Below are 144,179 nucleotides of genomic sequence, written 5' to 3'. Positions count from 1 at the left end.
AAAACCCTAATCCCAAAGTCCAATAGAAAACCCTAGCCCTAGTAGCCAATCAGAACCCAATCCAAGCAGTCTATGCAGCAACCCCTCTGACACAAGAACCACATACAACAGCACTCAGTACTTGTAGATCACACAGCACCAAACTTTTAGTTGACATCTGCAAAATTATTACACCGCATCCATGTCATCTGAGCACACTCATAAGCACAAAATACATCAGACCGGTAGTTGAGTAGTAGTAAAGTAATAACACCACTATGACTGGATTGGTGTCACTACAACGCATGCTTTTACATTGCATGCCTTTACAACGCGGTTTTTACCACGCAGTCCATTACAACACATAATGCTTTTAGGCGCTGGATAGTGAATTATTTAATTTACTATTCCAACTCCAGTCCCCGTGGATAGCAGGGAAGGTGTTGGATAGTAAATTAAATATATTCCCTATCCTAGAGCGCCCCCCAGCGCAATGCGTTGTAATGGTATGCGTTGTAATGGTTGCGATGTAATGGTAGTGCTTTGTAAAAAATGCGTTGTAAGTGATGTTCCCCCTATGACTTGGGGCCTGCCCTGCTATTTACCCAAAAGCGTGAAATACTGTTAGCAGATTTGGGTCAGACTTACACATTGCTTTCTAAATTGAGCCTGTCCTCCCTGCGCTAAGCTACCAGTGGGAGAGATCATGATCATTTGTGTTGTGTTGTGACTTAACTTGACTAGGATTGGCAATTGACAGAGAATCTGTGATTAGTACTATTAAGTTCTGTGACGAGTGAGGCATCGGGTGAACTACAATTTGGGCGATTTAATATAAAAGAGATTAAGCCACAACAGGAATACTTACATTTTAGGACACATCAGTCAGTGTCTGTTCACCTTCAGAGTAACATCGAGGAAATCTGCAAAATAATACCTGATTGGTTGGCTGCTATTCAATTGCAAAACGGAGCCCATTGGTCAGCTGTGGTCCAATCAGCAATTTAGCACAAAATAAAGCTGTAGAGATTTGGAAGGAGGAAAATAAAAATGTACATTATAAGTGTATCAGAAAATGAATGCTAAATAGTCAATCCTGCAGAGTTTGACAGCATCGAAATTCTCTGTTAGAAGGAGTAAATCACCAGTGCAAAGATTGGTATGATCTTTCAACTTCCCGTGAAGCTGTGCAGCTTGAACCCTCTGAAGAGATATCGGGTGAGAGATCGCTCACCGGCGGTCAAGAATTTTAGCATGTGCAAGATAGTGTGTGCCATGTAAAGGTTATTTTTGGGTGGTTGCAGGGTTGTCAGTTATGTTGATTTGTTGGTACTTCAGTTTCTCTTTTGCGAATGGTGATGAGTGTGTGGGGTAGTAAGTGCCCCAGTGCTGAGTACTTTAGGATGGTCAAGGAAAGAGATTTTTACTTCATTGGAGTCCCCTGGTGAGAGACTGCTCTTTGGTACAAGAGACTTTCTTTTACATTATATTGCTGGTCAATTTAATGTTTGTCTCGTGTGTATGTGGGTGTGGGTTCTTGGTCATGGTTTGTGTCTAAGGTATGTATCAGTGTATATTGCACTGTGCAGTCATCTTAGGGGAGTTTTTGGTGGTGTTGTATCCTGTTCTGAGGTTATTTGTTAGTTCCTGGGGTGGTTTGTGGCCAATGCACTTTATTTTAGGGTGGTGAGTGCCCTACGGTAGTGAGTTGGTGGGCTGGAGAGTTTCCCAGTGCTGTGTATTTTGGAGTGGTTAGTTAGGGTGGTTAGTGCACTACGTAGGTGAGTTGGTCAGTGCCCTGGTGCTGTTATTTTAGGGTGGTAAGTGCCCTATGGAGGTGAGTTTGTGGGGTGGTAAGTACCCTAGTGTTTGTTTTTAGGGTGGATAGTGCCCTACGATGGTGAGTTTGTGGGGTGGTCAGTGCCCCAGTGCTGTCTGTAGGGTGGTGAGTGCCCTATGAAGGTGAATTTGTGGGGTGGTGAGTACCCTAGTGTTTGTTTTAGGGTGTATAGTGCCCTGCGGTGGAGACTCGGTTTATTTTAGGGTGGTGAGTGCCCTATGGAGGTCAGTTTGTGGGGTGGTGAGTACCCCAGTGCTTGTTTTTAGGGTGGATAGTGCCCTACGGTGGTGAGTTTGAGGGGTGGTCAATGCCCCAGTGCTGTTTGTAGGGTTGTGAGTGCCCTATAGAGGTGAATTTGTGGGGTGGTGAGTACCCTAGTGTTTGTTTTAGGGTGTATAGTGCCCTGCGGTGGAGAGTCTGTTTATTTTAGGGTGGTGAGTGCCCCAGTGCTTGTTTTTAGGGTGGATAGTGCCCTACGGTGGTGTGTTTGTGGGGTGGTCAGTGCCCCAGTGCACTTTATTTTAGGGTGGTGAGTGCCCTACAGTAGTGAGTTGGTGGGGTGGAGAGTTTCCCAGTGCTGTGTATTTTGGTGTGGTAAGTGCCTCATTTATTTGTGCAGTAGTTGGTGTTGACTGCAGTAGTGTGGTTTATTTCTGCACAAATTTTGGGTGGTTAGTGCCCTGCGGTGGTGAGTTTGTGGGGTGGTTAGTACCCCAGTACTTGTTTTAAGGTTGGATAGTGCCCTACGGTCGTGAGTGTCCCGTGCAGTTTGTTTTAGGGTGGTGAGTGCCCTATGGGGTTGAGTGTTTGGGGTGGTGAGTGCCCCGTGGAGTTTGTCTTTGGGTGGTAAGTTTCTTATGGTGGTGTGTGTTCTATGCAGTTTGCTTAGGGTGGTTAGTGCTCTGTAGTTGTGGTTTATGGGGTGGTGAGTGCCCCGTGCAGTTTGTTCAGGATGGTGCGTGCACTATGGTGGTGAGATTTTGGGCTGGTGAGTGCTACGTGCAGTTTGTTTGAGGGTGGTCAGTGCCCTATGTGGTGAGTTTGTTGGGGTGGTGAGTGCCTCATGCATTTCGGTTTGCATGGTTAGTGTTTTTATTCTGGTTTCGATTTTTTTCCCTGAGGGAGGGGGATGGGCTATGTAAATGTTAAAGTATGAAAATGCATTGCTTAAATTGGGAGTTAACGTCTTTCTCTTTTGAGTGCAATGTACATGTTTTCTTTTCACAATGCATTGTATATTTTCATTGTATAATTTCATTGTGTTCACATTTCCTTTTTTCACTTCTGAATTGTTGTTTTCCCAAGGAAGGGGGATATGTTATATTTAGCTTGGGTGACTTCCCTGCTGCTCAGCTGGTGTGGGTCTTGGAATGCCTGATGTCATCATAGAATCTTGGGTGCCTAGCTGGTGTGTGGCGTGGCAGTTGATGGCAGGCAGGCTGAGTGGCAGGGAGGCCACTCCTGGTGGGGTTGTTCTCATCTTAACTGTTTTACTTGAAACTGGAACTGGAACTAAGCTTTATTAAATCCAGCTTGTTATATTCCTGACTCAAGAACTTCTTTATGTACAACATGATCCCTGCTTGGACAGGTTGCATGCCTCTGTCAACTAGAGACACAAGTTGTAACACATACTGCCTAACTTGGTTAGTGTCCCTATTAAGTTTTTTAGGAGCTGTGCCCTGGTTACTGGCACTGGTTTTGCCAACTCTGAGTCCAGTGGTCGCAAAGGCAGTGCCAGGGGTCACAAGGAGCAAGCCAAGGGTCGAAGCTGCACCCCCTTGCGACCCCTAAATGACGTCCATACTCAAACTCCCACATTTACACACCAACAGGTATTACACATAAGACTGTCCAATCAGGTTAAAGTGAAACAACACATTTGCATGTTCGTTAGGTTCTTGAAATTTCTCACAATACAAGATTCTCTCTGTGTTTTTCAAACCTACAGTATCTGTGACACAATAAAATACAAAGACTAGCCTGCACTATTCATTAGAACATTTTACGAATGCCAGAAAATAGAAAACATTTCCTCGCATGGGAAAGAAGGAAAAAGAACATTATGTTTGATAATTAGAATTCCAGTTTGCCTAGAAATAAAATGTTTATGTGTCACAAAGCAAGATGGCAAACAGTCAACATTTTAAAATGCAGGCCTACATAGTTAAATTTAATCTAAAAGTGGATAAGCATAGTTTCTCTCCACAAACAGAATTAACGTACCTATGCCTTGCAATAGGAGACATAGCAGGGGCTCATTGGTCTGTGTCCTATACATTGGGAAAGTATAGATATGAAGCATGCAGGCCTGGGCGTCAATGTCATGTTTTGAAAGTGTCATGAATCTGTCTTGACAATAACTATTTAATATATCTCATTGCTCAATTGATCAAGACACCATATATAGTTGTTCTTTCTTCAAACGTGTAATCTAGAACTTTAGCTTAATCAAGGTAAAGCAGCACTCCAATTTATAGAATTGATTAGGTTGTTACCTGCTTTGGAATTTTGTGTTGCTGAAGACAAGGAGCCATCTGATGAGTTTAAACTATCTGACATCTTCTAGCTCTGCACAACTAAAGCTTGCTAATGCCAGAGTGGGAAGTTGTTCATGTGGTACCCTCTGCATCAACGTCTCCTATTACTCGTTGACTTTATGCTTGTTTTTCACCATGTAGAGCTCTTCACTTCTTTTCGACAAGGCTCATACTATATAAATACCATGTGTGTATATATACATACAAGACAAAAAGGAATAGCAGTATAAGTTTGCATCTCTGAGACGAATAAGGAGAAGCACATTAATGCTCAAAAGAGGCTTGAGAAATGAGGAAACCATCTGAAAGATCAATGCCATCTGCAGTGGATTTGTGGTTTTCTTTGAGTTGTGTATAACTTTTATGAGGACAATTTCATATCATGTTTTATAGAGGGCTGAGTTTAGTTTTTTTAATTTGATGAGTCAAACGTCTTTTTACATTTTCAAATGTTTAAAAATAATAGGCCAGATGTACGAACCAATTTCACGGCTGCTAGCACTCTAATTCAGACCTTGAAACAGCTAAACACCAATTTGCTATTTGAAGGGGTATTTTGTAGGCATCTCTTTCAACTACTGAATCGATATGACATATATCAATGTTAGCAATAGAAATTTAGCCACAAAACATTGAAAATGACCAACTCACAAGTTGCAGTGATAATCCCTTTGCAAAATGGAAAGGGTCCCCATGGAACTCCATCCCCTTAGTGATTATTAAAAAAAACGTCTGTTAGGGAGTAAGTAGTGGTCCAGGGGATCATTGCCAACCCTTAAACAATTTCTTATAAAAAAGAAAAAAATAATCTTTAAATGCCGCCCTGCTTAGTTTAAGGGAAATGGTGTTCATTAAAACAAAAAAAATGTTTACTTTTTTTAAAAGTGATCACAGACCTGTTGAGCTTCTGCCCTTGTAGGCCACCAGCCCTTTGATGGCCACCCATTGGAGTGAGGGGCAATTTAGGACATATCTCGTTCCTATTCATGATGTAAGTCAGTTTACCCTTCTTCAAATCCAGATTTTATAAAGTGACCTATCAGTATATAGGTCAGTTCCCACACAATCAACATTAGAGGAAGCCCCCTCAGTACTGATAACATTAAACTAGTCCCACACAGACAGCATCACAAATAAATCACTTTTTTTGGTATTTTATTATCAGAAAATATATATATCATTATTTCATATATTCGATAGTCAATAGTTTTTCAATAAATATTTCATACATAAAACTCATACAATTACAAAGAATCCAGATCCAATTTGTGAGAGACAAATATCAGACGAAGCAGTGAAAAATTGAGGTACATGTCTCAACAACAGGGAGTACACAAAAATACAAAACAAAATAAACTATATACATACAAAAACCACAAAAAGTCAGAAAAAAGACAATTCACAAAAATATAACAATCATCATAAACATACAAAACCACAACAAATTGCGCCGAGGCGAGTTTCGGAATTTTCATGTACCATCCTTCCTCAGGGCGCTGATGTTGAATTGACAAATATAGTTAGGCCTGATATATTTAACTTTTACAAGGCAATAGATACTTGAAGTAAGTGCTTCATCACTCCAGTCTGTGGGAACAATATAACATCACGAAATAATTAAAGAACCTAATCAAGAATTTATTAAAAATACCATAAGAGCAAAAATATCACGGAGAACTGGAAACCACTGTATAGTGTTTCTAGCCAGAAAGGTGTGTACCACACACAAGAAAAATGAATGAGCCACAGGCCCAATAGATAATAGATGAGCACAATAGAGAAAACCACCTAGTGTGCACAGACGTTGTTAGAGTGAGAGCAACCTTATAACCCAACTGGTTATCATACATATGTACTATACATGCTGGCTGGACATGAATAGCATTCCAATAGAGAAAATCCAGAACAAAAGACCTAATCTTGGTTTAGGAACATAGAATGACGCTAACCGCATGCGGTATGCTGAGTTCTATATTAAGAACAAAAATAAGCATACACAACATATGCAGGGTTACTCAAAGAGACTCAACACATATAAACGATAAGTCTGGCCAAGTCTGCTAAGTACCTCATAAAGGGGCCAAACAACCTCTGCTGGTATAGGGACCAAACATTCTCTGCAGGAATCGCTTCTTTAAGATATTCCAAAGAGCAAATAGGACTGCCCGCTAAAGCTAAATCAGAGCATAGAGTCAAAAATTCCTATCAGGACTCTATGAGTGAAAAAAATATACTCACTGCAATAGATAGAGCCTCCGGTAAATACCGATGATAGATGACACTGTCTACAGCATGGACTAAAATGTAGAACATACAATAATAATAAACAAACTGCCCATTCAAGATATTCAAAATCCCATTCCCAGAGCATACAACATGATCACGTAACTTACTTCCGGGTGTTTAAAATTGCAGACCATCCGATATAATATGGTGATCCCTCTTGCCCAGCAGCAAACAGGAGCGGATTGCTCAATAATCTACAGGATAGAGTAGCCAAAACCAAAAGTATATTATAAATTAAAAGTAAACAATAACTGTTGTCTATAGGAAGTGCTCGGTACCACAACCCATTAATAACCCCCGGAGGGAGATACCCGATAAAGGTAACAGGGCAACAGGTGATAACCAAAAGGCTCCCCAGTGTCTGACCTGGTCTTCAGACAAGGATAATAAGGAGAGAATGAAAACTCCACACTAGTCACAGGATAACATAAAATGCTGACTCCCTCGCCCAAGACGGTACCCCCAGCTGAAACAGAGGATATAGCTCAAGAAAAGATGATCCTACTACGGACGAGGATATATAGACTTTGATAATTAAAGGGGAGACATGCAGAGTCTAACCAGAACTTTGACACTAAATATACATTCCTACCATGATCTAGTCCCTAGAATGCTGCACTTACATGTGGGGGAAAGATTTCCCTTGACGGGCTGGGTCACGCCATATCCTTCGCGAGCTATCAGGGCCAGAGGTCACGAGCAGGGGATCTAGCAGGGAAAATGCCTCATTATATAGGCTTAATGAAATCTACCCCGCCGCTGGAGGCTATCTGATGAATAACACATATGGGGGAAAGACAGCGACTAGACTGTCAAATTACTAAACAAGATGTCAGAAGTCCACCGTCATATTGGAAAGGCCGGGAGACCGTAATTTACAGTGTGCCTAGTGAAATCAACCGACCAAAGCATCCAACCTAGTTGAAAAATAAAATAGCGTAAGTATCAGAAAAAATACGTAGCTCCAAAAAGCATTTAACGATATACACAAATCTCGCCTCAGCATAGTAGGACTAGATTCGGCTTCTAATAAGTGACCTCGATAGAACGATCGCTAGGTTAGAAAAAGTGTATGAAACCTACTAGGCAACATATGAACCACTCACGGTAGATGCAAAACTTCTGCAATGAGAGCTTCTACAGAGAAAATAAACAAATGTAAAAAAAGAATTAAGAACGCCCAAAGGACAAGCCCTAAAACCGAGTTACAAAGGATCGGCATAGTCAAGATCCAGATATTAAGAATAAAGAATAAAGAATACCCAAGGGTCCAGCTAGAATAAAGGGGACCTGTCAGAGCTCCAAGCATACCTTGTTAGTAATCACCTTGACTGGACTTGCGCGGGAGCAGAGATGGTTAGGCTCAGGAACTAGATGCCAGTACCCGAATCCCAAGAGACGATGGTGGCAGGTCAATAAGAACCTCCCCCCATCATCCTCCGGGAAGGGGGTGTGGATAAAATAACAAACAGAGAAGAGACTGGTCCGGAAAGTTTCCTCAGACTACTTCCTTCTTGGGGCGTCTGCGTATTGGAAACCTGTAAGAGGAGCACACCATTAGTTTCTTCCTTCCTACGCTACTCTAACTCTAATGATCTCGGGTTCAATCTAAAACTCACTTAATATTTTTTCCGGACCTTGCTTCTCTTCTATGGAATGAGTTGTTTGTTCGTCTAGTAGTTGCTGCTGCAGGGAAGACAAGGGTGAATGGGTTAATTCCCTACTACTGCTATTCTATGGTCACCCCTGATACTACCTTTTTCTAAATATACTCACTTGACTAATTACTTGAGAACGCTGCCTCGGGGGTTCTGTAAAGTTGTTCTAAGTTGGGAAAAAACTTGGACAGGACTTTACTTATAGATAGTCTTTACACCAGCAATGACTCAAGGAGGAATGTTCTGACAATCCTTGTTTCCGACTTTTACACAAAGTTCTGGAAATGGTTTCTCTTCTCCTTTGCCATTCAAGTTCTAGGAAACAGACTTTTCGTTCCTTTTGTCGTTCTGCTCTCAGATCGTATTTCTCGGTTCTCTTTGCTCAGGATTCAAGGAAAGACCTTTCTCATTTCTCCATTTACTTAATGTTCTAGAAAGAGAATTTGCTTCTTTTCGGTAACACAGGATTTAGAAGTTCTGAGTATGCACTTGACAAGGTTAATTATAACACTTTGAATATCTTCAGTTTGGCCAAACACTAGTTATTCGACACTTATCTCTCTGTTGTTGCCTGACGCTGTTGTCCGCTGAAAATCTCCTACTCCACGGGAATACACCTTAACTCAGGATCACACTTCGACGATTCTTCAGAGGTTCACTCGATACTGGAAACTTGGGCTTGGGAAGGGGGATTGTTATTACGCGTTTGAATTAACACGCCGTAATAACGTTTCCTCGACACTCGCGATAACCGCAAATGGAGTACTTTAAAACTGGACACTTTAATCTAAGGATTCAAAGAATTCGTCAGAGTACGCACACAGGTTCTTCTTCGCTAACGGTTCAGGTGAAGTGCGTAGTTTCTAGAACTTGCGTCCCGCTCATACTCTCCGTGCCAAAACGAGGCTTAAACGACTAGAGCGTCAACCTCACCGCACCACGGCACAGTGGCAGCCATTTTGTCTCTCCAGAGTCGGACTCTCTCCGACCATGATAGTTCTGTGGATCTTCGGGCTTCACTTTGGGTCGCGGTTAAACCACACACCATTGTATTCCCATGACAGGTTCTGACAGTACCCCCCAACAAGGCAGGCTCCCTCCCTCTGGGCTTGGAGGGGTAGCGCTGGTGAAAGGAATGAACCAATCTGGGAGCGTGAACATCTTCTTCCAGTTCCCACGATCGCTCCTCAGGTCCATAACCCTTCCAGTCGATGAGGTAGTACAGTTTCCCTTTGGAAAGCTTGGAGTCCAGAATGTCCTTTACCTCAAACTCCGTTCCCGTCTCCAGGTGAATTGGCTGAGGGGGTACTTGCATCCTCAGGTCTGCAGAAGTTCTCTTTAGCAATGAGACATGGAAGACAGGATGAATCTTTAGCCTAGGAGGAAGCGTCAATCGATAGGTAACGGGGTTGATTTGTTTCTCCACTGGATATGGACCAATAAAGCGAGGTTGAAATTTTCTATTACCTTTTAGTCTCAGATGCTTTGTGTTCAACCACACCGTATCTCCCACGGACAGTGGAGGACCAGCGCGCCGTTTCCTATCCGCATAAATCTTGTACTTCTCCTTAGCTTTTTGCAGATTGTCTGTTGCCTGTTGCTGGATGTGACCCATCTGCGACACCAGGTCCTCGACAGCTGGGACTGCCGTTTCCATTTGTCGGATTGATGCGTTTGGATGTCGCCCATAATTCAAGAAGAAGGGGGAGAAACCAGTGGAGCTGTTTCTTGCATTGTTATGGGCGAATTCCGCCGACCACAGGTAATCGGCCCACTGAATTTCTTCCTTCAGAAGGAAAAGTCGAAGATACTGCTCCAGTTCTTGGTTCACCCTCTCTGTTTGCCCATCTGTCTCTGGGTGATAACTCGTGGAAAACCTAACTTCTGTACCTAGACCCTTCATGAATGCCTTCCAAAAGTGGGATATAAACTGAGTACCCCTATCTGAAATGACCACCTTAGGTATGCCATGGATCCTGACTATTTGGGAGTTAAAATGGTCTGCTACTTGTTTAGCTGATGGGGTCCCTTTTAATGCTATGAAATGGGCCATTTTTGAGAAAGCGTCTACAACAACTAGAATAGTGTCATAACCTCTACTCAAGGGTAAATCGGTAATGAGATCAAGAGTTACAGTGTGCCAGGGATAAGGAGGGGTGGGCAGGGGTTGCAGGAGCCCTTTAGGTGCTTGTCTTTCAGATTTTCCCTGCGCGCAGATCTCACATGCCTTGACATATCTCTCAATCTCTGTTGACATCCCAGGCCACCAATAGTGTCTCTTTATCAGTTCTTCGGTCTTGTTCTCTCCTTTGTGCCCCGCCAGCTTATCATCATGACACTCACGCATCACCTGTTGCCTCAATTCTGTTGTAGGCACATACAAGGCCTCCCCTTGATATGGCAACTGACGAATGATCTTCCTGTCAGGGTTTTCCTTAACCCAATTTTGCTTGTCCTCCGGACTCATGCTTTCTGCTATGGCCTCTTGGACATTGACCGAAACTGTGGCTCCAATAAACTTGTTCACAGGAATGATTGGTTGAATCTCTATGGCCGTTCTCTGAGGGTCGATATCCAGTCTGGAAAGCGCGTCGGCTTTCCCGTTTTGTGCTCCTGGGCGGAAGGTAATTACGAAGTCGTAATCCGCAAAGTACAGGGACCATCTGAGTTGCCTTGGCGTGAGCGTTCTGGCGGACTTCAAGAACTTCAGGTTCCGGTGATCTGTGAATACCGTGACTTGATGCTGTGTCCCCATCAAATAATGCCGCCACTCTTTGAAGGCATCCTTGATAGCCAGTAATTCTTTTTCGGTGATGGTGTAGTTAATTTCTGCCGGAGTCAGCTTTCTGGATCGGTAAGCCACTGGGTGCAGTTGACCTGTGCTCTTGTGGCGCTGCGATAGGACTCCTCCCAACGCCTGGTCCGACGCATCGGTCTCGACATAAAATGGTTCCGATGGATCGGCATGAAGCAGGACTGGTGCAGAAGTAAAGGCTTCTTTTAAGTTCTGAAAGGCTTCCTCGGCCTCCCTCGACCACTCGAACTTTATTCCTTTCTTTAACAGCCTGGTAAGGGGTAGGATCTTTCCGGAAAATTCTCTGATGAATCGTCTGTAGAAATTGGCAAACCCAATGAAACTTTGGACCTCTTTCACACTCGTTGGAGATTTCCAGGTGGTTACTGCCTCTATCTTCCGCGGATCCATTAAGATGCCAGACGGGGAAAGGACAAATCCCAAAAATTCGACCTGGGAAACATCGAAGGCACACTTCTCCAGTTTTACAAACAGTTTGTTCTCTTGTAGTTTTCTCAAAACTCCTTTTACCTGTTCGTGGTGTCTCGCCACATCGGAGGAATAAATCAAGATGTCATCAATATATACGATGGCACACTGGTCGATGAACTCCTTCAAGACATCATTAATAAAATACTGGAAGGCAGCTGGGGCATTACATAGCCCGTAGGGCATCACTTGGTACTCGAATAGGCCGAATCTAGTCCGAAAGGCCGTCTTCCACTCGTCACCTTCTCGCATCCTGACCAGGTGGTAGGCCCCTCGCAGGTCTAATTTGGTGTAGACTTGAGCTCCTTTGACTTGGTCTAACAACTCCGATATCAAGGGCAGAGGGTATCTGTTTTTCTTCGTTATCCTATTGATTGCTCGGTAGTCGATGCAGGTTCTCAAGTCCCCTTCCTTCTTTGGCACGAAAAATAGGGGCGACGAGACAGGCGACTGTGAGGGCCTGATGAAACCATTCGCCAGATACTTGTCCAGGTATTCTTTCAGATGTTGGTGTTCCTTCTCGGTTAATGCGTACACGCGACTGCATGGCAAGTTGGCTCCGGGTTCTAAATCAATCTTGCAGTCGTAGGCTCTGTGTGGAGGTAACATCTCAGCTTCCACTTCGTTGAACACCCCTTCGAATTCCTTGTACACCTCCGGGACCAGGCGGGTGTTTATAGCGCACACGGAGTGCTCTACAAGGCTCAAAGCATGAGCTGGGTTTATTTCTTCTCCACTATCCCTTGGGACAAAACAGTTCTCACAACAGTAGTTCGAGTCCATGTGAACGGTTCTGGAACTCCAGTCAATTGTGGGGTTATGCTCCGTGAGCCATGGTAGCCCAAGAATTAACTGAAACTGTGGAGCATCGATCAGGTTGAACTGGATCAATTCACGATGACCCTCTGCGGTGGTCAGCTCCATTACCTCTGTATGGCTTACGATGGGCCCCGACGATAGGTTAGTTCCATCCACGGCGCGGACTGGTTCACTTTTCTCCTTTTGAATGGCTCTGATTCCCACCTTGTCCGCAAAACGCAAGTCACAGAAATTTCCCGTCGCTCCAGAGTCTATCATGACGGAGACTTCGGTCAGGACTGTCGATCGGAACATCACCCTCATAGACAGAATCAGATGTGGAGCCGCCGCTTGTAGGGTATTGGCCACATGGTGTTCTTTTGGAGTTTCTTCAATGATCGCACCCACCCGTTCAACTCCAGCCACAGGTGGTGCCTCTAGTTTTCCTTCGGCTTGAAGGTTCCTTTGGGTTTCTTCGGACAGTTTCGGACAAAATGCCCACTCGAACCACAATAAATGCACAGGTTGTTCGTTCTCCTTCTTTCTTTTTCTTCTTTCGTTAGGGGGCCTCGGATGGTTCCGATCTGCATGGGTTCTACTCCGGAGCTTCCTTCTGAGGTTCGTGTTCCTTCTGAACGCGCCCTGTCAAATCTGGGAACGACAGTCCGGAATTCTTTTTTCTTTTCCCCTCGCCGCTCTCCTTGACGAAAATCTATTTCTAGAACTAAATCGATGAGGGCCGATATCTCCGTTGGGCGATTTGGAATTTGGGCCAACACGTCCTTCAGCTCGTCTCTCAAACCACGATAAAACACTGCTGCTCGTTTGCTTTCTGGCCAATCCGTCTCCACCACCAACTTGTTAAACTGCGCCAGATATGCTATTAGGTCTCGATTGCCCTGTCGCAAATCTAATAATTCGTTGTCCACAACTTGGGAGATCCTCCTGCGGTCAAATATTCGAAGAAACTCTTGTTTGAAATTTTCGAAGTTTCTCAACAGCGGGTCTTCTCTGGTGACTAGAGGCATGGACCAGGCCGCTGCGTCTCCGCTCAAATACGAGAGAATGAAGGCTACTTTGGACTGCGCGTCAGGGAAAATAGATGGGCGGCACAGAAAATGCAAGGAGCACTGCGAGAGAAATATCTGTGCCTTCTGTGGGTCTCCATTAAACCTTTCTGGGGCGGCTAGGGGAATAACTGGGGATAGGGAGTGTATGACTTGTGTAGTTGACCTATTTGTTGCTTCTAACACTGGATTCATGGCCTCCCGCTCTAAACTACTAGTTCTGTGCAACCTCAGGGCTAGCTCGGCCGTTTCTTTCCGGGCGTTCACTACCTCTTGTTTTAAATTCTGATTTTCTTCCCTTACTGCTCCCAATTCCTTGTGGATTGCGTCTAGGATTGTCCCTAACGATTGTACATCTATTCCTTCGGTCATCTCTGCTCAGGTGCAAAAATTACTTGGGCACTTCACTCTGTCAGAGCTCCAAGCATACCTTGTTAGTAATCACCTTGACTGGACTTGCGCGGGAGCAGAGATGGTTAGGCTCAGGAACTAGATGCCAGTACCCGAATCCCAAGAGACGATGGTGGCAGGTCAATAAGAACCTCCCCCCATCATCCTCCGGGAAGGGGGTGTGGATAAAATAACAAACAGAGAAGAGACTGGTCCGGAAAGTTTCCTCAGACTACTTCCTTCTTGGGGCGTCTGCGTATTGGAAACCTGTAAGAGGAGCACACCATTAGTTTCTTCCTTCCTACGCTACTCTAACTCTAATGATCTCGGGTTCAATCTAAAACTCACTTAATATTTTTTCCGGACCTTGCTTCTCTTCTATGGAATGAGTTGTTTGTTCGTCTAGTAGTTGCTGCTGCAGGGAAGACAAGGGTGAATGGGTTAATTCCCTACTACTGCTATTCTATGGTCACCCCTGATACTACCTTTTTCTAAATATACTCACTTGACTAATTACTTGAGAACGCTGCCTCGGGGGTTCTGTAAAGTTGTTCTAAGTTGGGAAAAAACTTGGACAGGACTTTACTTATAGATAGTCTTTACACCAGCAATGACTCAAGGAGGAATGTTCTGACAATCCTTGTTTCCGACTTTTACACAAAGTTCTGGAAATGGTTTCTCTTCTCCTTTGCCATTCAAGTTCTAGGAAACAGACTTTTCGTTCCTTTTGTCGTTCTGCTCTCAGATCGTATTTCTCGGTTCTCTTTGCTCAGGATTCAAGGAAAGACCTTTCTCATTTCTCCATTTACTTAATGTTCTAGAAAGAGAATTTGCTTCTTTTCGGTAACACAGGATTTAGAAGTTCTGAGTATGCACTTGACAAGGTTAATTATAACACTTTGAATATCTTCAGTTTGGCCAAACACTAGTTATTCGACACTTATCTCTCTGTTGTTGCCTGACGCTGTTGTCCGCTGAAAATCTCCTACTCCACGGGAATACACCTTAACTCAGGATCACACTTCGACGATTCTTCAGAGGTTCACTCGATACTGGAAACTTGGGCTTGGGAAGGGGGATTGTTATTACGCGTTTGAATTAACACGCCGTAATAACGTTTCCTCGACACTCGCGATAACCGCAAATGGAGTACTTTAAAACTGGACACTTTAATCTAAGGATTCAAAGAATTCGTCAGAGTACGCACACAGGTTCTTCTTCGCTAACGGTTCAGGTGAAGTGCGTAGTTTCTAGAACTTGCGTCCCGCTCATACTCTCCGTGCCAAAACGAGGCTTAAACGACTAGAGCGTCAACCTCACCGCACCACGGCACAGTGGCAGCCATTTTGTCTCTCCAGAGTCGGACTCTCTCCGACCATGATAGTTCTGTGGATCTTCGGGCTTCACTTTGGGTCGCGGTTAAACCACACACCATTGTATTCCCATGACAGGTTCTGACAGGACCTCGTGTGTAGTTGGAAGTCTAGATGAAAATAAACGGCTACAAGTGTTAGTACTAGTGAAGTCTCAATTGTACCCAATATGTAAAACGAGGATCTAAAACAAATCCGTAATACAAAATGAATACAAAGAACAATGAGAAATCAATAACTAAAACACGTAATAAAGCATAAAAGGAAAAACAATTGGGCAAGAATCCCCAAGGACACACATACATTTGTGGTCCATGAATCAGAAAGGGGTAAAGAATCAGAGAAAAGCAGCCAGGATCATGCGGCTAATATACAACATAATTATCAGAATATTATTACCCCAGGGGGATGTTCATTAAGACCTGTCTTCGTTGTCTGAAGGGTGTAAATCCAGAAGACTTCCCTTTTCAATCTAAGTGCATCAGTATTTCCATCCTTGGGTGTGTGAACCCGTTCCAGGATCAACCACTTGAGATCGTTGATACAATGTTGGTTGTTTAACCAATGCTTAACCAGGGGGGCTCCTGTGCGTTTGTTGTTATTTGCCGATTTATGTTCCCTAAATCTGACTCGCATTTCTCTGCCGGTTTCCCCAACATACCCTTTGCCACAAGGGCAAAGAAACAGGTAAATCAAATTGGAAGTTCTACAGTTTGTCATTTTTCGGAAAACAAAATTTCTGTTCCCCCATTGCAGGCTCGATGTAGTTATCACATAACCACAGGCATGGCAGCCGCCACATCTGTAGGATCCTAAAATGGGATTCATTCCAGTAATAGAGCTTTGAACCATTTCATTCTTGTCAGGTAGACTACAATTCAACAGAACATTTCTCAAATTCCTATTCCTGCTGAAGGCAAAAATAGGTTTAGGTATCCTCTCCATCTGATTGCCTGAGTTTAGAGTGTGCGAAGTGGAGTTAATGGCTTGTCGCAATTTGCTGTTGAAATTAGAGTGCCTTGCGACACATACCAAGCTAATTTGGGTATCTTTGGGTTTAGGTTGTAACAAGGTGTCACGGTTGTAATACTTGGCCCGCTTGTAGGATTCCTTAATCAGTCTAACAGGATATCCTCTGTTTTGAAGTTTGATTTTAAGTTTTTCCGCAGGAATTCAAAAGTTTTAATACAAGTGCAGTTCCTGCGGAGGCGCAGGAACTGACTGAACGGGATACTATCCTTTTGGCTGCGCGGGCGGTAGCTCTGATATTGCAAGAGGGTGTTGCGAGCTGTGGGTTTAGTATATAATGAGACCTCGATATGTCTATCAATTGCCTCAATCCAAATGTCTAGAAATTCAATTTTATCCTTACTGACCTTTGGACTAAATTTGAGATGTATATCACATAAGTTGATCCATAGGAAAAATTCTGTGAGTTGCTCCTCCGGACAGCTCCAAATAAAGCGATGTTAGTTTGTAATGTTTTCAAAAAAAGGGGCAATCTTGTTAAAAATGAACTTATTCTCAAATGCACCCATATAAATATTTGCAACATTCGGGGCGCAGACTGCTCCCATACTGATTCCAAGAATCTGTTTATAGATCACTTTGTCAAACTCAAAGTAATTCTGTAAAACAATTGCCAGGCACTCAAGTATGAAAAGTTTGTCAACATGGCACAAATTATTTTCCAAAGTACTCTTGACAGCTTCGAGGGCCCCAATTTGGGGAATATTAGAGTACAGTGCCTCAATATCCCTTGAGACCAATACATCAGTAATATGGTTAAATTCAATCCCTTCAATCTTGCTAATCAAATGACCTGTTACCAAAATCATTTACTGTTCCAAAAACTGCAGTCAAAATTTTGACTCCGCATCGGCGAAATTTAAATATCACCAGAGTAGCCTGCCTAATTTTGTCAATTTAGGGATAGGATTTAGCCTTACAGCTAGAGCAGTGGACTTCGAAGCTGGGGAACCGGGTTCGAGTCTTGGCAACGACACTCAACACCCTTTGATTCTGGGCAAATCACTTAATCTCACGGTGCCTAACAAAAATTAATGTGTTCTTCTGTAACGAAACTGGTGCTCATGTAAGCACTCTGACACCCGGTTCCTCGGATCTAGTTCTTGCTATATAAAACTAAAAAAAAATACATCACATTCCGCTTGTTAGTTCAAATTCCCGAAGTTATGCCAATTAGTGTAATTAAATGCCATTTGTGGTAAAAGATTTACCAGGAATGTGCTGAAACAATGGAATGCAAGCAGGTGTTGTTCACAGTGGTTTTATTTATTTTTTGCACTATTTTTTAGTGCAAATTCATCATTGTGTCAAAAATTGATGCAGGGCCGCATTTTGTGCTAAATTACAGCGCTGAATGACTGATCCGCATTTTGCTTAATGACCTCGAAATTACACGTATTTCTGCGAAAGCACAGTATGTGAATTTTGCACAACCCTAATTTCAGATCGATTTTTGCAACCAGTATTTGTATACATCAGGCTCTACGTCCCTACTCGCGACCCTCAGCTTCAGCTCACTCCCTTTTCCAACATCAGATTGCACACTTCCAATGACCCTCAGCTCTTCCTGAAGCTCACAGCTGGCACAATGCTTAACTTCAGCTCAAACAGCGCTCCTTCTTTCTCTGTGGTATTTGCATACCTTAAGCTACATACATGGCTGTCTAAAATTATCTTTATTATTATAGAAATAGTTAAAGATGTAAACTATCAGTTTCCAAATATTCATCTAAACTATAGAAGAAAGATGTTTCACTGATAGTTACTGAAGTAACACATCTTTTGTGTAACCTCAGAGCCAGGCTTGAGAGCAGAGTGATTGAAGTGCTTAGATGGCTGGTGTCAGTATGGTGCTTTTCTGCTCCGTTTAGGTAATTCCTGGAATTGATTAGCAGAGGGTCTGAATCTTCTGGCCAAAAGGCTGAGAAACGATTGGTTATTGAATCTAAGAATGTTTCTGTTTTGAACCCTGACAGACCTTAAGGTCACATTTTGAAGTATGCAAAAGTGAGAAATGGCTGGATTTATGATAGACCCATCACCAATACAGAAAACCCCAAAGCCAATCAATGCACCAGTAGGTTGCATCTCGGCCTGCCAGGCAGTTCTAACTGAATCCCATCCTATTTAGAGTATGTGGTTTCTCTACATGTTTCAGGAGGTATGGATGCATAAGGAGTCTGATAGGAACCCAACATCCTGCTGACTGTTGGTGTCAGGAGATAAGAATCATTGGTAGATGGGTGACTGATTAGGGACGGTTCTTACTTGAGATTTATACATGTATCGGATACCTGGTTGCTGACGGTCCTGTTCTTGGGTGGGCTGTTGACGCCATTCTTATGGAACGACCTAGTTAGTTGACTGTGGCAAGTTGGGTATATATCTGGAAAGTAGGTGTCTGGCGGTGGCAAAGATGACTGTATAGCCACTGTTCCTCCTGAGTGCATAGGCTGCTCCGCCGGCCTGCACTTTATCAAGAGTAGTGATTCATCACTTTTGGCTTTTAATCCTTCAACCATTTTAGGGTTAACTGTCTACTTTTTTTATGCGAACGCATTGGTGGGTAGAACGTGCTACACATGTGTGGCAATGACTGTCTACACTACCTTCTTCAAAAAGGACCTAGTCTTCCCCATCGGTCCTTCTAAAGCTGAGCAGGAATACAAGTAACCCCACTACCCCAACCCATGCTCTCTTCCATGTCCTCGTACACAGGAACAGTTAGAGACACCACTCTGGGTGAGTCGTTTGCAGTGTATGTAACTGGGTGGTTGTGGAGACTCTGGCTTGTTGCTAAATCTTTGGCGCGGTGGAGCAAGCAATCACTGCACATGGTCCTAACATTCTCCTTTTAACCTACCAGACCAGTTAGTTGCCTGCTGCATCCCTTGCGCTGAGTAAACCGAGTAAGATGACTTGATGTCATAAGAGAACTGTTTATTGTATTTGGTGATGTTCATCAGACTTGAAATCCTAATATAAATAATTTTCTATTTTGAAATACGTTGAAAAGAAAATATTAAGAAGAAAAAATAAAAACCAAATATATTTTTCTACGTTAGTTGTATTGTGTGTATACATTAGTCTGGTGGTCCAAAGTTAATTTGCTTTTATAATATTATCCAGCACTGAACCAGGTGCAAAATACTTTCCAAAAGGTCTGCGCAGATGTTTTCTTTTTCTTTTCTTTGGTGTCTTCCTCGTGTTTATTTTATTCTCGCCCCAGTGAGCTGCCAGCATGGAACAATTTGCAGAATTTGTTTGTGCTTCAGAAATCCTGCTAACTAGTCACAGTTAAGGCACATTCAAAATTAACGGGTGATCTGGCATAAGCACAACACGCATTTTTATAGTGTGTAAAAAGCTGCTTTAATGAGAACGTGGACTAAACATCCCTCACAACTAGATGAACCCCACCTCACTAATGCAATCACCATCAGCATATCACCCCACCCTTAAGCTTCCCCTTTCCCCCATGTCTTGCCACTGTCCAGTCACTACACAGTCCTCTTGTCTTGTCCATCTGTCCCTACGCATTTCACATGACCTTTGCCTTCCTCAACTTTCAGAGCTTAGCAGCTCAATTGTTGCCCACCTCGTCGTAGATGTGGCTCACCCATCCAGGAGCCTAGCAAATCCTGCGGCTCCCTATCTGTCCCTAACAACATCACGTCCCTATCCATGTATCACAAAGGTACTGGAACTGTCGCCATTAGCGGCAAGAAAGAAGTCACCCATCCCCACCAAAGCCAGCCTTAAACAAATTTAAAAACTCATCCCTGTTTAACCACACTTAATCCTCTACACCAGGGGTACTCATAGTACGGCCCGCGGGCCGGTGGCGGCCCGGCAAGCCTTCCTTGGCGGCCCGCCGGACCTTGCAGACATGTACCAGTTTAAAAAAAAAAAATTAAGAGTTTTAGTAAATGCTGCCGGTTGATGCAGCCTGACTCGGAGAGGCTCTGCTCTAGGGGGCCGGGAAATTCCAGCCATAGAGTGGAGCTGCAGGGGCCTCAGAAGAGGTGAAACAGAACAAAGCCTCATTAACGATTTAATGGTCTTTTAAAGACCTGTGAAGTGCTCCGGCTGTGTGCGCGCCAGGCAAGCTGACTCATCCCGGGCTGCCACAGAGGAGGGGGGGGGGGGGTTGTGGGGGATTGTTGGACAATTACAGTGATCAGGACAAACCCCGTGACTGATTGAACCGAGCCGAGCATGAACTTGGAGATCACTCTTCGCAGCCTAGAGTAGCATTTGTTTTATCGACACTGAAGGGATGAAAGTCTGAATCAGCCCAGCCTTATTTGGAATCTCTGCCCTCCGGATTACACCTGATCTCTGCTGCAGTGGTGCAGCCAGCTCTCGTGCACCCTCTACATTAGGGAGTCACTAATAATGAGCTGCAGATTTTGGGAAGGCTGGGGAAGGTGGTTCAATGTGTGCAGCAAATAGCTCTTGCTTTTCGTGATATTTCTAATAGAATTAATACACCTTGCCTAGACAGAGATAGGGAGACAGAGATGGAGAGAGAGGGCGAGGGAGGGAGAGACAGAGGGAGGGAGAGTCAGGGGAGGTTGAGGGAGTGAGAGAGTCAGGGGAGGGCGAGGGAGGGAGTGAGAGAGGGAGGGGGAGAGTCAGGGGAGGGTGAGACAGAGGGAGGGAGAGACAGAGGGAGAGAGAGACAGGGGCGGTTGAGGAAGGGAGAGTGAGGGCGGGAGAGGGAGAGTCAGGGAAGGGAGACAGAGAGAGAGCCAGGGGGGGTGAGGGAGGTAGAGAGAGGGAGAGTCAGGGGAGGGAGAGAGAGGGAGAGGCAGGGGAGAGGGAGGGAGGGAGGGAGGGAGAGCCAGGGCAGGGTGAGGGAGAGGGAGAGTGAGAGTCAGGGGAGGGCGAGGGAGGGAGAGACAGAGGGAGGGAGTGTGAGGGGAGGGAGGGAGGGAGAGTGAGGGGAGGGCAGTAGAGAGGGAGAGTCAGGGGAGGGAGAGAGAGGGAGAGTCAGGGGAGAGGGAGGGAGGGAGGGAGAGCCAGGGCAGGGTGAGGGAGAGGGAGAGTGAGAGTCAGGGGAGGGCGAGGGAGGGAGAGACAGAGGGAGAGTGAGGGGAGGGCGAGGAAGGGAGAGACAGAGGGAGGGAGTGTGAGGGGAGGGAAGGAGTGTGAGGGGAGGGAGGAAGAGAGTCAGGGGAGGGAGAGGGAGGGAGAGAGAGAGAGTCAGGTGAGGGCGAGGGAGAGAGAGGGAGAGTCAGGGGAAGGCGAGGGAGGGAAAGAGAGTCGGGGAGGGAGAGAGAGGGAGAGTCAGGGGAGGGGAGGGAGGCAGAGGCATAAGGAGGGAGGGAGAAAGAGGGTGAGAGGGAGAGAGAGAGGAAGACAGGGAGAGAGAGGGAGGGAGACAGTTAGAGAAAGGGAGGGAGACAGTTAGAGAAAGGGAGAGAAAGGGAGACGGAGAGAGGGAGGGAGACAAAGAAAGGGAGGGAGACAAAGAGAGGGAGGGCTACAGAGAGAGGGAGGGAGACAGAGAGAGGGAGGGAGGGAGATAGAGGGAGGGAGGGAGGGAGGGAGGAAGTGGGAGGGAGTGAGGGAGACAGAGAGAGAGGGAGAGAAAAAGAGAGGGAGGGAGAAAAAGAGAGGGATGGAGACAGAGAGGGGAGGTAGAGAAAGAGAGAGGGAGGAAGACAGAGAGAGGGAGGGAGGGAGACAGAGATAGGGAGGGAGGGAGACAGAGAGAGGGAGGGAGACAGAGAGGGAGGGAGGGAGACAGAGAGGGGGAGGAAGACAGAGAGGGGGAAGGAGACAGAGAGAAGGAGGGAGACAGAGAGAGGGAGGGAGACAGAGAGGGAGGGAGGGAGACAGAGAGGGAGGGAGGGAGACAGAGAGGGAGGGAGACAGAGAGGGAGGGAGGGAGACAGAGAGAGTGAGGGAGACAGAGAGAGTGAGGGAGACAGAGAGAGTGAGGGAGACGAGAGAGGGAGGGACGGAGAGAGAGAGAGAGAGGGAGGTAGAGAAATAGAGAGAGGGAGGGAGACAGAGAGAGAGATCTGTGTGTATGCTCGGTCTGGTGGCTCAGTGGACAAAGACATCCGCTGCCAGGGCCTGTGTTCAACTTCATGGTCACAGGTTTTTTTTTGTCTCTAGCCCCGCCCCCTCTCTCACTGACCACGCCCCCACCGGTGCGGCCCTCGGCCACAAACTACACTGTAAATTTGGCCCCTTAGAGAAAGTTTGTGAGTACCCATGCTCTACACCGAACATGGGATTGGTGGGGAGGCAGCAAATCTCATTAGATGCGCAGCAGAAGGAAAGAAATAGGAAGCCCTACCACCGTGCACCTACCCATCACTTTTCTCGCTCACTCCATCCTCTCACTAGCCCCTATTTGCTGACACCAACTACCGATGTGCCAGAGGAAGAGAATACGCGGGGGGAGAAAAGATGAGCCCATCTCCATCAAGCACCTACACTGGTTGGCATGGTGCAAGCATGAAAGATTCTCCAATACTGAGTAAATGACACTTTAATGAGGACTGTCAAACTGCTAAACATTACCTGGCATAAGCTATCACAACTAAATGACCCTCCATCACTAATAAATCACCATCACTACTAATGCCAACCACTGTTATGCCTCACTGTTTCTCACTCATCTTGTAATTGTCCAACTTCTACACTGTCCAACCCTCATCTCCGCCAGTCCCTAACCTTTCCATCTGACCTTACACTTCCTTAAAGTTTAAAGCCTCACTGCTCAATCCTGCCAACACCAGAGCTTGTTTGTCACTTACAGGAGCCTAGCCAACCCTGAGAAAAAATGTGAAAAAAGTAAACAAAGAGTAACTGTGGGTCTAAGCCAACTAACTGTCAATCAGTGTCTGACATACAACTCAATACTAATTATAACTATAAATCAAAAAGTGTGAGTCACGGTGTGACGAAACACGTGTCGGCAGGCTATTATTTTCTGTACTGACCATCATTTGACTTATAAAAACATTTTCACCTACATGAACCTTTGTGTTTGATCCTTTTGAACCTTTCACATGTTCTCCATTATCATGTAAGATTTGTGTCCTGACTGCAGGACTACCGATTCCAGTAGCATGTGCACAGGATCTATTCTCCTTCTATTTAGGTATAGGCCTCCCTATACCGCTGCAGGGGTGGTTCTCTGGGTTTGTGTTCCCCTGTCCTGTATTGCACCGCGCGCCCACCGCACGAACAGTCCTATCAAGAGATCACACCGCGTAGAGTGCCACTGCTTCCTGTTCTCTCAACTCAAACCCAGTTTCTTTCAAAAACCCTGGTATGGAGACTATGACTTCTGAGGGTCTATAGTTAGATAGGACCAGACATACCCAGATGTGCTTTAGAACGGTTGCTTTCAAGGTATAGGGTATGTCAGTTCTTATTGTATGGGTGCTGGTTGTCTTTGTTATTCTCGCCGCTTTAGCAGTATGGACGAAGCCGGAAGCACCCCCTGTATGAAACCCTGCCATCCGGCATCGTGACATGTACAATCACTCAGCCGGCAGCCAGTACCTGCCCCCGGTAGTTCGACTTGCTCGGTGGAGTCTGAAATGGCTTGCGTCTTTGGGAACGTGGTAACCGAGCAACACTGTTAAACAAACTCAGTAATTGTGCGCGGAGCCAGCCCAGAGCATATATGCCCCTACCCGCATGCGATCTCTCGCGACTAGGAAATTAAAAAACTGCGCCTCGGTGCATTGTAAGCTTGATTACAAACTCAGGACGCCAAAATCACCTGACCGTCAGTACTCCGGGCGTCCCTCTGGGCCGTCTCGGGGAGGTACCTTACGGGTCGGCAGCGCTATGTTTGTATTCAGGTCTCACGACGCCGCGCTTGCACGTTGGGCGTGTACTCGCAAGGGATGCTGGGCATCATAGTTCTTGTAGCAATCGATGTCCATTAGTGGATGAAAAACACTAAATGGAACAGTTACTGGGAATTAGCTAAGCCCAAAACCTCATGGATGGTTCGGCGCTTGGAGCACACGCTGGGAATCATAGTTTTTGTGGCAAACAATGTCCTTAGTGGATGAAAACCACTAAATAGAGCGGTTACTGGGAATTAGCTGAGGCCCAAATCTCGTGGATGGTTCTGCGCTTAGAGCACAAGCACACTAAAAAGTACGCATGCATATGCACAAAAGCGAGCTTGTGCTGCGAGCAAGGGTAGTCTGCTTGCGGGAAAGATCGTCCATTTCACAATCATGTCCGACTATAAGGGGCAGCACGCTATGAATGTAACCCCCAGACCAACCAATGAGTCTTTACTAGTAGTATAGTGTCCATTGGAAAAAACACCTCCTCATAAAGACATCCATGGAATGTCCTCATTCAGGCCTACCTTGTCTGTATTAAGTTTGTAGACCCATCTTTTTTGTTTTCTGAAAAGATGTTTGCTAATATCTACAACATGTTCGGGAATCAGGGGTTGTTCAATAACCGTCCAGGTAAAGTCAGTTAGTCTGTGGCCAACTTCCAGAAAATGGTTCGTTAAACGAGTGGCCTGTTTTTTGCACCGAATGGTGCTCTTATGTTCAGAGATACGGATTCTGACTTTCCTGGTGGTCATGCCAACGTACTAGAGATGACACGGGCAAGTTATTAGATAGATCAGGTTCTGGCTGTTGCAGTTGGTAAAACGCCTCTGCTGCCATGGACGATTGCTGCCGATATCAATGCTTGTTGATCTGGAGGTCTGAGGAGAAGCTGCACAGCTGCTACAGGGATGATGCCCTTCCACAGCTGGCATGTCCCAGAGTGTTCCGACAGAGTGTGCAATTTTGGTCTTGGGTCTGGTATGCACGAGTTTGTCTCTCAGATTGGGTCCTCTTTCGAAGGCAAAGAGTGGAAGCGGTAATTTGTCAGTGCCCGTATTAAGAATGGTCCAGTGTTTTCTTATAATTTTCTGTATGTTATTGGATTGAGTACTGAAGGTGTTGACACATGTAATCCTTTGGTTCTTTACTTTAGGAATTGTGGGTTCCAGCAGGGACTCTCTATTATTGTTGGCTGCTCTCTTCATTGATTGGCGCGCTCGTTTTTTGGGGTACTTTCTTGTGCACAATTGTTTCTCCAATATTTTGGCATGTTCACGAAAAGTATCTTTCATGGAACAATTGCGTTGGATACATAGAAACTGTCCATAAGGCAGATTAATTTTAAGGGCCTTAGGGTGACAGCTGTCGTAACACAACAAGGAATTTCGTGCCATAGGTTTTCTGTATAGCTCCGATTTAAGGTCTGTTGGTGTTGCCGTTATGAGAAGGTCTAAGAATGCCAGCTGATGTTTTTTATGTTCTATTATAAAGCGTAAAAATGTATTCTTGGTATTCAGCCACTGATGGAATTGTAGTAGATCTTCAATGGTACCTCGCCACACTACCAAGATGTCATCGATATATCGTTTCCATACACACAAGGAAGCATAGTATGGATTAGTAGATGTTAGAACATGGTCTTGCTCAAACTTATGTACATAGAGGTTCACTGAGCTTGGGGCAAAAACACTGTCCATGCTGGTCTCAGATTTTTGTAGGAAGATAGTGTCCCCAAATATATCATCAATGAGTGTGGACAACCAAAGCGTGGAGCAAACGGCAATGAGGTAAGACATGGCAAAATTTAGCTCCTCGGCCACCTCCTGCCTAACCTCGTTTCTAGACACCTCATCCGCCATCCATAAGTCCCCCAAAGAGCATACCTGTGTTGGGGCCCCTTGGCAGTGTAAGTTGCAACCATAGTGATGTTTCCCTAGATGGTGTCCTCGAAAAAGCGGCTCCTCCATGGTGCAGCCGCATGCAAAATGGAGGCAAAGCCTGATTGCAGCTCCAAGTAAAGATCTGAACTGCAGAAGCAATAAGGTATTTCCCAAATCGTGCAAAAGGTGGCTGACCTGGTGCCCATAGTGGCTGAGCTCTACAACCACCAGAATGACATGGATGAGAGAGTCCGCACTGAACTGTGGGGGACCAAGAGGGATGGGCCAGGCAGAATATTATAAGGGTGATGGGCCTCCCAAAAGATATTGAGAGCTCCTCCATGATTACGTATTTGAAGGACTGACTACATGAGTTGGTTGCCCCTGAGGGTCTCTCCCAGTTTTACACCTTGGAGCAGGCACATGGAGTCCTCTCATCACCCTAATCCAGGGGATTTTCTTTGTCAGCTGGTGGCCCGCCTGCTGCACTACAGAGACTGTGATCTCATGCAGAGGAAAGTTCGGGCAAAAGACTGCTTCTTAGCCGAGAATGCTAAGTTGTCTATCTTCCTGGACTTCATGACAAGTGTCTTACGGCAGAGGACCTCTTACATAGCTGTGAATAAATTATTGCGGGACTCAGGCCTCCAGCATGCCCTGCTTTTTCCTACCAAGTTGATGTAATCAGATGGGCCGTAAGGCTTATTTCTCTCTGGGGCCCTCTGATGTTTCGGAATGGTTGGGCACTAAATTCGGGGGGAGAGGTCTCCTAGGAGAGCTAGCAGTTAGGGTGCTTCTTGATCTGTTGATGAGTGGAACCTCACCGTGGGGGTGTTGTTGTGGCATGTTCTCTTGGTTTGGAAAGTGTGCCTTCAATCTCAGCCGCCCATCTGTTTTCTGTATCCCGTTTGTCTAACCAGGCTTATAGTTTGCTAGCCTTGTCGCCGATATCATATATGCAACGCTGGGTGGCCCGGTATTGGGCTCTTGCTGCATCTTCAGCAATATTTCTATATTCTTGTTGTTTCATGAGCAATTTATGTTTGCTGTCTGGAGTGTCTGACGCCACTAGACTACGGTCGAGAAGGGCAATCTCACTCTCTATTGTCTATAAGTGCTTTCTTTTCTCTTTCCTGTGCCCTATTAATGCTGCCACTCCACTACCTCTCACCACCGTCTTGTATGCCTCCCACAATACAGTGTCTGAATCTACCAATCCCTCATTTTCAATAAAGTACTGGGTGGTCATCTCAGTAAGTGTTTCTCTAATTGCCAGCATTTTGAGGTTGAGAACCATTTTGTGGTGTGTGGGGGAAGGGGCACTGCCATAGATCGCTCCCAACGGGGAATGATCAGAGACCTGGGGAGCTGAGTGGCTTTGCAGAAAATATAATCAATTTGGGACATACTACTGTGGACTCCAGAAAGGAAAGTGTACTGTCTGGCCGAGGGGTGACATACTCTCCAGATATGTCTCAGACACATTGCCCAGAGGAAATCCGTTTGCATGTTCCCGGGAGCTTCGCCCCATCTGGGTGGTTGCTATCTAGGTCACCATTAAGGGTTGCATTACAATCCCCACCCAGGAGCACGTCACCCTTGGGAAGATTTATTATGTGGGAGCCTAGAGTGGACAGTGTCATAGAGTGAAATCTAGGAGGCACATATAGTGAGATTATATTAAGGGATTTATCTTCCAAAAGGCCCGACACCGTGACAAATCTTCCAAGTGGGTCATGAACAACCGTTTGGACCTGGAAAGGGAAGGAAGTGCGCAAGAGAATGCCCACCCCTCTAGACCCCCTTGCATAGCCTGAGTGGGCCACGAGTTTATACCCCCATCTATTGAGTGCACAATAAGAGGGCCCTTGGATGTGAGTTTTCTGCAGAAACACCAGCTCTGGGTCCTGTCGCTTCAGATAATGCAAAACTATTCCATGTTTAATTTGGTCCTCCAGGCCATTTACATTCCTTGTGAATAGTTTAAAGCAGCTCAAGAGCGGAGCCGTTTCACATTTATCTTCCATTTAGTTCTTGTGAATATGGCCATCTACAACACAAGCCAACAAGGGTGGAATAACAGGGACATATCCTCCTATACCCACCTGGCCACCACACTTTAGACACTTCGATCATTATACATATTTATCTATCTCCTAACTGACTGTCAATCCTCAATGCCCAGGGAAGAATGCTATGTTCAAAGCGGAACCATAACATAAAACTCACAGTACGACTTTCTCATAGAAGACGCCCCAGCCACCCCTCCTCCCTGCAATGTGGACTTCAACTGCCCACCCCCCCCCCCAATTTTGCAGGGTGCCTATGTACCCTTAACTAATTACCTTTGTGAGACAAAACACTACACAGCCGAACAACCCCGACCGGAAGATCAAGTTCCCCCTTATTCTTGACAATACAAGCTCATAATACAACATTTTGCAAGCTTTTAGTCCATAACTGTTATCGAACTTAGAAAACATCATTAGAGTGTCCCACCTCCCTTTGTGGCACATGAAGCTGGACAATGTGTCTTACTGACGTCTGGTCAAAACCCACCAAATATACATACTTGACGGTACACCCATGTGTCCACTATCCAGCATGGCGTAGTCACCCAGTTCTCGTCGGGACAGACCTACATTCTTCGCACCTCTGATCGTCACTGTTATCTCAAAGTTCGGGGAGGGCTGCCCAGTCAACATTATAGCATGACCTTTGTAACAGATCAAATACCCTCCTCTCGATCGGAGCCTTCTTGGCGATTTTCGTGACCTTGGATGCACCTTGAAGAGTTATTTTCTCAGCGCCAGGGGTTCTCAATCCGACCAACCATTCCCAGACTTCCTCCGGGGTCTGCAAAAAACAGGATTTCCCCTCCGCCAGCAAGTGCAGCTTGGCTGGAAAAAGCATTGCGTATTTCAAGGTTTTGTCACGGAGTGCCTGTTTCACTTCCAGAAAGGACCTACGCATCTTTTGCACATTCAGTGTGAAGTCCAGAAATAATGTGATTGTCGAATTTTCAAACTCTCTTAATCACATATAAATCACATTCATATCTATATTACACTACATAATACATTATATACAAAACATGTACAACATCTACAATACATAGATGAACCAAATAACATTTACAAAAAAAATATACTCTAAATAGAAATAGACCTATCACAGTGTACACTCCTAACTAAAAGTAGTACACTTAGAGGAAATCCTAATTGCGCCAGAGGTGAAACACCCCAAAGTAATTACTTAGTAGGCGCTTTAATCTTTTTGGACCAACTCAGCACTTTAAGGGACTCCTCCTCAAGGTGGACTCACTGGACAGTTTTCACGCATGCATGCGAGAAATGGTGAAATGGCTGAAGGAGAACTCGCACCAGTTTAACAGCGAAAAAATGGAGATTTTACAATGCAGGGTGGGGTGCGGGGTTCCTCAAGCCTTACCAGCTGACTTCTGGCCTACAATCTCAGATGGCATACCGACACCAGTGAACACCATACACAACCTCGTGGTCAGCTTTAATGAGAAACTAAACTTGGAATCTCATGTCAATAAACTGGCGGGAGGCTGTTACACCCTTATCCAAGGCCTCTGGAAAGTGCTGCCATTGCTGCCAGCATAGGCAAACACTGCCGTAATCAGAAGTATTATACTGAGCCGCATGGATTACTGTAATGCCCTGCTTCTGGAATCCCCGGGATACCTGATTGCCAGGCTCCAGAGTAGCAGCTAAATTAGCTCTGGGCCGAGCACGCCGGTCCTCGACAACACAAGCACTGGTGGAGCTACACTGGCTGCTGGTAGCCCAGAGGATCCTGTTCAAATCCCTATGTATAGTTATCAGGGCACTTCATGGGCAAGGCCCTAAGCTGATTCAGGATAGGTTCCAATGGTATGAACCTACATGTACTCGCCGCACCTCTTCTGCCAGTCTGGCCAAAATCCCCAGGACAAAGAAGGTTACCCTTGGAGGGAGAGCTTTTAGTGTGGCAGCAGCCCACCACTGGAATCATCTTCCCCTGGAAATCAGGAGTATTCAGAATCTGACTTTCTTCTGAAAAAGAGTAAAGACCTGGCTCTTCCCAAAGGTTTGAAAATCCTACCTCTTAGCAATAGTGCTCTTCTTCTGTAGATCGCCCTTCATATTCTTAACAGTTTTTCTTGGTTCCTTGCTATCTTCTCAGCGCCGTGATGCCCGCAGGGTTGCAGTGCACTCTACAAATGCCAAAAATAAATCAATAAATACATTCTTCAGTCGCCTTGACCCTGTCCCCCAAATTACGTAGGTCTGCATGCATGAGGTTTACCTTGGCCGTTACGTGTCAATTTTTTGTTTAAGCGCTGGATAGCTTACATTGCTTCCACCAGGGTTGGGGCCCCTTCCGCCGATTGCAGCTTTGTGCCGTGTGGTGCAGCACTTTCTTCCACACCATCCGTCTTGGACTGTGCAAATCTGTCCAGCTTCGTCTGATGGGTCTGCTTGGGCCCCCTAGCTGTGGACATCTTGGCGGCGTCGTCCCTTTAAAATAGCCCTAACGGTGCTCAAGGTTTTGGTGCCACAAGTGTGCAAATCAGGCACAGTTGCTGTGTTGAAGTAAGTGGTAACTCCCAACCTACCACCTAACTGCGTTGGTGGTCGGTGACGTCGTTGAACACTTTCGAAACAGTGGCCCACTCTGACTGCCAGGGCCTGCTACACTGCTGTAGATCTTTCGAGCACCAGGCATCACCGAATGCACCCATGGCACCACGCCACAGGCAGAAGTAGCAATCACTCTCAGGATCTCCAGCCTCCAAGGCCACACAGTCAAGAATAGAAGCCGGCTAATCTTTCAATTGTGGTTATGTGGGTGTTTGCGCTGGTTTAATATTCTGCTCGCTCCTTGGGTGCCCCTGAATCACACCAGCTGTGCAAGTGCACATTGAAGACGGAGGGGGAGGAGGAAGGGTGACAATGTTCACTACTCAGGGCCCTAGGGCAGTCCATACAATGTGGGTGCTGGATATTGGGCGCGACAAGTGAGTAGGAGGGGGGATGGGAAGCACCACTTTCCTCCCACACCGCAAAATTAACTCCACGCCATCAGGGCGGTGGGCACCTCGCGTCTCGGGATGCCCGGCAGGAAACCACCAGGCCACACAGGCTTATCGGCCGAACTCGCAGTCAATCCGGGAGCTGCTACTGGACCTCCACGCCAGTCATTGAAGAGAGTAGGTAATTGCATCTGTGATCCGGGAGGGCGGAGCAGCCAGGAGAGGTTGTGGACTCGTTCTCGTGGGTCTCTCTGCGGAGAGCGAAGGCGGTGGGAGGCTTCGCTCTTTGCTATCGTCGCTGGGACTCCCCTCAGCTCTCGGTGTGTCCTGCTGCCTGCGGTGATGGCTTCCACTAGAGATGACAGAGCTCTGCCGAACTTGGACCAGGTCACCTGTAGAGATGATGAGCACGGGACAGATTTATTTTCTGGGCTTAGACGAATATTTGGACGGGTATAGGGGGATTTAGATCATCGTCGGTCGGAGCTCTACTTCTTTGCGGCCATCTTGGGTGTCGGCTCAAGTTATAATTGTTACTGATTGGTTCCTATAGGTGCCCGTTGCCAGAGATTTAGAGTTGTGCACATGTTGGAGACCCCTGGCAATTCTTGGTGCTGAGAATGACTGTATATTTGCCAGTTGGTGCAGGTATCCATACTGACATGGAAAGTGAAAGGTTTCAATTTCCCCAGCAAGCATTACAATGTTCAAGACTATATTACAGGTTGGAAGATGCAGAATAATTTCTTACAGGAAACCCAACAAATTCTTGGAGTGTCAGGCCTTGCAAAAAAGGTGGAAGGGGACAGTATATTGTGCCATATACTCAGCATTTATGAGAAGAGTCTTAGTCTGGATACGCCTTTGAGTCTCATACCAGATGGAGGGTGTTGATAGGGAAGGTGATACACACTCCTATATGGTGCTTCTTAATATCTATGCTTCCAATACAGATCAGAGGGACTTGTTTGAGAGTTTGATGCTGCATTTGGCGAGCATTCTGCACGACCCCAAAATGATGGGGGGGGATCTCTATTACAAAATGGACATGGTCCTAGATTGATCGCAACCCCCACTCACTGCAGCATCCCATAAAGTGCCTAGGGACATTTGTGCATAGATGATGCATTGAGGCCTCCTGGATGAATTGTGAGACATTCACCTGAACAGGCATGAGTATTTGTTTTTTTCTGAATGTATGGTTGGATAGATTTTAGTGTGGCCAGCCGTAAAGGAAAGAGTGGTGAATGTAGTGTTTGGAGCTAAAATGCACTTGGATCAAATTCCATTGTTGCTGACCCTCACCTGGTAAACCCCTAGTGCAGTGATATTGAGCTGAAAACGTAACATTCAGTCATTATAGACCACCTATTCATGGAGCGGCTGAGGGTGGCCATCAACAACTACTTAGCCAAAAATGTAGGGACAGCTACTTCCCCCGTGTTGGAGTGTGAAACATTTGAAGTACCGGTAAGGGGACATTGTATTAAACAGAAAGCACTCCCCGAACAAGGTATCATTTTTTTTTTATTTCCCTATCGTGACCACAAAATGGGAGCATTAGGCTTTCCTTCTTCATGGTAGTATTCCCAGTCAGAATGTAAGGCTCACTCACCCCTCTGCAAACACCTCCCTTTGAACACTTAGCATGTTTCATGCACGGCTTGGATCGTTTGAAAAGGAACTGGTGTAAGATCCCTCCATGGTACTGAGACTGGGAAGGAAGGAGTGGGAAACGCTGCTTGCCCTGACAGAGTGCTGAGTAGTTATGATTACCACTGTTTAATTATCAAATGATCACTCACATGATTGCCTAACTTGAACAAGAGGGCTTCCACAGTATTTGACTCAAGATTGCAGATGTGGACATTGTCCATACCCTGGGGGAAATCAGTAAAGCATTTAGGAATTATTACCTGCAAAAATATGCTCCGTGGGGGGCACAGAGTGCACAGGGGATGAATGATTGCATGTTAAATTTACACCTAGGAGAGGGTATAAATGAGCAGGAAATCAAAAAGCTATAAAGGATATGGCGGGAGGAAAAGATCAGGGCACAGATGGGCTCCCTATTGAATTTTATACTACTTTCATTGAGCTGTTGTTTTCCTGCCTGCCGGCACAGTATAATAGATGCATGGAGTTGGGTGAGTTGCCACCATCTTTGAGTGATGTTACAAAAACACAAGGGAACCCTAAAGGTAGTAAAGGACCTTGGGTAACAGTTATGTATGTGTACAGTGGTCCTTAAACATTTGATCAAAACTTTACAATACATATAGATTAGAATCAATACTATATTTTGGATGTCCAGCCGAACAAACAATTTAATCCTGGAATCAGATCAATGGCTTGAATGAAACGCAACATTTAAGTGGGACACAGTCCTGCATCCTACAGGGAACAAACATTAACAATTATATACAACACAAACGGACATTTCAGGCAAAACAATTTTTAGCTTGCGAAATGTAGATCAAGTCAAGCTTAAAGTGAACAGACATTGCACTTGTAGACACAATAGATTCACGTGCAAGATTTTACATGGGGTCGACGACGTTTTGATCCTATTGAACAATATTAGGATCATCATCAGGACAATAAATAGTGCATGCCTGATATTGGAAATTGCCTGTGAAAAAGTAGGAAAAGAGATATAGGGAAAAAAATGGGGGTGGGGGAAGGGAGAGGTTAGGGAAGACAACATTAGATTGGCATTGTGGCGACAAAAACATCCATGCCATGCCACGCTTAGTGTCATGCGTGAGGACTCAACAATGTCTAGGGAAGAGTGTTAGACTGAGTGCTCATTTGGGCAAGTCTGTGATAAGCGGATTGCAAGGCCAGTAGTTAACCAGCTGATGCGAGTGGTGAAGAGATGATGTTGGTTTAAAAACTGTTTACAACTGTAGAATGAGGAGTAAAGGTAACTTGCCGCTGCGAGTGGTGAAGGGATAGTGATCTAATGTTCGCTCTATAACGCCGAGAAATTGTTACAAATGTGCAAGAGCTGGTGTCAAGGAGAGTTTGGCAGTGCTGTAGTAGACAACCATGCGTAAAGGATTCTGGATGGAGCACAAACCTCGGGCAGTGGGCGGACCGCAAAACAATGGAAACGTGTCACTGAACCGGTCTTCACGGAGACCTGAAGACCGGTACGCAATTACTTGGAGGTATCAGGCGAAAGTGGCGGGAATTACAAACAGCACTCGTCACTCAGTGCTGCACCACATTCAAAGTGAAGACTAGTGCAAGCCCCAAGAAGGGGGTAAAAATTCTAGGTTAGGCATTTGCCTTGTGGAAGTTAAGTGAATAAAATGAACGCAGAAGAATTGTGAGTGTGCGCTCACAGTAAGCCAATTTAACGCTTCAGGATAAGGAGTTACTGTTCTCAATGGAGCGGTGTAACGATGCCATTCCGAACTGAATGCATCATGTTACGAGACGGTATAAGGGTCACACGCAGTGTTCTGATACACTGCAAAAACAAGCGAGGCATATAAGGAAGGGTCAATTACTGGTTAAAACCTCACGTAATTCTCGGGGCCAACAACCACACGAACGCTTACCAGATGAGCCGCAGTATGCCTCAAGCGATCAACCCGACTGACGGGGTGTGTGTGTGCCATGCCTATACACGATCGTGATTGTGCACTATACCGCGAATTAGGCGTCAAGGGGCGCCATTTTGGGTGAGAAAAAGTGAGATAGAAAAAAAGCTAAGGATAAAAGCAGCGATAGTCACTGGCAATTTCTTGAAATAAATCAGGGTTTAAAATTAGTGTCCGCCCTGGGAAATTATGAAATAATTACATTTGGCAATGATTATGTACAGTCAATTATAAACATGGGCGGAAAATCCGTTCCGCTCGCGGATTTTGCGGATTTTCGGTAAATTCGCAATCCGCAAACTCTCGCGAATTTACCGAAAATCCGCAAATTCGCACGCACCGGATTTTTTTTCTTGGTGATACAATATTGCGGCAAGCGGCGGTCACTTACCGTCATTCAGCGTTTGCCGAGTTGTTTTTCTCGATATTTTGCGAGTGCTGCGCCATTATGGATCTTGCTGTGGGATCCCGCGGGAGTTTGGCGACGCATCGCGAGAGTTCACAATTGGGAACATGTAGGTGCGGCGGGCAGCAACAATCTTGCACTCGCGAAATTACAAAATTTGCAATTCTGCACAAGAAATCCACTAGCAAGCAGCATAGACCTTCTGAAAATGATGATTTTTATCAGAATAACTCCTCAGGTTGACATTTGCCTGCACTTTTTTGGATTTGAGGCCTTTTGACTTTCTTTGGATCACTTTTGGATTAGAAATCAACTTTCACAAGTAAGTTTGTTTGGGGCATTACAGTTGCTGTTCTGCAGAAAAACGAGTTTTGCAAAACTGAAAGCACTCAGCAGGTGTAAAAGTTCACTCATCATTAGTAACCATTCCCTGTAGTACTTCCTGAGGGGCCCCTCCAGAGTTCAGTTGCCTATGTTTGTTTGGGGCATTACAGTTGCTGTTCTGCAGAAAAACGAGTTTTGCAAAACTGAAAGCACTCAGCAGGTGCAAAAGTTCAAACTCATCATTAGTAACCATTCCCTGTAGTGCTTCCTGACTGGGGCCCCTCCAGAGTTCAGTTGCTAGTTGCAACAATTCTATGACCCTGCTCTGACCCTCACAGCAGGCTCATAGAATAGCTACAAGTAGGCCACAAAGGTCCTGGAAAAAAAATTGCACTGCAACAGAAAGCAAATTACAGATAAGGAAGCAGGTGCCAGACTGGAATTTTAAAACAGTGACACATTAATAAATCAACCCCAAATTAATTCATGTCAGTTGAAGCAGGGCAGGTGTGCTTGCTTTTCCCCCCCATAATCTACAGTGATGAACCAGAGGGTGGCATTGATGTACCAGAGGGTGGCATGGGTGAAACAGGGTGGCAGTGGTGAAACAGAGGGTGCTGTGAACCTGTGATGATGAACCAGACGTAGAAACAACATAGTCGCGACCGTTGCGAGCCGACAAGTACGTTTGCAATTGCGAACTGGTACAAAACCCTCGCGAACTGGCAGAAACCCTTGCGAGAATTCGCAGATTTTGCGGATTGCGAGTTCGCAAATACGCAAATTCGCGAACGCCAGATTCGCAAAATTCGCTCATGCTTAGTCAATTACATGGTATATTACAACTGATAACTATACCAAAAGAATAGCAATGTGGAGTGGTTTTGCTTGGGAGAACAAGTAGGGAATTGCAGAGGAAAGAGGTGATAAAGGCACACACAAGGAGTATGAACATTATGAGACCATTCTGAAAACCCGTGTGGGTTATATGAAACATTAGAGATTGTTAGTGGTGTATCCTGTGAAAGGAAATGTCTAATCAGATCAAGTTGTTCCAGTCTTCATTCCTGTTTAGGCCATTTCTGATGCTGTTAGTCAGGATTATCATTCTGAGTTCTTCTTTGTTCAAAATATTCAGAGATGTCGCCTCCTCTGGTTGGTTGTCTGATGACTTTTATCACTGTCCATTTGATGTCACCCTCATTATGTGCCATCTCAGTGAAGTGTTCGACAAGCGGTGCATTTGGTGTTCTACAACGCACTCTGCTCCTGTGTTGTCCAATCCTTAGTGAATGATCCTGACACACTGTGGCAACTGGGGGAGATGGGGTCTTCATGACTGGGTGTCATTCAGAATTAGAACAATTAGGGAGTACTAAGTGAATGGGTCAGTTGTGGACTTTGAGGCCCTAGTGGAGCAGCACAAGCTGCCGTCGTGCCACTTCCTGCTCTATGGTGCGGTGATGGCTACAGTCCGTGAGTGGTAGCGGGCTGGTGCGAGTGAACCAACAATGCATGTATGTGTCCAGGGCATTTGCAAGTCTGGCGGGCAGAGGTATGCAACGTCTCTATTGTATTAAGCATTATTTGCAAAAGCAAAAGAGAACTGCGTGAGCTTTGGGCAGTGGATATGGGCACCCGTCAGTGGCACAGACTGGACCAGTATTATTGAGCATATTCCTAAGGTATCGTCAAATGTACGCTTTAAGTTGATACAGTATTACTACTTACATAGGGTGTCTATAACCCCCAAGAAGGTGAACCTTATATTCCCTGGATTGCAGGCGGGGTGCCCCAGATGTGGAGAACAAGATGCTGAGTCTTACCTTATAGTATGAAGTTGCAATTCATTGGACCTCTACTGAATAAAGTGATTCAAGTTATCAAACTAGCGACTGATAGACCCCTTGTGAAATCACCAGAGGCTTGCTTGCGGTTTGGTTTCCAAGACCCGAGGCCAATGCAAGCACATTCAAGTTTGCAGTCTTAGCTTTAGTCCTAACGAAGCTTCAATTGGTGATGAGCTGGAAAGTCCCTGGGGGACCTATCTCGCACAGCTGGAAGCCTGGACTTCTTAGATGGGGCCAGCTGTGAAAGCGCTTCATTGAAGCGGGAGTTGGATGGAGAGATGAGGAAGAGTGAATGGATCGCTGCTTGGGCAGCTATACTGGATGATTTTCCATTGTTGGCTAGTGGAGGGCGCATACAGTATGCGGCATACAACAGCTGGAGGAGAGCGCAAATACTGACTGACAGCGTAGAGCACTGGTGTGGGATAAATCGGAGAGCTGGGCTAACGTATGGGGCGCCCAACGGGTCAAGTCCTTAAAGAGCTTGTAGGGGGAATATGGGCAGAAGCTGTACCACCCGGCCTCGGGTGAGTCTCTCTCGAGTTTTCTACCTATTCCGTTTTTTTTATTTTATCTTGATATTTAGCTGCTTATTGTCTCACTGGCATTCTTTATTAGACTTTATAATTACCAGTATTTGTCGTTTGTTATACATTCTTGGGATCCTAGCCTTTTCTAGGCTCACCCTCAGATATTTACAAGGGAATGTCTTTCCGCTTGCCGAACTGCCCATTAAAAATTATTGCATGCAGATCCACGATGACATCTTGCTGTCTGGTGGACCCTGCATCCAACCTGCACATTTGCTGGCGTGTGTGAGTATCGAACATCTGCTGACTATTGTCTTACCTTTTTTGTGTGTTCAAGGAAGCTTGCTCTTCTTATGCCGTTGTGCTTCCTGTTGTCAGTGTCTTGCAGAAGCCTGAAAATATCTTTCCCCTACATAAAAACAAACAATTGGCACTGCCCATGCTTGGCCTCTGTATCTTTGTACACTTCTCTTTTTTTGTCCCTCCCTCGGCCTCTCAATGATCCCCACACATGCAATATTTCTCCTTCTTGTGGTAGTCTGAGTCCATTTGATCATCAGATCATCAGCTTCTGCCCGCTGCAGTATTGCACGTCGTTGTATTTCTCAGAGAGCATGGCTAGCTCTGCTGGTGCGTTTATTGGAGCAGATCGCAAGTACATCGTATTACTTACTGAGCTCTCACACCCTGACCCGAGTTCGTGGAATATGCTCTTTCCATTTATATGTTTTGACTGCTGCAGTCTGCAGGAACACATTTTGGAAGCAGTGAATGAACAGCAAGTTCCCACTTTCCCAAATGACCTCCAGCTGCTTTTTGAATCGTTGTCTGAACTCCTGTCCAAGTGGTATAAACCCGAGCTCTTGGAAACTGGCCTTCTGAACGTAGTCACCCATGAAATAAAGACTCTTTTTCATTTGGTTTTCGTTCCTCTTATTTTTACTCTATTTTTGTCTTTCTCATTTTCACATGCTTCCTCTTCCCCCATCTCTTTGTGTCCTCAGCTGTCTCCTTTTCTGGTTTTTCATTTGCTTTCTTCCTTCTTTTTTCTTTAATATTTGTTTATTTGTCCATCGGTTTTCCTTTCTTTTTTACAGTTTTCTACGTTTTTTTCTTCTTCTTCTACCGTACACTAATCTGTCTATACTTTTTTTTATTCATTTCTTTTTTTGGTGTTCTTAAATGGAAACCTTTCCTGAGCTCTAAATCAACTATAAAATATACGGTAGTTCTTTTCTGCCTTCCTTTTTCCATTTCTCTCTTTCTCTTTCTTTGCATTTTGTTTATCTTCTGGTGTTATCTTTTATTAATTGTAGTGTTATATTGTATTAATTGTGTTCTCAATTCTTCCTATTTCATGAGCTCTGAACGTACAACATAAACGCACTCAAGCTTCTTGAGGCAACTCAGTTCTCAGTTCACAGTGTACACACTCACTCTGCAAAATCTCACTCACGCATCCACTCATTCACTCAATCCCTTGCTTTACTCCTTCCTCCGATAGTTGTTTTCATTCAAGTTTCATTCTTCCTTTTACTTCCTTTCTTGCATTTTTCCTTTCTCACCCTTTCTTTCTTTTTTCTTTCTTTCCTTCCTTTCTACCTGATAGTGTCCTGGCCATGTGGGTTGAAATATTGGCGGCCCTCAGCAGCACCAAGGCAAAAGTCGGAAAGGTGCACACATGTGCAAAACCTTTTCAATGAAATAGGTTTGTAGCGCTACATGTAGCCTGTTCATATGCAATGGAAACTAAAGAATCAACACAAATTTCAGCATTTTTAAAGTTAACCTTTAACTTTATTTTGCATCTTTCTTCACAATTAGAAATCTGTATAACTGTCACATTTCATCCTGAAACCATCAATACACAATAAACACATTAGACTTGTGACATCAAACACAACTAATGCGGCATGTATTCTTGATCTTAACCAGCTGAGTCCTACTGTCCTGAACGTACGTTTTCCCACAAAGCAATCATCAGACCTATCACAATAGAGTTAAGTTGCAAATATACAGAAAATAACAGCCTCACAGTCCTTTCCTACTTAAGGAATCTGTGTAAAAATATACTCGTCCAAAAGCTCTAAAACAGTGTAATCATAATCCACTCTTGAAGGCATGTTTGCTTTAAAATGTTATTTTCACAATAAGTAGGCCAGGCCTATTGCTTTTGTCATAACTGTTCATAATAAGCAAATCGCATTCATAGCATCTTACAAAACCTTTCTCACTGACTCAACCAATCAGGCCTATGACCATTTCTTTTTTTATGAGGGGAGCATTTTTATAAAACATGTGCCTTAGTTGCGAAACTGAAAATAAATATTCTGGAGCGGTGCTGCAACATAATGTTATTTCCCAGGAAGGGCCTCACCAGCACAATCACCACTACCCCAACTAGTTGGAAGTTGGAAACCATGGGGCACAGTATTTAATCCTCACTTCCTCATTTGGCCACATTGTATCGCCTTGGGTAGTTGCTTCCTGCATTATTCACCTGAACTGTGAGAAATATGCAGCCCATGATATAAGCGCTGGGGCACTATAGCCATGATACTTCTTTACCAAACTGTCAGCCCTTATGCAAATAACACACTCCCCGAGGGTGAATTTATTGTTGGTGGCCCCTGGTGCAACAATGATTGTTGTCCCCCTTAATAACCTCCTTCTCCACGCATATACTCACTAAATCCTGCAACTGTGCCCTTCATCTCTCCTTCGCCTCTCTCTCACATTTATTTAATTTTTTAGAGAGCTAGGTCTATAGAAAGGAAGGCTCATATTTACTAAGTTTTCCTGCCATGCAGCGCAGTAACCAAAGTTGCTACATTAAATTGTGTGAAACGAAGAGAGTATAAAGCACCATATGTACTAAGATATTTCGTTGTTGCTCTCTTCCCCCAGAGTGGGCGTACTTTAGGCTGTTTTATGCCAAAACACACACCCTTATACCAAAGTGAATAAGTGTGTGCGTGATGTCAAGTATTGGTTTTGTACTGGAAGGGTATCATTCCAGTACACACTACTATACTTTGAGAAAGTTTAACACTTTTCCCACTTTCAATAGGTGTGTTGAACAGTGCAGCACACATGCAAATCTGGAAATGTTTGGAGAAAATAACACGTTTTCCGAAGGTTATACCTGCCTCTAGGAAGTGTAATTTCTTATGCAAAAATTCCTTTCTACCAATGTTAGTAGGTGGGGATTAGCGTAAAAAATCCATTGATGGTTTCAAGTGAATGCCTGTGTGCCACCATTGTATGCCCCCTTGATGCAATGTAGTGCACAGAGCTACTTTCCAATGCAGTCAGGGTTTACACAAGAAAGTAAACTCGGAACATTTTGTGCCAGGTTTGCATCACTTTTGAGATGTAAAAATCGTACAAATCTGCCCCAGAAGCAGTGGTTAGGGTTGCCAATACTAATAAAAATTACTATCCAAAGGAACCCTTTTTAGCAAAGTTAGAATAATGAAAGTTTGGAGGGAAAAACAATAAGGTTCTAAACCATGCCCTGCAGTTTGCAGGTCGTTTTTTGATGCTGGTTCATTGCTCAATCTGCTATATTAGATTTGTAACTAATGAATTGGAAGCAAAAAAGGATCACTATGACTTAAGCCGCAACTCACTGAGCTATTTACATAAAATAAAAATTTGTGATCCGTATTTTACAGGTAGTGCTTTGCAGCAGGAGCAATAAACTTCTTGCTATTTTATGATGAGCCAGAACTATGACTAGACAAATCACAGATCTCTCCATCCCTTGCATTAACCACCAGAGTTAACTTGTTGTTATTGTCATTCCCTGAGAAATGCTGGGCACACAACGATCTCTGCAGGGTTTTGCAAAACTCTGCCCCAGCATAAGTATAGGACCTGCGGGCATATTATCAACAACTAGCGATATTTATCGCTAAATAGGATTAGCGATATTATATTTATTGCAGCGCATCGCCGGATTTTATCGCAGAGATAACGTGCTATTAGCAACGTTTATCGCAAAGCGATAAAATATCCGGCAATAGCGGCGAAATGCGTGAATATCAAATCCAGCAATATTCAGGCATTATCGCTAATGGGGTCTTAACCTGAATATCCACCTCCCATTGGATATACAGGTTAAGAAGTGGTCAGAGCAGGCGTTAGGCTTTGGTGATATTCGTGCTTAGCGCAAATTTTTTTCATTGCTACACCTGCGTTGATAACAGGTGATAGCGATGTTAGCGACTGCTTTCAGTCGCTAACAGGTTGGGTACGCCCACTTTGCATGTCATTAGCGATAAATATCACTGACATGCAAAGCGGGCCCCAAACCGGTCGCTATCGTCTAAAAGCTGTCCCTAACTGCTGTTAGCACAGCTTGCTAATAGGGCGATAAACTTATCGCCGCTTTTCGTCCGAAAACCCTGCAAAAGCGGCGATAATCTCATATCGGCCGCCTTGATAATATGCCCCTGCATCCCCTCAGTTTATCCACCCACCCACTTCTGCCGCCCAGGGCAAAAAATGCCAAAGGGGACAGCACGCACATGCGTGCCAATGGCTAAGGTTACAAAGAATTGCTATCTGGTACATTTTTCACGAGCATCCCACAGTATTTTAGCCAGTATTTTTCCCCCTTATCTGTACATACTTAAAGCAGAAATTATAACATGAAAGCACTTTAAAATGTGTTCTAGAGCTGACATAAAGAGTCCTGACTGATAACAGCAGGAAAAAAGACAGAAGTGCCACAGATGAATGTATTTAAAGCTCCATTTTAGTGTCATGTCTGGGTCTTTTCAGAAATTTAAAACGTGAACGAATGGCCGGTGTTTATATTCGGGAGAGGTGGCAACCCTAGCGAGGTATCATATACCTGAAAACAATACCTTGGCTTCCCTGCTCTGGCAAACTTCAATCCTCTGCTGCTTCCTTGTACACATGAATAAACACAACCTTGAAGAAGTGATGGAAATGAGATGAATGCATTTCCATCAGTCTCTTTAAATTCACGATAGTGCCGACACCAAAGTCTCCCCCCCCCCCCCCCTGTCAATTGGGAAAGCCAATTGGCCGAAGGAGCAGAATCAAAGGGAGGGATGGGAGCATCTCTGACACAGGAAATGATCGCAAGAGCGACAATACGGTCTCTGAGGCTGTGGCGCACTTTTGTATTAAGTTGCACAACTTCAGAGAAAAGCAACTTGCTCAGAACATGTGCAGCACAGGCTGCAGATTTTCCCCGTGAGGGCCGCCGGTGTGCAGAAATCTTACATAGGTAGTGAGCTTGTCAGCCAGAAAGGCAGGGATGTTGGTCTTGATGGCTTTGTAGATGATGCAGCTGGTTTTGAAGATGGTGTGAGACTGCAAAGAAAGGCAGTAGAGCGTGTAGGGTGTCTTTTATAAGTGCCAGCCCGTGGTGTAACATTAGCCCCTGTGGACGGGGGGGGTTAACGAGCTGCAGGGGGCCCCACAGGCACTGTGCATGGCCAGGAACCTCCGGGCTGAAAGCTCATGACTGGGCCCTTGGGGGGGTGGGGCGGTTGGGGGGGTGACCTCTCCACTTAATTTGCAGCCCCCCCCCAAGTTTAGTTAGTCCACTGGTGTAACACCAGGGAGGCCATGGAGAAGTACTTTGCCACCATCCAGATGCAAGAATGAAAAGGGGGGCCCTCGGTCCCCCCGCCCGCATGGCGGTGCGGCGACCCCCTCTCCCTTTGCCTTCCAGTGGTGGGGCGTGACCTCCCGGCGTCCAGAGAGGACACGGGGGTGTGCGTCGTACCACTGGTTGGCTGGCACCCGACCCCTGACCCGGAAGGTGTTGTGCAGGCTTCCGGGTCGGGGGCGGGCTGCTGAGGGGTGGGGGGAGGGGGCGGGCCGCCCCCTTCCCGCGACCCCGGGAATAAAGGAGGAGGGAGCGCCCAGGTGGCCCCTTGTTGCCTGGACGATCCCCCACACTGGTCGTGCCCCGCGCTCGGGGCTTCCTAATTTTCCCCACCCACCATACCTGGAACTTTGCGGTGTTTGTGCATGTTGTATACCTGTTTTATTGTGTGTATTGTCGTGCAATAATTGATTAGCTCCTGTTTAGAAAGTGGTGTTGAAATGTAATGTCGGTTGCAATTTTGTTTAGGCCTTTTTTCCCCTAGTAGCCTGACAATGGTATGTCATAACATGTTGATTTAGATAGTGTAGTTGTCCTTTAGTTCTTTTTTCCACAGGTCGTCGTATTTATTAGGGTTTGGATATGCGGTAAAGTCATGATCGGTGAACAGCTATTTTAAGGTCTGAGGGGGCGGCATCATCCTTTGGAGGTGTCCGCCCAGGGGGAGGGGTCACTGGCCCCTCCTAGAACTTCAGGGGCAGGTATAACTGGTGCTTCAAAGGGGAGCGGGTAGGGGAGTCACGCTTTCCTTAGGCTGGTAGCCACCCCGCGCGTACTCATGACGTCAGCGAATGGCGCAGAGTACGGGCCCTCCTTTAGTGGGTAAATGGAGTTCACGGCGTGGACCGAGTAATTAACGGGCTCGGCTGCGCAAGCGCACCTGCAGTAAGGTCGCAGCTAGTAGGACCTGACACCGGTTAGCGACCTCGCCATATGGCCAGAAATGTTAGTATGCAAAATTTCAGAGGAGGATGTTAGATTCGGTTAGGAAACAAGCTGTATTAGAATCTTGTTAAGGTTAGCCTATGTATGTATGTGTGTTGTTATATAGCGCTCAAATTACCCTAGGGCATCTCGGCGCTTGCCTTGGGAACCGTCCTGGCTTTTCCCTGTGAGATAACCCGTACTGGGCATCCCCAAGGTGAAAGCCAGGCATCCCGCCGAGGGGGCCGTTGTGGCGATTAAGCAAGCTTAATGCCCAGAGTTGCAGAGTGTGAACCTGTGATTAGAGTGGGCACCGAAGCGAAATTTATCGAGTCCGTGGACAGTTGGGCTCAAGACCCTGCTGCGTCGGGAATTGAACCCTGGTCCCGGGTCTGACCTCTGCTTCAGGGTATGCCTCCTCTAACCAGTGAGCCACACTTCTCCACTATCATACTTGTTGATATGATTGTTTCTAATATCCCTGAATGTTTTGCATAAATTTGAATTTTTTGTTTAACAATTTTATTATTTTGTATCTTAATAAATACAGCCGGGGGTCTTGTGATCCCCGCCTTCCAAAGACAATTATGTTTCGTGTCAATGTGTTCTGGGTTGATGTGGGTCCACAGGGAGGGGGCGGTAGCTAGTCACTGACCATGTGTGAGGGGTTGAACAGCTCTGAAGTCTTCAACATTCATCCATGGCTCCCCCGACCCTCTTTATTGAGCCCTCCAACCCTGTGCATCCCTATAGTCACGTCCTCTCGGTGTTTGCCTCCTCTCACACATATTGCAGCCTGACAGTCTCTTTTCCTCATCTCTTTCTTCACAGTCTATTGCTACATTCCTGTAAGAATAAATGTTTTGTTTTCAACCCTGTGCGAACCACAAGCTTTTTTCTACTAATTAGAACAACATTTGCAACAGCGGCATGCATCCATGTGCTTCAGTGGTTAGCGGCGCAGAAAGGATTCCCATCTTAAACGACGACTCTGCGACGTGCTATGAAATCATCTAATCACCCAAGTAGATAATTAAAGGGAGATTTGAAAATGAAAGAAGGCAGGCTTCAAAAAGCTGATAATCATGCGGTCGAAAATAAAGCTGATCCACATGTGGTGCTGAAACAGTATGGCCCCTGAGGGCTGTATGCCGCCACGTCACAACCTCCACGTTGAGACATTTCTGAATCACTGTATTTTTTTTTCATTTAATCAAATTCGTTTTAAGTTGAGGCGCTCCTAAAGACTTGTCCCCAAAAATATAACTTGTTTAGATAGGCCTACCATGTGAGCGCTTGCCCACGGTAAGGAGCCTTCCTTTGAGCGGTGGGGTATCTTTGCTTAAGATGTGACCATACTCTACATCCGTGATATTCTCCACCTCAAATAAAGGAGGGGGTTTGTTCTTAGTGCAGCTCCTAGAAGATCTAATCTCAGGTCGGTCCCAAGTCTCAATTAGTTTTGGTCCCAAAGCAAGACTCATTTTTTTCCAGTTTGCTAAATTGTTTATAGGCAATTGGTGTGAAATTCAAAATGAACGTCTATGGCCGAGGGAAGACACATTTTACATGGTTGATTGGCAAGGAGTCCCTTGAACTAGGTTGTTTTTGCATGTATTGAGGAGCGTCAAAAGAGCTGGGACACTAAACTGGAACCTTCATGTTCAGCAGATGGAAAACACCACCCTAGAATGCCGTCCGTAGCTTGAAAGAGTTCAGTGCTATCAGCGGTGGCCTGATACTGATTGGGGAATGCACCCCCTCATGATGCACTGGGTAATTTTAATGAAAGCGTCAGCGGTAGGTGCAGCAGGTGTAAATGGAATTCTTTTACCTATGGGGCTCCCTATTCAGCTCATAGATTCTGGTTTTGCTCTATCTGAGCACGGTGAAGAGATGAGATCAGAAGAATACCCTCAGAGATCCAGATTGCGAACTCACAGAGCCAAAAGTCCCCGCTGTCCTACTCCTTCCTATGATCAAAAGAGTGCCCTTAAGATGGGGCCAGCTGGACTTCCATTGTTAGGCAGCCCTGACTCCTGTTCAGGAGTTAGTGCACCTGGCTCCTGGTGTGGAGTTATAGATGAAGAGATTGCGAGGTAGTGTGAGGAGTGTGAGGAAGCTGTAACTCAAAAACAATAGAAGGAACTATGCACCAAGAATCCCTTCTCATGTTGGTAACCAATCAATCTCCTGACAGGCTGCCCGTGGCGGAGGAGTCTACCAGTGGTTGGAAGCGATTTTTCCTTCTCGAGGTACTTGATCCTGGGACCCGGCCAGTGGGGTGCTGGAGAAGAAAGAACCAGGGACCACACTTTTACTTTGCGGCTCCATTCCAGCTGGCCTAAGGACATTTGAAAAAGCGCAGCCAACAGTGTGTCGTTCATCAAACAGTCAGTGTATGTGAGGATGAACTGAAGATTTGCAACAAATTGAAACTCCTTTTGTACATTTTCTATACTTTGAAGTAGTGACAGGCAGCTCAACAGCCAGTGTGAGTAATTCATTTAATAACTTTAATCAGTTTTAGGGATGTGACAAGCTAGGGCCAGGGGATCCCATAAAGGAAGGGGCCGTGATATGGGCATCCTCCAAGAATCAAAGGAACTTCCTTTGGCACAGGTCCCTTGAAATGATTTAGGAGGGATTGCTGATGAATCAAATATAAAATATATCAACCAACAGCATCTCTATCATAAATGTGTCCAAGCATGTGCTAAACCAAAATGAAATAAATGTAGTATGTAAAGGCCTAGGTTTCTGTCTACCTTTTGATAGTGACCATACTTTGATATGTATTCAATTCAATTCAAAAATCTTTATTCGATTGTAGATTTTACAATCATAAAAGTACAATTTTTAAGTACGCATTTAAAAACATTACAAACAATTCATTTCATATGGCAAATAATGACACAGTATACAGTACAAAGAAAACGGTGGTACATCAGACACTATGGGCATGAGCAGTATTTGGTTAAAAGTATAAATAACTGTATTCATAAAAAAGCACCTAAAACGTTTGCAGCGTAATTAACCATCCATACTTTTCCTAAAACAGATGGCTTTTTTAAAAAAGTTACAGACAAATAATGTACAATCGCTATTCAGTAGTTGTAAATAGTAAAGTGCAGGTTTAATTTGTGCAAAACTCATTTTTTAAGGCACGGTTTAAGATATAATTTCCATGGGATAGAATAATAGGGGCAGATAAAAAGAAAGTGTGCCAGATCTTGAGGAGACTTTCCGTCGCAGCCACAAGCTGGCAACACTTCACCCCGTTGAGCCCCACTTGGTACTGCCAATAGAAGATGATATAGATCAAAGCGGAACCTTATTAGCAGAAACCGTTCATAGCTAGTCATGGGCCATGTCAGGTAAGGTTCCATTTGTGGACATGTTTTTAATAGTAAGTGCTTCCTTACACTGACCTTCTGTATCTCAACCTCTTCTCTGTCAGTACATCTTAACAATAATATGGCGTTCTTGACAGAAATGACATCAGATTTTATAATTGAGTTTGGAGCATGAAACAGGTCCGGCCGACCAATTGCCGTTAAACAATCCTTTATGTACTTCACCCATGGTACTTTGAACCTCCCGTCTAGCTGTAAGGCTTCTTTCAATAGGGCATGTGTTAGTGGAATGTCAGTGTTAAGCCAACAATTCAACCAGCACAAGACAGGACTTACTGCTATTCTATCGCCTAAGTAGGGGATCCCCAACTCCTCATGTACAGAGTAGTTCCCAATACCCCTTGGCAGCCTCAGGGTCTTTTTTAGGAAGTTATTTTCTGTAACCTCTAGGTCTTTAATCTTGCGATAGCCCCAGAGTTCGCTCCCATAGCAGGCGACAGCAACACTTTTTGCCTGGTACAGTTTAAGCAATGCGGCCGTAGGGCAATTGCCGATTTTTTTTGCAAAGCCAAGAATGGCCGCATTAACCCTTGCTGTTTCGCCCTTCTTTTTAGAGACTGCTGGGCCCCATGATAGTTTATGATCTAGCAGGACCCCAAGGTATGAGAAGGAGTTAGTTGATGGGATTTTCTCCCCATTTATGCTAAAGGAGTCAGTTTTTCGGGTACCCTTTCCTGTTTTCATGACGTAGGACTTGGAATTATTTATACTTAGGCCACGTGACTCCATAAATTTATAAAAGGAATTTAATAATTTCTGGAGACCGATTGCTGTTCTGGATATGAGAACAGCATCGTCAGCATAGAGTAATACAGGTACCCCTTTGCGCTCAACTAAGGGGTAATCTGCTTCTGTGTTTAAGAGAAATTCCTCCAATTCATTAATGTACAGGTTAAAGAGGAATGGGGCCAAAATACAGCCCTGTCGAACACCCCGGTTTATTTTAAATTCGTCCGTTACTTTAAGGTCTTGAGTGTAACGGACGTTTGCTCTTGTATCTGAGTGCAGATCGGCAAGGAAGTTGACAAGATTCCTCTCTACACCCATTCTCAGTAAGGTAGCCCATAGTAAGCTTCTGTCCACACAGTCAAAAGCGGACGACAAGTCCATAAATGCCATGTAGACAGTGCCTTGTCTCGCCAGGGTATATTTGCTTAGAATCAGGTATAGGTTCAGGCACTGCGTAATGGTCGAATGGCCTGGTCTGAACCCATATTGTATAGGTGAGAGGATGTTATTATCTTTAGCCCATGTAGATAACCTATTAAGAATTACACCCCCTACCACTTTAGCTACTGAATTTATTAAGGAAATTGGCCTGTAACATAACGGGCTTCTGCGATCGCCCTTTTTAAAAACGGGGACTATAGTCGAAAGACCCCATGTTTTTGGGCACCCCGTTATCACCGCTGCATTTATTACAGCCGTGAGAACTGGGGCCCAAAAGGGGGTGCTAGACTTGAACAGGTCCGGCGGTAATCCATCCGGGCCCGGGGCCTTGTTGCTGGTTAGACCCTGTATTCCCCTAACAATCTCATTTACTGTGAAACATAATGGAATCACAGTTGGTGTTAAAAAATCATGATCTTCCCAATGCTCATTGCTCTTAAAAATTGTGCTGAAGTGAGTCACCCACTCCCCCCCTGGGATGTTTGTACCAAGAGCTGTGTCATTTGGATTATCAAACAAAGGTTTGTTGATTATTTGCCAAAACTTGCTACTGTTCCCCAACACTGATGGGTCTAAAAGGGATTCAATAACGTTGACCTTAATTTCCTTTTTTCTGACAGCTATTGCTTTCCTATAAGCCAGACGAAGATTTTTTATCAAGTCAGAATCTCTAGGTTTAATTTTTAAAGCATATTTCAGATCCCTACTTGCCTTTGAACAGTTATGATCAAACCATTTGGAGTTTTTCCCACTTTGCCCCTTTGTTGGCGCTGTGAGCATGGAGCCAATTTTGGTGACCAGCCCCTCAAACCTAGTCAGAATATTCGAGGGGGTTGAGTCAGAAGATAAACATGCAAACAGCTCCTCTTCACATGCACTGGTTATTTTGGAGTATAAAGTGTCTTGGTTTATCATTGTCCATTTGATGCGACGTCTGCCATTTACGCAGCTCAGCGTGCCATGATCAATGTGCGACTGTCGCTTTATAAGTAAAGGTCCGCCCAAGTTAATGACGAGGGGATTATGATCACTATATACACTGGTATGGATAGTAAAGTGCGAGACCCATTGTACAAGATCTGAGGATACTAATATATGATCAATAAAGGATCCCTACCCATGTCCTTTAAAGGTTGGGGTGTCAAAAATGTTTGTGTCAGGGACCAACGACATAGCTACAGTCAAATTATTTTCATTCACTAAGTCATTTAAGTTCTTGCCACCCCTAGTGTGAGAGAAGTGAAAACCTTCAACATTATTACACCCTAAGGAACCCATTGGGATGCTGGCTGGATTACCACATGGTTGGACATTAAAATCACCTACTATCAACAGGTGCCGTGATACAGTATAAACATTTTTGCTCAATAATTCTGCTAAGGAAGCAATATTACATACATCATTACTGCTATTAGCATTATAAAAGTTAACCAGGGTCAACACATTCCTGCCATTTTTTAGGTCAATCATCTGAATGTTCAAATTATCGTTGTGACAGTTACTTATTTTGCAGAGCAAACCCAGGTTAATAAAGGTGGCCAGGCCACCCTTGGCTCTGCCCCTAATCGAGGCGACCGCTGGGATAATGAAGCTTAGAAAACCATCAATATGAACGTTTTTATCCTCCAACCAAGTCTCTTGAAGACACACAATACTAAATTTTTTGATGAAAGATAACCATACTGGGTCTCGTAACTTATTGGCCAAGCCAGCTATGTTCCATGAAAATAGGCTTACACAATCATCGGATACAGGGCAGGTAACAGTCTCTCTCATACTTAGAGCGGATGTTGGAGTGGGTATCACTGCGTTTGTGTCCATCAAACCCGCGGTGCTCACTGCAACCGGCTCTGAATGCTCAAAAATAAGACCAGGAGCCCCGTACTGAACAAAAGAGTTCTCGGTTTTAGGTGGAGAATCCACAGTTAACTGTAGTGTACTGGGGTGGTTTTCGTGGTATCCTACCGTACTTACGCCCTTATCGACACCACTTTCAGTGTCGCTATTTACTGGCCTTATAACGGGTAAAAGCATTGGAGTCACCTCATTTTCCCCAGAAAACACTGTAGGTAATACTGCAGGGAATCTACTATTTTTTCCAGCATATGTTAAAGCAGTATGTGTCTCTTTTTCGTGGTAACAGCTACCCATCTTGTCATATGACCTTATGGTGCATGGGACGCTTTCACCCCCCCCTGTGGCCACTACACTCCTTAAACATCAGTCGCATTCCTCCAGACCACTGAAGGCCTCGAACCTGTTAGAGAGCTCTAAGGGGGTAAATGGTATCAAATTTGACATATTACCATTAAATCCTATTTTGTGGTTAAATGGTATAGTATTCCACCCTTGTATAACTGGTGGTGGAGCTAAGTGGTGCATGTATACAGGATTCAAGGCAGACTCAATGTTGAGGAATTGGGAGGTAGAGAAGGTATTATTATTTTGGTATTGTGGGGGGAAGACAGAGGATCTGGGGTAAAAGTACGTCAGGGGACGTGGTACTATGCAGTTCTTTTCGTTGCCGTATGGCCAGTTCAGGATATGGTGTACTGCTTTTCTGTCTCTAAAATTTATAACCACCACGTCACCACCTATGTCCTTCGCTCTGCCCCCCAACCAAGATAGGCGACGAACATGGACTATTTCGCCATTTACCGTGTTAGGTTTTGGTCTATATAGAGAGAGCCAATGCATTATTTTGTTTTTTAGTTGAGAGTATCCCTCTCTTTTTCCATTTGGCAGTTCGGGGACCCCGGTAAGTACAACCACGTACGGTAGTGCTTCCGGTGGGAGTTCCATAGGCGGTGGCCTAGACTGACCCCCTCTTCCCCGGGGATTCTCCTTCCCTTCGGGTCTAGGGAGTCTATCCGGGAGAATGCTAGGTTCCCTAGTTAAAATACTGGCTGAAGTAACTGTATTACTAATTGATGTTGTGGAAATTGGTCTACCCTGGGCAACTGTTGAGACTGTTGATGAAGAATTATTACAAGTATTGCCGCCATGTATTTTCGAGGTCACATACAAGGGGTTAGGGGCAGCTAAGGTTATTACTGCTGCCTGGCTATTGCCTGTAGAGGATGTAGGTGGTGTGGGACCCACAACATTTTTTAAAAGGGATTGTGTTGTTGTGATAACTTTTTTTTGTTGATCTTTAGGTTGACCTTGTGAGCGTACAAAATTCCCCAAAGCAGTCAAATCCCCCTCTATTTTACCTAGCCTTGACTCCATCCCCTTAAATCTTTCTGCCAGTGCGAGCATGTAACTACGTACAATCAACTCAATATTGTCCAAAAGTGACTTGGGGGTGGCCAATTGTGAGTCCTCTTCCATCTGAATATGAGTAGTGTCTAGCTCTATAGTTACTTGAGCTGGAAGTGTTAGAGGAGTATGACTAGCTGCTGTGACTTGGTTAGTATCAGGAACTCCCAATGGTGTTATAGCAACAGTGTTCACCTTTTTGCCAAACTCAGTATGACTTATTTTGGGCTTATTCACGGTTGTTGTTTTCCGTCTTCTTTTAGCTAGAGGGGGCCCATGCATTTTTTGTGCCACTAGCCTCGAGTTTTTGCCTCTTACAACCTTACCAGGTCTTATTGTAGGGGATATCAAGATCTTGGAGGTATTATTAAGGGCATTGGTCACAGTTGGTGAGATTTGTTGGGTTTGAGTAGGTGACACTGCTGGGGCTAAACATTCTTGAAGGAGCAGGGGTACACTGGCAGTCAGTGAGTTGTTATCTGCTGGAGTGCTAGTCAGATCGTCGTCCAGGGAAACAGACATTATGGGTTCGGAAAATGTTCTGTTTTTAATGCGTTCTATTGAACGACGACGATCAACCCTCCTCTCAGCTAGCAGAAGCTCCTTGTTACCTTCTAAAGCTGGTTTGAGAAAGTAATCATCCAATGTTCGATTAGACATGCCCCCATTTTTGTCAGCTCCCACGAGGGCAGGGCTAGTAGCAGCTGTAGCCATAAGGCGGAGGAAAGTAGTGGCGAACTGTATGCAAATATGAAGCTTTAACTTACGTGTAGCTCGAACCAAGACCTCTGGCCCAGCCCAGCCTCTTCTGGCCGATGAGGGCCGTAGAGGGCCCGCCCTTTGCCCGGGCTTCGCCCCGGGCGTCCCGCGACGCGGGTATCTGCCCGCCTTTAATCCCGCTCGCGCTCTCCGTGCGCGTCACTCTACGCGCCGCCGCAAGGCCTGCCGGGTGTTGTGGTTCCCGGAGCGGCGGCGCGGAGTTCAATGGCCGGATGACTCCTGGCGGTGGCGGCTTCTCCCTCTGTGGTGCGGCGTGTGGATAATCAGGTAAGCAGCGGTCTCCCCAGCTGTGGAAGTTTCTTTCAAAGAGCGTTTTTCAGAGATCTCACATGGAAATTAGCTTCATATTTCAGGCGGCATCGTATGTATTGGTGCCATAAGAATAATGGTACGAAGAATACTCGCAATTCCAGACAGTCGATAGCGGAGGATAGGCTGAATTTTCGCATATAGATCTAAGTACCAAGTGTTCTGTAGTCAGTAAGTGGAGGTAAAACTCTCCTCTCGGGACCGGGTCCTCGCGGGGTTGCCTTCACCATTCAGACGTTCCATCCTCCAGTCATCCTTTGGCTCTACAATTTTTTGCTCCCCTGATACCCTATGCCCTTCTTTGAGGAACCGTGCCATAAATAGCCGGACTCCATACGACCTTTTGATTGTCTGCCCCATTCTGTCCACCACCGTCCTGATGAAGACCCTTTAGCAAGGTCTCAACTAGTACCTGCAACGATCTTTGGGTCGAAACGTCAACACACTTCCCCTCTCCTCAGCTTCCGTTATTATTTGCCAATTTTGCATTTTCGCTGAAGCATGAGATTGTAATTGACTTGTTTGTGAACTATTGGCTACATGCCAGTTTTATGTTCTAAAGATTCAAACTGACTAGTAATTTGTCACTTGGTTAGTTCTTCCCACACTTTCCATCACTACCCTGACCTTTCCCTGCCTTTAGGGGCACTAGTTGTGTATATATATTTATGTATTTTATGAATTATCTCCAATCTATTGGATTTGCTGGTTGTGATTAAAAACAACGTTGCAAACTTTCTCCCAATTCAGCATATAATCATTTTGTTATTGTTCTATATTGTTTGTTGTTCTGGGACCCCTTTGTTTGCAGCAATTCTTATTAGAGCATATATCACGAATACTCTTACCTTCATAAAAGATACCGGCCTCCCTGCATCCAACCTTTGTCCTTTTCCGATAATCGACTAAGAGCGCTGCATTCGTCTTGTGTTTATGCAGTGGAGCATAGGTCAGGGGTCATCTTTTACACTAGGAGCCCCCCACGCGACCAACCCTCCCCACGTACGCCCCCTTCCCGCAATGGCAATGCAATAGCTTAAACTCTCGCAAATGCGAGACCTATTGCATTGCAAATTATTGGGGCCCAGGTCACATTCATGGAGGCTGCTCCCATTTCTTTAGACAAGCCACGTCTTTGACAAAAAAAGCATCTGTTTGTCAAGTTGACAAACAGATGTTTTTTTTGTAAAAGTGCCCATGCCGCGCTTTCACTTTAATAAAGGCTGTGCACCTTTCTCTAGACATGGCTTGTCTATAGAAAGGGACATGGCTTCCATGAATGTGAAAGCGCCGCATGGGCGCTAGTAAACAAAAAATAAAGAAATAAGTAAGAGCGGCATCTATATTTAAGTCAGACCAAACTGCTTAAATTACTAAAGATATGCAGCCGCTATAGTTAAAGCGGACCGCCATTAGTAAATAAAATAAAAGTGGGTGGCATACTGAGACGTAGTGGGTGGTATAGGGGCAAATCATTAAACAAAATAGTGCCCACAGCCAAGATAAAGTAGACCATGTAACAAGACAAGTAAAAGATACAGTTGTTATGGGAGGTATTAAATGCAGACAAGGCGGTACAAAGGAGTGACTAACAAACCTAATAACGACTCTGAAGCCAGCGTTAATGAAGGACAATGACACAAGCCAATTATAAATGTGGACAGAGGGAGGGCTGGGCTTCAAAGCCACACTCCAATACTGCATGCCTTGCAGCAGCACGTGTGCTGCCGAGGCTCGACCAAAAAACATGGGGGCAGATTTACAAGCCCCTTGCGCCTCATTTACGGCGCCATTACATCACTTTCGTGAGGCAGCGGCGGCGCAAATCCTGCTCCTTGGTGCGGGGGTACTTACATCGTGACACATCTGGGAGATGCGTTATGTTGAAATGCCCTACGCCACATGTAGGCGTTCCTGTGCAGGGGGCGGGGGGGCGTACCGGCGCAGGAACGCCTCCTAAAAGTGGCTGAGTGAAGTCTACAAGATTTCATTCAGTCACTTTTAGGCCCATGCAGCGTCAAAACCCTGCGCCTACCAGAAGCAGGCGTAAGGATTGAAGCAGCATTAACTAGAAAGGGCCCCCAGAGCATTGCTGAAGCTGCGTCGCGCTTGCCGTTTTTGCCCCATGGTGCGCCGCATTGTAAATGCAGCGCATCCATTTCTGGCGGAACTGTGGCGCACAATAACTGGTGCATCCCTGCTGATTTGCAGGGATGCGCCAGTTATTGTAAATATGCCCCATGGTGTCAGATGTCCTACGTTAAGCGGCTTTGGCCTCCTAAAGCCTAGGAGGGAGCTGTTTTGTGACAGCTTGTCTGTCATGATGGCAAGCAAAGCTGCCTGAGGCTCTGACCTCTGAAACATTGCTCAGCCCTCAACTCTAAATAAAACAGAGGAACCAAGTGGTGGGCTGACAAGACATGAAATAATTTTCAGCAGATACACTGTTACAAAGAATCTCAGAAAGAGGCTGCAGTCTCGCTCTCCATGGATATGTCACTCTTACTGTGAGGAGTGCGTCTTTAGAGCACATTATCTTCTTAACTGAACTGCAGCTGTTCTCACCACTGCTCAAGGAAGTTTGTGGAACCACTCTGAATTTTCTTCGAGTTTCAGCCTCTACAGAATCTGCAGTGATAAGAAACTTAGAAGCATACTTACTATTACTTCACATAACACAGCGCAGCAAGGGAAATTGCTGCACTGAGTTGCATAAAAGGGATCGAGTTATACTAGGAAGGGGCACATCACTGCAAAAAAACAATCCCAAGAGGCATATTCCTCTTTCTATGTGTGCTGCTTGAGTCAGCACACATAGATAGAGGAACTGACAAGGAGATATTTCTCCTTGCTGTGCCTCTGACGGGTGAGCAAACACAGGCTTGCAATCCTTTGTAACTCTGGGTTTGTGTCAAAAAGCATCGATGGGTGGTTGCATGGAAACACCCATGCTCCACCTATGGAATGATTACCGGATGCAAACTAATGCAACGCAGGGCTACACATTGCAGCTTTGCATTTTCTAAACCACTCAAAGTGGCTTTGGTGGCTTAGTAAATGCCAAAAACGATTCTACAATGACGAAACTCCAAAGAAACATCATACTAGATCTGGGCCTTGTTGCGATTACCGATATTTGCAGAAATCTGTGATACCGGTGTCTGTTTCTGCTAACCGTGGCGTCTTTGACGCTGGGGGTTTCTGACAGCAGAGACGGAGCATGTGCTGCGGTTAGGGGGGTGCTGCTCATAATCCACGGGCAGGCACAGGAATGTCATGTTTCTTCCAGCTGCACTCGTTTACCCTCCCCTAGCTGATGTAAAATGGTGTCAGGCCGCAGGCGAGCAGCGCCGAGGCATCGCCACATGTACAGAAGTGACGTCATGGGCTGCTCGTGGGGACGCTCAGCGCTAGAATGCATCTTGCTGGCAGAAGAGGGGAGTCTGAGAATATAGAGGTTTATTACGCCTTATCCGAACTCATAAAACGCACATATCTGGCGACTGACACCAAGAAGGAAGACTCTTGAAGTTTGCAACGGCCTGCCAATTTTATCGCTAGCCCAACTTAAATGACGGAACTTTGGCAGCAGTGCTAGAGAGGCAGAAATCATCAAGCAGACTCACTATTAAGTTAAAACATGTATCCGGGAGGGAAGAACGATGTAAAGAGGTTTCTAAGTTATAAAAACTTGAAAAAGTTGAAAGGCATAAAAATGAAGAAAACGCTAAGCATTAGAATCAAAATCAGTAATGACAACCGGTAACATAGAATTCTATGCAAGTCAGATAGTTAGCAAAGATAGAAAGGTAAACCAACACTGCATTCCCTTATTTGTCTGGTAACGCAAAACATAACAAATCTCGATTGTACTTTGGTGGCTTAAAGTGGGATGTTTGAAATGGTCAAACAGTTATCTTTAGGTACCATGAGCGGTAAGCCCTCATTTCTCCCATAATCCGAACTGCCTTTCAATTAGATTGGTGGTGCTTGAACAATCCTCTCCTGTGCCCTCTTTCTATATCCCTCTAGCCTCTTCATCATCCATTTTCTTCAAGTGGGCAGAGAACCGAAGTCCAAATTCTTGCTGTTCAGGCGGTAGTGCAAAATGCAGGCGGTACTGTCCATTGTTCCAAGTCTCTTCTGTATCTAAGCAGGACCCCTCCAAGAATATTTTTACGCAGTTGTTCATTATTTACAAATACAACAGGGAGTGTGAGTGGAGTGGACACTTGATTGGGGTTATGTGGGTCTTATGTGATCTAATGCTCCATCCTACCATCATGTGCTACAAAAACACGGGTTAACCCAAGAAGTCACTGGGACCTGGGCGGAATATTGATACAGACAAAGCGGTCCCAGATAGACACAAAATTAACTCAATCGAGACAACAAATACGTGCATACAAAAATGACTTATAACAGCATTGTTTTTAATCACAACGTGTATCGTAAAAGATTCATTCATAAAAATAAATATGCAGTAAATCACATATAATGCCCCTAAAAGAAAGGAGTAGGGAAGGGCAGTGCTGGGATAGTGAAAGTATAGGAACTAGAATATGGGTCACTAAGACCAAGATACACCAGAAATAATGATAAGTTAACACAATGAACCAATTAATTCGCCAATTAATTTAGACAAACATGCCTCAAATAAAATCACAAATGATGAGTCAGGGAGGAGGCTGAACATAAGAGGAAGTGTCGACGTTTCGACCCAAAATAGGTGCAGGCGTGGTATAAACCTTGCTAGAGGGTCTTCATCAGGACAGGGGTTGCGGGTGGTGGGGCAATGGATCTTAAATTGATACTACAATGTAGTGGGTATGACTCAATAGTGGTAGACTCCTGAAGATGCGGTAGTGAAGTTATGTTCTTACATCAATGCCTCATTGGGTAATGAAGAGGGTCAAGTAGCTTGGAATCTTTCAATAAAAACTGCTGTTGGTAATAGGGGATTTACACGTAGATGTATGAGATGGTGACTACTAGTCGCTGTCGGACTGTGAATGGTAGGACACAGGAATGTAGACTCTGCCAATAGCAGAAATGCTGTAGAAAACAGGGGGTTCAACTGTAATTTTAATCAAGACCTTGTGTAGCTCACGGCTGAATCGAATGTAGTAGTGTGCCTCGTCAGCTTGATAGAACAGAATCTGCAAAAAGCAGAGATTCCGCAGGAAAATTGGGCGGAGAGTTGGGGTTCAACTGTGGTTTTGAACAAAGACGTGCATGGGTCACCGCTAAATAAAGTGTTACTTGTCAGCTCCACAGCGCTGAATCTAGCAAACGCTGGAGTGTCAAGGAATGTGGAGGATTTTACCGAAAGCCGCTGGTTACTTCTCATCGATGAGCAGTGCCATTTAGGATTTCCGGACTAAATCCTCAACTTTCCCTGCCACACAACCCTGTCCTTTCACCTTTACGGATTTAGAATTGCAGAAGTAACCAGCGGCTTTCGGTAAAATCCTCCACGTTCCTTGACACTCCAGCGTTTGCTAGATTCAGCGCTGTGGAGCTGACGAGTAACACTTTATTTAGCGGTGACCCATGCACGTCTTTGTTCAAAACCACAGTTGAACCCCAACTCTCCGCCCAATTTTCCTGCTAAATCTCTGCTTTTTGCAGATTCTGTTCTATCAAGCTGACGAGGAACGCTACTACATTCGATTCAGCCGTGAGCTACACAAGGTCTTGATTAAAACTACAGTTGAACCCCCTGTTTTCTACAGCATTTCTGCTATTGGCGGAGTCTACATTCCTGTGTCCTACCATTCACAGTCCGACAGCGACTAGTAGTCACCATCTCATACATCTACGTGTAAATCCCCTATTACCAACAGCAGTTTTTATTGAAAGATTCCAAGCTACCTGATCCTCTTCATTACCCAATGAGGCATTGCCGTAAGAACATAACTTCACTACCGCATCTTCAGGAGTCTACCACTATTGAGTCATACCCACTACATTGTAGTATCAATTTAAGATCCATTGCCCGACCACCCACAACCCCTGTCCTGATGAAGACCCTCTAGCAAGGTTTATACCATGCCTGTACCTATTCTGGGTCGAAACGTCGACACTTCCTCTTATGTTCAGCCTCCTCCCTGACTCATCATTTGTGATTTTATTTGAGGCATGTTTGTCTAAATTAATTGGTGAATTAATTGGTTCATTGTGTTAACTTATCATTATTTCTGGTGTATCTTGGTCTTAGTGACCCATATTCTAGTTCCTATACTTTCACTATCCCAGCACTACCCTTCCCTACTCCTTTCTTTTAGGGGCATTATATGTGATTTACTGCATATTTATTTTTATGAATGAATCTTTTACGATACACGTTGTGATTAAAAACAATGCTGTTATAAGTCATTTTTGTATGCACGTATTTGTTGTCTCGATTGAGTTAATTTTGTGTCCATCCTACCATCAGACTTGTCCCTCCGATCAACAGGAAAACAGAACCGCACACCTGGGGTTGCCTTCAAAACGGTTTTTATTGGAGCAACACAGTAACAATCATGTTCAGTTGTGGGGCCTCATTTCTTGTGTAGTGCACCAAACTGATAAATGTCATGAACAAGCCTGCTGGTACCTCAGGGTCCAGGCAATCTGCAAATGTTGTTAGATGTTATGCTTCATAGAGGTCTGCCGCTACAATCAAGCCATATTGTTCACATTTGGATGGCTTGCATCTCGCCTCACCCAAAAATTCACCTATTGGTGTTCTGTAAGAAAGGGCGTTGCCCACACCTATTCCAGAACTTCCCTCAACTGTGAGCAACTGCTAATATGATCATGAGCAAGTCTTTTTCCCTTTGTCTTGCCTGGGACAGGAGGAGGTTCAGGATCTCATCTTTCACTTTCCGGTGCCAAGTCCAGCTTACCTCTACAGGGGGTGGGATACCATCCGCTTTGGTGCTCACTGAAGCTGTGCCTCCAGTTGGTAATATTCAAAGTGTGTCAACAGGGGGTTGGATGGCTGTCCACTTTGGTGCTCACTGGAGCTGTGCCTCCAGTTGGTAATATTCAAAGTGTGTCAATAGGGGGTGGAATGGCTATCCACTTTGGTGATCACTGAAGCTGTGCCTCCAGTTGGTAATATTCAAAGTGTGTCAACAGGGGGTGGGATGGCTATCCATTTTGGTGCTCACTGAAGCTGTGCCTCCAGTTGGTCGTATTTGAAGTTTAGAACACCTAAACCTCCTATGATTGTTGGGAAATTTAGTGTACTCAGTGCACCTCTGTATCTTCCCTATTCCATGTTAGAGTCAGCTTCAGCTATCGGATGAATAAATCTAAAGTCTGCAGCTTTTCTTCAAGCACTTTCAACTCATTCTTCAGGTTATTCTTGATCCCGTAAGTCGTCCTAATGCATGAGCCTCTCAGCACAACCGTGAAGGCTTTCCACTCACTGGTCACCACTAAGGTCGTGCTACATCTCCTGGAAGTACCTATTTATTTCTTCACCTATTATGTCCCTAAATCTGGAGTTATCCAGCACTGCTGGCAGTAACCCCCAGGACGGAATAGCAAACCTATTTTGTCCCCATGTAAGGTTTAATAACATCGGATTATGGTCCGAGTATGTTCTGTCAAGATATTCAACATGAGATAGCTGCTATATATCTTGTCCAGGCTTACTTGCAGGTCTACTCCTACTTAGACAAATAGAATTACTACTCAGCAGAGCCTGAGAGAGTGTTTCTCTATAAATCTACCAGTGCCCGTGTGTTCTCCAGGTACCCAGATGCTTAGCTACCCCCTTCATCGTGGCCATGGCTAACGTCGGATGTAATCAATCCTAAATGATATCTTCAACTCCGATTCAATATCCTCCCAGAATCTTGGGGAAATCTGCGAAATTGGCTATTTTCACCATGAGTACATCATGAAATTCTTCTTCATCAACATTGGGTGCTTAAATGCTTGCAAGTAGGATGTCCATTCCATCCAACCTCCCCAATATTAGGACATATCGATCCCCCAGGTCTATGGGCTATTTTGGGATCTTGAAATGAGTCACGGGATCACGCACATTAATTCACCCATAGCAAACACCAGGTTTCTGGTGCAAAAGAGCTCCCCCTCCATTGCCTTGTTATTTCAATGCTCTCCACATTTGTTGGGTGTGTCTCCTGGACAAAGGCAGAAACCTACCTCTCAGAGACATAAGCATGTATGAAGGTTATGTCTCTTAAGAATCCTATTCAGTCCTCTGACACTCCAAGTAAATATCTTATATTTATTCAATCTGCTAGGTGGTATATTATGGTTAGAGCCCCCGTTTTTTTAACATTTCAGTCTTTATTTACCCATATTTATTTTTGGGCCATCTTATTGTTATTTATCCATATTTTTGTTGTGGTGTGCAAATAAGTGGGGACACAATTGGTACATTTACACATTTATTAACTTACAAATATGGACTCATAATTTGATGGCTGTCACATTTTAGCAAATTCAGCAGCCAAATATAGCAAAACACTACACTCACAGGTAAATATAAAAATGTACTACAAATATATTTTAACATATGCCTGTATTTACAAATATCTTAACATGTTTTTTAATTGCCCATGCTATAAATCTGCTCATCTGTTGTATTGGAATACACAACAGACACCAAGGAAAGCCACCCATTAAGAGCAACATTTTTCTGTATTTTTCTGCTTTTAATAATAAATACAGACAGGAAATACATTGTTTTCTGTCTGTCTGTATTTATCTGTACAAATCAGTAAAAATGGAAAATTGGGAACCTTCATAGGGGGTTCACTGCCATTGTGTATCATGTTGATTTTTCAGAGTAGGTCAGCCCTTCTGGGAGCACTTCCCATCAGCTCTCATCATCTCGCCTCACCAGAGCACACCCAGCCAACTTCCATTATGTTGCACTGAGTGCACCATCACAGATTTCATAAAAATAAGATGAAACTGGACTCAGTTGCTGATGTTAAAGCTTGCTGGTTCACTGGTGCACCCACTCCCCTATGCAGAAAACATCAATATTCATTGGGACAATTGGGGAGGGGGCTGTACAAGGAAAGACCATTTCCTAGTTTATCCGCCGGCCTGGCCCATCTGAAAGCCTCCAGGAGAGTGTCTTGCTCCAATTGGCTTTATGATGGGGGGTCCACTGTAATTTCAATGGAAACTCCTCAAAGCAGGCTCCAGTCCCAGGTCAATCCCCAAGAGGGTGCATGCCCACAACGCCACTCTTCTCCGTGGAACTCTGTCTTGCCTCCCTGTTCTTCGCTGCCTCTGGCAGGGCTTCCACAGTATTCTCAGCAAAGAGGGAGTGTGCCCTCTTCTGCCCAATCTGATCTCTTCTGGCATCACCTTCTGACCGCAGACCCACAGCCACAGGCCTGCTATACCTGGACACAGGTACGGGCTGCTGTGGTGTCAAATGGCTGCGGATCGACCCCGCCATTCATCATATGTCCAGCCTGTTTCTTGTGCTGATATTGGTCTGTGGCTATCAGAGGTCCTTGGTACTTCATCATCCCCCACACCCGGAGCAGCCCTGTACTGGCCACTAGGACCCACACCAGGAATAAAATTTAAAAAAAGTCCAACCTGGGAAGGGCAAATTGACAAGGGTCCACCATGGCGGGGTATCATCCGAGCCCACTCAGCACTCTGATTTTTAAGTTAGATAGTCGGATGGCCAGCAGATCCAGCTGATGCTTTTGATGTTTTCTAGGTGCCTCCCAGAGTTCAATTAGGCACATCTGCCATTTTTGGCTGCCATACTACACTCCTACCCCCTCCCCAATCAGGCTACATTATAGAAGACAGATTTATTCCCTAAACTAGAAGAAAGTTCTAGTTTTAGAAGCAACAACTATTCACAGTGCACTCAAGGTAACAAACCTAAAGGCAGAGCCCTGTTACCTGCATCTTGGAGGTGGACTCGTGCCCAGGCGTTTGAGTTGTTAGAATGCAAAAGGGGTGCTTGTATTGACAGCGTGATGTAATTTGCAGCAGTTGATAATAGTAGGCAGGGCTGTGGTTGTTTCGACACTGTGGTAAGAAAATAAAATGTTAACTGGAGTCCTACTGGGCCTGTGGTTCCTTATGAAGGAACGGCAAAACAGCACTTTCCATATGAACTTGCCGCAGGGGATGTTGGTAGGCAGGGAGGGACTCCTGAGTACCCTGGCAACTACACAGGCTTTGCAATGAGACCATGTTCACTACTTCTAATGGCCCAGAGGCACCGACATGGAAAGTATTAAGGTCAAGCAGGGGATAGCGCTGGGGTTGTTGTTGAAACCAGACGAACTAGCTGGGAATATAGGGCTTTACCCTGCTGAGTGTAGGTTTTTCACAGAACCATATGTTGAAAAGGGCTCCCCTGACAACTGGAAGACATCTTGTCATTCAGGTTCCCCAGCCCAGTATCCACATGCATTTCCTATGGTATGATGTCAACAAAATGTCATCCTCTTGAAAGGCTTCAGACACCATCTCAATTTTCTGAAATCGGTTTAAGAAGATCATCATCCCTTCAGAGATCCACTATGCAATGACTCAATGTTATCTGTGGTGGTGATGAGTGCTATTTTTGTACTGTGGTTGGGCCTGAACCCAGACTGCATTTCACAAAGGAACTGGTTGTTGCTGAGGCGTCGGTGAGGCATTGGTTGGTTTATTTCTCTAAGACATTTGCCAGGTATGGTAGAAGAAAGATGGTTCTGTAGTTGGAAAGCGTGACTGGATCAGAGGATGGTTTCTTGAGCAAGGCATGATAGTGGCATGCTTCAGGTGTCTGAGACTGAGGCTGAGTTGAAGGAGGCATTTAGGATGGGTGTTAGTGCTTTGCTGATCGGTAGGAGTCTTTTGGTGAAGGCAGGCTGGGGTGAAGGGTCAGATGGAGCCCTTGACTAAATGGTCTTCAAGCAACAGTGATTTTGACAGTGGTAGCTGAAGGCCACAAGGTCAGAAATTGTTCATGAGCCATGATGAGCAAGTTGAGTTGCAACAGTGACGGGGCCCAGTTCAGGGTCGAAGTTGCTGTATATGGATGCGATTTTGTTACAGAAGAATTGGTGCTGAAGATGTACTGCATCATATTATGATTACCTCTTCGGACATCTCTTAATATATTACCAATAAACAAGGTTATATCCTTTTTGCTGTTGTGATAACCTATAACGGAATAATTGAAAAACATTTGGAGAAAAAATAGTATTTTGCTAGGTTGACTAAGAGGTTCTTTCTTTCAAGTGGCCTGATCGCTTTTAACCCCATGACTGTGGCATGTTTGCATACCCTCTTCTGCTGATGTTGCCACTGGCCTTCTTGAAGTCTGGCCAGAAAGATTTCATCATCTCACACTGACATCTGACGACCATCCAGTAGTTGACCCTTCTGGTTTGTTCTCACATACACTAAAAGGTTCCCCTGAGGCTGGGAGTTTATTTCCTGAGCAGGAACACAGTCTCTGAGCATGTACCTTCTGTACAAAATGATTCCCTCATCTAGCACTCTAACAGCAGCAAACACACACTGTCTGGGGCGGCATTGTACAGTGTTCCACCAAGTAAGACTAAACTGAGAAATATTCACAAAGTATTCTGAAATGCTAATGAGAATCAGACATGTGGCACCTGAGCTGTTAGGGTATTGCTACCAGTAATAGGAAAGACCATGTACCCCCAACAGGATCTGGGGCACATTAAGGCATGCAGCAGTAAGTATTCTCAAGAGTGTTTACTTATGCAAAAATATTTTAGATAACATCTTGCATGATTTCTTCAACAGTGACTTTGTTTTAATAAGACTCAGGGACAGGGAGTAGCAGGAAACAAGTGGAGACAGGTGTCGCGGTGCATTAATTATATTTATAGCTAGTTTCTGGCTTCTTTGAAGATAAGTGCTAACATTTAATGCCAACATACCTCATGCTGAATGCTTCAGTCACTTAGCATATCTCACCTCCCCTCGATCTGTCAATGCTCTCCTTATAGTTATCGAACCGTGTGCACTTAAAGATGCTGATTTCATTATCCTTGGCAGCTGAAACTGCCACACTGATGGGGCCTCTTGTTCTGGTTCCACAATACTTGCTGACTCTCCCCAGGCCTTAGAATTAGACCAGTTAGTGCAACACGGCACATATAAGGCTGGCCGCATTTTAGACCCCATCTTCGCTAATCCCACATTTATTAAAGTCAATTCCCCATTTCTGGTTATATGGTTGAACCATTTCACTGTCCCTCACCAAATCATCATTCCTAATTCGTCTCTAAAAACTATTACATCTGACCCGATTCTCACTCGATACTGTAATAAAATCAATAAACATAATCTCGAGGCTGCAATAAAACTTCATTGCTGCAGTTCTGCCAATGATAAGGAAACCCATGCCTGCAACTTTAATTGCTGGGTTAAATCTGCTTTAGACTGCACCGCCTTTTTATGCTGCAAGACATTTCACAGAACCAAAGCATCTGCTCTGTGGTTCTCTGAATCACTTAGAACATCTAAAGTAGCTTGACTCCTACTGGCGCAGACATTGCGACCCTAAAGTGAAAGTAGAGCAATTAAAAGCTCTAAACAGCTTAAAATATCAGCAAAGGCCGACTCTTATGCAACAAAAATTAATGACTAAAAAACCTACACAGGAACGAATTTCCATTTTAAAGAATCTTGCCCGACCTCTGGCAGCCAACTTCTCTGCACTTCCTTCTAAAACAATTTGTGACCGGGTGACTTTTTTTTTTTAGGGAGTGAAACATTAAAAGTATGCCGTCTTTCCCCTACACTATCCGTTTCAGTCATTTATTGACTAATCTTCCTGTTATCTCCTGCATGGTTTCATCGATACATCAATGTACTTGCCTGCAGTAAGATTAAAAACTTCAATTACTTATTATTATCAAATCTGGCTCTCCAATTGATCCTTGTCCCCCAACATTTTCCAACTAAATTTTCCAACTAGTGGCCTCTAAAATTACCAGCTGCTAGACACCCACCAGTAATAACTCACCGCCAATGGCCAATGGCCCTATGGTGAGGAAACAGGCTGGAGTGATTCCTCTTCTGAAGAAACCTTCAATTGACCCCTCCACGCGTTGTGACTACAGACAAGTCTCACTTCTTCCATTACCAGCAAAAGTTATGGAAAATGCTATCAGTGCACAGCTGTATCTCTCATGTGGCATGCTCAAGGCTCATCTTTGAGCCCCACCAAATGCAATCTGTATGTTGCCCATTTAACCACTCTTGTGAGATCTTATGGCTTCTGGGTAATATCTTATGCCGATGACACTCAGATCGTAATTACCATCTCAGATGATCTTATCTGCTATTCAAGCCAACTATCCCAAGTGCATGTCCGCTGTTGCCAACGGGATGAGTACCAGGTCTCTAAAACTAAACAGCAATGAAACAGAAGTCCTCATTTGTCTTCTTTTTTGTCACCCAGCTACTGTTTCTCCATCTTGGGAACAGTGCCCATACCCGATGAAACAGCAAGACATCTGGGGGTTTGTTTGACAATAAGCGTTCCTGCACTGCCCACATTAAAAAGACCACTGCCAGCTGTCTCATGAGCTTTCATTGTCCACATAAAATGCTCCCTCTTCTTCCTCTTACATATGAAAATTGTAATTCTGGCGTTAGTTTCCTCCCGCTTGGACTTTGCCCATGCACTGTACCACGGTCTCACATCCTATCTACCCAACCGTCTACAGATTGCCCAAAAGGCTGCCTCTAGGCTGTTGCTGATTATTCCTGTGTCTGGATCTGTTAGACATCATCTAAAAACATTCCACTGGCTACCCATTGACAAACATGTCATGTTTAAAACGTTTTGCATCACTTACTGGGCATGGCACCACAGAAGACCTTCTTTTATCCAAAATCTTTGTATGCTTTGTATGACTCTTTGCTCACCCTTGATGTTACTAGCGCCTATTCCAAAACGTAATCTCAGCCAACAAGAAGGCAGATCATTTTTCCTACCTATCCGCCAAGTCTTGGAACCTTCAACCCTCTTATATCAGGGCCTCTGCGAACTATCTCTATTTCAGAAAACAAATCAAAAATTGGCTTTTTCAAAATTAATTCTTCTACCTGCTCTGGACAGTGGAGTTTTCAGCTCAAGGCCGCCTTCTGGTATTTGGCGCTGATAAAAAAATTAATAATCAGTCAATTGAAGGTCATGAAGTGCAATATTCATAGTTTATGATTTTTAGGGTGACAGTATAAAGATGAACAATTTGCTAAGCTGTACACAATTTTTGTAAATTATACAGCACGTTAAAGGTAGGAAAAACATGAATATGGTTTATATAAGAGTTTTTAATAATATCTTGTACAGTAGAAAAGTGAATCTTTCAGCCTTGGTGCATAAATGCTCAGGCCGTTCGTCAGTCATTATCACCAGATCTAAAGGCATCAAATAGTCAGTGGTGTCAAATGAAGAAATTGACAGGCCATCTTTGTTAATGCTTTGCTTGTAAATTTGCAGTAAAACATGCCAAATTGCTTTGTCTACTGCCAATGTATTTAGCCCGTGAAAGTGTTTAGTGATGCTGTTCAGTAAGCACCGCTAGACCAGTGCCAGGATACTGCAAGTACCGGATTTGCATGGCATCCTGTCAGACTGCTGTATTTTTTTTTACTTTCTTGATTAGTGACCGAGACTGCCTGTGGCTTGTTTTTTTTTTCTAATTTGAACACCAGAGGCATTCTTGCTTAAAGTTATTCTCATGGGTCTCTGGCCAGTGTGGTCCTCACTTTCTATTTCTACATTAGTGTCCTTCACTGACCTAAAACATTGGAGGGCTGACAAAACAATTAAATATTCGTTACTGCTAGTTTGTAAGCAACTCTAGGTCATATTTGGCCTGTTCATTTTCTCTCTGGACACCACTGAGTTTCCTGGCGTGTTCATGTATGGTGACGATCAAATTAGTTTTTATTCCGATGTAGGCCAAAAACATTTTTTACAAGTGGCCCAAACAATGACTTTCCGACAGAAAAAGATATGATGAAATCTATAAGCATGTAAAAAGATGCCTGCATTAACACAGTTGTATTTAACCATGTTCCTGTCTGTTTGTTTCTAATTCGTCATGTAATCTTTCAAAATTATGCATTCTCAAAGCACTTTTATAGGTGTATTTTGTCACCAAAAACATAAACAATAAATGTTCTCTATTATGCAATATACTGAAATAACTCCCTTCCTCCCCCTAAGCGCAGCGCCCACCACAACCCCCCAATTCTTTCTGACCCCACAATTCAACTTGAAAGTAACTTTTTTTTTTTTTTAATGGTTGAACAAAGAGATCTTGCGGGATTTTTTACTATAGTGTATTGTAGTATGTCATGCCTTTGGTAGGTGTCTTTGACAATCCTAACCCTGTAAAATATCAGGCCTGTGGGGATCAGATCTTTCTTAAGGGCATGGGCTAAGTGGATATTTTTCCAGGGCTCTCAACTTTAAAGAAGCTCAATGGCAAAATAATAAGGGCAGTAAGAAGTCCCACTAAAATAAGAGTGTTTACAAACACAGATTTTTTAAATTGGAAATCTGGGTGGCCAACCTTTACCCTTTCTTAGGCAATTACATTCAAAATAATGTTTTTGCCTTGTGTCTCAACTTAATTCACTTCAACTCTTTTACTTTATCGCTTTCTATTTCATATTTTCTCTCTATCACTATTTCCCTGTGTACCTGCTTTGCACTCTAAATCGACACTCTGCCTATCCCAAAAATGTCTACCTCACCTCTCTCTCACTACACCTCCCACCACAAAACTTCTCTTTACCTCTCTGTCACCACTTCACCTGTCTGCCGCTCTCCATGCCGACATTCACATCGCTACCTCTCTACCAATTCTATCTAACTCTATTCTCTAATTACCTCTCCCATCTCTTGCACCTCACTGTTCTGTTTCCATCAAACCTCGTGACATTTCTTCTCCGTCCTCTTTGCCTCTTTGCCTCTCCCTCAAGCTTATCTCTCCTGTCACCACACCTTTCAATTCATCTCTCCATACCTTCCTTCTCTCTAGGTCTGCCCTCTACCTCATTTTCAATTTACCTCACATCTCTCTATCACTACATCATCTCTTTCTTTCCTATCTCGCTTTCATCACTGCTTAACCTCTTGATTTACCCACCATTCATTTGTCACCTTGCATCTCTACCTACCTTTTCCCTTGTCACTTCTGTTTCCTCCACCTCACCATTATGTCTATTTTGTCACTGACTGTATTTAACTACTGAAAAACCAAAGGGGATGATGGACGGAGCGTTGACAATACAAACACTCACCCCCAGTCAACTGATCTGGGTTTAATCCATCACCGTTCTTTAGCTCATTCCACTACCCCAGTTCAGACATGGCCATATGCAAATCAGTCTGACCCTGTGCCTCATGGGAACAGTCCAGCCGAACTGCCAAGCCATGTCTTATCTGGACCGGAATCAAGCTTCCCAGGACCGGTTTCTGGCATACAGCCGTCTTTAGCCGGGCTTGCTTGAATCCAGTGGCAAAGTGAGCAAGGGACTCACGTCTGAGCATACTCTGCCAACTTAGGGCGAACAAAGAAAAACCAAAGGGGATGATGGACGGAGCGTTGACAATACAAACACTCACCCCCAGTCAACTGATCTGGGTTTATTCCATCACCGTTCTTTAGCTCAGTACGCCACCCCAGTTCAGACATGGCCATATGCAAATCAGTCTGACCATGTGCCTCATGGGAACAGTCCAGCCCGAACTGCCAAGCCATGTCTTCCCTGGACCAGAATCAAGCTTCCCAGGACTGGTTTCTGGCATTACAGCCGTCATCAGCCGGGCTTGCTTGAATCCAGTGGCAAAGTGAGCAAGGGACTAACGTCTGAGCATACCCTGCCAACTTAGGGCGAACAAAGAAAAACCAAAGGGGATGATGGACAGAGCGTTGACAATACAACCACTCACCCCCTGTCAACTGATTTGGGTTTAATCCATCACCGTTCTTTAGCTCACTCCGCCACCCCAGTTCAGACATGGCCATATGCAAATCAGTCTGACCCTGTGCCTCATGGGAACGGTCCAGCCCGAACTGCCAAGCCATGTCTTCCTTGGACCGGAATCAAGCTTCCCAGGACCGGTTTCTGGCATTACAGCCGTCTTCAGCCGGGCTTGCTTGCATCCAGTGGCAAAGTGAGCAAGGGACTCACGTCTGAGAATACCCTGCCAACTTAGGGCGAACAAAGAAAAACCAAAGGGGATGATGGACGGAGCGTTGACAATACAAACACTCACCCCCAGTCAACTGATCTGGGTATAATCCATCACCGTTCTTTAGCTCACTCCGCCAACTCAGTTCAGACATGGCCATATGCAAATCAGTCTGACCCTGTGCCTCATGGGAACAGTTCAGCCTGAACTGCCAAGCCATGTCTTCCCAGGACCGGAATCAAGCTTCCCAGGACCGGTTTCTGGCATTACAGTCGTCTTCAGCTGGGCTTGCTTGAATATAGTAGCAAAGTGAGCAAGGGACTCACGTTTGAGCATACCCTGCCAACTTAGGGCGAACAAAGAAAAACCAAAGGGGATGATGGACGGAGCGTTGACAATACAAACACTCACCCCAAGTCAACTGATCTGGGTTTAATCCATCACCATTCTTTAGCTCACTCCGCCACCCCAGTTCATGACATTGTCAACGCTCCGTCCATCACTCACTCTGCCACCCCAGTTCATGACATTGTCAACGCTCCGTCCATCATCCCCTTTGGTTTTTCTTTGTTCGCCCTAAGTTGGCAGGGTATGCTCAGACGTGAGTCCCTTGCTCACTTTGCAACTGGATTCAAGCAAGCCCGGCTGAAGGCGGCTGTAATGCCAGAAACGGGTCCTGGGAAGCTGGATTCCGGTCCAGGGAAGACATGGCTTGGCAGTTCGGGCTGGACTGTTCCCATGAGGCACAGGGTCAGACTGATTTGCATATGGCCATGTCTGAACTGGGGTGGCGGAGTGAGCTAAAGAACGGTGATGGATTAAACCCAGATCAGTTGACTAGGGGTGAGTGTTTGTATTGTCAACGCTCTGTCCATCATCCCCTTAGGTTTTTCTTTGTTCGCCCTAAGTTGGCAGGGTGTGCTCAGACGTGAGTCCCTTTCTCACTTTGCCACTGGATTCAAGCAAGCCCGGCTGAAGGCGGCTGTAATGCCAGAAACCGGTCCTGGGAAGCTTGATTCCGGTCCAGGGAAGACATGGCTTGGCAGCTTGGGCTGGACTGTTCCCATGAGGCACAGGGTCAGACTGATTTGCATATGGCCATGTCTGAACTGGGGTGGCGGAGTTAGCTAAAGAACGGTGATGGATTAAACCCAGATCAGTTGACTGGGGGTGAGTGTTTGTATTGTCAACGCTCCGTCCATCATCCCCTTTGGTTTTTCTTTGTATTTAGCTACTGCCACTTATTTTTCTTTATTGTTAACTCTTGTTCTCTCTCACACACATACACATCTTTCCCTCTGCACCTTCTTTTCCATTCTCCTCACTTTATATACTTAACCTCTCTCTCTCAAATTATTTATCTCATTAAATCATCTCTATTACTATTTATCTCTACCTCACAGATCTCGCCACCACAGTCTCTTTCTGTATCAAATAGTTCTTTTAATTTCACCTCTCTCTCCTACCTCACCACTCTTTCTACCTTTCATTGCAGTATGCTTCACTCACGTGCGCACCTCTCTACCTTTCTACCATACTCTCTCTTTATCTGTCTCTACTCACCTCTCTTTCCATCTTACCTTTACCTCTCCTTCTCCACCTACCCAGAAACAGTGTCACTCTGCATAAATTTATATATCAATAAAATACCGGCCTTAAATCATTAAGCCTGCTACAGAGTAGGGTGGCCCACCATTGGTGTCTTGATCCACTCCTGAATTGAATCTTTGTATCCTTCTCAAGCCTCTGATCTCCGCCGCATGTGTCATATCACTGCATTGGGATGCTGACAATCAGCTCGGCGAGTATAAATAGATGCAGCGTGACACTTACTCCTGAGGAATGCCCCAAAGCAATTCATAGTTATATATGGGCAGAAACATGCCGACCTTATGTCAAGCGAACTGCGCTTTTGATGCGCAGTCCCTAGCTCGGTTTTTAATCCTATCCAGTGGGGACCCTAGAATAACGTACAATTTGTGCCCATCAGTGAGCTAGTTTTAACCTGTCGTTTGCACTCTGCCCCTCACTCAGACCCCTGTCATTGCTCATCCTTGATAAAACACCTCAGCTCATCCCCGGCTGAGGAGTTGTAACCCACAGCAGGTATCGGGTGGCCCTGCTGTGAGGAGGGAACCCAATGATTTCACCTTTGGGTGAGCAAGGGTTCTCGTCCTAAAGACTACACACTTCTGACTCCCTCTGTCAATTCCTTTACCAGACTTTACTATTTTACAGCCAGGAGAATCAGCGCCTGGGCCTGCTTGGTAGATGAATAAGCAAAGAAGATGGGACTGGGTACTTATTTAAAAAAAACATTTTTTTAAAGAATTTCAGGTAGTGAGGCCTCAGACACTTAGTTTAAGAAAATGGGATCACTGTATGTGGGCGCTCATCATCTGTAAAAATAATAGAGAGGCTGAATAGGTCAGCTATCCCTATAGGGATATAAATATACGTTGATGTGTATTATTGGCTCTTTAAGTCCCAGTTCATAGGAGTGAGGCCTGCCGCTGCCCCGCAGGGGTCTCCAACCAGTAGCTTGTGAGCTACTGTGGCTCTCCAGCTCCCTCTGAGTAATTTACCTGTGTGCAGTCCAGCTCTACTAAATTAGAACGCTTTTGCGTGGATGAATTATTAGACATAGAAAAAAATATAAATTGTTAACACTATTAATAATAATAGCTCTAGGTGCGTTTCATTAAACATAAGTAGCTCTCAGTACAGAAAAGGTTGAAGACCCTGGTTTGGGCCAACATCAGATCCCCTAGTGTTCTGCCCCAGCTCGGAGGGCTTTGTCCTCTGTTTGGCAGTGGGGCGCCGTGTAATCGAGGTGACAGGCTCAACATAGGACAGAAAAGAGTGCTGTGAGACGTCGCACGTGCGCCGCCATTTTAATCTGCGCTTTATGATGAAGAGGCACGAGGAGGGCCATCTGGTTGGTGTTTACGAAGTTTTGATGTGAGCATGTGCTAGGAAGCTGCTCAGAGAAGAAAAATGACAGGGACTAGGGCTGCCATTAAGTTACTTTCTAATTAGATCATGAGAGATTAGAGCCTGGGATACCGTGCTGCTCCCTGCACAGAGAGGCTGTGGGCACAGCCAGCTGGCAACACCCTCTGCCCAACTCAAGTGGCACAGTTATTATTTATCAAAGCCGGAGGAAGCAATTCTGAAAAACAAGCAAAAAGAACCGAAAATTAGGGAAGAAAACCGACACAGCAGCAGCCTTATGAGGGAAGGCGATGTAGCCTGTAGGAGAAAGCACAAGACTGGCAAAGCCAGGAGGGAAACGGAGGACATTAATATGTCGAAAAAGTGGCTGCAGAATAAACCACAGGGAAAAGAGAGAAACATGGAAAAGATATGAATGGGGTTCAAAGTAAACGAAAAGGACAACAAAATGGAGTCAAAGATGTAAAAAAGGGGAACAAAAATGACTAATGAAAGAGAGAAACCAGATCAAAAAAGTTGTATAAAATCTATATCAGACAAGTATTGGAAAAATAGTAGAATACAAGAGTGTCAAAACGAAAGTTACAGAGGGCAAGGGAGGGAGGGTGTATCAAGATAGAATTAAATAGAGCGTGATAGGACTTCGGCGAGAGATGGAAATGAAAATACAAAGAGAAAACATTATCTGGGGCCGGGCTGGATTTAAGGTGGTGCTACCACACTGGGCGCTGACCTGGAGTGGGGCACTGACCTCGGTTGGGGGGGGGGGGGGGCTCTATGTTTATCAATAACTTAGATATAAAAGCATCTGCTGCAGAGTTCCTTATATGTTCAGCTTTCAGGCAGCAGTAAAAATAGCAAAATAGCTCTTGTGATTAATGTTCCTGCTATAGAGAGAGACTAGAGCTTTATCTAGTGGCAATTTTGAATTGCCATAAAGTAGCAGAGAGGGTTAATATGCCTGCTGCAAAGTTCAGATAATTATTTTGTTTGGTTAGCTGAGTGAACTAGTAAAGCCAGCCTTTACCAACGCTTTAAAACAAATGAAATGTGATTGAGAGAGGGGGTATGGAGAGATGAGGGACACTTTTTCAGGAGTCCGAGGAGGAGATGATGAGGAGGAGGGGGGGCACCAAAAAAGATTGTCACACAAGAGGTCACCAGCACTGAGGCTGGGCCCAATCAGGGGGGAGAACAGAGGACATAAACGATTGAGAGGGAGAAACAAAATACAGAGAAACAGAACAAATGATGAATGGGTCCTAGAGAGACTAAGAGTAGGGAAATAAAACAATGAAGAAAGACAGCAGTAGAGAAAGAATAAAAGAAAGAGAAAGGAAGCGCTGGATAAAGGCGAAGAAAGTACAGTAGAAAGATAATCCTAATGAAGCGGTTAGAGAGTGATAAAATGAGGGGATGTTAATTGTGCATAATTAAAAGGCTAACTGAAAGCGATCATTTAGGCAGTTAAAAAATGTCTTTGGGCAATAAAATGAATAATATGGGCAGTTAATTAGCAGGTTGCTGATTTAAGGTAATTAAAACGATCACCAGGTGAGTTAAAATACGATTTTGGAAGTCTGGTTGAGCCCCTCTGTCTTGCCCAGCTCTACTTTTATAGATACATCATATCCTAAGACTATGTTGTGTTAACTCAAAGCAGAAGTGATCTGCAACAGCCATAAATACTCCAGACCCCATTGTGATTGAATGTGATCTACGAGGGGCAGTTCCCTCTCTAGAGCGTTGGGGCACAGCCCCGCCCCCAGTGTGAGGCACTGTGCCAGAGAATCATGTAAAATTTAAGTATGAATCCTGTCCTGTTCAAGGATTGTGCTCCATACCCAGCTGCTTGATCCTCACTTATTGGCAGTGGTGGCTGGCAGGGAAGGGGGCAGAGGGGAGGGAGGGGCAGGGGGAACAAAAGATTTTTTTTAAAAACACTTACTTCCTCGCACCGTGGCCGGCTTTGTCTCTCTTCCATCATTGCTGAAGAGTACGGAAGCACACAGGCTCCCCACTGCTAATTACAAATCTGCAATGCAGCGCTGTGATTGGCTCCCCATAGCTAATCACTAAGCTGCAATGCATCGTTGTGATTGGTCTGAGCGCATTGGATCGGCACTCAGATGGGGAGTGGGGCCTGGGCATATTCTCCTCCAGGCTATGTAATGCAGCCTGTTGGGGAATATGCAAAGTAAGCATGATGGTTTAACTTGGTCAAGACAGCCGGCCAAGCAGTCATGCGCACTTAGTGTGCACAGTCCACTTCTCTACCCTGGGCCACAAGCGCGCCCGCCCTAACCCAGCCCAACAGCAACAAAAAATAAAATGATAATAACCTTGTTGTCATCATTTTATTTTTCCCTTTTCCACTGCTCTGAGAGCAGCGGGGTGACTGTTCTCCATCTTAGCGGAGCACCCACCCCTGCTTACCGGTGAAGTATGATGGACAATCCAAGTGACTGGTGATGCCGACAGGCAGCATCAGCTGAAGTGCAGTGCTCATGTTGAGTTGGACAGGTCTCTGACTGTGGCCAACCCGACATGCAGACTTCAGGCTTTAACCCAGCACTTTGTTAAGGAGCCAGGGGCAACACTACACAGTCCCCTGGTCTCCTTGGAGTGCTCACTTCACCTGTCCGCACCAATCCTTGCTTTGCTCTCATGCCAGTTTATTCATAAAAAGCATGAGAGCAAAGATTGAATTGGTTCTGGTCAGGGTAGCCCTCGTTTTCAAGGCAGCGCTGGGGGCAAGATGAAAGGATACACATGACCAATCACAGTGTGGCTTTATTAGAAAGCCACACGGTGATTGGCAGTGTGACATGATGGGGACGTGTACGAAACTGGCTCTTTATGTGATATATAAAAAAATTGTTATGCCATGTAAAGAGTCCAGGGGTTCCCTTATGAGTGGACGGGGGCTTGCTATGCAATCCAAAAGTGCTATATTAGTGGGTAGTGTGGTCGAGCAGCCTTAAGCTTAACACAGAGGAGTGCAAGACATTTGCAAATACACACAATGATTTATAAATGAAAACGCTGACTCAAGAAGGAGATCCACACCAATTTATAAAAATAGCAAGTATCTTAATATATGCTTAGGCATCGGAGAAAAATCATTCAGGTAAGTATGTTTTTAAATATACATTTTTTTCAGTTAAAAATCGGACACAGTGCAATTTTTGAGTTTTGCAATGTTATCCTATGGAAGGAAGAACACATTCTGCAAACAAGTACAGTACATCAACTTACAGAACCAATCTCCAGGAGTTATGGTGAGTCATGGGCAAGGTCCAAGGCAGCACCAACAGTACATTACCAGCAGAATGAGGGCGGAAAGGTGCAGGGTGCAAAACAGCATTGAGGTCTCAATGGGAATCAGTCATTGTACCGGGTAGTCTACGAGAGGAGTCGAACTTTGGAAGGCTGGGGAACCTTCTTGGCATCAGGGGCCCATTTCAACTAGGGCCGTAGGCAACAGGTGCGGTGTTGACTTTGGGTATTGGGTTTTGGCAGGTCCAGAGACCTCAGCGTCTTCTCTTTTGGAGTTTCTGCAGAATGCAGGGAACAGTTCCACTGTTCTTTGGGAGGTCTTGGTCTTTATTGAAGGCACGCAGTTCTCTTAGGTTTTGGAGGCAAAGAGCTGTAGGACGAGTTGCCCTTGGCGCAGGTTTGATGGAAAATGGCAGACAGGACAGCAGCGATGGGGCCAAGTCAGGTGTTCTTTTCAGTCTTCTGCTTTTACATCTCTTCATGTCCTTCTTCTTCGTAGGTCGTCAGGATCTGCTTCTTTGGTGCCAGGGACTCCCCTAGATACTGAATTTAGGGGATTTTGAGGGAGTGTTTGTAGTAGCCACTGGGCTACTGCTCCTTGGGGTCACTATGTCACCTATATGACCAGTTCCTGTGGGTAGTGGGCATAACTCTGTTTTAGAATTCCTAGGTATGCCATCACAAAGATGACTACTTCTGAAACATGGTGTCCACCTCACAGTCAGTAGCCCACCTTAGGGGTGCTACTAGCCTGGAGGAGGCATGCCTACCTGACTCGCTAATTTTTGCACCTGTCCATGTGCCAATGTGGGCTCTGGACAGGAGGGTGGCTTCCTCTCCTTTGAGGGGAGCTAGATTTGCCTTGCAAAGTAGATAGCTTCTTTGAAACTCGCAGGCCCAAGAGGCTAATCAGCAGGTCATCCTGTGTGAGGGGATTTTACACCCTCTTCCCAGAAAGGCGTTTGTTCTGGGTCTCCTGAGAGTAAAGGCTCTTACCCTAAGGAGGTTAGACGAGCATCCCGGGTAACAGGTTGGCGGAAACCAGTCCCTAAGAACACCAGAGGCTGGTAGGTTTTCAGGGGGCAGGATACCAAACATCAGTATTTTCAGTGACACCATCATGTAGCTGCAAGGGTACCATTTTCTAGGGACATACAGAGGGTGCTAGAGCATTTGTCAATCAGAGGAACAACTGTACATTTTTAGGGAAAGAACACTGGTACTGGGAACCTGGTTAGCAGGGACCCTATACACTTCAGTAAAAGTTGCATCAAAAACGAGGCAAAAAGTGGATGGAGTACTGCAACAAAATCTCAGTTTCCTCCAGCATGCATAGTACCAGTGGCGGCATTTTGCATGAAGAGAATGGAAAAAGCAGTTGCATTCTAGAGTTACACATCTAGGCCAGCTGGCTGAAAAGAGCCCATGATTGAGTGAATCTGGTTCAGCCAGGCCTCAGGCAAGTAATGCATGCTTCTATTTGTACCTTTTCAAGTGACCTTATGCCCACATTTTGAGTGATACGCCGGCCTTAAACAGCTTTCTCAAATGTGACACTAAGCATTTCACAGAGGGAGGCATTTTTTGATCGAGCCTAATTAGCGCGCAAGCTCTGCTTAGGAGTGACATCTTGGAATCGGTCTGCACTTTTTGGAAAACTCGTGCATGTACTGCACTGTTTCCACGGAGCTCTCGTGCATGTACAGCATAAACCTTGCGCAATCGAGCAGCGGCGCCAACAGTTTGCAATTATCTCGCCCGCGGTTTGGAAACAGATGGTGCCGCTGCTCGCTCCCGCAAGGTAAACGCTGTACATGGACACCACTTGACTCGCGCCTGCACCTCTGCGCCCCTTTACATTTCTCGTGTGCACGTTGGTGGCTTCCCTCGAGTCGGATGCAGGAATATCTCTCTTGTCTCCGGGAGATACCATTCCTGAAGCCCCTGCATGCCCAATACCATTACTGAAGCCCCTGCATGCCCCGTTGCAATTCTTTGCTCTTCTCGCCACTGCACCACTCCACTCGCTCCTGCACCAATGCACCCCTTTACATCTCTTGTGTGCACGTTGGTGGCTTCCTTCGAGTTGGATGCAGGAGTAGCTCTCTTGTCTCCGGGAGATACCATTCCCGAAGCCCCTGCATTCCCTATACGATTTCCGAAGCCCCTGCATGCCCTATTGTGACTCTTTGCTCTTCCCGTCGCTGCACCACTCGACTCGTGCCTGCTCCCATGCGCCCCTTTACCTCTCTTGTGTGCACGTTGGTGGCTTCTCTTGAGTTGGATGCAGGAGTAGCTCTCTTGTCTCCGGGAGATACCATTCCCGAAGCCCCTGCATGCCCTATACCATTCCTGAAGCCCCTGCATGCCCTATTGTGACCCTTTGCTCTTCCCGTCGCTCCAGTAGACGTCCGACGCACACGCTGAACCCGCCCGGCCAGAGTGTGTGCCGTGCCTGTAACACACTAATGGAACGATTTACCCCCTTTAAAACTACAGATCCCACTATACCACGGGACATCAATTACTTTGCTATTAAGCGCCGAACCCATGACGCAGCAGCACGGCGCCAAAGTCTATTGCCAAATGAGAATGACGGGAACAAGAAAACCGATGGTAAGAGCTTACAGAGAACCCGGACCCCTATAGGCATCTAGATCAAACTTACTCCGCATGCTAGACTACCCGACGTTGCGGTTTAAATAAAATAAGCCCTAGACCTTAGAGGTTTACAATACGTAAATATAGTCTCCCGTATGCAACCAAGAAGCAAACACCGCTACTGCACAAGCGGTCACGTCTCTGCTTCAATTATATCCTTCAAATTATTAACAAACCATGGCGAATTTATTATGAGTCTGTTGACAGCTAAACCGACCGCTGAGAATCCTTTTCGTTTGTTTCCCCACCAGAAAAAAATTCAGAATGTACGCATCTTTTTTCATCATTCACTGAGGCCGACCTACAGACACCATTGACATAGGAGAATGCACAAATAGACCTCAGTAAGTAAATTCGATAATTATGGACATAGGCTCCATACATCCTAGGTTTAGTAACTTATAGATTTAATATTTCCGTCCACAACTTCCGCCAAAGGAACCCAGAAGAAACCCCCACAGGTACTACGTGAGTGAGTGTTGCACCGAATGTTAAGTTGAGAGTCTCTTCTGCGTGTTGAGATCTGACTGAGTTTTTTGTGTCAATTTTATGTTTTTCAGATTATATCTGTATTGGTCCTGAGGAGAATCCCACGGATTAATGGGATTCGAAACGGGTCGACCTATTCACACTGAAATACCTGTACATGTTCCTCTTGTACTGATTTGATGACCGCATGTCATTTGATTCATTTGATTGCAACTAGATGACTGCATGTTGTGCATTTGATTCATTGAATTGGTGTTTAATTAGACAATTATTCGTTTCGCGAATTCAGTTCACTAGGCCCACCCTAGTTGTACATATTTAAGATGGGCCTTATTAACGAGAATAATCTATTCAGTCCCTTTCACTTTTTTCACATACTTTTCCAATTCCCCACCACTTGTATGTGTCATGTATTGTCTAGAATACTTGTGGGATGAGTGATGTTTTGCGAGTTTGTTGAGTAAGCGCTTGAAATATATGTAGTTCGTCTCCCCTGTTTCGCCTACACAACCCCTTGTCACACCAAATTGTACATATTCACATTTTTCTTCCAAAGATTTAGACTTTCTTTTTAGTGTAACTCTAGAACAAAAAATGTAATTGTGAACGTCTTTTGTTGATATATATATAAATAAGAAAACAACCCCTAAAAAATTGTTAGTAGAAACAAAATAAATTTATACAAATCTCTTGAGATACATTTGACTGAAAGAGTGGTCTTTCTAAGTTGAGAATTATTAACTCAACCTATTGATTCTACGATCAAATCGTTTGAACAGTACTGGCAACTGTTTTGTTTTATATAGATGTGGCGTAGCCTTACTGCGCTTAAGCCAAACCCTTCCTTGTTCCCAGGCTTTTGATAGCGGATAGCGGTTCGCGAGGTTTTGTACCACACGCTTGAGTGCGTGTATTCACGCGGTAGTGGGTAGACCAAGACTTTGGTTACTCACTGTATTAAATACATTGTTTGAGAGTCATTCTCCCTAACGACTTTTTAAACTTTTTTCTATTTTCTTTCTACTTTCTTTACGTGTTCATTGTCTGTTTGTATGAATGGCAGCAATTCTTTTTTGACCCAGGTGTTTGATAAGTAATTGCGGGGTGTACAATTGTTTTACATTTTGTTGTGTGTAGGATGAGTGAAGAACAAACCTTCGCATATAGCGAAGACCATATAAAAAAATTACTAAGTGACCCTCCTTTGTTTGGTTCAGCCACACTCAGTAGTACCGCACAAACCAACAATGAATCAGACAAATTAATTTGTCTAAAGAAAAAACAAATACGGACAGACCTTCATGGCCATTATTTGATTCAGCACTTAAGGGCAGGCACTATTCCAACTGGCTTGATAGTAAAAAATATACCAGTGATTTTCACAGAGGACGCGATATACAAAAAGGGCTACAGCTTTATAGAAACCAAATGTAGCCGTGACCTCATGGTATTAACCATCAAAACTGCCCAACGACTTTCCAAAGAACAACTGAAAGAGATCGAATTATTGGAAGCAGCGATAAGTAATAACCAACTGATCACTGATTCAAAATCCTTGTTAGAAAAAGTAGATAAGGAAATATTGGATTTTAAAGACTAGACGGTTACTCAAAAAGAAAACAATTTTGAGAGAGACAAGAATAATTTTGCAATAGATAAAGCATACCTATATCTTCAACCGGATTTCTATTCGCGACCAGAAGCTAAAAGATTTCTCCCGGACAACCAAGGCAGATCGCGTAACAAATACTTAACTTTTTCAGATACATCTTCTTCAGGTGGCAGTGACCCTGACAGTGGCAATTACAGACAACCTTTTTCACGACGCGGTGGATATCAATCAAATTACCCACAGAACTTTCAACCAAATTACCAACAGAACATTCCCCAACAACAACAACAACAACAACAGCCTTTTTTATCACGGGGCCAAACAAAGCCAAGAGGCAAAACAAGATATCAACAGCCATGGGAAATGTCGACGAGGAGACAAAATTACAAAAATTAAAAGAATCCTCAATTTACAACCTTTCCACTCGGTCCCTCACAGACACTGAAAGAAGCGTCTTGGAAAAAGGATTAACGTTCGTGCCCACAAAAACTATGGACTTTGTCAGATTAAAAACAGAATTTATAGAATTCTGCAGAAAAATTCGACTAACTACCTTCTTTTCTGGAAAGGAAATAACTCCAAGCACAGAAACAACAGGACTAAGGAAAACATCTAATTTCTGCATCTAATTTCTGCCCACCTGCATACAAAGTCCCCAAAGAAGTAACAATTTTTGAAAAAACTGTTCTCTCTGCCATTTCATTTGAAGAAAAAAAGAAGCGGAATTACATCAAACCCAACCTCTCGAAAGCTCAGAAAGAGGCGTAATGCAACTTAAAAAATGACGACAATATCATAATAAAACAAGCCGATAAAGGCGGATCCATTGTTGTTAGGGGGACGAATGAATACATTGCGGAAGCCACCCGCCAATTGACAGACCAGGAATGCTATCGCAAAATTGACTACGACCCAACTTAAGAACTTCAAAAAGAACTATTCTCTATTTTAAACAAAGGGTTTGCAGAGGGGTTTCTTGGTAAAAATGAATTTGAATATTTACAAAATAGACACCCTCGAACACCAATGTTCTATGTACTGCCCAAAGTACATAAAGATGAAAGATCACCACCAGGGAGACCGATCATTTCCGGCTGTGAGTCACTCTTCGAACCCATATCCAAATTCATAGATTTTTTCTTGAAACCATTCATGCCACAAGTAAAATCGTACTTACAAGACACAACAGACTTTATCAATAAACTGAACAGCTTACCATTTACTGAAAATCAAGATCTACTTGTCAGTATGGACATTGTGTCGTTATACACACAAATCCCTCAGGATCAGGCCTTAGAGGTTTTGGAAGTATACCTAGATCAGAGGGATAGACCAACTAAGATCAATTCATCTTAGAGCTTGCTAAAATGGCTCTCACTAGGAATTATTTCAAGTTCAAAGAAGATTTCTTCTTCCAAATCAAGGGAGTTGCGATGGGCTGCCCTTTTGCCCCTGAGCTAGCCGTACTATTTATGAGCCAGTACGAAGAGACCTTCGTGTACAACAACAATCCCTACAAAGAATGGATCGGAGGATGGGTCCGGTTTATAGACGACATCTTCTTGACCTGGACAGGAAATGAAGATGAACTCGGGAACTTCCACGGATGGTTAAATAACCGGACCAGAGACATTCAATTCAGCATTCAGTTCTCAAAAACCAGACTTACCTTCTTGGATGTAGAAGTTTACTTTACAAATGGCGAATTGGTGACAACTTTGTACCGGAAAAAATCAGATAGAAATAAAGCGCTCCACTTCTCAAGCAACCACCCGAGAAGCCTCAAACAAAATTTACCGGTGGGTCAATTCCTCCGGATAAGGAGAAATTGTACATTTAAAGAAGAATATATAGATCACGCCAACGTACTGAGAGAAAGACTACTTCAAGGAGGATACCCTTCTAAACTTTTGAAACAAGCACAGAAAAGGGCTTGGTGGACACCACAGGAAGAACTGCTGACAAAGAGAGAACGTGAAAGACAGTCTAGAATTGTCTGTGTTTCCACCTACTGTCCCTCATCAAACTGGCTAAAAAAGACCATCCATCAAAATTGGCATTTATTGAAAGAACTGGACCCTCAATTCAACAAAGAACCCCTTTTTGCATTCAAAAAGGATAAGAGCATTGCCAATCAGATAGTACGGGCTACAGTACCAAAAGCACACAACCCCACATTGAGAGACTATGTCGGTTTACCACCCATAAAAGGCCACCACAAATGTGGTACATGTGTTAACTGTCCATCAACAATGGAAGGATCATTATTCCAACACAACGGAACTTTTTGGAAGCATGACAGTTTCACCAACTGTAAAACCCGGAATGTGGTTTATGGGATAGTATGCCCTTGCGACAAACTATACATCGGAAAAACAAATCAAGAGAAACGACAAAGGATCTCACAACATAAATCAAGAGTAAAAAAGAAGGTACTCACAGCACCATTAGTACAACATTGGTTAGAAAAAGGACACAATGACACCGATTTGAAATGGACGGTCATCTCAAAAATTGACCCTGCAAAAGAGGTGGCGACCAGGAAGCAAAATTAAGACAGAGGGAAGCTATGCTTATACTCAAATTCAATACTGCAACTAGTGGACTGAATGAAATGTCAGAACTCTATAATCTATAGGTTTTAAAGTCAAGCTTGCATTTTAACAATAGAAACAAGGGGGCTCAACTTTTCCAACTATAAATGAGACATTTAGGGTTTTTCCCCGCTGCACGTTGTCCGCCTTCACCATGTTAAACTAGCCATTCACTTCAATGGTTCAATAATTTTGACAAAATCCACTAGTGTCACTGCACTGTTCGTCAATTGCGGTCTTTGTTAAATTAGCGTCTAATAGATGATGAGCACGGGACCCTGTCCATCGTGAAAAGATAAGTCAACGAATACCATCTTGTGACTCACTTCGATTCAGTAAATCAATTCCTTTCACATAAACTCATTATAAACATCCGGTTCATGTTCCAACCCCTTTAAAACTACAGATCCCACTATACCATGGGACATCAATTACTTTGCTATTAAGCGCCGAACCCATGACGCAGCAGCACGGCGCCAAAGTCTATTGCCAAATGAGATTGACGGGAACAAGAAAACCGACGGTAAGAGCTTACAGAGAACCCAGAGCCCCTTTAGGCGTTTAGATCAAACTTACTCCGCATGCTAGACTACCCGACGTTGCGGTTTAAATAAAATAAGCCCTAGACCTTAGAAGTTTACAATACGTAAATGTAGTCTCCCGTATGCAACCAAGAAGCAAACACCGCTACTGCACAAGCGGTCACATCTCTGCTTCAATTATATCCTTCAAATTATTAACAAACCATGGCGAATTTATTACGAGTCTGTTGACAGCTAAACCGACCGCTAAGAATCCTTTTCGTTTGTTTCCCCACCAGAAAAAAATTCAGAATGTACGCATCTTTTTTCATCATTCACTGAGGCCGACCTACAGACACCATTGACATAGGAGAATGCACGAATAGACCTCAGTAAGTAAATTCGATAATTATGGACATAGGCTCCATACATCCTAGGTTTAGTAACTTATAGATTTAATATTTCCGTCCACAGCTTCCACCAAAGGAACCCAGAAGAAACCCCCACAGGTAATACGTGAGTGAGTGTTGCACCGAATGTTAAGTTGAGAGTCTCTTCTGCGTGTTGAGATCTGACTGAGTGTTTTGTGTCAATTTTATGTTTTTCAGATTATATCTGTATTGGTCCTGAGGAGAATCCCACGGATTAATGGGATTCGAAACGCGTCGACCTATTTACACTGAAATACCTGTACATGTTCCACTTGTACTGATTTGATGACCGCATGTCATTTGATTCATTGAATTGCAACTAGATGACTGCATATTGTGCATTTGATTTATTGAATTGGTGTTTAATTAGATAATTATTCGTTTCGCAAATTCAGTTCACTAGGCCCACCCTAGCTGTACATATTTAAGAGGGGCCTTATTAACGAGTATAATCTATTCAGTCCCTTTCACTTTTTTCACATACTTTTCCAATTCTCTACCACTTGTATGTGTCATGTATTGTCTAGAATACTTGTGGGATGAGTGATGTTTTGCCAGTTTGTTGAGTAAGCGCTTGAAATATATGTAGTTCGTCTCCCCTGTTTCGCCTACACAACCCCTTGTCATACCAAATTGTACATATTCACATTTTTCTTCCAAAGATTTAGACTTTCTTTTTAGTGTAACTCTAGAACAAAAAATGTAATTGTGAACGTCTTTTGTTGATATATATAAATAAGAAAACAACCCCTAAAAAATTGTTAGTAGAAACAAAATAAATGTATACAATTCTCTTGAGATACATTTGACTGAAAGAGTGGTCTTTCTAAGTTGAGAATTATTAACTCAACCTATTGATTCTATGATCAAATCGTTTGAGCAGTACTGGCAACTGTTTTGTTTTATATAGATGTGGCGTAGCCTTACTGCGCTTAAGCCAAACCCTTCCTTGTTCCCAGGATTCCTGAAGCCCCGGCATGCCCTATTTCAACTCTTTGCTCTTCCCGTCGCTCCAGTAGACGTCCCACACACACACTGAACCCTCCCGGTCAGAGTGTGTGCTGCGCCTGTAACACACTAATGGAACGATTTACCCAGCCCCGCTCACAGCGGAGGTGGGGTGCATGGTGGCACTGAGTGGGTGATCAGTAAATATTTTGTGTGCTGACATCGCCGGCTGATTAATAGCACCCCAGTGGGCGGCCTCTTTGTCTGGGGAGCCTTTGGGCTGCTTTAAGGATACTCTAGGGCCACTTCTAGCATGCAATCTGTCTTCCAGTGTCACCAGCAGGGCCAGGCCGGGCACACTTTTGTTTACAAAGCCCCGGCCTGCTGACGTTCAAACACCTCAGTAATTAGCACAGACCACATCTCATTTACACATGCTCTGACACTGCTTTCTTCCAACAGTCTCCATCAATTGTAGCTCCACTCTTTCCTCTCTCCCTCTTCCACGCCCAAACACCAGGCTCTCTAGGGTCCCCTCTTCATCTCTTTCTCCTCCCCTCACTCAACCTCACTCTCTCTACTGCCCTTTCCACCTCAATCTCCCTCACACACTCTTTCTCTTCTCGTCTTTTCCCTTCTCATGTATCTCCCTCTATTGTTCTCTTTCACTGTCACCCCTTCTCTCCTCTTACTTTCCATGCCTCTGCTTCTCTCACACAGTTTATCTATCTATCTATCTATCTATCTATCTATCTATCTATCTATCTATCTATCTATCTATCTATCTATCTATCTATCTATCTATCTATGATGTATCTGACATAGCCCTCTCTCTGCTTGCCTCTGGGTCTCCCATTTTGACATAACGTTCTCCGTCTCAATGTGTTAGACAAATCCTGTACTCCTTTCTCAATATTCTACTTCTCAATATCTTCTCTGAGTAAATAACCTGAATAACCCCTCCCAAAGGCACACTCAGGGCCCCTCTTAATATCCACTCTCACAACGTGAACGCCGGTCTGTGTTTACCAATTGCTGTCTCCCCTCTCTAGTTCTCCCCAGCGCCGCCTCTGGATATCTCTTTCTCAGCACCCTAAGCCAGGTGTCTATAAGCCCTGGTAATATCTCCTATTGCACAAGGGCTCTCTGAAAAGTGTCTCTTATTAGTGCTGCTTCTGTCAGCCTCTACAGTGTTATATTACCTTCTCTTCAGCCTATACATTGTGTAATGTCTCTATTAAGAACAGTCAGAGACTTGATTGAAGTCTTCCCCTCTTTAAAGGGTAACAAAAGAAACAGAAAATTGCAAGAACTTGAAGAAATGAAAAACGGTACAAAGTAAATGGGAAAAAGAAGTACAATACTACTCCAAAACAAAGTCTCTCAATCTGCAAGAAATTTGTTTTAATCGTGATGCTCTTTTGGTTGTCACTTCGGAAGATTCGCCCAAAACTGTTTCCGAAGGTAGTGACAAATGGTCAGAGACAACAGATTGTGAAGATGAACCTTCAGGTGTTTCTAAAACTCGACTAGAAGAAGATTGCTCAGAGGCAATAGATTGTATGAGTTAGCCTTTAGGTGTTTCCAAAACTCGACCAGAAGAAGGTTGTTCATAAACTAAATCAAACCAGTCACAATGTTCTGACTCTGAAGAGGCATGTTCTGTGATAACATAGGCCTGAAGTGGAGAAATCTTGACAAGAGCCCTCTTGTTCCACCACCCTTTGTTATCAAGAAGGGCTCAACCTTTACTGACATGTGTAACTAATGTTGGAGAAGAGAACTGCGATTGCCCTTTCGGGACTTTTTTTTGATTTTTGATGAGTACCCAATCTCCTTTTTGTAAGGGCTGATCTAAGGAATGTTTGCCTGCATCAAAGCGTGATTTCATGGCATGTTGTTTAGCTTTCACATGTTCTTGGATAGATTGAGAATTAACAGACAAATGACCATTTCCATGTAACCAACTGGGATTGAGATGTGTATGCACTTTCCTTTTTCTAAGTAAAGTAAATGGTGCAACACCGGTGGTGGAGTGTGGAGTGGTGTTACATGACCAAACTTTATCATGTACAAAAGACAAAGGATTTAACCTGGCGGAGATTGCAGTTTGTATTCCCTCCATGATTATTGGATTACTCCTCTCAACCAATCCATTCGAAGAGGGGTAATACAATGCAACCTTATAATGAGAAATTTCATGTTTTTTAAGAAAAGAGCACATCTTTTGAGAAACAAAGTGTGTCCCGTTGTCAGTAACAATGGTTTTTGGAAATCCTTCAATATCAAACACAGATTGTAAATATTTGACCGCATCATCAGTTGAAGCTGCATTACAAAAAGAGTAGTACAACCATTTGGTATGGTAATCAACCAAAACAATCAAATATTTGTTCTCAGTTGGTACAATATCATAAGGACCAGAAAAGTCCAGACCTACTTTGTCCCATGGACTTTCAGGAAGAGGTACAGGACATAAAGGAGTGGACAGAGTTTTCCAATGTTTTTCAGAAAGGAGGCATTGTGTACAATTATTAAGTGTGAGCGGGAAATCCGTTACGCTCGCGGATTTTGCGGATTTTTGGGAAATCCGCAATCCAGGAATTTTGCGGATTTCCCGCAAAATCCGCAAAAAAAATCCGCGAACGTAACGGGTTCAAAAGTTGAACCCCCACTCATGCAACTATTTCACAATGGCGCCAGCAAGCTGCCAGCGCCGTTGTAAAATAGTTACAAAGTTAGCTTGCACAGGAACCACTAGATAAAACGAAGCAGGTGCTGCTTTATTTTATCTAAGTGCTTCCTATGCAAGCTAACTTTGTAACTATTTTCCAACGGCGCTGGCAGCTTGCTGGCGCCATTGTAAAATAGTTGCATGGCTGGGCACAGGTCTGCAGCTCACTCAAGGGACCCCTGCGCCCTTCGGGGCGATTGCATAGTAACACACACATGGTCGCTCGAACTAGTTGATGCTCAAATTCAATGACTCATTCATTAGCCCAAAAACAATCGTGAGCGTCGTCGAGGCTGGACAGGTGTGCCTTCTTCCCAAATCTACCGTGGAAAATCAGCTGTGATGTTGGATAGGCTTTGCATCCTTGACTTTCACGAGCGCAATACCCGTGCTGTTCCTGTGACCAGGAGCTTCTTTCTCTTCATCTGCTGAACTGATCTTTCTCTGACCTTTTATTCACACAAGAGGCACATACCCTACTGGGCACATTGTGTTCGCACGGGTTTCTGCAAGTTCGCACGCGTTTTGTACAATTTCGCAATTTGCGAAATTGCACAAAATCCTCGCGAACTTGCAGAAACCCGTGCAAACATAAAAAAAATCCGCAAATTTGCGGGAATTCGCGGATTTTGCGGATAGCGAGTTCGCAAATCCGCAAAATTCGCGAACACGAGATTCGCTAAATTTGCCCATACTTAACAATTATCTATCATTCTCCTGATATGTGAATCCATAGAGGGCCACCAGTAAAATTGTTTAATGCGTTGACAGGTCTTGATCACACCTTGATGAGCTGAGCAAATAATCAGATTTCGTAAAGATTCATGTGGAACAAATAAATCATTGTGCATAACCATGCTGTTAACTAAAGAAAGTTCTTCTGATACATTTGCAAAAGCTTTTAAATCAGGAGACAGTGTCCTACGCTCAGGCTATTTTTTAACAATAAAATCTTTGACCTTTGAAAGTGTGACATCATTATTGTAGGCTGTATTCCATTCAATTTCAGAAATAGGTTGACATTCTGCAATGGCATCAATTGTAGCTACAACACATTCGATATCATCATCATCAACAGAATTATCATTCAAAGACATTCTTGAAAGACAATCTGCTCTAAAATGTTTGCCTCCAGGAATATGTTTGATGATAAAGTGAAATTCTTGAAGTATTGACAGAAGTCGAACAAGTCTTGCAGAAGCCCTGTTAGAAATGCTGTCAGAAAGCATGTGTATAAGAGGTTTGTGATCAATATAAATCTCAAACTCACGACCCCAAATATATGATTTGAATTTCTGTATGGCCCAAACACAAGCTAGGGCCTCTCTTTCTATTGTACTGTACCTAGTGTTCTTGATGCGAAGGCAACCGTATGTTCTTTACCTATCACCCATTGTCCTAGGATGGCCCCTAAACCGGTGAGGCTGGCGTCAACAGTGATAAAACACTTTGAACCATCCAAAAAAGGATGCAGGGCTGGTGAATCCTCAATAAGCTTCTTTACATGTTCAAAAACGTTTTGTTTTGTAAGTAGTCTGACCAGCAGAACGTTACTCCCTTTCTTAGGAGCGCTCTCAAAGGTTCAACAATTTGAGCATACCCATGAACAAATCTGGCATAATACTCTGCCAAACCAAGAAACGAGCGAAGGGAATCTCTATATTTGGGAGCCGTGGCATCTCTAATGGCCTTTATTAAGGAACATTTTGGTTTGATACCATTGGATGAAATGGAATGGCCCAAACAATCCAATTCTTGTACCTCAAATTTGCATTTGCCATGCCTGAGTCATTCCAGCTTTCTTTAAAACTCCCAACACCTTACCAAGGATCTTATCATGTTCAGAAATGTCGTTGGCAACTATTAGAATATCTTCCTGGCAGGCTTGTACCCCAGGAATGTTTTGCAATAAGTTATCCATTAGCTTTTGAAAAATGCTAGCTGCTGAAGCTAAACCAAATGGGAGTCTCAAGTTCTTGTAAGCGCCAAATGGCGTAACAAAAGTTGTTCATTCTTGAGACTTGAGAGACAAAGGAATTTGGTGATAAGCGGACTTCAGGTCCAAAATGGAGAAATACTTAGCCCCACCCAAATTAGCTAGTAAACCAAGGATTTTGGGTAATGGATGACAGTCCACGATGATAATATTGTTTAAAGAGCGTAAATCGGCACATAATCTTACGCACTAAAACTAAAACAAACCCATTCGGATGAATCGCAAGGTGTAATAATCCCCCATCACATACATTTTGTAAAACTTTCCTCAATTTATCCCTTGCACTTAATGGAAGGAGACAAACTTTGTGAATAATGGGTTGTGCATTGGGTTTAAGACGAATTTCGTGCTTAAAACCCAACACCGCGCCTACCTTATTCTGGAAGACATTTGGAAATAACTTGAGTAGGTTATCAACTTTAAGATTAGGTAATGACAACTCTGCAACATTAAAGTTTCCAGATTCGTGGCTAGTGTAATATTCGTGTGGAATATCACCTAAAGCAATGGGTTGATCAGAATCAGGTTTGAGAATTAAACCCATCCTGGATTGATCCACCCAACCTAAAATATTTCTGCCTTTAGGAGCAACATAGACTTTTGTAAAAGTGAATCTGCCAAGACATGCGATATTTGAATGAAAGTCTATATCTTTTTCGCCAAATGCTTTGGGATTGACGTAAGATTTACAAAGTGTAATACTTTTGCCCCAATTTGCATAGAATGTAAGATCAGATAAAATGGTGATTGGTGACCCTGAGTCAGCTTTAACTTGTATTGAAATGGTACCAACGATTAACTCACACCAAGGACCCTTGATTTTTGACAACTCGACAGACTCACATTCAATTGATACTAAAACATCGTTAAGTCTTGTTGAAAAAGATTCTAAATTCTCGTAAAATTCTAAGTTGTTAACTCTAGCAAATTTTTTATGACCCCTGCAAACAGATGGAAAGTGACTAATTGTTTTACACGATGAACATTTTTTGCAGGATGCAGGACAATTAGGGGAATTGCCAAGATGACCTCTTGAACCACATCTATAGCAAATGGTAGGTTTCCTAACTGATTGTCTGAAAGAATTGTTAACAAGGTCCACTGAGCAGGTAGTAAAAGAATGAGAACCTTGGTCGATCATGTGAATACTAGGATGAGTAATGCTTTCTTGCAAAATTTTGGACGAAATGGTTGCGCGTTCAATACCTTCGGCAATATCTATCGTTTCAGATAAAGTAGGATTTTTACAACTTAGTAAGCGTTCTTGGATTTTCTTTGAAAAATAGGCAAAAATGATTTGATCTCTAATAGAAGTGTCTGTACTTGGACCGAATTCACAAGTAGAAGCAAAGATTCTGAGTTGAGCAATGTAGTCTTTCACACTTTCATCTATGTTTTGTTTACGTTTGAAAAAATTGTGATGTCCTAAAACAATGCTGGGTTCATCATCATATTGCTTATTGAGGAGTGCAAGAGCTTCTTGGTAAGTATTCCAATAATCACCTGAGTCAGGAGGAGAAGGAATTACAGGAAGGTTCTCAAAAACTTGTTGAGCTGCAACACCTAAACAGCCATAAAGAATAGCAACCTTGGGCGCAGGAGTATATTTGGTGGCATCAATGGCTACTAAATAGTTCTCAAAACCTTTAAAACAGTTGCGCCATTTCAGAGGAGGTTTCAGAGGAGGTTTGCCTGGAATTTGTCAAAATGGAGCTGGTGTCTGAAATTGTTGTGAAGAAGCCATGAAGGTGAGTATATGCTACTTATAGCTGTTTTGAAAATGAAAGAATGCAATTTAAAATGGAAAAAATAGCGTGCCAATCGCTGTAATGCAATATGCAAAATACTATAATCATTGACACTTGAAAATGCAATGAAGAGGGTGCATATCGCTGTAGTGATAATGAAACACTGCAAAAAGTAATATGTGAATTGATGAATTAGCGTGCTTATCGCTGTGAAGTAGTATGACAAGCACAATGAGCATTCATGCTGGGACGTGAAGTTAAAAGCGTACCTATCGCTGTGATGACGATGAAACAATAGGCAAATAAATCACTGCGCTGAAAGCATGATTAATAAAGTTTTGAAAGCGTGCCTATCGCTGTTTTATAACAATGGAGAAATACAATGGCAATGAAGCGTGCTATTGATTGAAAGTCGAAAGGCTTCGCGTCTATTATTGTTTTTTTTTTTTTAATGGCCATCTGACGCCGTTGTCAGGGTTACTGCTGTGCGAAACTTTTCGAAAGTCAGTGGCCTTGTATGAGAAAGCAGAGCTTGCGCTGTGACGTGGTGGGCTGGAACGTTGAGTGCGCGGGAGTCAGGTTTGAAGAGCATACTGTGCAGCGCGAGACACGGTCAAACTGCTACACATTTCAACATAAACACAATATGGTAAATACAACCTTGAAATATGGCGAAGATGAGGATCCGAGCTGATCAGCTGCGCTTATATTGCATTTTCAATTGAGTTGCTCTGAAGCGACAAGCAGATCAGGTCCTGGTAAGATCTCCGATTTCCGCCGATTTCTGTGAAAATGGTTTGGCTCTTTGGCGGTGGGTGTAGCGAAGTTCCACTCATCGCCAAGTTATTAAGAACAGTCAGAGACTTGATTAAAGTTGTAGCGTGGGTTTATTTTCTAACAGCAGAACACCCACAACCGGAGCCGTTCAGTCATGAAGAAGCCAACGTCCAGAATGACGTTCCAGAGGAATCTTTACGACTGAAGGACAACATGCTAGAACACTGAGTGGGTCATAAACATAGAAAGAACAAGTCTCGTGGGTGCACGCAACTCATAGCAAAACACAAATGAAATCATGCATATGTAATTATACAACAGTCTCTCACAGGAATATCTTCAGTGGCTCGCTGTCTCTCCTCGTACTGTCCTCTCAGACTCTGGGTGAGTCTCCAGAGTTCTAGTGCACATTTCTCTTTTCTGATTGGCGTTCTCGAGGTCTCGCTTGGTCCGGGCTCGCTTTCAGGTGTCTACTTATCTGTTGCAATTGCACTATAATCCAACCTGAAATATTGCTTCTAATGACGCCTCTCCCAGCTAATTCGCCAATTTGTCCCCACTCTTCCAACCCCAACCCCTTCAGTTTTCTCTATTACAAATAACACTTTTTCCAGTGCCCCCACTCCCAGTATTTTCTCTTCCAGGGCCCCCTCTCACAGTATTTTCTCTTCCAGGGCTCTCTCTTAGAATTCCGTCTCCGAGTCTCCCTTTTCCAGGGCCCCCTCTCCCAGGACCCCCCTCTCTCAGTACCCCCTCTTCCAACCCCCCTCTCTCTGTATCCCATCTCCCAGCCCCCCTTCTTCCTGGGCCCCTCTCACTCTATCACCTCTCCAATTCTGGCCCCAACTGTAGACACTCTCTTGAGTGGTGTAACACAAAATGGCGGAAACCCCTACAGAATACAAAGAGCCCACTACCAGACTCCCTTCTCACATGTATTTATTTGTTTTGGACTGGATGGGAACCCTTGAAGGGTTTGGGGTCAAGGATTCCCCTTTTCCACGGCAGGGGCCTGCATTATGCCCCTGACTCTTCCATTACTCCCTCCCTCTCACAGATGCATTTATCTTACTGTCTCCTCATACCTCGTCACACCTCATACACTCTTCTTGTAATCTAGGTATTGCTTTTGACTTCCAGCCAATAACTTGCGGTTACGAGCAGCCTTGCGCGAGTGCGCGCGCACAACTCGACTCGCGGGACGCTGCAGCTGCATTCGCGGCTGCGCTTGTTATTTATTTCCTCTGCAGGTCCTACGGAAATTTACTTGGGAACTGCATCTTGGACAAAGATTACCGGCGCTCCGTGAACAAGCTCCCTCGCTTGGTATGTTGACTGGTGTGTGGAGAAACCATGTACACTCTGCACATTTCCCCAGTATCAGTGGCTATATAAACATCTGCAATGTCCTCGGGCTCCTCTGATTTTTCACAAGTGTGCCCGCTTTGAAATTATTTTATCCTCTGCTTGCACCCTTGTCACGGGGACTTAACACTGACTGTATCCAGGGGATACGTGTGTTTTCAGCTTTCTTTCTTAGTGCCAATATAGGCCCAGACCCGCTTACATACAACCCCCATCCCACAATAACCGACACCACACAAGTTGATGGAGAAAGTTGTTGCAGTTTTATTAGCATATACATTATGCCAACATGTTGGGTTATCTTATGGGCGATCCAGAGCGGACCGCCCCTTGTGACCCGCCCACCTGACCGAGCTATAACCCCCCATGGTGTTAAACCGTAGGGGTGTTATCAGTTGGGGGGGAAGGTCTAACCCTTACCCCCGGCGAACCTCTCGTTCGCCCATTTACTCAACCCCCCCCTCGGGGGGCAGAGCGTTGGCAACCCCCGGTTGCTCAGGTACACAACCGCCCGAAGGACTAACGGGGCGCCGTCAGTCCCCCAGGATCCTTTTTACCGTGGATCTCCCTGGGGGATATATCGCTCACGCACCCTTCCGGTGCTCCTGTAGAGGGTACCCTTCTGTACCTTCCTGTATTGGATCGCCCTGTAACTCCGCCTGCAACACAAAACAATTCATTAGTAGTAGCCCCCCCCCAACCCCGATCTGCCCAAGAGCAGGGTAAGCGGATGGGAGGGAAAAGAACGCCGGGCAGTCCTGGTCCGCGCTGCGGGATTCTCCAGAGGTGGGGGGCGAGGGTCTACACGGTGCTGCACAGGAACAAAAGAGGATGCCTGACCCTCGCCCCCCGGGCTATATAGCCCTCCACCCCTTCTCCCCCAGGACAGGAAATGACCTCACGTGTGGGGAATCCCAGGTTGACCACTGGCTGACCACCGAGTCAGCCAACCACTAGACCACTTAGGGTCCGTGCCATACTATGGCACTAAGGATGGCCGCCCTCGCAGGTAGCCACCTTGGTGTCCCGGGGCAGCCTGTCATAGTGCCAATATCGGCCCAGACCCACTTACATACAACCCCCCATCCCACAATAACCGACACCACACAAGTTGATGGAGAAAGTTGTTGCAGTTTTATTAGCATATACATTATGCCAACATGTTGGGTTATCTTACGGGCGATCCAGAGCGGGCCGCCCCTCGCGACCCGCCCACCTGACCGAGCTATAACCCCCCCACGGTGTTAAACCGTAGGGGTGTTATCAGTTGGGGGGGGAAGGTCTAACCCCTACCCCCGGCGAACCTCTCGTTCGCCCATTTACTCAAACCCCCCCCTCGGGGGGCAGAGCGTTGGCAACCTCCGGTTGCTCAGGTACACAACCGCCCGAAGGACTAACGGGGCGCCGTCAGTCCCCCAGGATCCTTTTTACCATGGATCTCCCTGGGGGATATATCGCTCACGCACCCTTCCGGTGCTCCTGTAGAGGGTACCCTTCTGTACCTTCCTGTATTGGATCGCACTGTAACTCCGCCAAGGCTCTCGGTGCGGCAGCCGCCGTCCGAGAGTCCCCCCATCCCTTATCTTTCCTCTATTTACAACCCGCTGCTCCCATCGCTTCAGATAGGTCCAGCAGAAAAATGGCTATCCCTACTTCTGATAGATGGACGCCGTCCTCATCAAAACAACCCGTACATTTGGTGTGCAACAAACTGTGTCTTATGAAGCCAAATCCCCTCTGCTCTGTGAATTTGCGCATGGCACTGTTCACTCGTCTGCGGGAAGTTTCGATGGTCACCCCTGATCTAGCGTCCTTCCAATGCAGTCTTGGAGTGATCTCGGACCACCATACTTCGCACGGCCCCAACAGATTGCTCAAATCACTCAGCGTGTCCCTCATTAACTGTAGCAGGGCCCTGCGCTCCAAGGGGACCAATTCCTCGCCTCCCAAATGCACAATTAACAAGTCTGGTGGAGATTCACCCCCGTCCAATAGTTGCTGAAATACGCGCTGCACGCTACTCCAATGCAGGTCGGGCGACACTATCCTCCTGATCTTTGTTGTTGCAAAACCATGCTTCCATTTTCCGCTATCAGCCCACCGGGCTACCCTTTGGATTCTCACATTTCCTGCCACCCAGACCGATTTACCTACCAAATAAAAGATGCAGATGTGTAAAACACGTTTATTACATATCCAGATTATACACGGCAAACCATACATTGACTCAACGTCACATACATATGAACCAAAATGCCCGCCAACAACCCATGTTTCAACCCGCTCAGGAGCGTATGTACCGTTTGTAACAGCTGAACTCCCAGCGCCCCACCTGCTTTATATTTGCCACTGGCAGCCCAGCCTGAAAAGCTGTATTTGCAGCACCTATCCTAAATGAATGAGTACAAAACCTTTTCCCCTGTCTGTTGCTGCCAGCTAATTCTAAGCAAGTGTCCATGACGCGCCGCAGCTGGTACTTGGTCAGGGGAGTTTCATCTGCATGGATCAGCAGGTAACCTTCCCCCGGCGGGCGCCGCGCAAGATAAGTTTCCACCAGTCGTACGGGGCAGTACCTGGCGATTCCAAATTTTTTCAGCACTATTACCTTGCCTGCACCTCCTTGGTCTGTTTTAGATTGCCTCAACCTTATAGACAAGCGGTCCCCTACCAATGTGGCGTCCTGCCTACCCAAAGCAATGCCTGATTTGTCATTCTTTGATGCAGCCACAATCTCCCCTATTCTGAAAGCCCCAAAGAATGCTAGTGCAAAGGTAGCGGAAAAAAGTGCTGCCTCAAACGCTGAGCTGGTGGCCCTCTCTGTGTTGTCCAGCATCCCTTTCAAAGTTGCAAAGTCGATCGCTGCCCTGTTATCAGGAGCTCGGGGCTCACTTCTCGACCAACCTTTCAGTGCTGACCGTATTAAAAAGGAGTTGGTTGGGTCAGGCTGTCCCCTCAGCCTAGCGCAGTGACTAATGGCCGACAAATGGCCCACCACCCAAGATTGTGACTTGCCCTCATCCTTCGCCCACATGATAAAGTCCTGAGTCCTGGACTCTAAAGTTGGCAGCTCCTGCTCCCAGTCCCCGGTGACTGCACAGAACTTCTCCACGCCTGCCCGGTAACGCTTGACTGTTCGCGGTGCCAAAGCCAGCTCGCCTAGACCTCTCAATCGCCTCTCAGATTCAGAATGAACCACAGGTGCTCCGGGAATCTTGTCATCTTCTCCTTTGCCCTCGCCACTCCTCCCGAAACCTGTGCCACTGAAAGCGAGAAAGAGCGTCAGCAGCTGTGTTCTGGACCCCCTGAATGTGCCGCGTTCTAAATTCTACATTACAGACCAGACAAACCCTCATCAACTCCCTGAGTAGGCATAAAACTAGAGGGCAAGACACAGACTGAGAATTGATGGCCTGTACCACAGCCAGATTATCTGACCACATCAAGACCCTTCGCGCGGCTAACTTCACTGGCCAAAGGTGAAAAGCTACACCGATCGGGAACAGTTCCAGCACCGTGATGTTGGAGGTCACTCTCTTTTTTCGCCAGACGTTAGGCCACCTTTGAGCGCACCAGTCAGTGTCAAGAATAACCCCAAATCCTTCCCTACCAGAAGCATCTGTGAACATGGCCAGTTCAGGCGAACCTGCCCACGGCACCCTCCAAACCACAGAGCCGTTGAAATCAGTGAGAAACATTGCCCACATCCTGAGATCCTCCTTCATGCCCTTACTAAGTCCCACCAAATGATAACTCTTACTGCCTTTCGCGCACGCCCTAGCCAGCCTGCGCGCGAAGACCCTTCCCGCCGGAATGATTCTGGCGGCAAAGTAAAGTTTCCCCAGCAGCCCTTGCAAGAAACTTAGCGTCACTTTGTCCTGACCTAGAGCCAAAACAATGGACTGCTCCAGATCCCTAACCTTGTCCGCTGGTAACCTACACTCCCCCTTCACCGTGTCAATCTCAATCCCTAGAAAAGTCAACACCTGCGCAGGCCCCACCGTTTTACCAGGCGCTAAGGGAACCCCCAAAGTAGTGGTGAGTTCCTCAAATTTCTGCAATGCCTCGCTGCACTCCTTAGACCCCTGGGTCCCTACAAAAAGGAAGCCATCCAGGTAGTGTGACACCCCTTTTATTCCGTAGCAAGATTGTAACGCCCACTGCAAGAAGATGCTGAATGCTTCGAAGTATGCGCACGACACTGAGCACCCCATCGGCATGCATCGATCATAGTAGTACATTCCATCAAATTTGAAACCTAGCAGGTGTTGACTGCTGGGGTGCACCAGCAACAACCTAAAGGCTGACTCTATGTCTGCTTTCGCCAGCCACGCCCCTACACCTGCTCTCCTGACTATATCCAAGGCTACATCCAGTGTGCAGTAGGAGACGGAGCAAGACCCTTCCTCCAATCCATGGTTAACTGATGCTCCTTCCGGATGAGAAAGATTGTGAATAAGCCTGAAAGCCCCTGGCTCCTTCTTAGGGACCACCCCCAGCGGTGACACCACAAAGTCTTTTAACGGTGGACTTGCAAAAGGACCCGCTACTCTCCCCAGCACTCTCTCCTTCTCCACTTTGGATCTCACCACCATAGGCAAATCCCTAGCTGATCTCAAATTTTCATCCTCTCTGGGGGCCTCACAACCCACATATGGTATCTTGAACCCCTTGCTAAATCCCGCCAGCAGCAGGAGCCTGTCGCGCGAGAGCGGATAGTCCTGCAAGAGGGGCAACAAATTGTTCAAAATCACAGGTGAGGGTCCCTTGCATGCCCCTGCTGAACTGCGTGCACATTCATCCAGAATCAAATCAGGGGGGGGGGTTGGAGTGAAGAGGCAGCGCGCTGGAGTTATTGCTTGCTACCTGCCTCCTTCTTAGGCTTGGGAGCACCCCCTTGCTGAGTGGTGCACGATCCTGCTGCATGCGAGCCTCCACACTTGTTGCATGAATGCCCAAACTTACAAGACTTCCCCCAGGCGCATTAACCGGCGTTGAACGAGTGACAAATACCTGGGGATGATCTCTTAAAGAAGCCTTTGTTACCCCCTCTATTCCTGTAACCACCCCGAAAGGACTGTCTATCCTGCTGCTGCTCAAAACGCTGCATGGCGTTGTTCGAATCCTTGCCTCCCTGCTTCTTGTCTAAGGCCCCCCCATTACGAAGCAGGTTGGAGCCCATATGGTCTAGCCACAACTGAACCTCTTTCTGGTCCCATCTCATCTCTGGACACAAGGACATCCTTCGCCTAAATTTCAAGTCATAAGTCACCCAACCTTGACCACCCCAACGCGCAGCCTCCTTTCCTATCAAGATACTGTACTGACTAGCGCCTGTGCCTGTTCAGGATATTTCTCTAATATCACCACCTGGAAAATTGCAAATGCATCTAGCCAATTTTCTATAGATTTTTCAGGCCACTGTTGGTATTTGGTCTTTTTATCCTCCTCCTTAATTCCAGCCTTCCTGACATCAGTCCCTTCCTGACCTAACAGCAGTAGCGAGAATATATCGATCAGCTCCCGCTTCCATATCAATACCTTGGCCGCTAACGGAACTTGCCATGCCAGGTGACAGTGACCCGACAAAAGGGGTGCGGCCGCCACTCGAGGCTCAGTGTTAGGGGTAGAAGGAGATGCTGCCAAGGTAACCATGCCAACTGCGCTTCCTGTAGAAGAAATCGTATTAGATGACACAGATGATACCCCAGCACCACTGCCCAATGTAGGGGCCACAGGCGTACCAGTGTTTTGAGCGGGAGTGACCACCCCTGCAGCCACGGGGATCGCGTCTCGCTGACGATGGCTGGCGCAGGCAATGCAGGCAGAGCGGGCTGCATAAGCGCGGGAGGCGCCACAATGCTTCCGCTCGCTAACGATGTCGAAGAACTCACCACCACGGCAGGGGTGTTAGTCACTGGCACGAGCGACGTCCTAGAAGGCATTGCTGCCGCCGGCTGAGTGCCCCACACAGAAGCCGCCGCCTTTGCCCCCCCCACTGTTGTCCGCAGGTGTACCTACAGTCTTGTCGATCTGTGCTGGTGGTACCATGGCTCCAATGAGCTCTCTCATAAATTCTTTAAGGGAATCAGACTGTTTTACAAGGTCCTCCCGAGTGGCATACACAGGCTGGACAAGGACAGGTTCCTTAGAAGCGACCTGTGCCACCCCCGGCAAAGCGTTTCTTGGCGGGGGCTCAATTTGTGAGGACACAGTTCTGCTTTTTCCTGATGAGACTCCCGGTGACACACAAGGCAACGCGTGTCTGGGCGGAGGCTCTATTTGTGCGATCACAGTTTTGCTCCTGGCAGTTGGAGGGTCTGGCGGGAACTCTTTGGATGTTTGTTTCTTAGGCCGTTTGGAAAATCTAGTTGGCCCCGCCTCTTGCGATTCAACCTCAGACAATGGAGCCTCACAGATGAGCCCAGAGTCATCCTCTTCCGCCTCCTTCAAGAGCCCCTCGACCCAGGCTAAACCCTTCCTCTTGGCCATTCGCATGAATGCCGCCCACTGTGGTGCTTGGCTCGCATCAGGCAGCGAGTCTTCCACCTGCAACATCTGAGTGAATAGCGATGGGGATCCCTGGCTTTCCATGTTCGACGATCCGTTCAAAATCTGAGGATAGGAGGATAAGAGACAATGAGAAACGTCCTCTGCGCTGGGGTGATATGGGCTCCCCTACACGGGTTTAGCACCGACCCCGACCCAGCCCCTCCTACTTACTTTAAATGCGGCGACTGCGTGAGAGCGAACTCCAGACCAGACAACTCCACGCTTGCACTGCTGCTCCCAATCCTGTCCACAGGTCCACCCCAAGCTTATATTGCTCCACCACTCCTTTCTGAAAGAGAAACCCAAATTAGGAACGTGCCTCCAAATTTTTTTTTTTTTCATGTGGCTTACTGACCACAGTAAGTCAACCGTTTACCTATGTCGTCCCTGTTGACAGTTCCGAGAACCCCTTGCCTTTAATTGGTCTGTAAAATTAAACACATGATGAGATGCCCATGCCCCCCTCCCCCGCCCCTTTTGCCCAGCTAACCCCCCAACATTATTCCTAAGCCTTGACCTAATCCTTCCCCACTCATTACCCACGAAGGTGCGTACAAAACATGCCCCTTTAATAAAGCCCCACAACCTGCGCAACTTCCTGCGTGAGATGTGAATCCTCAATCCGTGAAGTAAGCCCTGCATAAAGACAAAACAACATGTGAGTCGCCATCCCCCCACCCCCAATACCAGTTGCACCTACCCTCGCAATTCCTTGCCTGCCCCAACTACAACATCTATAATACCACGCTCACTTGCTAAACCCATCCCCGTTCTCTGTACCATAAAATTGACCCATTCAGCGAAGCCTCCCCCTTTTCATGCCACCGTCCCACTATGCCTCATCTAAGTACATTGCGCTCCACTTCATTACTTTATTGGCTCTGTGCATTGAAAATGAAAAGGGGGAGGGGGGAGGAAGGCGGGGGGGGGAGGGTTAGGTGCGTGCACAGTGCAGCCGGCGAATCCCGCATGCGCGAGTCCCCAGTCCAACGCGCGGCCATGCTCCAGGTAGCCAAGCTATATGTGCAAGTTCCTAGAATGCAGAACACGTCACCAGCCATTGCCTGAGCTACATGAAGTGAGCGACGACAGGCCCGCCATGCAGGCCGCATCCCGAGACCCGCCCGCCCGCCCCGGCTCCGGCCCGAAGGTGAGAGGCGCGGGCTGCCACCCCAACGTGCCCCGGCAGGCCCATCATCGACCCGATGCGTGGGAGCCCCCCCCCACCGTGAGGGCCCGAAACAACACTCCCGCCAGCCCTCCTGCCGCCCGGACGCCCCCCGTGTGGCCCCCCCCTCCAAGAACAATTCTACTCTGGGCGCCCCCCCCTGCAGAGCAGGCCGAACGCCAGGACCACCGCCCGCCACCCCACACACGATGAGAGTGCGAGGCTCCTGCTGGACTACCCTCACCAAGCAGACCACGAACACAGGTACCCCCCGTTCCCCCACCGACGCGCGCTATCCCCCCCTATTATCATTCTTCTTATTTATTAATTGTTCTACCTGTTTATATAGCGCAAACATTCCAAAGGTGTCAAAGCGCTTCATCGAAGGCAAAAAGTATGCAAGACCAAATCTCCGTCCTCCCCTTATGCCCGTCCATAGAGAGTGCCCCCCACCCCACATAGCCCTCGACCCGACCACAAAAGGAGCCGTCCCGCCCCACAGTCCACTCGACCAAAGTGGCCATAAACACTTAATGGAACGCCCCAGGCGAGCGCGCCCAGCTCCCACAACCGTGCAGGCCCCGCGCCCCCTCCCGAGCCATCCCCCTCCCATCCCACGAGCATCGCGCAGGTCCCGCTATCCCTGCTGTGCTGCCCTTCCCAGCCCCCGCCAGATCCCCCGTCCTCACCTTAATCAAAAGAACGCCGGGCAGTCCTGGTCCGCGCTGCGGCATTCTCCAGAGGTGGGGGGCGAGGGTCTACACGCCGCTGCACAGGAACAAAAGAGGACGCCTGACCCTCGCCCTCCGGGCTATATAGCCCCCCCCCTTCTCCCCCAGGACAGGAAATGACCTCACGTGTGGGGAATCCCAGGTTGACCACTGGCTGACCACCGAGTCAGCCAACCACTAGACCGCTTAGGGTCCGTGCCATCCTATGGCACTAAGGATGGCCGCCCTCGCAGGTAGCCACCTTTGGTGTCCCGGGCCGCCTGTCAGACTCCTTAGAACTCCTGAGCATGCATACCATCAGAAACTGGAGGGTCGACAGCGCAATCTGCTGGCCATATTTCGAACTTGCTGCCCTGCACATTTTGCTGATGTTCTTCTAAAAAAACAAGGATTGGCAAAGACAATTGTCTCGCCGTTTGTTTGTCAATGTAGACCTATTGTATTAGCCAATACTTTTTACATATGTAGTGCAGCATTGGAAACAAAAGCTAAAAGAGTATTTTACCCTCACAGCTATAATGACACATGTACATGCGCACATCCCAACTCATGTGCATACAAACAAAATGAGAGATCCTCCATTTTGTTTATTTTTTATATTTACTAATCCATTATGGTAGGCACCGATTTTGGGACGATGAATAAAAATAAAACAAGTTCCAAAAATGCATTGCGTAAAAGAAGCAACCCAGCAGCAAACTGCAGTTGGCAGGCCCTCTAAAAAAATAATAATTAAAACAACCATTGGCATAGCCAATAGATCTCGCTTTGAGACTTTTGTTTTTTAATTCTGTTTATTGGCATTTCAGGTAATGAATGCAATTTCCCTGCCCTGCAAGGCAGTATAAAAATAGCAAACCTTACAACCATTTTGTGATTGACCTTTACACAATTAAGGAGCTCAGTATCAACTATCTGTATGTCAGCAGTATTATTAATTATTATTGCAGGTTGTAACGCGCTAGAATCGACTCCCGAAGGAGTATCTCTGCGCTATAGACTGCTGGGGAACCCGTCCTGGATTTCCCTGTGAGATGGTCCCTACTGGGTATCTCCAAGGTGAAACCAGGCATCCCCGGCGTATGTGGGGGGCCGTTGTGGAGATGAGACAAGCTAATGCCCAGAGTTGCCGAGTGTGATCCCTAGTTAGAGTAGGCACCAAGGCGAGAATTATCGAGTCCGCTGACCCTGGTCCAAGACCCTGCCGCGTCGGGAAATGAACCCTGGTCCCGGGCGTCCTCTGCTGCCGGGTCTGCCGCCTCTAACCAGTGAGCCACACCACTCCACTGAATGTAATGGATACTGAGTATCCAGTACATTCGAGGCAATACACCATTTGGATTACAGTGATAACTTCTTTACATGTTCTGTGAGTCATTGGCATTTAGTTGCTGCATATATTGACATAATGGTTCCCAAATATCTCTAGGTCTAGACGCTGCGGGTCGTTCTTCTGCATATAACGCAAGGTTTTCGTTACAGTACACCATGCCCTTCACCCAGTTCTTAGTGGTCATGCCAGCACACTCTCCCAGTGTAGTGCGACTCGACGTTTAGCCAGCAGAAGTGAGATGTGCACCAACTTACTCATTGCCCATTTCAAGTGAGGTACATGGCACAGTAGACAATTTGACGGCATACATTGCAATGTGATCCCCGTCATTTTCTGTATGTGGTTTATTAAGCCTTCGCAGAAAAGCAGCACCCTTCTGCACTCCTATGCCAGATGTGCAAAGTCAGCATCTGGCTGGCCACATCTTTTACATTTACTTGTTTCTCTATAACCGCATCTGTGAAGTTTAATGGGAATGTGGTAAGTTTGATGAATGTACTTAAAATGTACAATAAGCAAATTGCCATTAGGCGTGAGGGCGCTGGTCAGTTTGCAAATATGTTCCTATTCCGTTGCTAGTAGTGGAGGGTCTAATCTCGTGTTCCAACGAACCAGGCTGGTATCCTGCTTGAGGATCCTTTCATCTCGCACTTTTCTGTACATTTTTGTTATCAATTTACGTCTGGATGGTGCGACCAGTATTTTCTGCAACGCCCTTAGCATTGGGGGTTCAGCTGGGTATGCGTGGTAATGGGTTTAACCGCGTGCTTTAGCCTGAGTAAAGTGAAATTAAACAATCGCGAGGGATTGGTTATATAACTCAGGTCTTCTACTGTTAGAAAGTGTCCACCCGGGTAAATATCTTGCATAGCTACCAGGCCCACTTTTCTCAGCACTCTAAGTGAGCCCTCTTCGCGGGTGACCGACAATGCTGCATGGTGTGGGAGGGGTAGTGCCGGAGCATAAATAGGGAGCTTGTTGGCCATTTTGCCTTTAGCTTGCCATGCTGCAATAGCTGTGTCCAGCGTGTTGATTTCTGTCTTTGGTGTGACTCTGTGTGTATGTGTGATGACACCGTACAGAGGAAATGGTATTGCGTCACCATCTTCCACTGCAACATGTGGAATGTAAGCATGTGGCCTGAACCAGTAGTAAGCATATTGTGTTTGTGCACATAAATAATATAGAAAGGTGTCTGGGGCGCTAAACACTCTGGCATAATCTAATGTCAGTGTGGTCCAGCTCACCCTGGCCTGCTTTCCCCCCATATTAAGCGAAGGAGAGAAGATCGTAATTCCTGGAAGAACTGTTGTGTCAGCTTAATTGGGATATTGCAAAATAAACATAAAAAGCGTGGAAGTACAACCATTTTGATGACCGCTATTCGGTCAGCCAGGGAGAGTGGCAACCTGTTCCATCTATCTAACTGTTTTTCCAGGGAGACTCACGCCCTGCCATAATTTTCTCTAAGCACAATTTCGGGATCGCGGTGTTACCAAACCCCCAGGTATTTCACCAGATCTGTGGTCCACACCAGAGGGTAGTCCACACTTGGGGAAGGTGTATCAGACATTAGTGGGATAACTATCGATTTATCCCAGTTGATTTGTAGTCCTGGGAATAATCCAAAGCGGATGTATTCTCTCATCACTTTTGTTATGCACCGACTAGGGTCTGTTATAAATAACACCATGTCGTCGGCATAGAGGGAGATGCCGACCAGGCAATGTAAGAAATTAAGTGCTAAGTCTCTGTGTCGCTGGCGTATGATACAAGCCAGAGGTTCAACTGTATTCGCTGTGCATCTAATCCCCTCCTGAGGCGGAAGCCAGGAGGTAGTTGTTTTATTTGTTTGATTCTCATTACTTTCTGCACCTTTTAAAAACTCGCTGAACTCTCAGCTTTTAACATCACTGCACTCAGCTTGACCACAAAGCTGAGCAGCACTGTCCGAACAATTTGTATGTCCTCGTGTGTTTTACCCTGCTTGACTCAAGAAGTGGTGGTAATTATCCCCCTGCCCCCCGCTTGACTTACTAAGCGCTACCGACTCTCCCTTGCCACTCGGACCAACCTCAGCTGATTTGGGCGCTGAGACAGCTGAGTCTCGGGCAGGTTGAATCGACTTTGTCGGCCATCTTTGTTTGGGGCAGCGTTTACACGCTCTCTATTGGCCACGATAAAAACAGAAGGTAATTCCTCGCGCAGCGGACGCGATCAGCGGACGCACCGGACCTGCGCCGGAGTCGTGCCAGAGTCCTGCCCATCTGCGCCCGTCCGCGACCAGGAAGCGGCCGCAGTCGCAAGTAATGTTATACTTTCTATTCCCTCTTCCCTCATCCCCTACGACAGTGCAACGCTGAAGAATCTTAATCCCACTCACTGTACTTCGGCATCTATCACTGGTCAGGTTCTCACCCCTCACCTTCCTTTTACAACCTGCAGCACAGGACTGCCTAAGAATGATTTAAGGCACGAATGCTTTATTACTTGGTCCTTGGTACTCAACCCTCCCATTACAAACACATTAATCATAAAATCTGGTATGGTTAACTGTCGCTCTTTAGCAAAACACTCTCTCGACATTGCCGAAACTCTGGAAGAGGAAACGTGGGATCTCCTATTCTTAACCAAGACCTGGTTAGGGGACGAAACTAATCCCGCTATTCACTTAGCCATACCTTCTGGCTGCAGTATAGTGTGCGCTAACAGACAGGGCTCTCGCCCTGGAGGTGGAGTTGCCATAATATATAGATCCCATTGGACTATCTCTTCCTTCCCTTACAAACAATTGGAACGCATTGAAGCACTCCCCTTCTGCATCAAAATAGCGGCTAATTTGACCTTTTCTGGCCTTTTGGTTTATCGCCCCCCTAACTCTAAAACATCCCACTTACCGCTTTTTTTAGACCATGTTCTGCAAGCAACATCGCGTTATGCAAATTTCACCCTCCTCGGGGATTTTAACCTCCATGTCGATAATCCCTCAGACCCCACTACACTCAACTTTCTTTCCACCCTATCAGATGGAGGACTAAACCAACTTATTTGCAGTCCTCGGCTCATCGGGATTCACATTGGAGGCGCCACACAGAATCCACTATTGGATCAACCGCGGGACCGTCGGAACAGATTGCGTTATAACGGATTCCGGACCCAGGCTACCATCCCATATCTCTACACTCAGAACCCCGTATAGAACCACCAACAAGACTGCCTTATAAGATACAAACAATTATAGAAGCTTCTTTGCATTCTACTCTGGTAGACTGTTCATCCAACCTTACAACTTTACCAGACTCCATTATTGGAAAACGCGACACAGCCAGTGTGCAGTACTAGCCAAAACTTCACCCTTAAGAATGGCCAAGGCAGGTTCTAATCTTCTTATATAAGACTCCATTGCCTCATACCAGTATATCCCTTTCAAGCTGCTCTCGATAATATTCATCTATTTTCAGGTTCTCTGGAAATACTCATGGCTTCCTGATGAAGGCTCACAGCCAAAACGCGCGTAGTACACTGTAACTTATAGCCTTTTTTAAATAACTACTGTAATGCACTATAAATACCCATGAATTGGAATTTACAGTATGCCATATATGTAGAAAGTTTGTTAAATATATATATTTGAAGTAGCCAAATATTATTGCATTTTTAAAAACTTCATATGATTTAATAAAGAACAAACATTTTGTACCAAAACCTTGGTTAAGATACATTCACTGTTGTCTAATGTCAGTCTAAGTCCATAACTCAACCTGTTCCTAATTTACCGTATTCTCAATTGTCCTACACATAAGGCCAGTCATACTCTTGACCTGATCTGTACCAACCTGGATGGATTATCCACAAGTGAACCCCTCCCGGTGATCTGGTCTGATCACTTTTTTATTCCATTCTCATTCTCTCTGCACCAACAAGACCGCCATATACGCCCGGCTAAATCACTAGGTAGAAACTGGAGTAAAATCTCCCCTGATAGTCTAGCCGCCCACCTTTCCCCTATCCATTGTTCGGATACGGTTTCTAATTTAGACGCCAGACTGACCAATTTTAACGGCAGGATCTCTTCCGCCATCGACCTCCTCGCCCCTATTAGGCCCATCAAAACCCATGACCCAAAACCCAAAACCCAGCTCCTTCTGCCCCTTGGTACTCCGACGAGCTTCGAAAATGCAAATCGGCATGTAAGCTCCTTGAGAGACGCTGGAGATTAACTTATTCCCCCGACCAGAAGCTCCTCTACAAATCTGCCTGAAAAGAATACAGGAAAAAAATTATTGAACACAAAAGAATTTTTCTGGAAGAAAAAATTAACCGCGCACAGGGATCATCTAGGGAAATTTTTAACACAGTCAGAACCTTAACCGACCCCCTGGCTCTAAAACGACCTCCTCTGGTATCTCAGACACTATGCAATAGACTTTTTCAAAAATAAAATTGCCACTATATACGACTCCTTCCACAGCGATACTAATCCAGAATTTTGTGCAACCAATACTGTCTCCATATTGGATCAGATTGTACGTTCTCCAACTTTAAAGAGATTACCATGGATCAATCCCTTAAAGAACTTTTAAAATGCAAATCCGGCTCTCCTCTTAAAGTTCATCAATTTCCTACCTAACAAGCAATATAAATCCTTGGCACCCATTCTCAACCCCATTTTGAATGGGATTTGGAATGATTCTCTGCATTCTGGTGTCTTCCCAGACTCATGGAAACATGCTCGCTTGGTCCCCATATTAAAGAAAGCCAATGCCGACCCCAATGAACCCTCCAATTACAGGTCTATCTCTCTTCTACCAGCGCCTGCCAAAGTACTCAAAAAACTGGTCCAGCAACAACTGGCAGGTTTCTTAGAAACACATGGTGCTTTTCACGACTCTCAGCACGGTTTTAGACCAGGGTATAGCACTGAGTCAGCACTAATCGAGATGGCCAATGCCGTATGCTGGAGGATGGACGAGGGATCAAGAGCGGTGTTGGTGCAGCTTGACTTGTCGGCAGCATTCGACACCGTCTCCCACCCCCTCCTCCTGGACCGCCTACAATCCAAAGGTATCCAGGGTACGGCCTTAAAATGGATTGCATCTTTCTTGTCCAACCGGACACAGGCAGTGTTCACCCCTCCCTACACCTCGGACAGTCGTCCGCTTTGGTGGGGTGTCCCCCAGGGCTCCTCATTGAGTCCCCTCCTATTTAACGTTTATTTTTCACCCCTTGCTGAAATCATCGACCAAACTGGAATAAAGGCCACTTCCTACGCAGATGATATTCAACTCTTATTCTCGTTCAATAGCACCACCGATTCCACCTTTGACCCACTAAAAAACTGCCTGCGTACCATCGCCCAATGGATGGACAATAATTTCCTCTGGCTTAACGCCGGGAAAACGGAGGTACTATTCTTTCACCAGCCATCCCCTTTGAATCCCAACATCTGGTGGCCTCTTGATTTGAGTGCCCCTCCCCAGCCCAAAGAATCAGTGAAAAATCTAGGGGTTAGATGGGATTCCAACCTATCTTTCCAACAACAAATACATACGGTCTCTGCAGCATGCTTTGCCAAAATAAGGATAGTGAGAAAGTTCATCAATTTCCTACCTAACAACACCAGGAAGACCATAGTCCAAACACTGATCACCTCGCACTTGGACTACGCCAATGGCCTATACACTGGACTGTCGGCAGGTCTATGACACCGACTCCAGACAGTCCAGAATGCTGCAGTACGGCTGGTTAGTGGGCATATCACGCCCCACCGCCGTAGACTACATTGGCTGCCAATACAACAAAGGGCAGAATTCAAAGCATTAGTACTGGCACATCATGCAATAAGGGGCAAGGGCTCTGCCTACCTCTCTGCCTGCTTCACCCTCTACAGTACTACCAGGCCCCTTCGCTCTTCTTCAAAAAACCTGCTTACCACTCCCAGATTCAAAAAAACCCGCTCAAGCTCCCAATCTCCATCCGGATGATCCAGGAAGAACTCCCCTTTCGGAAAGCCTTAAAAACTTTCCTGTTCTGCTAACCCCCTATTCATAAAAACATTTAAATCAGCTTAAGATCGCACAGGAGCGCCGGGACACCCCGCTGGCGTAGCTGTGCGCTATACAAGACACACTAAATAAATAAATAAGAGTCAGCGCAAAGAGCAAGCGTGATAAAGGGCACCTCTGCCGGGTGCCTCTATAAATCCAAAATGGTTGTGATGTCAGGCCCCCCACTCGCACTAGCGCTGTGGGATAGGCATATAAGCGTCGTACTCACCCAAGGAACAATGGCAGAAATCCCATGTGTTCCAGTATGTGAAACATATAACTCCATTTTATGGAGTCGAACGCTTTTGCCGCGATCAGCAGGACCGCTGTGGTATGCAACTTGCGGTCCAGAACATGGAATAAGGCAAAAATTGTCTGAGGTTATGAGACATACACCGCTCCAGGATGAAGCCCAACTGGTCCAGAAGGACCAAGCTAGGCATTAGGGGCTGTAGCCTAATAGATAATATTTTCGCCAATATCTTGACATCCAGATTTATTAGCGAAAGCGCCTGTAAGATTCGCACGTGTCCGGCACCTTATTTTTCTTTAACAATGTGATAATCAGGGCTTGGTGGAACGATGGCGGCAGCGCACCGGTTTCATGTGCCTCAGCATACATCTGAAGCATGTGGGGCGTGAGTAGGTTGATAATATATTCTTTATAAAACTCGTCTGTGAGCTCATCAGGCCCTGGTGCTTTTTTGGTTTGGTAGTGCGCGGATTGCCGCTTTGATATCCGCCTCCCCTATTGGTTGACTTAGATATTGGCGATGCTCATCCGCCAGCCATGCACATGCTATTTCAGACAAGTAGGTTTCCAAGTCTGCGGCTGCTGGAGTCCCCCGCGATTTGCATAGATCAGAGTAAAATCCGCTGAACTGTTGAACTATCACCATAGGGGCATAATGCTCCATCCCCTGCTGGTCTGTAACCTTAGTTATGTGATGATAGTCCTCTCAGGCCTTAATCTTGGTAGCCGGACTATGGCCTGGGCGTCCACCCTCCCCGTACGCCCACGCCACCTGCCTGCATGTTGTGTAGCGAATCTCAGATTCCAACAGAGAGTCATATTCCAAGAATAATTCATGTATATGGGCCAAGGTTGCGGGACAAGGAGTTATTGTGTATTGATGTTCTAATTCTGTTAGTTGTGATTCAGTCTGTGCAAGCTGTCCCCGGATATCCTTAAGAATGCAAGCCAGGGTGCTTATGCAGACTCCCCTTACCGTCACAGTAAAAGCCTCCCACAGTGTGGATGCGTTGTCTACTGTACCCAAGTTTATAGCAAAGTATAGTTCTATGGCTTTCTGTATAGTGTCGTTATAGATAGGATCTAAAAGTGCCTGCGCACAAAATCGCCATCCATATGGGCAATGTACATTAGCCATAATTCTAAAAGTGAGCAGCACCAGATTATGATCCGACAGTGTGCAAAGGGAGGATCATTAGATCAGCAATCCAGTCATTCACCTCCTCACTAAGAAGCCAATAGTCCAGACGGGACCAACTGCTATTTGCAGGTGTAGCATGCGTACCCTTTTTTGCCGTGCTGTTCTGCAGCCTCCACACATCTACAAGACTGAATTCAAGTATAGCATTATTAACACTCTGTGCAATTTTGGGTGTGCGAAGCCCTTGTGGACTTGATTTATCTAATTGAGGGTCTAAATATTAGTTGCGATCCCCCTGCTTCCAGCCACTCTTGTATGGTGCTTTACAGTTGTGTAAAAGTTTCTGGATCATCTGCTATGGGGCCAGAGACGTTGATGATAGCGATCGGTGAGACACCTAGCTTGCCATGCACCATGGCGCAGCGCCCCTCCTTGTCCGTGTATGTTTTGATAGGTGTGAAGTTGATGCCTCGCTTCACTAGAAAATCACCCCTCTAGCATGTAAGGAATACGAGGAAGCCAATTGGTACCCGGCCCAACGAAGAGCAATTTTAGTCTCCGAAGCCGTGGTCAGATGTGTCTCCTGGAGGAGAGCGATCTGTATACCATGACGATCTAAGTAGGCGAACACCTGCCTAATTTCTTTGGGTGTATTGAGCCCTCAAACATTCCACGTCACACTTCACACTTTTGTAGTTCTGACCTATAGTCATACCAACCTTTGAATCCTGCCAATATCAATGTCAATGTCTTGCCACAGTAATCTAAAAGTACAGTCAATGTGCTGAGCTTTTGGTGCAATCACATGAACAAATCCCAACTCTGAACAACGCCATCCCCCCTTCCCCACCCACTTCAGCAGACCCAATTTGCAAAAGCCATCCCTTACTAACTCTGGAGACCCTCCAATCCCACCCCCCAAACATTCCCATTAAGAAACAATAATGTGTTGTGGTGCACACATGGAGGCAGGAACCGCCCGCCGGGAACCTCTGCGAAAATGTCACATGGGGGCGGGGGGGTGCTTTACATGTATAATGCTAACTACACACCCTTCTAATCTCAGTGAAGAAATAAGCTGTCCATGATAAATATAAATAACTCAGCGCTATTAGTACAGCAGCTACCCCCACAAATTCTGTTTTCAACTATGAGTCTGATCATGAGTTCGTGGTGAGCACTTACCTGTACCCAACCAATCAAATTATCTTTATTCAATTTAGTTAAAAATCATACAAAGAGCATAAAAACATATTATATAGAAGTAAAATAGAATTAAACAATTTCATTACAATCGAATTCATGTGATAAGGTGTTACAGTAAAAAAACAGAGTTTAAAAAATCTATAAAAACAATTTATACAGGGAAGTTTACTAAATTCTTACGTGTACTTGATCTAGCTGCCGCCACTAAGAACTTTGCCATGTAAAATGTAATGCAGATATTTTTCAATGATTATAGGTAAAACATGGCTGGTCTCACCTGGGAGAAGCCAGCTTCCCTCAGAACAGGAAACAAATGTTTTTTTCTCTGTTCAGAAAAGAAATCGCAAAACATAATAAAGTGCATGGTGTCTTGTACAGAAACATTATCACAAGTACAGGGTGGAGCTAACTCTGGTTTTATCCAAGTATTAAAACTGCCCAGGTAAAAATGAATAAGATTGAACCTAAATTTTGTTAAAAGAAACCTGTGAAATGAATTGGTGACAAAACATAAGTAAGGTTCAAGTGCAGGTGAATGAACTCACATATAATGGCGTCTAACTGTAGGTTTTAACAATTCAATTTCTTCTCGGCTCATTCTTGCCCTTAACATAAATTGTTTTTTTATACTAACCACATCTTGGTTTGTTATGCCAGAAGGATCAGTCTATAAATCTGGCCGTCCCAGGTCCGTAAAGGTTTTTTTTAAATAAGCCAACCATGGGATTGCACTACTATGCTCCAAACACTTAACATCTTTCATGATCAGATGGTTAAGGGTTAGTTCTGTGTCTTGAGCCAGAATATTAAAGGCGCCAATTTTAATCTATCTTGGACATAGTCCATTCCTGCCTCCGCATGCATGGAAAAGGTCGGTGCCGATTGGGAAAGGCACAAAAGAGAACGTAAGAATCTATTTTCTGCCTTCTGGATATTTTTCAAACGTGCGTAGCCCCATAAAGGCGCACCATTTAGCGCCACAGAGAAGCATTTACTGTTATACATCTTTAGGATGGCTTCCATCGGTCTGTGGCACAACCTTTTAGCAAAGCCCAAGAGGGCCATTGATGTCCTTGTCACCGCTAGGTTTTTGGTCCTTACCTGGGGTCCCCAGTTACCCTTATTGACAAAGAGCACACCAAGGTAGGGAAAAACGGGTACTCTAGAGACTGCCTCACCTTTACATCTAAATGTTTTTACCATGGCTCTTTTCTTTTGTGGGCCAACGACCATAGTGTGAGATTTGGTTGAATTAACCTTCAGGTCAAGGTGGTCCATGAAGGTGCCAAATGCATCCAAAAGCTGTTGAAGACGCCAGTACGAGCTATAAGTACTGCGTCGTCCGTGTATAGGAGAGCAGGGATCTTAACTTCTCCTACACCCGGAACGTCTCTCGCAGCCCCCTCTAGGTGGTTAGCTAGGCCGTTGATGTAAATTGTGAATAGCAGGGGTGCTAATATGCAACCCTGCCTGGCACCCCGCTTCCAGTTAAAGCGGCCCGTACATCTACCTTCTTTTGTGACCCTCACCACAGCAAAGAGCTCTTGGTGGAGTGAGGCCATAAAATTGACCAGAGCCTCATCAATCCCTATCCTCAAGAGGGTATCCCATAGCTTAGACCTATTGACCAAATCGAAGGCCGAGGAGAGGTCCATGAACGCTAGGTACAGTGACCCCTCCTTGGCCACCGTGTATTTCGAGATCAGCAGGTGTAAGTTAGAGCACTGCTCGATCGTGCCTCTTTTCTCTCTGAACCCGTACTGGATGTCGGTCAAACCACCACAGCCTTCCAGACTATCCCTTAGCCTAGCCAAAAGGACTCTACTCAAGATCTTTATTGCAGAGTCCAGTAGGGATATAGGCCGGTAGCACCCCGGGTCGTCCCTTTGCCCCTTTTTAAATATGGGGACTATTGTGGAAGTCGCCCATGTGGTTGGGGGGGGGTGCTGTTTGCAGCTGTAAATACATTTACTAGAATACCGGCCCATAGTTCTGGTGAATGTATATAAAAGTCAGCCGGTACCCCATCCGGCCAGGGGCTTTATTCCTAGTAGTGGCGCAGATTGCTTTCTCGACCTCTACCCTGTTAAAGTACAAAGAAGTAGCCTCAGGGAAGGTCGTGTTAAGTGGTTGGGTGATGGTACCATTATCTCCATAAACTGAACTAAAATGTGCCAACCACTTGTCATCAGGGATGACACAGTCCGTATCTAAATTAGGTGAGTCAGAGAAGTAAGGCTGATTGATTATGGCCCAGAATTGCCTACTGTCCCGCAAGATATCCGGTACCCATGCAGAGCGCTTCTGGAGCCATTCAGCGACCAGTAACTCAATACTGTTCATAGTTCAGCCGAGGCTGGTTTTATTCAACATCAGAGGGGCGGCCTTGATCTTCCTGTTCAGCTCTCTGCGATTTCCTGCACAGTGCTTGGCTGCACCACTGACGCAGAAACTTGGGCACCTCTTTGGGATCATTATAGAGCTCACTTTTCCCCCATCCGTGACACGCAGACGGGCTGGATAAATCATTGCATATGGTATGTTCTGATCCCGCATTGTTTTTTCGACCGCCACAAACTTTTTTTAAACCTCCTGGACTTGTTGTGTTAAGTCCGGATAAATGGAAATGTTCATTCCTTCGTGTGTCAAGTTTCCTATTTCTCTGGCTTTGCGGAGTACTGCGTCGCAGTCTCTATAGTTTAGTAATTTTGCTGTAATCGGACGTGGTCTCGCCCCCGGTGAGGCAGCGGAGCAAGCGATCGATGCGCCCTCTCGACGATGAAAACAGCCGAGAAAGTTTCTTTGCCAAATAGGGTCACCAGTAAGCATGGGCGGAAAATCCGTTACGCTCGCGGATTTTGTGGATTTTCGGTAAATTCGCGATCCGCGAATTTACCGAAAATCCGCAAATTCGCACGCAGCAGATTTTTTTTTCTTGGTGATACAATTTTGCGGCGTGCGGTGTAAGTTCGCAATTGCGAACATGTAGGTGCGGCGGGCAGCAACAATCTCGCACTCGCGAAATTACAAAATTTGCAATTCTGCACAAGAAATCCACTAGCAAGCAGCATAGACCTTCTGAAAATGATGATTTTTATCAGAATAACTCCTCAGGTTGACATTTGCCTGCCCTTTTTTGGATTTGAGGCCTTTTGACTTTCTTTGGATCACTTTTGGATTAGAAATAAACTTTCACAAGTAAGTTTGTTTGGGGCATTACATTTGCTGTTCTGCAGAAAAACGAGTTTTGCTAAACTGAAAGCACTCAGCAGCAGGTGCAAAAGTTCAAATTCATCATAAGTAACCATTCCCTGTAGTGCTTCCTGACTGGGGCCCCTCCAGAGTTCAGTTTCTAGTTGCAACAATTGTATGACCCTGCTTTGACTCTCACAGCCTATCATAGAATAGCTACAAGTAGGCCACAAAGGTCCTGGAAAAAAAATTGCACTGCAACAGAAAGCAAATTACAGATAAGGAAGCTGGTGCCAGACTGGAATTTTAAAACAGTGACACATTATTAAATCAACCCCAAATTAATTCATGTCAGTTGAAGCAGGGCAGGTGTGCTTGCTTTTTCCCCCCATAATCTACAGTGATGATGATGAACCAGAGGGTGGCATTGATGTACCAGAGGGTGGTATGGGTGAAACAGAGGGTGGCAGTGTTGAAACAGAGGGTGCTGTGAACCTGTGATGATATACCAGACGTAGAAACACCATAGTCGCGACCGTTGCGTGCCGACAAGTAAGTTCGCAATCGCGAACTGGTGCAAAATCCTCGCGAACTGGCAGAAGCCCTTGCGAACACAAAAAAAAAAAATCCGCAAATTCGCGAGAATTCGCGGATTTTGCGGATTGCAAGTTCGCAAATTCGCAAAATTCGCGAACGCCAGATTCGCAAAATTCGCCCATGCTTAGATTCTCGATGTAGAGTTCCATTTTGCCTGTGTTCGTCGATTCCGCTATGCCGATAAAGCGCAGGTTATTATGGCGGAAATGCGCCTCCAAATCCTCTGACTTTGCCATTTTAGCTGTGAGTGTCTTTTCGGTCTTCTCCTGCTTCATTTCGATTTGGCCTTGAGCATCTTCTGAGTCCCAGGTCTGCCTTTCCGCCATGTCTATTCGCTCCGAGTGTCTATCCAAGCGCTCAGACATGCGGTCTACTCCAGTCAGAGTGTTGATTTACCGATGTATATTAGTCAGCGTTGCTTGAATCGTCATGAACATGGACTGGAAATCCACTGTGGTAGCGGAGTTGATGTCCACTGTGGGCATCTGAGTTGTAGACTGCTTTGCCACAGCGTTGTCCGCCGTTTTCTTTGCTTGCTCAAACATGAGTCTGGGCTGAGTCCTGTCCGTCTTCCCCATGATAGTTGCACTGTGGTCAACTATGTGCTGAACCACGGAACCAGTAGATTAACGAGGGTAATGTCGCCCCCAGCAACACTCGTTGCTCCGCAATTGACCCTTTTGTGGGTTAGTGTTAGAACCCAGCTAAGCAGTTCATTGTTTTCCTAGGCCACCAGGGCACAGCCAATGCGCCACTAGGTTTTATGTGTCAATCTGCAGGACCTGCAGATCCCAGGGCGCTGCTGTGCCCATGCCTCGTGGTCTCCGCACGCCACCAGGCAGTGCGCTGTTTTGCAAGTATGCCCCTGGTGGACTCAGTGTGAGCACAAATGCGGAGAGACAGGCAGCAGAAAAATAGGGGGAGCACCACCGGCACTCTCACTGTTCTTAACTCAGCCCTCTTGCTATCTGTGCCCCAGTCGTAGAGCTTGTGCTACTCAATATAGGTCCCACTCGGCCACTCCAGCAGATATGTAGTGCCAGCTCCGGGGGGATCCCACATACGCTGCACAGTTCAGGTCAGACGCACCACCTTCCACACACCGCATGTAGGCACCGCCAGTGGGATCCTCCTGTAGTATTAGACCTCTGCACTTCTCTCCAGCAGTCCTGAACATCGCATGTAAATGGGGCCTAGCAGTGCAGTTTGTATGCGCCACTGATGTCTCACTTGGGCAGTCCCCGCAGCTGTTGGACACAGGCAGCGGGCCTCACCAGGTCAACCCCCGCGCCCATGATGCAGGGAAATTGCGCCCCGTATCTCTCACCCTTGTCCTTGTGAGCAGCTAGGTCTTTGCGGTCACCGCTGCGACGTCAGCGATCTCACCACCTCCTCTCGTCACCCTGCTGATTGGTCCTGCAGGCTCGACAGCAGCGCGCAGACCACGCCAGGCAATCCCGGGGAGAGAAGCACTCTCACGGCCTCCGCTCCTCTGCCTCACCAGCCACATCCCTGTGGCACCACAGACCCTTGCGCATGCGCACCTCCCAGGCCACGCTCCGGCTCCAATTCAGAACCTTGCTTCAAGTATTTCGGGATCTATTTTGTCCACACTTGTTGGTGTATCTGGATGGCGCCGTCTTCCAAAACACATATCTGGTTGTCTCAACACATGAGACGGGCTGGTAGTACAGGATAATTTCAGGATTAGAAAGCGACCGCAGGAGCTCGCCTACAAAGCGGCCATCTGCGGGCATCTGTAGCTCTGCCCCCGCTTTTTGAACCTTATAAGTATTATGTTATACAGCACAATATCCTTGCGCCCACTCGACGATGAAAACAGCAGAGAAAGTGTCTTTGCCAAATAGGGTCACCAGCAGATTCTCGATGTAGAGTTCCATTTTGCCTGCTCTGCCACAGCATTGTCCGTCGTTTTCTTTGCTTGCTCAAACATGAGTCTGGGCTGAGTCCTGTCCGTCTTCCCCATAATAGTGGCGCTGTGGTCAACTATGTGCTGAACCACGGAACCAGTGGATTATCGAGGGTAATGTCGCTCCCAGCAACACTCGTTGCTCCGCAAGTGACCCTTTTGTTGGTTAGTGTTAGAACCCAGCTAAACAGTTCATTGTTTTCCTAGGCCAGCAGGGCACAGCCAATGTGCCACTAGGTTTTATGTGTCAATCTGCAGGACCTGCAGATCCCAGGGCGCTGCTGTGCCCATGCCTCGTGGTCTCCACAAGCCACCAGGCAGTGCGCTGTTTTGCAAGTACTCCCCCATGCAACATCAACCGTTGCATGGCTCTTATAAGGTCCCAAAGGCGAGACATATTGCCTATGCCAATGCTTGTTATTTTAAGAATACAAATGCAACTCTTTAGCCATCCCAGTAATTCAGACATGTTGAGGGCAAAACAGTTTAATTCTCGTCTCGCAAGCAGAAACAACCAATCGAAAGGCTGATGTGGCCACACTTTTGCCCCAAATGTCTGCTTGTCCGCAGTGGATACTGGCTAAGATGCTCCAGGACGACAAGGATGGCTTTGCTGAGTACAACATCTTCTTCAAGGAGCAGAGCCCACCGGGAAGCTTTGCTGATCCCTTCTCGTCAAGATCAGACAGAAATACAATGGAATACCACACTTAGCCATACTGTACAGCACTGAGCACAAGATACCCTAATTTTTCGACCTCTCGTAGCCCTGTGTAGGTGTTAATACCACTCTGTTAAATATCACTTTATTTGTTGATCATATAGGAATTTAAGTTTAACTCAACATCATCTAGATTTCAACCAGTTACGGGAGTGCTTCATACATGTTTGTAACAGGTGCATTACCGTTGAATAAAAGTGTAAAGCAGTTCCTTTAACTACTGGGCTTTGACCCGAGGGTCAGCATCAGCTCCTCTCTTTTCTTCTGTAACAAATAAAATCCGAACAAGGCGTGACAGCTGGGTGCATTTAGCACTGCCCAGAAGCTGCTCACATAAGTAAACCTTCTATCAGAGGAACCTATTCTGCAGAGGAGCAGCGTCCGTCCCATTTCTATCATGCAGAATGCCACACTCCCTTATACAAGCGAGACACCGGACCTCACTGACTCCAGGGAGGGGGTGGGATGGGAGTAGTAAAATACATCTTTACCCCCAGTAAACCCAGGGACAGAAGTCTGGTAGAACAAAACAGGGTTCATCAGCAACCGGACAATGGGTATGCAAACATTTTCTCGCCATCCTGTTTCCACCCTTTCCGCTGCCCCCAATATTAAATGTAAACCCAGCAGACCTGTCACACCCATAACATTGTGCCAAAAACTCAACAAAAGGTAAACCCTTTATAAACCTTGTTCATGCCTAATACTCAAATAAAATAACAGAGGTTCATTATAGAGCAAGAGGCTTCTGCATGCTCATTCTTTACTGCCCGCTATGCAGAGAGCCCCCATGAGGTGTTGGCTCTGTGCCATATCACTACCTGCAACCCCACTATTCCTGCCTAGCCGCTACAACTGAATGTGTATAATAGAGATGATTAATAGAAATCCTCACTGATGGAACCCTCACACACACTCTTTCCATACTGCCTCTGTTCCCATGCAGACCCCAGGTTTTAGGGAGCTATTACAACCCCCTCGGCTGAAATATTGCTGGGTCTCACAGAATTTGGACCACTTGAAAGGGAGCAGAGTGGATCACAACACCAATACTACACAAAAGACACCAGTGAGGACGTCATGCATGTTAGTGAATGCAGGCCAAGTAAAGGCTCAAGAGCATATGGAGAAATAGTTCCCATCAGAAGCCACACTGTACCGCCCTCTTTCTCATCATTTGGGTTCTCCTTACCCAGGAGACAAAACGGCCGGTCAGATGTTACCGTGACCGATAGATGTGGTAAGTGGGTGGTGTATTATGTACAAAGATTGAAGTGGCTACTGAAAAAGCAGTGTTGAGGTGATAGGAGTGAGAGAGTGAGGGAAATGAAATAAAATTAGGTGAATCGGGTGGACAAACAAAATGTAGTGTCTCCCAATCCCTAAAGTTTAAAAAGCAGGTGTAAGTGCGGGTTTTAAATAATATCCGTACTTAATAGTGGTCAACATGTTTCTGCATTACATAGAACATAGTTTCAAATGCATTCTTCAGGACCTTATATAAAAACACTGCTGCTTGTAGTAATGAAAAATTAAGAACAATATCACCTGAACTTCAGGTACGTACTCAACCGTATACTGTTGCATCGCACGGTATTGGATCCACACAGAGAGACAAACAAACAAATAAAGAACATGAAGATATCATATTCCAATGGTTTATATACTGTAATGAGTACACATTCACATGTATTAGGACAAACATTCCGCTTCGCAGACTCACCCATATATGATGGTTGAGAGGCTTCACCCCACCTGGCTGCAGCGCAGGTATGAGGAGCACCGCTCTAAAAACAATTCACAAGTAACTTTTAGAGCTGAAAATCAAAATTAAAAGGGAATTCACAGGGAGGCAGATTACTTAATTATTCCTTCAGAATCAACGTTGGTATTGTGCGGGTCACCCCGCCTGTACTATGCTCCATCAATCCGACAAGGACGCGGACAATAGTCCGTTGATATGAGGCCAGACTAAGATGGAAGAAATGGCGTCACAATAATGAAAGGCGGAATCGCTTTAAAAGCTGCGCGTTTCAGTGCGCTTGTCCGCTGATCGAGTTTTTTAAAAATTAGCCAAACTCGGGTGTAAGCATTGTCATCGGTAATGGAGGCGCGATCACTTTCAAGGCAGCGCGTTTGTCTTGTCAAGTTTCAGCGCGCTGTGTAAAACAGGCTGCCAGCGTGCGCATAGGAAGCGAGCGCTCGCTTACCTGTCCGTCGGTGTCTCCTGGCAGTCATCCGTACTGTCTGGGGGGGCACCGGCGCTCCTCAAAGGGAACTGTTTTGTACCTTCGCGTTCAGCACGGCAGGGTAGGGGTCACGTGATGTGATTTGATCACGTGATGCCGGGCATGCTGGGACATGTAGTCCCGAACGGATGTTGGCGAACAATATGCTGCCAACAAGGCATATTAGTCTATGGGCAGGTTGCGCATGCAAGCGAAGGCAGTATATTAGATTAAGGTTCCAGGGGTATTGTCAGTAAGATGATGCCTACAATGGCAAAACCCAGTAGTGGTGTTATGGGGGTACTGAGAGGTAGGTCAGGGAAACTAGCGAAAACCCGTGCAATTAGTTACATTAGAGCTTCTTATCTGCCAGTTAAGGGTTCATAGTGTCAGTAAGATGGCATTGATTAGAGGGACATCCAAGGTATTGGCTCATTGAGTCCCTCTTTGTCACTGTTCAGGCGGTAAACCCACTTTTGTTCAATTTTGAACAAGAAACGGCTGATGTCAGTACAAGAATCAGGGATTTGTGGTTGTTCCAGGACTGTCCAACAAAAGTCATCAGGGCCGCGTCCCTTCTCCAAAAAATGTGCGGTGAGACGAGTAGCCTGTTTTCGGCATCGCACTGTACTTTTATGTTCTTGTATCCTTGTCCTGATTTTCCGGGTCGTCATGCCAACATATCGTAGTGATCCAAAAAATTTGCCTATGCCTCCAATATACATTAATACAAGCACTGAATGATTGAAGATAAACCATAAGTTTATTAGTTTATCCCGACAAAACTTTTTGTCACTGAATCAATATGTGAGTTACACAATTTGCTTTATAAAGAGCAGACAAAGAATAACCATCAACTTCATTTCTAGCCGTATGGAATTCAGTAAAACAGTGTGTGCATATTTACAGTGAAAGAATTTAAAGCAAAAACATTGCATTGAATCGTACATACATGGACATAGATAAATCAAAAAAATTGAAAAACAGATAAACAATTCACAGTTTGATAGTTATAAATGCAACAAAGTATAAGAGCGGGAGTAAATATTTTCAAAAGAACAACTCCTGGCTCATGAACTGGATTCGTTTGTATCAAATAATCAAAGGAAGCCCATTTTGTATATGACTGACAAGAGCCATTAGTGTCAAGTCAAATGCCGACGCGTTTCAAATCCTGTGAGTTATTTACAGGATTCTCATCAGGGCGGTGATTCTAGTCCATGGGAACTTGTGAATGTTAGCCCCATGTGGCTTCTGTTTTGGCAATAGCGTTTATGGCAGGCGGGTCTGGGCTTAGGTCTTCAGAACCTTTAGTCAGAAAGGCCGGTAGAGGAATTACTTTTCAGTGTGAATTCGTTTTTAGATAGTTCAACACAGGCGCGGGATTCGTTTTTAGATAGTTCAACACGGGCGCGGGATCCGGACCGGTGTTGCTGGGGAACGCTGTCCGTTCGTGAGTCGCCGCGAAGGGCTCTACTATTGCTGCATCCTGAGTTCTACCGGCACACAAAGAGTTTAGTTGGGACAACTAAACTCTTTGTGTGCCGGTAGAACTCAGGATGCAGCAATAGTAGAGCCCTTCGCGGCGACTCACGAACGGACAGCGTTCCCCAGCAACACCGGTCCGGATCCCGCGCCCGTGTTGAACTATCTAAAAACGAATTCACACTGAAAAGTAATTCCTCTACCGGCCTTTCTGACTAAAGGTTCTGAAGACCTAAGCCCAGACCCGCCTGCCATAAACGCTATTGCCAAAACAGAAGCCACATGGGGCTAACATTCCCAAGTTCCCATGGACTAGAATCACCGCCCTGATGAGAATCCTGTAAATAACTCACAGGATTTGAAACGCGTCGGCATTTGACTTGACACTAATGGCTCTTGTCAGTCATATACAAAATGGGCTTCCTTTGATTATTTGATACAAACGAATCCAGTTCATGAGCCAGGAGCTATTCTTTTGAAAATATTCACTCCCGCTCTTATACTTTGTTGCATTTATAACTATCAAACTGTGAATTGTTTATCTGTTTTTCAATTTTTTTGATTTATCTATGTCCATGTATGTACGATTCAATGCAATGTTTTTGCTTTAAATTCTTTCACTGTAAATATGCACACACTGTTTTACTGAATTCCATACGGCTAGAAATGAAGTTGATGGTTATTCTTTGTCTGCTCTTTATAAAGCAAATTGTGTAACTCACATATTGATTCAGTGACAAAAAGTTTTGTCGGGATAAACTAATAAACTTATGGTTTATCTTCAATCATTCAGTGCTTGTATTAATATATATTGGAGGCATAGGCAAATTTTTTGGATTACTTTTGTGTGGCCCTGCCTACCCTCCCTCCCATTGGGCCCAGCCACCATTGTGGGTTTAACATATCGTAGTGGGCATGGGCACGTTATCAGATATATGAGATTACTGCTGTTGCAGTTTGTAAATCTGTTTTGTGTCCAAGGGCGGTTAGTCCCTATGTCGACCACGGTGGATTTACAGGTTTGGGGACAAACGGTGCAAGCCCCACAAGGGTGATGTCCGACGACAGGAGGTAAGTCCCACAGCGTCCCCACTTGCCTTGATTCTTTATTGCGTGGGCGTGTGTGGACCAGCTGATCTTTTAAATTTTGTCCTCTTTTAAAGGCAAAGATGGGTAAAGCGATGTCGTCATTGGCAGTCTTCAAGATCGACCAATGTTTCTTTATAATTTTCTGCACTTGATTCGATCGGCTGTTAAATGTGTTAACAAATGCAATTCGGTTGGTCTTATCTTTGGGTGGGTGTATCTCTAATAGGGACTCCCTGTTATTGTTAGACGCCCTCTTTTTTGACTGGCGAATAATCTTTTTCGGATAGTTTTTCACTCAGTTGGGTTTCCAGGGTCTTCGAATGGATTTTGAAGGCTTCTTTGCTGGAGCAGTTTCTTTGTACCCTAAGAAATTGGACGAAAGGCAAATTGTCCCTAAGGGCTCGCGGATGACAACTGTCGTACCTCAATAGTGCGTTTCTAGCCATCGGCTTCCGATAGAGCTCCGATTCGATACCATTGTTGGTAGCATGTAACCTCAGATCAAGGAAAGCTAAAGATGTTCTGCTGTATTCGATGGTAAATTTGAGGTAAGCATTCTTACTATTCAACCAACCATGAAATAGCACTAGGTCTTCTTCCGTGCCTCGCCATACCACCAGAATGTCGTCAATATAACGTTTCCATACATATAGTGATGGTAAGTATGGGTTGGCGGGCGTAAGGACTTCCTGCTGTTCAAAGTTATGGACGTAAAGATTCGCCAGGCTCGGCGCGAAAACACTGCCCATACTGGTCCCGGATGTTTGCAGGTAAATGGTGTCCTCAAAGCGAAAGTAGTTTTCTTTCATGGCAATTTCAGCCAAGTGCATAATGAAGCTCGTAGGCGTGATGGATTGGGGATTACTCCTATCACCTCAACACTGCTTTTTCAGTAGCCACTTCAATCTTTGTACATAATACACCACCCACTTACCACATCTATCGGTCACGGTAACATCTGACCGGCCGTTTTGTCTCCTGGGTAAGGATAACCCAAATGATGAGAAAGAGGGCGGTACAGTGTGGCTTCTGATGGGAACTATTTCTCCATATGCTCTTGAGCCTTTACTTGGCCTGCATTCACTAACATGCATGACGTCCTCACTGGTGTCTTTTGTGTAGTATTGGTGTTGTGATCCACTCTGTTTGACTAACTATTTTTGACCCCCAGGTATTATTTGTTGTGATAACATTGTGTTTTGGGGTATGTACCTGGTTGGTCGGTAAACTCGCCCTTAGACCCTCCTCCCATTGTTTGTTGTGTGTGTGAACAGTACAGCTTAGGCTGTGGGTCTTTTTAAATACTGGTTGACCACTAGGTCTCCAGTACGACTGAGTTTACTGTGAGGCGTCATTTCATTAATTCTCCTCCATCATAGTGGGTCCCTTATTCTGTACTTCTCCCCTTCGTCCCCGACATGGCTACCAACTGGGGCTTAGCTTTTGAGAGTGCAGAGGTTCAAAGTATTCTAGACGAAAACCCTAGTCTTTTAGACACTATTCCAGTCTCGGTTCAAACAGCAAACAACGATGATGGATGGGCAAAGATTCTAGTCCTTAAAAAATCCCATTCCAGGACATCTGTCCATGGAATAATCATGGCACAATACCTCCGAGACAACTGTGCACCCTCAGGTCTCATTGTCAACAATGCACCAAGTCTATTTCTTGATGATAAAGATTTTCTCAAAGACTGGTCGATGATAGCCTGGAGGTGTACAAGGGACTGGCTAGTTCTTATCATCAAAACCGCAAAAAGAGTAGCGGACAAGATACTAATTGAGATTCAGGTTCTAGAGGGCCAGATTAAAACTACACTAAAAAGTGGATTGTTTAAAAAGGGACAGGAAGACAGTGACAAGAACAACAAAGACTTTAAAGAATCCATTCTTTTCACTAAGTTAGAAAAGTTTAAAAAAGACTTAGCTAAATTCTCTATGGAAAGAGTATATCCATACACGAGCGATACATACACAGCACCAACATTCAATAGAAGCGGCAAGAAGGGTGGCTCTACGTATGGCACATCAAGTTCAGATGGAGCGTCCAGTGATTCAGACACCTCACAACATGGGTCTGTTGACCAAACTTCCAGAGGCCGAGGTAACAGAAGAAATTGGAGAAACGGAAACCAACCACAGAACTTTAACAACTTTCAACCTTGGTGGCTGGAGTTCTGGACTTTTTGGTTCCGTCCAGAGGTGTCAGGGAACAACACCCAAAGACCCCGGAGTTCCACCTGCCTTGGTGCGCAAATGAACAGAAACACGGGCTTCTCGATGGTGGCGTCAAAGACCAAAGGTTTATTACTGCAGGGACACAGAAGTCACAGAAACTACGCATGGGCAGTATCTAGGAGCCTGTTCAAATTGTACAAAGAGGGTTGCTCCTTATATACTAAATTTTAAGCTGGGGGCGAATTCCTTACATGTAATACATTCTTAAAACCTTTGTGTCTAAAACAATAAATATTTGGCGTTACACAGGAACCGTCGATAAAATCTGATACCAAACATTACGAAGAGGGGTTCCCACTAGTTCATCACAATCCCTTGTCAATATTGCATTCAAGAGCCGGACCGCCTCATCGTAAATTTCGTTACCTCCCCCTAATAAAGATTCAGAAGGAAAGGAACGGAGCCAGGTGTGGAAGATAGAAAAGCGGGATAAGGGATGTTTGTGGGTTGTAAATGGGCAAGGTTACCGGCTTCGGCTGCCTAATCATGATCGGGACAATGGACACGAGAACCAGTTCAGTTGGGCTGGCCTCGGGCAGAGGAGGCAGCCTTTGTCGAGTCATGTAGCTACAGCGTGATCTGGTTTAAGGTGCACGTGTCATGAAAGAGGTGAATCTCCGGCTAAGGCTACGTGTCCTTAATCGAAATGAAGTGATCAGAGGTTATTGCGTATGTGAGGGCAAGAAACACAAAATGGCTGCCATGATCTAAGATGGATGCCGTGGGTAGATCAGAAATGTGTTCATAACAGGAGTACTCTTGCTCGTAGCATAGCGAAAACACCAGGATGTGCTAAATGGATCATTTGCGGTTCGCTGATACCAATATTATGTATTTCCGACAATATTGAAAACACGGGTTCAAATCGTCACGGAACCTCAGACCCTCCTTTTGCCCTTACATAGGCAATTAATCAGTCTATGTCAGAATCTAGTTCTATGCTCATCAGGTCAGTGACATGCTGTTGTATCATCATCCTTTCTCGTGCCTTTTCTCCAAACGCAGGTGGTTTCCTAAAACAGGTTGCAGCACAAAGGCTACACAGAGCTGGACCACACTGGATAATCAGGCAGCATGAGAAGAGGAATACTAAGATGACACCAATGACCATTAGAACCTTCCATCCCCACGCTGAGATCAGAGTCCAAAACCACTCCATGAAGGACCAGTTTCCCTTGTCTACGTGTATAGAGTCGGAAATCTTGTGTAGCTTAGAGATCGCCTCGTAGACTGTTGGAGCATTATTGGGAATAAAGACACAGCAGCTCGATTGGATCATTCTGCATACCCCACCTCGATCTGCAAGTATAACGTCTAGAACCATACGGTTCTGCAACGTCATGAGTCTATCCGCCTGAAGCTCAGCTGTCAAATTGCTAAGGGCACCAGCAGTTTCGGTAATAGTAGATTCAACTACCCGTGTTAGCTGACGTATGTTTCTACTATTGGCCATAGGCCCCCAGAACGGAAGGAAGCCTTTGAAGAAGTCTCCAGCTTCCTGACCAGCGGTATCTTCCTTGCTGAAGACACCTCTCGCTACTCTAGTTCTGTGGTAGTCAGATGAAGCAGTGTATGTTGGAGGCAACAATCGAGCAATATAACATGACCCTGAAAAGTCAGCAGGTAACCATGTATATGCTTGGTCTCGACAGATGAAGTAGGTACCCCTAGCAGTAAGGAAGGCAGGGGAAGAGTTAGCCGGAAACACATAAGTCTCCCTAGCTGAGCTCTCGTATTTCTTCCATTACCTTGCAAACAGACCTGACCTCGGTGAGGTACGACCCAGATTAGAGTTGAGCTTTTACGCTTGCTTTCTCCCAAACTAAGGCGATACTCTGAAGAATTCCAACTTAAATATACTCGCAATTCGTCTCTAGGGTATGATGGAGTATTATTGACGTCCTTGATCATGTCAATAATTCCCTGGACTAAGGCTTTGTTGGCAGAGTTATATTTAGTGGAACGTGGTGGACGCGGAGGATAGGTCTCAAGGGCATAAGCAAAGATGGTTTGAAGGGCCTGAAATGATCCATTGTAGCTGAAAGGCAAAACCAGATAGGGAATGCCTTTATCCATAGTGTGGGGTATCAAGCCACACACCCAGCAGTCTGTAGTATTAACTACCAGTTGGTGTTGGTGCAAGAGCTGTACAAAAGTGTTGTTAATGAATTCTGAGCGTCGGGCTTGCTCATGTTCAGGAAACGAATGAAAAGAGTGTATAGAGGAAACAGTAGAAGTAACAGGATTAAGGGGAGGTACTGTAGTTACTGGCACAAAAATCAAACTTATACTGAAAACGATTCCACCCACCAACGTTATCAAAACAATTAAAAATGTAATGGCACATTGCATCAAAAAGCATTTGCTGTGAAGAATTCTGTAAAGTCTGTTTCTGCGAACATAAATCACATTTTCTCGTTGCAGCACAGGAAGCTCCATCTTCTACAATCCGCTCGCGACCACTGATGATGTGTACGTAGATGAAAATGCCTCTATCAGTCCTGGGAGTTCCCAGAACTAACAGAAAGATCGACCTTGTGTCAGACCCCCGCAGATTCAGCTAGGCACACAGCCACGACCCTACGGCTACCCAGACGGCAAGGCAATTTTAAAAACAATAAAACAATAGCAAACTTCCTGGCTGGAGGCAAAAGTTCAATATTTCAAAATATCACAATATGCAGTTGCCTGCTTTATTTGTCCATTTTACGAAGTCGTAAATTATATCTTTGCTTAGCAGGTACTGTTTGATCGGCAAATAGCGTATCACTGGTGGCTGTTGCAGTGTTCAAGTTCGCAGATGGCAGAGTTTTTTCTGATGCAGGGGGCAAATGTTCAGAGTTCAAAGGAGTCTTTTCAGGAGGAGAGTCAGTGATCAATTCGGCATCGCTGAAAGGGATGAATTTCGGCGTGCGTTCAAATTCGGAGGCACCAATTCCCTTCTTCACCCAGTCGTCGTAAGGAAGTGGCAAAGGTACATGCTTAACATGGGATGCGTGCACCCAGTGCTTGCGACCAGCTACACGAACTGCTGTCCTCGTCGCAAGCAGGACCTGGAAGGGGCCGATGTATCTGGGCTGAAGATTCTTCGTCCTCGCGAAATTCCTGATAACCACTTGATCTCCTGGTTTCAGCTGATGCCCTGGACTCTCCGGAGGCTTTGGTAAAGCATCGAAAACCTGTTGGTGAATAAGACTCAATTTAGCAGTCAAGTCGTAAAGGTAGTCTATCAACATAGGATATTCTAGAGAACAAAACTCCTTAGGCCTCGGCACACCCCAAATATTTGCCGGGCGGCCAAACACTATCTCATAAGGGCTAAGCCCCACTCTAGAATGTACAGTTGCTCTCGTTGATAACAAAGCCAAAGGAAGTGCGTCTGGCCAGGCTAAACCTGTGGATGCTTGTATTTTAGCTAGTTTCAGTTTGAGGGTGCCATTGTAACCCTCCACTAAACCAGCAGACTGAGGGTGGTTCGCACTGTGAAACTTTTGTTTCAGACCTAGGCCGGCACACACACTCTGCATAACTTTCCCTATAAACTCACTTCCGTTATCTGACCATACAATCTGTGGCATACCGAATCTAGGGAAATATTCTTTGAGAAGAATTTTGGCAGTTGATAGGGCAGTATTGTCCTTTAGTGGGTATGCTTCGATCCATCTGGAAAAAGCACAAACTACCACCAGGACATATTTCAAATTATTACATCGATCCATGTGAATGAAGTCTAACTGAATCACTTCAAAGGGGCAAGAGGGAGGAGCGAAGTGACCAGCAGGAGTTGGAGTTCCCTTGCCGGGATTATGCATCAGGCATACCATACAATTTTTCACCACTCTCTCTGCACACTTACTGATCCCATCATTCTTCCAGACTGGAGCCAACATCTTACAGATTCCTTTAGAACTTATATGCGCTACTCCATGCGCCATCGTCACCACTGCAAGCACATACGCATCAGGCAACATCCAACGCTGCTGTTCTGTCAAATCAATCCAACACCCATTCGAATCCAACTTGCCCGTACTCTCTCTCCATACACGTTTTTCCTCCTCAGTTGCCTCTTTCTGAATCTCTTTCACACTTTCCATTGTATCCTCACACATTCCAGAGTCAGCAATCCACCTTGCAGACTTAGCAACATACATTCTACTCATCATGTCTCTAGCTGTCTGTTTAGCGGTCTCATCAGCAAAAGCATTCCCACGACCAACATCATCTGTGATTGCTTTATGAGCACTGCACTTCACAATCGCAACTTCGGTTGGCAAGGTTAGAGATTCCAACAGATCGTTAACTAGCTGACCATGTTGAATCCTAGTCCCATGGGACGTAATGAAACCTCTTTCTCTCCACAAACGGCCAAAACTATGGGCCACGCCAAATGCGTACTGGCTATCTGTAAAAACATTCACTCTCTTTCCCTTAGCTAAAACACACGCTCTGGTTAAAGCTATTAATTCTGCAGCTTGGGCAGAATTCTGACTCACTCTTGCAGTCTCCACAATCGTCTTCAAAGTCGTTACTGCGTAAGCAGCACTCACATCACCATTCTCCAATTTAAAACATGACCCATCCACATACAATGTGCCATCTGGATCTGATAATGGAGTATCCTTTAAGTCAATTCGTCCTTTTGTCTCTTCCTCCGTTCTAAAGCAACAATCATGTGGCTCGGAATCACTCGACTCTTGATTAGCCGGCAACAATGTTGCTGGATTCAATACATTGCATCTTTTGATCTGAATATGACTCGCTAGTAATGTCAGCTCGTAACCAGATAGTCTCGCACTGGTAAGGTGTTGTGTCTTCGTTCGGTTCATGAGTGTATCCACCGCATGAGGAACCATGACCACTAGCATGTTGTTCATCACCAAACCAGCAGATTGTCGAATGGAAGCCGCAGCTGCCGCTGTAGCTCTCAAACAACTAGGTAACGCTCTAGCTACCGGATCTAATGTTGATGAAAAATACGCACAAGGGCGTTGTTTATCACCAAATGTCTGTGTCAGAACACTCAACGCGCAACCTTCTCTCTCATGAACGTAGAGCGTGAATGGCTTACTGTAATCAGGTGTACCCAATACAGGAGCTGAACATAGTGCATTTCGTAACTCAGAAAAGCTCTCCTGACATTCATCAGACCATGGTACCGGACTCGGAACATTTTTCCCAGTCAAAGCTACCAATGGTTTCGCTAAAAGAGAAAAATTTGGGATCCACTGCCTACAGTAAGAGGTAATACCTAAAAAGGCACGTACTTCTCTCTGTGTGCGTGGAACACTCATCTGCGTAATTGCTTTTATTCTCTCTGGGGTCAACTTCCTTCCCTCCTTTGACAAGAGATGACCTAGGTAGGTCACTTCTTGGCAGCAGTATTGCATTTTTGAAGGTGACACCTTGTGATTCAAATTAGACAAGTGATGCAATAACGAAACCGTAGCTGCTTTGCAAGTTTCCCTGTCATCGGCAGCCACTAGAAGATCATCTACATACTGCACTAGAGCAGAACTTGGAGGAAGGACAAAGGAATCTAACTGGCTTTTTAATGCTTGACTGTAAATAGATGGGCTCTCACAGTAGCCCTGTGGAGCGCGTTTAAATCTGAAACTGCGACCTCCTAGACAGAAGCCAAAAATATCTCTGCTTTCCTCGGCTATCGGAATGCTGAAAAAGGCATTCTTCAAGTTGATGACTGAAAACCAAGTAGCTGTAGCAGGAATCAATGTTAACAAGGCAGTAATGTCTGGAACCACAGGAAACTGCGGGACCACAATCTTATTGACTTCTCTGAGGTCGATGACAACCCTATACACTGGAGGCTTTGTAGGATCAGTTCGTTTCAAAATCGGTAATACAGGACTATTACAAACATTTCCTCTAGTTTCTTCAACCACACCTTTCTTAATTAAATCTTGCACAATCAATAAAAGTGCACGCTCACCTTCACTAGATATTTTGTATTGAGGTATTCTTGGAAACTTCACATTTGCTTTCAAAGTTACTACATATGGTGGTATTTCTAAAAGGCCTACGTCATTAGGACCAGTCGCCCAAAGAGAATCAGGGAGTGAACGCAGCTCCGGCGGAAGTGCATCCATGGACAAGTACATTGGAGAGGTGATTCTTTTACCCAACGTAAGCTGTACCCCTTCCGGAGAACAGTACAATGTCGCATATAGTCGTTTTAACAAGTCTAAACCAAGCAGATTTTCATTACAACCTGTCGTCAAAATCAGGGGTGCTTTCAATTGACACGGTCCAACAGAAATAGACAAAGGACCAGATATGGGGTTATAAACAGGGGCGCCTGAAAAACCTACGGAAACATTTGTTAAGCCGGACAAAGGTGCGCCAGGGAGTTTCGCATGAATGATAGAACTTTTTGCGGCACCAGTATCCAACAGAAATGGTTCGACTACACCTGATGTTGCTACTGCGACATAAGGCCCACTCTGATCCACTGGAACTGATACTACTCCCTCTCTCTGTCCATGGCTGTCCTAGTACCCATTTTGCTGAAATCCCTCATCCGCTTCGCAATAGTCTTCAACAAGATATTGTTGAGATCTATTTTGCTGGGCTGACTGTCCATTTCTTTGATCAAAGTGATTGGAAGGACGATCATTCGTCTGTGGAGGCATAGCACCTCGCCCTCGACCTCTAGAATTCTGCACAAAACCTGTTAAATCTCACGGCGGAGGCTAGGCGCGAACCCTGCCTTGAGACACGATCTAAACTAAAAAGACTACATTTCCCATGTTTCCAGGGTCTGTGCGCGCGACGCCCGTGTGATGACGTCACACGCGCAGAGAACATTACCGGCGAGGAAACAGAAGCGCCCGCCGTTGATTCTGGTTCCGATGCTGATTGCGGTAAGATCGAGAGTTTCCAGCGTATCCTTTTGAGAGTGTACTCAGAGCCGGCTGGTGAGTGCATTAGAAGCTTTCTGCTTCTGTCTAGGGGTGGCGTCGGCTGGCGCCTCCCATATCAGTGGAGTTCTCGGCTGAGGCTCTAGCGTTTCACTGGCTAGTGAGACGCCGGTTTCCAGGCAGCTTGTACAGTGTTTGCTGTTGTGTGGATTTTTGAGGGAACACTGTTTCTGTGAACTGCCATTCTTTGCTCTGGGTTCAACCTGATTTCAGAAGTCCAGGGCTATTGTTCTTTCTTCCATCCCCCGTGCATTTGCCTTGTTCATAGGGGGTAAAACGGACTTACCTGCATAGAGACCTTGTTTCCTCAAAGGTGCCAATATTCTGTGGTTTAACAGACAAACGGAAGACATTGTTGGTTTTTGCTTTGCTTGTGAGTCTCTATCGCTTCAGGATCCAGGACATTTATAGTACTCCGTGTGTACAGCATTGTGTGTTGTCAGGTGAAGTAACCAGGCAATGCAAATTCGGGAGTGAAGACAATAACTGTTGTCTCCTTTTCTTCCTTTCTGACAACAGGGGCTTATGAGCTTCGCCTGGCAGGCTAACTTCCATACTGACCCCTGTTGAAGCCCCAATTTACATTTACGTTGGTATGTAGTAATAGGGTTGTGTGTAATGTACTATGAATCTTGCTGAGTGAAGATACTGACCATAGGGTTCTTGTATTCTAGAATTATCATCCTGTTCAACCTTTTTGATTGCCAGGCAAAGCCTTCCACTTATTCCTACCAGGTATAACTCATTCATTTCACACGAGGGTGGGGTTACAGGTTTCTACTAAGTGCATTGCCTATATAGTCTGTGCTTGTCTCATGGTGCCTTGTTCTCGTTTCAGCTTCCCTTCCCCGCTGTTCCCTCCCTTACCTTCCTGATTATCCCTCGCTCGATCATTCCTGTGCGTCTGTTCTCATTCAGACCCAGGGGCTGTCGAGAGGTGGACCCTATAGAGCATCGTGAGATCCTGAGGACCATTGGACGTGACAGAATCAACGGCCCAAGACTTTCAGTCCTCCCGATTTCACGATACAATGTCCACAATGGATGATATATTAGCAGCCCTGGCGCTGGTCCAAACAGAGTTGCAAGCATCTAGAACAGAGACTGCTGCACTGCAGGCTCAAGTGGATAGGTTGAGTCGTAACCCTTTCAGTGCTGGTACTCAGCAGGCCTCCTCTGTCGTAGTGGAAGTTCCCGCCCCGATCCCCCTAGCCCCTCCAGAACGTTTCCATGGGGACAGTGGCAAAGTGCAGGTGTTTCTTACACAGGTGTTACTGCATTTTTCCTGCAAGCCCAAGGTATTCAATACCAATCACTCCAGAGTAGCTTATCTCATCTCGTATTTAGCAGGGGATGCTGCACAATGGGCAGTACCATTAGTGAAAAGGGATGATCCTTTGTTAAGGGACTGGGAGGCTTTTAGGGCCGATTTTGAAAAAACTTTCAATCGCAGGTCAGCTACATTAACAGCAGACAGGGAGTTGCTAGGACTGAAACAGGGGAATAGAGATTTGATAACCTATCTCAACGATTTTAGAAGGCTTATCGCGGAAACGGATTGGCCGGAAGAAAAAAGACATGCCATTTTCTATAATGGCCTCACCGAGGAAATGAAGGATGTACTTGCCCAGATTGATCCTCAGCCCAGTACCTGTGAAGACCTGATCAGCCTAGTCCTGAGATTAGATCATCGTCTGAGTGATCGTAAGGGTGACAATCGTAGAAAGGATCGGTTACCCCCAAGATACGAGAATCCCAGGGGGTCGGAGGGAGCAAGCCAGTCTACACCTGAACCCATGGAAATAGGAGCCGTGAGGTCTCCATTAACCACGGAGGAAAGGGAATATAGAAGGAAGAAAGGCTTATGTCTGTATTGCGGTAGGAAGGGACACTTCATTCGGGAATGCCCTAACAGAAACAAAACAAGAACAGTTTACAAAAAGGTGTCGGTGGTGGCAGCTGAAAAGGAGTCGGGAAACGAGAAAGCTTGAAGGTGGAGGAAGGGAGTCCTTCAAGTACGTTCATTATCCCTTCATTGGACGGAGTTGAGAGACAAGATGGTCTGCAATTTTTCGTGGATGTGAGGCTGGAAGTACAAAAGAAAATACTAACGATAAAAGCAATGTTGGATTCGGGAGCCACCGGGTGCTTCATGGATCATGCCAAGGCCATCGGGTTAGGTCTAGCTCTCGTAGAAAAAGAGATTCCTGAAGCAGTATATGCAGTGGATGGCAGAAAGTTGGATTCAGGTCCTATTCGATTGCAAACCAGGGAGCTTGGTATGACAATGGTTGATGAACATCAGGAAAGATTGTCTTTTAATATCATTCATGCACCTCAGTATGGAATGATTTTGGGTCTTCCATGGTTGCGTAGACACAATCCTACCATAGATTGGGAAAACCAAACCATACACTTCACGTCGGAGTACTGTCAGCAAAACTGTTACTCTGTGAACTCAGGACCTGCGTCTGGTCTAGCTGGTATACATTACATCGCTACCGCGGCTGAACAAGATGTAGACCTACCGTTTGAGTATCGCGAACTGGCGGAGGTATTCAGCGAAAAGAAGGCGGAAACATTACCACCACACCGGTCGTACGACTGTCAAATAGATCTGATTCCAGGTGCTAAGATCCCAGCGGGGCGAGTTTATGCACTTACTGAGCCGGAAACCCTACATCTCCGTGACTACTTAGACAAGCTCCTGAAGATCGGTTTTATCCGAGAATCCAAATCCCCAGCAGCCTCCCCGTTGTTCTTCATCCCGAAAGCTAATGGAGAACTCCGCGCTTGTGCAGACTATAGGGCTCTAAATGCCATTACGGTCAAGAATAAATATCCCCTTCCGCTCATCAATGTGTTATTAGAACAAGTTAAAGATGCCGTTGTTTTCACGAGACTGGATCTCAAGGGGGCATATCACCTGGTTCGGATGCGTTCAGGTGATGAATGGAAGACGGCCATCAAGACTCGTTTTGGACTTTACGAGTACATGGTGATGCCCTTCGGGCTCTGTAATGCGCCAGCCGCATTCCAATTTTTCCTAGATGATGTACTCAAAAGATATGTAGATCGTTTCGTTGTTGTTTATATCGACGACATCCTGATTTATTCCAACAGCACAGAACAACATGTGGAACATGTAAAGACTGTATTGAAAACATTACTGGAACATCAACTCTACTGCAAGCTCAGTAAGTGTGAATTTAATTCTACATCGGTGGAGTTTCTAGGGGTGGTGCTCACTCCTCATGGTCAGGAAATGTCTGAAAGAAAGGTCCTAGCGGTAAAGAACTGGCCCATACCCAAGTCCGTAAGGGACATTCAATGTTTTATCGGGTTCGCAAACTTCTATCGTCGGTTCATTGAAAACTTCTCAGCCATGGCCTCCCCAATGACAAGGTTATTGAGAAAGAAGGTGCCCTTCGTGTGGACGGAGGAGGCCCAGAAAGGTTTCGATGACCTCAAGAAGGCTTTTGTTTCTGCTCCGGTGCTGGTGCACGCGGATCCTAGTAAACCTTTTATCGTAGAAGCGGATGCTTCTGACACGGCGGTAGGAGCAGTATTGTCCCAACGTCACTCTGAAACCGGTCAGTTACATCCTGTTGCTTACCTCTCTCGTACCCTGAATTCTGCGGAGCAGAATTATGTGATTGCGGAAAAGGAACTGTTGGCAATAAGAACCGCCTTCTTGGAATGGAGACATCACTTAATGGGAGCAAGACATGTAGTAACTGTGTTTACCGACCATCGTAACCTGCAATACATGACTGCTGCACGTCATTTAACACCTAGACAAATGCGTTGGATGATGCATTTTGCAGACTTCGACTTCATCGTCACATTCCGACCAGGAAAGGATAACAGAAAGGCGGACGCTTTATCAAGGCAATTCACCAAGACAGAACAAATCAACGCAAGGGAGGAGTCCATAATCGACCCAAAAAAGGTGATCGGTGTCACCTGTACCCAGATGTTCCTCAGAAGTGTAAATAGAAACATTCAGAATGAAGCATGGAAGAAATGGTTGAGTGAACACAACGAGTGGAAGATGGTTCAGGGTCTTCCGATGAGACAGAGACAGCTGCTGTTGCCCCTTCAATCCTTAAGAAAACAGGTGTTCCAGTGGTGCCACAGTGCGCCGTGCGCAGGCCATAATGGAATCAGTAAAACTCTGGAGAGAATTCTACGACAGTTTTGGTGGCCTAACATTCGGAAGGACGTGGCTGAGTGGGTGGCTGAGTGTCCTATCTGTAGTCAAATGAAGGTACAACACTCTAGACAGGCTGGATTGCTACAACCCCTTCCCACTCCTGAGTTGCCTTGGGAAAACATTTCCATGGATTTTGTAGTGGGTATGCCAAAAGATCAGGGGTGCACTGCTATTCTGGTGGTGGTTGACTATTTAACCAAGATGGCTCATTTCATCGCATGTAAACAGGTTCCTTCAGCTAGCGGGTTAGCCAGACTTATTCTCACCAACATAGTACGGCTACATGGGTTACCCCGAGTGATAATATCAGATAGAGGCAGCCAGTTCACAGCACGGTTTTGGAAGACATGGTGTACAGCTTTAGGAATAACATCTAGTACCTCCACAAGTTTCCACCCCCAGACCGATGGGCAGACCGAAAGGGTCAATCAAACTCTGAAGCAGTATCTGAGATGCTATGTTGAGGTCACCAAGGAAGACTGGGTGGATAGATTATGGCTAGCTGAAATAGCCTATAACAGTGCAGTACATGGTTCCACCAAGACAGCTCCGTTTTACTGCACCTATGGTTTCCATCCTAATTTCTTGCCATTTCACCATCCTGCACCAAACACCACTGTCCCTGAGGTACAAGAAAGACTACAGAGTATTCATAAGTCATGGCAGCATGTCAAAAGACAGCTAAAGCAGACCAAAGCGAGGTACAAGGCCTATGAGGACAAGCACAGACAAGCAGGGCCCATATACAAGTTGGGTGATTACGTCTGGTTGTCCACCAAAAACATACGCTTTAAGCGTTATAGTGTGTTCAATCCCAAATATATAGGCCCGTACAAGATCATCAAGCTCATTAATCCTGTGGTGGTTCAATTGGCTCTGCCATCCTCCTTACGCATTCATCCTGCCTTTCATGTGTCTTTGGTGAAACCCACGAGAATGCACAGAAAACTGGTGCCTGCTGAGATTGCCGTGAATAACGAAGAAGACTATGAGGTGAGAGGGATTGTGGACTCTAAGATATACCGCACCAGATTGTGGTATTTGGTGGCTTGGAAGGGTTACGGTAATGAGGAGAATTCTTGGGAACCTGCATCCAATGTCCATGCACCCAGGTTTGTGAGGATGTTCCATCAACGCTGCCCGGCCAAACCTTGTCTCTGTCAGTGTTCTTCGGGAGAGGGATGTACTGTTAAATCTCACGGCGGAGGCTAGGCGCGAACCCTGCCTTGAGACACGATCTAAACTAAAAAGACTACATTTCCCATGTTTCCAGGGTCTGTGCGCGCGACGCCCGTGTGATGACGTCACACGCGCAGAGAACATTACCGGCGAGGAAACAGAAGCGCCCGCCGTTGATTCTGGTTCCGATGCTGATTGCGGTAAGATCGAGAGTTTCCAGCGTATCCTTTTGAGAGTGTACTCAGAGCCGGCTGGTGAGTGCATTAGAAGCTTTCTGCTTCTGTCTAGGGGTGGCGTCGGCTGGCGCCTCCCATATCAGTGGAGTTCTCGGCTGAGGCTCTAGCGTTTCACTGGCTAGTGAGACGCCGGTTTCCAGGCAGCTTGTACAGTGTTTGCTGTTGTGTGGATTTTTGAGGGAACACTGTTTCTGTGAACTGCCATTCTTTGCTCTGGGTTCAACCTGATTTCAGAAGTCCAGGGCTATTGTTCTTTCTTCCATCCCCCGTGCATTTGCCTTGTTCATAGGGGGTAAAACGGACTTACCTGCATAGAGACCTTGTTTCCTCAAAGGTGCCAATATTCTGTGGTTTAACAGACAAACGGAAGACATTGTTGGTTTTTGCTTTGCTTGTGAGTCTCTATCGCTTCAGGATCCAGGACATTTATAGTACTCCGTGTGTACAGCATTGTGTGTTGTCAGGTGAAGTAACCAGGCAATGCAAATTCGGGAGTGAAGACAATAACTGTTGTCTCCTTTTCTTCCTTTCTGACAACAGGGGCTTATGAGCTTCGCCTGGCAGGCTAACTTCCATACTGACCCCTGTTGAAGCCCCAATTTACATTTACGTTGGTATGTAGTAATAGGGTTGTGTGTAATGTACTATGAATCTTGCTGAGTGAAGATACTGACCATAGGGTTCTTGTATTCTAGAATTATCATCCTGTTCAACCTTTTTGATTGCCAGGCAAAGCCTTCCACTTATTCCTACCAGGTATAACTCATTCATTTCACACGAGGGTGGGGTTACAGGTTTCTACTAAGTGCATTGCCTATATAGTCTGTGCTTGTCTCATGGTGCCTTGTTCTCGTTTCAGCTTCCCTTCCCCGCTGTTCCCTCCCTTACCTTCCTGATTATCCCTCGCTCGATCATTCCTGTGCGTCTGTTCTCATTCAGACCCAGGGGCTGTCGAGAGGTGGACCCTATAGAGCATCGTGAGATCCTGAGGACCATTGGACGTGACAAAACCACCACGACCTCTCTGAGCTGCTGCTGCATTATTTTGCGCTAAGACTGGACACTCATTCTTATAGTGACCCTCTTTCTTACAGTACGCACACTGGTTCCACTGATATTGAGGCCTCGGTGAACTATAATCTGTCCTTTGATACGAATTCTGTTGCATATTAGTCTGATTCGTGCGAGGCGGATACGCCTGTTGCAAAAGAACTTTAGTCTTTAAATCTTTCGTTTTCTTGTCTGATTTTTCTTTTTCCTCTTTATCCCTATTTTCGTAATATTGTGCAGTTGCAAGTATTTGCGCAGTTGTAGAAACAGCCCACGCACTCTCTGAATCCTTTAATTTATTGCATAACTCAGGTAACAAATTATGCACAAATTTATCGACAAACAGTCTCTGTCCTCCTTCTGTACTCATATCCTGACCACTATGATCTACAAAAGTCTCTTCGAACCTCGTGAAAAAGTCGGAGACACTTTCGTCTTTCTTCTGCCTGCATGCGGATAACTTGTCCCAATTAACACGCAATGCGGGTATCAGAGTCTTCATTAAGTCTATTATCCTACCTGGAAGATTAGCAATTAGGGGTTCGGGTTTTGCAACACCTGTTTGCTGACCATCCGCTGCAGTGATAGCTGCCCAATCACCACCTAAGGCAACTTGATGATCCTCCCTACGAATTTTAGCCCACACTGGTTGCGGAACTACATTTCTAAATAACATGTCAATGTCTGCTAAGTTCATTATACAAGCCTCAACGGTCTGTGTTAATTCCTTATAGTATCCAGCAGGATTCTTACGCGGATCTGGCAAGGCCTGTTTCACTGCTAGCACTTCGGCTCGCTTCCACGGAATGTGTATCCACACCCTTTGGAATTGGGCTGGAGCAGCTACAATACCACGAACATTATCAGCTTGCACAGCTTCGCGCCAAATTGGAGGAACCTCCCTCATTGGATATTGGCGACTTAGCTTCGTCTTACCTTTCTCTAAATCTCTCAGTGAGCGAAGAGATGGATCATTTCTAAAACTTAAGATCAGTTCCATCGCTTCTTCTATATTTTCACCTACTATCATACCTGCAGCAAACTCTTTCTGAACCTTAATTAAGTCTTCTAAATTCGATTCAACATCATCTTCTTCTATCTCCTCACGTAACAGCGAGCACATCTCATCAAAGACATACCGTTGCGTTGGTTCCTTCCACTGCATAAATGTATCTAGCACGTCTCTCGTACTATATCTCCTACTCTTCGAAATCCATCTGAGAGCTGTGGAATCTAAAATTCCCCGTTCCTCAGTGCTTGGATGCTGGCTACGTCTCTGAACAGAGTCAGAAGTAGGAGTCTTAATTAGAGTTTTATAGAAAGGAGACAGCATATTAGAAACAGAATCAGTGATTCTTCGACGAACAGAAAGTGGAGTTAACACACTCGCAGATGTAGAGAACACAGTAGAAGTAAGAACAGATAGCGGAACAGTAGGAGTATCGAGGAAGATACTTTGTGGAACAGTAGGTGTAAGCGGGACAGATACAGGTATAGAAGTCGGCAACCCAGGAAGAGGAGGAGCCGTAGGAACATTCACATTAACCACAGGAGGTACAGGAACTTGATTCTGAGGGGCAGGAGCGGGAATACCAAGTTGTCCAGCAACCGGCAATTGAACATTCGGTACAGGTGGAGCCGTAGCACCTTGTGCATACGGTGGAGGTGACCGTAACAGATAAGACAACAGAGGATCGTTTTCGGGGTCCTCTAGTATCTTAGCTGTTTTCGATGGCAATGCAGGATAGCACTTGTCGATCGCTAGATTATGCTCTCTAATGGCCACCTCTATGGCCTTCTCACACTCATTATCTTGCAACTGTTTAGTTGCTTGCTCTAGAGTCAACTCTTCTTTCTCTTTCTGTTCTTTCTTTAACCTCTTAATTTCTCTCTGTCTGGATTCCTTTCGCCAGTAACGGAAAGAATCAAACATTGCCGGCCGGGCTTTCTTCCTAAACAATTTCGCTTCTAAATTATCAAGAATTTCGGGTTCAAAACTACCATGCAGTGGCCAACTAAGGACACCATCTTTCTCAGTGTAACGAACCCACACCTCATTATAAGATATAGGACCCACACCATGTTTACAGTACAAGTCATATAAGGGAGTCCCAATCGGAGGAACCAGACATGAGTCCTCCAATCGTGAGTCACTGTTGCAACCAAAGCACGACAACATACAATTTCTCCGACTTACCATTTTTCAGTCCGGAACACAAAACAAACAAAACACAAAACAGATATGTGCACCTGAACCAAGAACTTTTAGGCCTACCAAAACGAACTGATGTATCGATACCCAAACTGAACCAAATAGATTATCGTAACCAGAACAACCAATGATAATCTTACGAAACTAAACCAAACCAAGAACCAAAAAGGATTTTAACAACCCTCACGAAGTAACCAACTAGCTAGCAACCACTAAATACTTAACTGAGGCACTGAAGACGTCACCAAGGAGAAACCCGTCACGTTTCGCTGTACTAAGGGCTGCACCTCGGGTCCAAGACAGGGCGACGGTCAAGGCAACGGCCCACTGCAGCCGTCCTGAACGGGAACCCTCGTGGAAGAGAACTTCGGGCCACTTTTGCGATATGCCGGGATCGATGAAGTGGGGCGCCTCCCTCAGGAATCTTCACACGAAGCTTCTCGAACTCTTCAGGCTTTTGGACCGGTACCGAATGACGTCGCCCCACGTTGGGCGCCAATTGGAGTTCTGGACTTTTTGGTTCCGTCCAGAGGTGTCAGGGAACAACACCCAAAGACCCCGGAGTTCCACCTGCCTTGGTGCGCAAATGAACAGAAACACGGGCTTCTCGATGGTGGCGTCAAAGACCAAAGGTTTATTACTGCAGGGACACAGAAGTCACAGAAACTACGCATGGGCAGTATCTAGGAGCCTGTTCAAATTGTACAAAGAGGGTTGCTCCTTATATACTAAATTTTAAGCTGGGGGCGAATTCCTTACATGTAATACATTCTTAAAACCTTTGTGTCTAAAACAATAAATATTTGGCGTTACACAGGAACCGTCGATAAAATCTGATACCAAACATTACGAAGAGGGGTTCCCACTAGTTCATCACAATCCCTTGTCAATATTGCATTCAAGAGCCGGACCGCCTCATCGTAAATTTCGTTACCTCCCCCTAATAAAGATTCAGAAGGAAAGGAACGGAGCCAGGTGTGGAAGATAGAAAAGCGGGATAAGGGATGTTTGTGGGTTGTAAATGGGCAAGGCTACCGGCTTCGGCTGCCTAATCATGATCGGGACAATGGACACGAGAACCAGTTCAGTTGGGCTGGCCTCGGGCAGAGGAGGCAGCCTTTGTCGAGTCATGTAGCTACAGCGTGATCTGGTTTAAGGTGCACGTGTCATGAAAGAGGTGAATCTCCGGCTAAGGCTACGTGTCCTTAATCGAAATGAAGTGATCAGAGGTTATTGCGTATGTGAGGGCAAGAAACACAAAATGGCTGCCATGATCTAAGATGGATGCCGTGGGTAGATCAGAAATGTGTTCATAACAGGAGTACTCTTGCTCGTAGCATAGCGAAAACACCAGGATGTGCTAAATGGATCATTTGCGGTTCGCTGATACCAATATTATGTATTTCCGACAATATTGAAAACACGGGTTCAAATCGTCACGGAACCTCATGGCCGGCTAACCCCTGGATGTTTGGACCTCAATGTCCCCTTCAAATGGGTCCTTTTGGTCCCCCTCCAATGCAACAGGGTCCAGGATCTTTTCCTTTTTTAGGATTTGGCCCGAGACGAGGCAGGGGCAGGAGGAGACAAGGAACCACGACACCGCAGGTCCACTGGAACACGAATACTCCACAACAATCGAGAATGGATCTCCGCAGCGGGAAGAAAGTCCCACAGGACGCTGCAGGGACCAGCAACCAGCCAGCCTCGTGATGAACCTTAGTTCACACACACTCTCTCCTACTGAAGAGCGACTTTTGAACAAAGGCCTGGGTTTTGTGGCAACCCAGAAAGGGGATCCTTTTATAGCACAAATTGAATTAGCTAAGCTATTTAGAAAAATAAGACTGCACTACTTCTTTTCTAAATCAGAACATATTAGCACTGTCCCCGAAGATAAAAAT

The sequence above is a fragment of the Lissotriton vulgaris genome, chromosome 2_1 (genome assembly GCF_964263255.1).
Source record: "Lissotriton vulgaris chromosome 2_1, aLisVul1.2, whole genome shotgun sequence".
Lineage (NCBI taxonomy): Eukaryota > Metazoa > Chordata > Amphibia > Caudata > Salamandridae > Lissotriton > Lissotriton vulgaris.
Note: the sequence above shows the minus strand (reverse complement) of the source record.